The 103329-nt window shown below is 40.6% G+C and overlaps 3 protein-coding genes and 1 long non-coding RNA gene across 4 annotated transcripts; 1 reads left to right on the top strand and 3 right to left on the bottom strand.

The window, feature by feature from the left end:
* Positions 1–6665: 6665 nt before the first annotated feature.
* Positions 6666–8718, bottom strand: LOC113153637 (doublesex- and mab-3-related transcription factor B1-like). Its single transcript, XM_026347322.2, has 3 exons — positions 8068–8718; positions 6918–7162; positions 6666–6797 (listed from the first exon to the last, which is right to left on the bottom strand). The coding sequence occupies exons 1-3, from the start codon at positions 8501–8503 to the stop codon at positions 6666–6668; spliced, it is 813 nt and encodes a 270-aa protein (XP_026203107.1). The 5' UTR covers positions 8504–8718.
* A 2293-nt stretch (positions 8719–11011) lies between these two features.
* pleca (plectin a) lies at positions 11012–88623 on the bottom strand. Its single transcript, XM_026347045.2, is given in 35 exon segments — positions 11012–11858; positions 11957–18900; positions 19074–22421; positions 24250–24348; positions 24441–24545; positions 24625–24708; positions 24803–25159; positions 25276–25414; positions 25502–25680; positions 25894–26051; positions 26525–26545; positions 26713–26896; positions 27312–27438; positions 27527–27681; positions 27813–27965; positions 28175–28300; positions 28445–28540; positions 28695–28799; positions 28900–29061; positions 29165–29242; positions 29336–29672; positions 29836–29990; positions 30086–30179; positions 30718–30845; positions 30997–31092; positions 31223–31342; positions 31761–31867; positions 31971–32086; positions 33906–34072; positions 36355–36447; positions 36528–36605; positions 38260–38349; positions 40718–40779; positions 84016–84229; positions 88515–88623. Coding segments are annotated over 33 exon segments (13725 nt in total). The 5' UTR covers positions 84227–84229; positions 88515–88623; the 3' UTR covers positions 11012–11858; positions 11957–12705.
* LOC113153422 lies at positions 62180–63136 on the top strand. Its single transcript, XR_003297973.1, has 3 exons — positions 62180–62218; positions 62589–62655; positions 62966–63136. It is a non-coding gene; the product is annotated as an uncharacterized LOC113153422 (long non-coding RNA).
* A 4364-nt stretch (positions 88624–92987) lies between the features above and the next one.
* Positions 92988–99288, bottom strand: eif3eb (eukaryotic translation initiation factor 3, subunit E, b). The gene is made up of 13 exons (XM_026350281.1): positions 99185–99288; positions 98630–98747; positions 97778–97895; positions 97599–97641; positions 96967–97071; positions 96757–96882; positions 96452–96576; positions 96116–96242; positions 95918–96019; positions 94438–94547; positions 94070–94172; positions 93713–93847; positions 92988–93355 (listed from the first exon to the last, which is right to left on the bottom strand). Exons 1-13 carry the CDS (start codon positions 99272–99274, stop codon positions 93317–93319), a joined length of 1341 nt encoding a protein of 446 aa, XP_026206066.1. The 5' UTR covers positions 99275–99288; the 3' UTR covers positions 92988–93316.
* Between the last annotated feature and the right edge of the window lie 4041 nt (positions 99289–103329).

The following is a 103329-nucleotide window of genomic DNA, read 5'->3' as shown; positions in this document are numbered from 1 at the left end:
CAACACACACACATATGCCAATAATATTGATCAAGAGAAAAATTATATTGAAACCAAACTATTCAGTAGGTTCTGTCTCTGAGTTAATTATAAAGTGCTAGAGTTCATCTTTACCATAGAAAATCAGATTGTTGGGGGTATTCTGTTGACTTTTGAAGCCAATCAGCACTTTCACCTGGACAATTCAAATAACCGGCGGCATGTTCTGCATTCCTGAGCCACATTGGACAGGTTTTATCATCATGTGTTATCTCAGACACACCCAGGCTTTCTCTTCACATGCATCAATAGTTAACAAACGTCCTGACAGCTTTCACGCTGACTGGGTGACCTGACAGTGAGGTGTTTGCTCATTGCTTAACTACACATGTCAAAGGTGCTCCACTGTAGAGGAACAAGCATTACACCACAGTCATTATTTTTTAAATACATCTTGTTGCCAACCCTGAGGGTTTAACAGCTAAAAACTGGTGACCAAAGCAAGTCCTATTAGTGAACTGCTTAGTGGTTATTTTACATGTTTAAGGTTATTTAACATCATAATTACATTACTATGTTTTATTCTTATACAAATCTCACATTGTGTAAGAATATTTTTGCAAGTAAAATTCAGTATGTTTGATATACAAATATATATAAAATGACCAACAACAATTTATTTCAAATGCATAGTTATGATTATTGCATTTATTTTTATTATATTGATTAGAGCTTCCATGAATTCGGTGTTGACCATAACCATGAGAGTTAAATCTTTACTCAGAAAGACTGGCTACATTAAATTAGCTTTTTAAACTGTGCATTTAAATCCAAACCCCAGGCAAAAGATATAATCAGGCAGACACATACCTAGATACTTGAAAGTGAATAGGGAAGGGCTCCTTACTGTACATGAGGTGTTGTCTGTTTGGGAAACAATACAACTTTTGTTTAGTCTTTCTGTGGAAAGGGCTCAGCGGTATGAAGTGTGACAGTTTCTTGAAACTGTGTGTGAAATGATTGACATACTGCCAATAATTACTGTTTCAACAGAATAAGTATTTAGATAATTAGTCTTTACTTACCATAATACAACTGAGCTCATCAGAACATGCAAAAGATTAATAAACTAATAATATTAATAGAGAGTTTGTTTCCTCACATGATCCTGGATAACATCACTAAAAACCTCCCGACATTTTTACTTTTGAGCGAATCAAGTGAGAAGTACAGTTTATTTTTGACAAAGTAGTTTGCGCTACTGTTTTGAGTAGTTTGAGTTAACTGTAGCTGTAGTTCAACCTCTTCCAGTATGAAGTAATTGGTAGCTTGTTTCTGCCAACAAATACCAAACAACACCTAAACTAGGTGTTGTTTTTAAAGACGTTGCTTCCATATAATCACTCCTAAACTATAATGGTTGGCATCTGTCTTCATTTTCAGGATAAGGATAAGTACTTGAATCCTGGAATCCTTGTTCTAACACTTAAAGGAGGCTTTATGGGTACACAGTAGCTCTTTAGGACTAAAGTTTGTCGCGTTGGTTGAGCCAGACAATCACAATGTGTGTCTCATTTACAGTGTTTAAATTGGCATTGAAACCAGACAATACAAACATAGCTGTCATGTCTTAAATTAAATTCTGGAAACACAAGATTGTGCAGAGTCTGCACACGTTGGTAAATAGAATCTGAGCAGAATACAATAGACAGTGGTCCCTCAGAGAGGTTTAATTAAAAATAATTAATTAGAACTTAGGATAAAAATCTGCACAAGCAACAGCCACACACCTTGGGGAAACTTTAAAACTAATTTAAGAATAAAATGTAATGAAAAAGAGACAAGATTTATTTATTTATTTGTTTTGCAATCACCCCAGGTGAAATTTCTCCCCTGCTGAAATTAGCGGTATGTTCACGGCACGCTGAGAGAGCTCAAATGTCCCACAAAGTTGTAGGTTTTTGAATGCAACCAAACCACCTGTTGTTAATCAGGAAGAACTGATGCAGAAAAATCAAACATTCAAAACAAAATCACGTTTAAACCTTTTTCAGACAAAGCCAAGAAATTAACCTTCAAAGACAAAGTTATCAGGTAACACGTTTTATTTTTAAACACCTTAAAGCCCTGCTCACCTGTGGGATTTCACAAGTAAAGTCAGCTACTGTTAGTGTGTAAACATCAACAATATATTGATATATATATGCAGATTATACACATATTATATACATGGTTTAATCATTTTGCCTCTGGTTAGGATGATATGTTTATTAACATGCTTTGTCTGCAGATGTGTCGTGTTTATGATTTGAACATAATGTTTGTGTGTTAGCATACAGAGCTAACGCTAGCTAACCTAACGCTAACCGTCCTGTCCTCCTGTTAGTCGCTAATTAATCGGTGATGTTTGAAAAACACTGAGGTTTAACAACACTTTTCGTACTTTCGGAGCTTGTCTGTAGAACACCTGTTTTGTTTAATAAGATATTCAGCACACCCAAAGATAAAAAATATTTTAACTTTTCCCAAAGAAGTTAGAATCAAAACAAAGATGGCGGCTCCTCCCCGACTACCTGGACCTGCAACAGGTAAAAATCAGGAAATAACCTCGTTAAAATATAGAAAGAGGAAAACAAAAACCTGTATGTGAGGTATTTTTTGAATGATCAGGTGTTCTGCCGTCAGAGAGAAAAGACAGACTGGGATAAACTGCCTTTAATAGACTAGAACCTCCTCAACACTTTATCTGTCATAGAAACAATATGATTTATTGAAGGTACATTTAGTCTATAAATGTTAATCAGTGCAGTGGTTAATCCATAAGGAGATGTCATGTATTAGTTAATAAATATGCTGAACAATAGAGGAACCTGGTGGTTTTTGTGGTCAGCATGGAAAAAATGTCATGCTGGCCACTATCAACAGGTATCAGAATACCGACCACAACAAAAATAATACTGGAAGGTGTAACTGATTAAACATAAGCCTGTAATTTTAGCTAATAGTCTGAGCTGCCGTACTATTAACTCCTCATCAACACAGCCTCAGGCCATCACATCAGAAACCACCTCCTCCCACCATGTTATGTTAATTAAATAAACATTCAGAGTGCACCCTGCTACTTGAAGGCATGTTGCTGCTGTAGCTTGTGTCTTCCCACTCGCTGAGTGTTTGTTTGAAACCTATTGCAGATTAAAATCTGTAATATACTAATATCATCAAGTTAAAACTTGTTGGTATGATTATAAAACAGATTTAATGAGATTTCACAATTCTGGAACTGTATCCCAGCTTTGACAACAACGATCTTCTCCCCTTGATACTCGAAGGTCGGGATTGGCGTTTTTATGTTTTCATCACTTGCTTCAACAAAAATGTATCTGATGTTGAACTTGTTCTGCACATTCAAACACAAACGAGTGTTAACATACATCTGTATGTTGTATTTAGCCTGTGCTGACTGATGTGACTTCTGTTCTTCAACCCCCCCCCCCAAAGTTTTCTTCAAACTTTTTTATGTTGTATTGAACATCAGCACCTTATAAGCACGGTGTGACCAAATGTGTTTTTCACATGTGATTATGCTCAGTTTTGTTGCTTTGACTCTTTTTCAGAGTGAAGACCCGGGCCTGTATTTATGCAGCTTCTGAAAGTGACAGTATGGACATGAGATGAAGACAAAAGTTAAGCCCTATTCCTGAAACATAACTTGAATATGAAACTGGTTTTAATGCTAAATTTAACAGATGCGTTTTAAATTGCTGCAAAGTCACAAAATATGTGTCACAAAATGAACAAAAGCATGATCAATAACATCTTGTAGAACTTCACTCACTGAAGAATTTGTTTTACTGCATAGTGGGAGTTGGAGCATTCTTGGTTTGTAGGTGTTGAATAAATGCTGGTCTTGTTTTTTTACCACATCAGAGCCACATTTTTGCCGTTTGATTGAACAAATGTAAAAGGACTTCTAAGATGTTTTGTAATAGATTTGGCTTTCCCTAATGCTTGTGTTGTCTTTGAATTTGTATGGAAATTTCTCATCGGCTACAAGTTTGACATAAATGTTATACAAACATGTTGTGTTGCAGAGTGAGGGAATCTTGACTTGGGTGAATTTCTCTGACTTTTCCTCTATCACCACTGTGATGTTGGCGTTTATGGCTCAGAGTGAAATTTATCAGCAACTATGGGTTGTTGCTCTGTGATTCCTTGAATTTTAATTTAACTTCATCATCAGTAATTTGACTTTCAGTCGTGGAAAGTAGATTTAGCACTAGTTGAGCTACAGTACTTATTCCGTAGGTCTCTCTCTCTCTACCTATCTATCTATCTATATCTCTATCTCTCTATATCTATATGCATAAAACAGTTGTTAGTGCCCGAGTTGTCATGTTGCTGTTAGCTGTGCCACCAAAGATTTCCCCTATATAAAAAATTGCACAGGAAAATTATACAGTTATTGCTTAGATACCTAGTGACCCATGGGATGTGCCAAAACTCTAGGTTGGGACTAACAGGACTAAACTATCTAACTGTGTATGATTTAGATATGGGTAGATCCACCTCAAGCATTTATGAATTAATAGTATGATAATGCCACACATGATAATTTAGGTCTTATGTGCCATGCAGTAGGTTTGTCAGTTTCATTTGTTAACGTAAAGATTGTTGTACTTTATTGTTGCAGTCGACGAAATGTGCCAAACAGTTGACATGTTTTATTATGTTTTTGTTATAGTGATGTAATGTCTACTGAAAGTAGAACACATAGCCAACCCAACAGAGATGTAGAGGGAATTGTGGGGACAAGAGAAGAGACAGGAGGAGGAGAAGAGCCAGAGTGATTAATTTGGTTCATACTGTGTAATCTCAGGAATTCATAAATGAGCAGTGCCTCTTGCTAGCTGTACTTGGTGAACTCCTTGAAGTTGCTGATGTAGGCAGTAATCAGAAAGTCACAGCTGAGTGGTGAAAGCCGGGAGCACGGTGTCACAGCGTACGACTCCTCCTGGAATTCTTCATAAAGCCCAAACACTTGAGTGAAATACATCAGCAGCCAGAACACTGTACAGTGATCCTCTTGTCAGTCAGGTGTTTTATGGGGCTTTATGAAGATGCAGAGTGCTGTGAGGTACACAAAACCCCACTATGTTGTATTTTATTAAGTCTGTAAAGCTGCAAAATAGTTTGAGAAAATGAAGCTACAAAAAGCTAACTTATTATATACGTTTATACACTGCCCATCCAAAAATAAAGTCACACACTCTTATATTTCTTTGGACCATCACAACGATAATGTGTCATGCTCCCTAAGCCACTCTTTCACAATTTGAGCCAGATGAATCCTGACATTGTCATCTTGAAATATGCCCGTGTGATCAGGGAAGAAAAAAATTCATTGATGGAATAACCTGGTCACTCAGTGTATTCAGGTAGTCAGCTGATTCTTTGGACACAAACAGATTAACACCTTTTCCACGACCACAGGATGTTTCTGTTTATATGGTTGTTTAAAAAATTAGAAGCTACTTATTGCATCAGTTAGAATTAAATAACTTGTTGGCAGCTGAAAAATATACATCAATGCAGTGATTATCGAGTTGGAGGCTCTTACCTATTTGTTAAATCCAAGGGGTGACTTTTTTTTGGACGGGCAGTGTATCTTCATGCATGTTGTTTCATATGTGGATCAGTGCAGAGACCATGCTGAGAAGTTGGTGATGGTCAAGGTGGGGAGAGTGTCTGCTCCCCTCTGGTGGACAAATATTACAACACACATCTCTGCATTAATCTCAGAAGCTGAACGTCTAACGTTCACCTGCTTTTTTGTAAAACAGATTGTTGTACAACCTGGGAGGTGGGAAATGTATAAAGTAATGAACTGAAATGAGTGATGGGGAGAAAGTAGGATGTAAGGAAGGATACAAGAAAGAGAAGCAGCTATAAAACAAGCACATTTCTACCAGGTGTCAAACAAAATCTATACTGAAATAATAAAATTAAGTCCAGTGCTGAGTTAGCATCATGCATTGCTATTTGAAGAGTGGCCTTATTTTGAAAAGGTAATTTGGAAAATGTAAATTTGAATTGGATGTGTTAGCTAAAAGTTCATAAAATAGTCTGTAATGTGATTAGATATAAAATCAAATGTAAAAATGACTGAAATAACACATTTCTCATTAACAGTTAAAACCAGTAATTTGCTAATTAATTGTATTTGAAATGTAATTGGTAAAATTGCAAAAACAAGATAAATTCTTTAGATAGAAGAAAGTTACACATGATTACTCATTATTTAAATTTGTCTGTGATCATGTATTGAATTAAAGAGTCTGTCATTAGTATGTTGGAGAATCAGAGTGCTGCTATTGGGGAAATTACCAGTGGCAAGTCTGTAAGTTTATAATTAACAAAACTAGCATTGCTCATTTTTATTATAATGTTCTTAAAAATCTTTAATGGCATTAAAAAAAGCTAAGAGGGCAAATGTGAGTGTAAAACATCAACCGTGTTTAATACAAATTCTGAATAGAAAATAACATGTAATATAAACCAGTCCTTCCTCCTCTCCACCCTTTGTCAGCACATTAACCAGGAACAGTGTGCAGAAACATTGACATCAGCAAAATAGTTCAAATGAAACATGAAATAAAATTCAAACAACAATTAATCCAGCTGCATCTTTAATCCAGCTCCACTACGTCTGGGTCAGCTTGTTTGGCCAGAGGAGGCTGTGGGTGCCTGGACATCAGCTCCTCCTGGAAAGCCTCTGGGAGTGGGGATGGTTGGAGGGTGATGAAGACCTGTTTGCAGTCCTGACCCATTAAAAGGCGAAAAATACAAGGATATTTATTTCATGACACAGAAGGCCATAGCATTTTATTTTTCATACAACTGGTCTACAGTATATTTTAGAAAGAGACAGAGACACTTACAGCAGGCGGTGCAGGCTCTGGTGGAGGTGGGAAATGGACTGCACGCTGCTGGAAGTGAGGGAACAGCAGGGGTGCATGAAGGCCGTGGTTGAACAGCTCAGCAGGCAGAGGGGCCAACCACGGCATGTTGATGGTGAAGTCTGGACACGGAGCATAGCTGCTTGGATATGGACCTGACATCCTAAACGGAAAATGAACGAAAGGCAGCGGTGCAGATGGTCGTAATTCACCAAAGTAAGCGGCACCTGGGAGGAAATCGTAACATTATTCATCACAAAATGGAAAGTATACTGCATATTGTACTGTAAACAGATTTCTCAATGAATTAATTAATTGGATTTAAGACACTCAGGAAGCTCAAATTAGCTTCACCTATTCCCCAATCAAGTACAAAATAGTTAATTTAAATGTAATAATGTTCTGATCTATTCTGAAATGTATATTCTGACATTAATTATTATTATGTTGCTATTGTACCAACATTTGAGTCCAACTTTTTTCTTAAGTGGCAGTAGTCCAGAGCAGCAAAATAATTATCACAAGACCAAGAAAACCAGTTTACATATTGACGAGTCTGGATGAACCTGTTCCAAACAGCACTGACGGTCTTTGAATGCAGCATTGTCCAGTTGATAATCGTCTTTCTTTTAATCAGATTAACGTTGGATCGGTTTTATTTGTGAGTGTTTATACTGTGTAGTAGCTATTTATATTACTTAGTTTTACTGATATGGTGTCTAAATGCGACTTAAAAGATAATAGTTATTGTTATTAAAATAAATAAATAAAATAAATATTAAACTTTAAATCAGACGCAGGTGTCCCGAATTGACCGTTGGTGACGTCATTCGATCGTTACCGCTGATTTTTAAACGTTACGTCAGACTTACTGTTTCTAATTAAATAAAATAAATAAGAATTAAAAACTAAAGTCAAATGTTTATTCACATTTAAAAACAACATACAAACTCACACATTTATATTTATACATTTATAAATCTAACTCCCTCTCGTCAGTGGTCCTGGCGGCCATTTTGTAACGTCTGCTGTTTATTTAAGAGAGTGAATGATGTCAAGTCAAAATTCTGCTAAATGTAAATATACATAAACAATATTATCAAAAAATCTGAATCAGGAACATTTAACTTACTTAAAGGTGTAAAGTTGCCCGGAGTCTCAGTGGGAGGACAGGTCAGCACAGTAGTGCGGTCCGAGCCGGCCGGTCCGCACCGTAGATCCAGGGGGCTCCGCTCGGAGGTCACGACACTGCCCGGGTCTCCGTTAGCCAGCGGGCGGCTAGAGGCCCCTGGAGCCGCCGGTCTGGCCTCGCTGTCGCGGGGTCGCTTCGCTTTAGTTTGGGGTTTGTTCTCCTCGGCTCTCCTCAGATTTCGCTGCAGGGCCGTGATCCGAGTCCGCTCCGTGATGAGAAGGCACCTCCAGCAGGCGCACTTGAGAAAAGGGCAGAGCTTCATGTGGCCCTTCTGGGGGACGACGATCCCATGGTGTCGGCACCGGGTGCACTTCGGCTGCCGCGGCAACTCGGCGGCAGCTCCCGGTATCGTTAGTTTTTCTTTGGACAGAGACATATTAACCTGGAATCACCTGTTTAATAACGAAATATATATTATATTATCCAGCTAAAGTGACACCACTGCAGCCTGAAGACGAACCAAGAGGCGTCGCACGTTTTTCACTCAGCTTCAAATTAATATAAAATGTATCGTTTCCAGTCTGGAACAACCAACAGTACTGGACCCTAGTGCTCCCATCACCAGAACAAGTGCTCCCATCACCAGAACAAGTCCTCCCATCACCAGAACAAGTCCTCCCATCACCAGAACAAGTCCTCCCATCACCAGAACAAGTCCTCCCATCACCAGAACAAGTGCTCCCATCACCAGAACAAGTCCTCCCATCACCAGAACATTACATTACATTACATTACATTACATTACATACAGAACAAGTCCTCCCATCACCAGAACAAGTCCTCCCATCACCAGAACAAGTGCTCCCATCACCAGAACAAGTCCTCCCATCACCAGAACAAGTCCTCCCATCACCAGAACAAGTCCTCCATCACCAGAACAAGTGCTCCCATCACCAGAACAAGTCTCCCATCACCAGAACAAGTTCTCCCATCACCAGAACAGTGCTCCATTACATTACATTACATTACATTAATTACATTACATACAGACAAGTCCTCCATCACCAGAACAAGTCCTCCCATCACCAGAACAAGTCTCCATCACCAGAACAAGTCCTCCCATCACCAGAACAAGTCCTCCATCACCAGAACAAGTCCTCCCATCACCAGAACAAGTGCTCCCATCACCAGAACAAGTGCTCCCATCACCAGAACAAGTCCTCCATTCACCAGAACAAGTCCTCCCATCACCAGAACAAGTCCTCCCATCACCAGAACAAGTCCTCCCATCACCAGAACAAGTCCTCCCATTCACCAGAACAAGTCCTCCCATCACCAGAACAAGTGCTCCCATCACCAGAACAAGTGCTCCCATCACCAGAACAAGTCCTCCCATCACCAGAACAAGTCCTCCCATCACCAGAACAAGTCCTCCCATCACCAGAACAAGTGCTCCCATCACCAGAACAAGTGCTCCCATCACCAGAACAAGTGCTCCCATCACCAGAACAAGTCCTCCCATCACCAGAACAAGTCCTCCCATCACCAGAACAAGTCCTCCCATCACCAGAACAAGTGCTCCCATCACCAGAACAAGTCCTCCCATCACCAGAACAAGTGCTCCCATCACCAGTCCCACTCAGCTGCCGTGGGAATAACCTGCAAACAGGTGCAGAAGACACCTGTTTTACCAGCTTTTGCAGCTTGCTTTGCCATGTAGTTTTTAATTTTATTGTGACTACAAATCTGAAGCCATAGTGCATGAAAATGAGCAGGATCTTTGTCTGGGTGTCCTGTTGTCTTTGTCTCACACAACCTGAATTAGAGATAAACGTCAAACTGACGACCCTGAAGTTGGCCTCAGTTGTTTTTAACAGTCTTTAAACCTTCACTGTGAATTTATAAACCAGATTTGGCGAGTGTGAGGTAAATCGAGAAGAAATAAGTTAATCATCTTTTTTCTGTGCGTGTGTGTTTTTAAGTGAAAATGTGGTGGTTTTCACCTGGTTCTTATTGTCTGGATGGAAGTGTTTTTTGTTTTTGAACATAAAGGTTTCACTAGTCTTAACATGGTTTTACACATAATTAAGGATTGTTTTAACCAGGAGTGGATCAAAAATGGAGAATCAGTCACTATAATTGCACTTTTTTGCATTTGTGTGTGTGAGATCAGCCTCGAAATCAGGCTGTCTCTGTGTCCTCTGGTTTCTAATATATTCCCAGACTGCCTCCATGGTGTTTACATCATGCCTCTGTTTCCCTGGTTGTCCAGTCTCTGAAGTTCTCTGTTACTCTGGCTGAACATATTGGGGTTTTTTGTCATTGTTGCAGAATGAATTTGGGAGTCGGATGTCATGCTGATTGACAGATTAGCTTCTAAAACGTATGTGTTTTGTAAAGATGATTTTTAATTTGCTCCATCTTGACTGGCTTCAAGATAATATTAAACTGGTGCAAACATAACGCATTAGTAGTAAAAATACGATTAGATTCTCCCTATAAATCACTGTCAGGTGCTCTTCTACCTTCTAGTCTACTTGTCCTATGTGCATTTTATTGACACTAACTTTAGATTTGAATACTTCTCCCACCGCTGTTTAGAGGGTGGAGGGTTGTAGTTACACGGTTTAGTTTCTAGACGTCTTCTGCCATGCAAAACCTGTGCCTCAGTCACCTGCTGATCATTAAACTGTGACAGATAATAATTCAAACTCCAGCAGTCGTATATTTGTAGGCGCTGAAACAAAGATATGGCTGTGATAATACAGAAGCAATGGCAGCAGTGTGTTAAAACCATTTTTAGAAAATGCTCTGTGCTACAGTTAACCCAGGTGAATAAACACCTGAAGTTTGATCTTAGAAATAAATGACAATTAATTGCCTTTGTTAGATTAACAACCAGCTTTCAGGATATTAAAATCACAATAAAAAAAACTTGGGAGAATGTATTTCATTTCCACGTTTATTTACATAGTGTAGGTTGTTACAATAAAAGTCCTTGTCACCATTTTATTATAAATACACCGTTTTAAACAAGTCTTGATGACCCTCATTAAAATACATCCTTCAAACCTTTTGAAACATAATAAAACATTTTAATGGATATAACTATTTCATTTTGCACCTTTTTTTTTATGTCAGTAAATCATGCAAAGCAGAAATATAAAGTATGAAAATAAAATGCTATAGATCAAATGTGTTGCTTTACAAAGGACAATTGCAATCAAAACAAGTATATGTAGGGAAAATACAAATACTGGATCTGGTGGCAAAGCTTGAAGATCTTTCTCAAAAAAATTCATTAAATGGCTTTTAGCAATAGTGCTCTAGATAATCATCAATATACAGTACATTACATTACCTGTCTGTGGAGGGGAAGCTATTCAAATAATCTAAGTTAGCTACATTCAAACCATACATTTAGCCCTGTGTGAATACACACTGAAATGAACTATTATTATTTGAATGACAGTGACATAGTTAAACTGTATAAAGGGTTACCTGATAACACAGTAATCACACCATTAAGGGTAGCATTGCTCTATCAGTCATGCATCAGTCTGTTTACAGTGTAACCACTGCACCATCTTATAATACTCAACACTCCAGTAAAGTGTTCAACAGTATTTTGCAGGCACTTACAAAGCACGGTTTAGGCCTTTTTTAAATGAGTTTAAGATTAGATACAGGTCTCAAAATGGTCCATTATAGAGAATCAGAGCAAGTGTGTGTGTTGTAATGTAAAGACACAGGTCACTGGAAGACGAGCAAAGAGCTGGAGAGATGATGAACTGTGAAGATATAACAGAAGAAGAACATTAGACTTTAGGAAACACAAATGAACCCTTAACTTGTAAATGAAATTAAATGTCATTACGTCTTTACCAACCTTTTTATGTGTCCGGAAAGGCAGGGACTGGTATGTATTAGGTTGTGTAAAGTCCACATAACGTCACATGGTGGTAATATTTCTTCTGTTAGTGGGCACTTGCTTGTTGTAGTTCGTTTAGCGAGTGTAACATGTTTTCAGTTTTTGGCAGAGTACTTTAGGCAGTATAGCCCAGGAGAGAAAAGATCTTGAAGCTTGGAATTCTTAAAGCAATCACTCTTAGTGTTATTCATCTTCAGGAGACTCCTTATTCTGCTCTGCAGAGTAGCTTTTATATTCCGTATGCAGCCTTTAATATTCAGAAATATACAGACGTACACAAAATATGTTTGTACACCCTGTTTGGCTTTCATTAGCAATCAGTCTCATGGTCTTGGTCAACAGTTTCGGTTATAGTGTAACACAATATTTAAAGTTAATAAATCCATGTTTGTAGAACATTAAATGCTTTTGATATTAAATTTTAACAATGAAAAAATATCACTTGTACATTTGTAGATATTTGAAATAATAAACAGCTCTTTTGCATGCTGCTTACAGCTTGGTAATCAGAAAGCAAACCATAACTAAAAGTGAAATATACAAAAAAAGAAGAGTTTCAACTTGTATAGTTGAATTATCTTTAATAAAAAAATAAAATATTAAAAGTCCTGTAACAACCACATGCAGAGCAGAATAAAGGTAGTCTATATTCGACTGAGAATGAGGCATCTGGTGGTTTTATGGTGTAACCTTCATTCTTTAACGCGTCAGTATCTGCGGCTATAGCTTGGTGAACTGTAGGAAGACGAGGAGAAGGTTGTTGTGAAACTTGATCCTGTGGCATCAAAGCTGCCTCTTCTAGAGCCTGACCTGGATCCAGTTCTTGAGCCAGACCGTGACCCGGTAGCGGAGCCTGACCCACTGATGCTATATGGACTGTAGAGACCTTTGCTAGACTGAGATGATGCTTCAAGTAGTCGTAGACCAGTCCCCTCCTCTATCATGCTTCTTTCCATAGCATCCTTGTAGGAGATTTTAAGCTTGGTTTTTGGGCATGTGAGGTATTTTGAATATGCACTAACATCTCGTAACTTCTGTGCAGTGCGTGCATCTAAGGTGCCCTTCTTCACCGCATCATCTATAGCGACTCTGCTGGTAGCATCTGGTTCAATTAATCCACCAGTGAGATACTGGACTTCAAGGAATCTCTGTCCGGCCTCGTAGTACAGCCAGCCTTTCTTTAAGGCTTGGGCTGCTGACATTTTGGATTTTGTTCTGGGATCTTCAAATCCATTGTAGGCCTTCTGTGCTAGAATGATACGGTCCACCATGATTTTATCCACAAGCCCTTTATTCATTGCATCTGCAATAGAGAATTTCTCTCCGGTGTTTGGGTCAATAATGCCTCCTGTGCAGGCCTGAGCTTCCAGTAGCCTCTGACCTGTAATGTTGTCCACAAGGTTTCTGTGAATGGCCTCTGTGACAGACACCTTCTCCAGTGTGTCTGTGTCTAAGATTCCTGCCACAGGACCGGTTTCCTCGGTTGGGTCGGTCCATGTGGTTGCTGGTGTCTTTATGGAAGGTATTGGGCTCATGGGGTAGGAGGAGGAGGAGCCAAAGGATGATGAACGTGATCTGACACCGCTCATGTTTCCAGATAGCATGTCTGCAAATTCTGTAATGGACAGAGTTCCTGCTCTGTACTGATCCAGAGCAGATTTGTCAATCAGACCCCGTGAGATTGCATCGTCAATGTCGTATTGCCGACCAGACCTTCTGTCAATGATCATGGATTTCACAACTCCATCAGATGAGGTGATGGTAATTTCCTCCCATTCACACTCCTGTTCTGCGAGCTCAAGATATGTCTGGTGGTCAATAAGCCCTTTCTGATATGCTTCATACACAGACATCTCTTTCCCTGTCTCTGGATCAACGATGACAACCCTACGTTTGCGAACAGAAGACTTGGATGAGGTCTTCCTCTCACGCTTCTTTTCTTTCAGCAGCAGAAGAGCGAGACCTGTTTCTGGGTCTGTCATACATCTCTCCAAAAGCTGTAGGTAAGTGAGATTTTCCTCAGTGTTGGGGTCGAAGAAGCCCTTTGTATCGTCAGATGGATCAGTGAGGATTTGATTCATTTCCTTGTCGAAGAGGCCACGCTCATATGCTGACTCCACTGGCAAGCGGTGGCTCTCTTGTGGATCAATGATTCCTCCAGTAGCAATCTGAGCCTCTAGCAGACGAATGCCGTGGTCTTTCAGAATGAAGCCCTTCTTCATAGCCTGGAACAGTGAGATGATCTTGCCACTATATGGGTCCTTGTAGCCTGTGACAGCTCGTTCAGCTGAGAGGAGTTTGTCTTTAAATTCTGGGCCAACTACACCCATTTTAACAGCTTCAGTGACGTTTAGTTTCAGGTTCTTAATAGGATCAATTACATATCCTGTGGCAGCTTGAGCCTCAAGAAGCTCAAAGGCAGTCCCTGGTCTGATCATGTTCTTCTTCATGGCTTGGTAAATAGACAGACGCTCTTTGCTAGATTCTACATACACACCAGCAATACAGCTAATCCCTTCAAGGTATTTTTTCAGCCCTCTGCTGACCTCCTCCACTGAAACGGTACCCTCAGTGAGTTCGTTGTATGTCTTTTGGTCGATAATCTGCGAAAGAAGCAGCTCCTCCACAGTGATTTGCTTTCTGAGACCCTTGAAAAGAAGTCGTCTGTCTGCCAATGAAAGTAGACGCAAACCACTGTCTTTATCAACTCTGCATCTTTTCAGTAGCTGGGCATATGACTGTTTGTCATCTGTTGTTGGATCAGTGTAACCTTGCACATCCCCAGTGGGTTCAGATATTCTGTCCAGTGTCTCCTTATTGATGTACCCACGCTGCATAGCTACATCTATTGGGAGGCGGAAGCAGTATTCAGGATCCATCAATCCACCAGTTGCAATCTGGGCCTCCAAAAGCCTCAGGGCATAATCCTCAGGAATCAGGTCTTTTTTCATTGCTTGGAAGAGAGAAATTACTTTTCCACTATATGGATCCTTGTAGCCCGTCACTGCTCTCTCAGCAGAGAGAAGTTTGTCATGAAGTTCAGGGCCCACAAGTCCTTTGCGCACAGCCTCGTCTACAGTTAGAAGCTCATCTTTGATTGGATCAATCATAAATCCTGTTGCTGCTTGGGCTTCAAGGAAGTTCAAAGCGACCTCTGGTTTAATCTGCCCACTCTTCATAGCCTGGTATATGCTGATCTTTGGAGGACTATCTGACATAATTCCAGCAATACACCCAGTACCAAAGAGGTACTGTTTTACTGATGGCATCTCCATGACTTCCCTAATACTCAACTTCTCTTGTTTCAAAAGGTTGTATGTTTGCAAGTCAATAATTCGAGCACTATAAAGCTCCTCAATAGTAACTCTTCTTCTGATGATGTCACATGACATGCTCTGCTCTGACTTCAGGGTTTCTCTGTGTTCAATGATTTCAATAATGATGATTAGCATTCTTTCCTTTGTGATTTGCCCCAAGCGATATTGCTCCAGTAGGCGGCGTCTCTCCTCTTCTGGAAGCATATTTGAGTTCATGACTTCCCAAATTGTCATACTCTTCCCTGCAAAACTCTTGTGAGGGATCTCAATTTGAGTGTTGGCTAGATCTGTTTCAGCTTGCTCCTCTGTGTACTGATAAGGTTTCTTAACTGGAGCAGCAGCTTCAACCTTTGACAAGGGCAGGTAGCACAGACCACAGTTGGGATCTCTTACACATTTTTCCAGCAACTGCTTATAGGTAACAGTGTCATTGGTGTTGGGATTGGTGAAGCCTTTAACGTCACCTGATGGTTCATTGAAGGACTTTGCCATTGTCTTACTTAAATAGCCACGCTGAATGGCCACATCATTAGGAACACGATGGCTGCTGACTGGATCAATGATTCCTCCTGTACTAAACTGAGCCTCCAGGAGAGGAATAGCATGTTCCCTCAGTACAAGCTCCTTCTTCATGGCCTGGAATAGAGAAATTTTGTTGCCTGTATATGGATCCTTATATCCAGTCACTGCTTTTTCAGCTGCAAGAAGTTTCTCGTGAAGCTCTGGACCAACAACTCCAAGCTTCACAGCATCATCCACAGAATATTTCAGATTTTTGACTGGATCAGTTATGAAGCCAGTTCCAGCTTGGGCCTCAAGTAGTGCCAGTCCAGTGTTGTGTTGCAGAAGATTCTTTTTCATTGCTTGATATATGCTTAACTTCTCATCTTCCATAGTGACACCATCAATGCGATCTGTGCCTTGCAAGTATTTCTTGACCTTTTCAGTTTCACTAATTTCTTTAGGTTTCTTTTTACCCTGTTGGAGTTCGTCAAATGTAGCCTTATTAATTATGTTGGAATCAAGTAAAGAGCTAGCAGTGACTGGTGCCCTAAGGCCTTCAAAACAGGCATCTTCCTTTGTTTTATCCTCTTTTTCATCAACCATTGTTATCACAATCTTTATTAACTTTTCAATTGTCACCTGTCCCATTCTGTACTGGCGAATCAGCTCTATTCTTTGCTCCACAGTGATGTATTCAGAGTGTATGATCTCCCAGATTGTCACTTTTCTCCCTTTGAAAGGTCCGTACTCAAGCTCCATAGTTGTCTCGTTTAAGGCTTCTTTTGTCTTAGCTTCTGTAATCTGTTTATCTTCTTTTGGTTTTGGGGCCTTCTTTGAGAGAGGCAGAAATGGGAGTCCAGTTTCTTTGTCAGATACAGATTTATTCATGAGCTGAGCGTAGGTAGCATCCTCTTGTGAGTCTGGATCATAAAAGACCTTTGTTTCATCTGTGTTCTTGTTAAGGGTCTTGGCAGTTTCCTCATCAAAATATCCACGTTTGCAAGCAACCTCATGTGGGATGCGATAGCTTTTAACAGGGTCAATAATTCCACCAGTTGAGAGTTGTGCTTCAAGCAGACGAATGCCGTGGTCTTTTTTAATCAGGCCTTTGTTCATGGCTTCAAAAAGAGACACCCTCTTTCCAGTATATGGATCACTGTAGCCACTGACCGCTCTTTCTGCAGACAGAAGTCGTTCATGGAGCTCTGGGCCCACAAGGCCCGACTTAACAGCTTCATCAACAGAGACCTTCTCATTTTTGACAGGGTCAATTACAAACCCAGTTGCTGCTTGGGCTTCAAGAAAGTTCACTGCAGTTTCTGGTGACAATAATTCTTTCTTCATAGCTTGATAGAAGGACATTTTCTCCTTGGTTGGTTCATTCAACAGTCCAGCAATGCTCGGTGCTCCTTGCAGTGCCTTCTTCACAGGCTCCATCTCAGAGATCTCTTTAACTGTTATCTTGCCATTACTCAACTTGTTGAACAAATCTTTGTTTAAAATCTTTGACTCCAACAGTTCACTGGCAGAGACTGGAGCCCTCAGACCATTGAATACGTTTTCATTATTCTTCTCCTTGTCTTCCACAACAGTGATGACAATTTTAATAATCTTTTCCACTGTGATCTTGCCTGTCTTGTACTGGCGGATCAGTTCCCTCCTTTGTTCTTCAGTGAAGTATTCTGAATTGATAACTTCCCAAATAGTGACAGTTTTTCCTCTGAACTTTCCAAAAGGCACATCAACATTTGATTTACTGAACACTTCTTTTGTTTCCAGATCCGTGTATGTTCTTTCACTTACTGCAGCTTTCTCAGTTACTGGTAATATCAGCAGGCCTGTCTCTGGATCTTTGGTGCATTTCTCCAGTAACTGTTGGTAAGTGAGTTGTTCCTGAGTGCTTGGGTCAATGAATAATGTGCAGTCATTACTGGGATCAGTGAGTCTCTTGTTGATGTCTGAGTCGAACTGACCCTGCTTGTAGGCGGTCTGCAGGGGTACTCTGTGACTGTTGATAGGGTCAATGATGCCACCTGTTGCAAGCTGTACATCAAAGAACTTGGTGGCCTGTTCCTTCTCAATAAGTCCTTTCTTCATGGCCTCAAAAAGAGAGATTTTGGCTCCAGTATAGGGATCTTTGAAACCAGTGGCTGCTCTCTCTACAGAGAGCATCCTGTCATGGAGCTCAGGGCCAATTAACTCATCCTTAACAGCCTCATCAACAGTGAGGAGTTTATTTTTCACTGGATCTACGATGTAACCAGAAGCTGCTTGAGCCTCCAGGAGCATTGTGGCACTGTTGGGAGTAATCTTGTTCTCTGCCATGGCCTGATAGACACTCATTTTCTCTTTGGATGGAGTCAAGACACCTCCAACACAGCTCTGGCCCTTAAGACATGTTTTAACCTTATCAGTCTTTGCGAGGTCTTGTGCAGAGACTTTGCCTTTTTTCAATTTGTCAAACTCCTTTTTGGTCAGGACACCAATCTCAAGGAGCCTTTCAGCAGGAACTCTCTCTCTTATTCCTTCAAACATTTATGGTGACTCTCCATCTTTCTTCACTCCATCTGCTTCAACAGAGCCATTGAAAACTTTCTTTGTCGTTCCCACTACTGTCATGGTAACTAACTGCTCTTCAGGAACCTTATCAGTCTGGACTTCAATCTCTTTTGTTTTGGATGCTCCCTGTTTGGAAGCAACCTCAAGGTTCTGAAGCTTCTCTTTGAGCTTTTTGTTTTCATCTCCCAAGAGTTTCTCCTGTTCAAGCCTGGTCTTTTCAAGCACTTCCATTTCTTTCTGCTTGTTCTTCATCTCAGTTTCAGCCTCCTTTTGTTTCTTTATAGCTTCATCCATTATAGCCTGGAGTTTCTTCTTCTCCTCCTCCATTAGCTTCCGCTGACGTTCTTGTTCATCTTTGAGAGCTTTGGCCTTTTTCACTTCATCCTCGAGAAGTTTCTCAAGCTTCTTTTTCTCATCTTCAACATCCTTTTCTCTTTTCAACAACAGCTCCTTCTCTGTGAGGAAAGATTGCTGTAGCATGACCTTCTGTTGTTCAATTTGTTCCTGTTGGGCATTTGCAATCTGTTTGGAAAAAGAAGAGGGGAAAAAAAATCAGCTAAATGTCAAAACTATTATTTTATGTAACTTAAATATTTCAACAGTTATGAAAATGTGCAGAAGTTGGATAAAAACTTGTAGTATTGTCTTCTGTGCTACAGATGTTGTATAAATTGACAATATTCATACCACCATACCTCTTTAGATGTTTTCTGATGCTCCTCTGCCTCTTTTTTCAGTTTCTCTCTCTCTTTTTCAAGGTCAGCGATCGCTTTCTTTAAGTCGTCTGCCTCTCTGGTGCTCTGTAGCCTCTGTGTCTCCAGCTTTTGCACAACGGTTTCTGTACTTTGCTTTTCTGTCTCTTGAAGACGAACTTTTGCTTCATCAGCCTGATTCTTGAATTTCTCAGCCTCCTTTTCAGCTTTAGCCTGAGCAACACTGAGCTCTTTTACCCTCAACTTCAGTTTCTCTGCTTCGGCTGAAATTTCAAGCTGCCTCTTTCTCTCCGCCTCCAAGGATTTCTGGAAGCCCTCTGTCTCCTTATCAAGGCGCTGTTGGATTTGTTGTTTGTCCTCTAGCAGTTTTTTAGCCTTTTCTTGTGCCTGGTTCTTTTGTTTCTGGAGCTCCTCTGCCTCTGCTTTCAGTTTTGTGGCCTCTTGGATGGCCTGCATTTTCTCCTTGAGCATTTTCTCAGCAAGTGCCCTCTGTTCAGCCAACTGAGACTCTGCGATCTGCCTCTGTCTGGCTGTTTCTTCTGCCTCCACACTAAGTCTAGCAGCTTCTTCTGCCAGGCTCTTCATTTTCTCTGCTTCCTCTGCCAGTAATTTCTGTGTATTGTCCTTGTCTTTCTGCATGAGTTGCCGATTTTCTTTCTCAATTTTGATCTTAAGTTTCAGGAGCTCGTCCATCTGCACCTTGACTTTGGAGAGTTCATCCTCCACCTGTGCCTTTTGTTTGACTGCATCATTTACTTCACCTTTAACTCGCTGAAGCTCCTCATCCAAAACTGCTTTCTGCTTATCTGTCTCATCCAGTTGTAGTTTAACCATTGCAAGTTCCTTTTCAACTTGAGACTTCTGTTTAAGTGCTTGCTCTGCTTCTTTTTTGTGCTTGGCCATCTCTGCATCAGCCTGCTGCTTCTGTTTTAGAGCAGCCGCCTCTGCAGCTGCTCGCTTGGCAGCTTCCTCCTCTGCTTCTTTCCTCAGCCTCTCTGCATCCTTTTGAGCGTTGGCCTGTTTTGCTGCTTCATCCTCTGCTGCTTTTTTCAGTTTTTCAGCTTCTTCAGCTTTTTGACGGAGCAATGCAGCCTCTTTCTCTGCTTTTTCTTTGGCTTTCTCAGCAGCTTGTGCAAGTTTCTTAGCATTTTCAAACTCATCTTTCAGATTTTCCTGAGCAAGAATGTCTTCTTTATTCTTACTAAGAACATCTTGAGCTTTCTGTTCCGCAGCAGTGCATTTCTGTGCTGCCTCCTTAGCCAGGATGACCTGCTTCTCTGCATCTTTCTCAGCCTTGTCTTTCAGTTTATTTGCTTCAGCAGCTTTCTGTTTAAGGCGTTCAACTTCCTCCTGAGCAGCTTTACATTGTCTGGCTGCCTCTTCCTCAGCTGCGGCAATCTTCTTCACCTTCTCCTCAGCTTCTTTCCTTTTCTTTTCTTCCTCTGCAGCAAGCTTTTTCAGTTTCTCTGCCTCCTCTTCTGCTTTGAGTTTGCTCTTCTGTGTCTCATCTGCAATACCTTTGAGTTTCTTCAACTCCACCTCCAAATCCGACTTCTCTTTTGAAGCTTTCTCAAAGTGGATCTTAATGATGTGAATTTCTTCTTCAACCACCTTCTTTTGCCTCAGAGTTTCTTCCACTATGGTTTTTTGCCTGTCTAACTCACAAACAGATGAGCTCTTAAGTTGTGTGATTTTCTCTTCGATGTCTTGTTTATGCTGAGCAGCTTGGTCCTCCAGCAGCTTTCTCTGGTAAGCTTCATCCTCAGCTTGTCTTTTGAGTCTTTCATTCTCTGCCTCTTTGGCTTTCAGAGCGACCTCTGCTTCAGTCTTCAGACGTGTTGCCTCATTGATGGCAGCAAGTTTTTCCTTAAGTATTCTTTCAGCCTCAGCTCTTTGCCGGGCTGCCTCTTCCTCTGCCATCTGCCTCTGCTTCTTCGCCTCCTCAGCCACTGATCTCAGTCTAGCTGCTTCCTCAGCAAGTTGTTTCATTTTCAGTGCTTCCGACTCAAGCAGCTGCTTACTCTTCTCTGTGTTCGACAGCGTCTCCTTCTCAGCCTGAATCTTCATCTGCAGAAGAGCATCCATTTCACTTCTGACTTTAGCCAACTCATCTTCCAACTGTTTTCTCTGGTTTTCAGCAGCATTCACCTCATTCTTTAGACGTTGGAGCTCATTATCCAACAGACCCCTTTGTTGTTCAGCATGTTCAAAGTCGGCCTTTAAACGAATGCATTCTTGTTCTGCACACAGCTTTTGCTGAGCTATTTGCTCTGCAAATTTCCTCTGTTTTTCCAGTTCTTTCTCTGCGTTCTCCTTCTGCTTTAGTGCAGCTTCTTCAGCCTTGGCCCTTTTCTTGGTGTCTCGCTCCGCCTCAATCTTCTGCTTTTCTGCCTCCTCTTGAGCCTGGCTCTTCTTTTGGGCTTCCTCCTCAGCTTGTAGCCTCAAGCGGAGAGCCTCATTGGCTTTCTGTCGCCATGTTTCAAGCTCTTTCTCTGCTTGCTCCCTGGCTTTGTTAGCTTCCTCTTGCTGTTTCCTGAGGTTTCCAGCTTCCTCCTGCAGCTGTAGTACAGTTACCTGCTCTTTCTTAAGGGATTCCTCCAGTTTAGTTGTTTTTTCGCTGAATGACATTGCTTTGGCTTGTAATTCTGTTGCAGCAGTTTTTTGTGCCACCTCCTCCACTACCTTAATGTGCCGCACTTTCTCCTCCTCAGCTTGTTTCAGGCGCCTCTCTGCCTCCTCTGCTTGCATTTTAAATTTCTGCAGGTCATCTAGTGCTTTCTGCTTCTGCCGGGCAGCCTCTTTTTCTGCTTCAGATTTACGCTTCAGCTCATCTTCTGCATTTTTCTTCTTTTGATTCTCCTCATTCACTTGCTTGCGAAGCCTTTCCGCCTCCTCCTGAGCAGCTTTCCTGAACTTCTCTGCCTCAGCAGCCTGGTCTGTGAGTTTCTGTAACCCAGCCTCAGCTGTGGTCTTTTGTTTTATTGTTGTCTCTAACTGGATTCTAATTATGTGGATTTCCTCCTCGAGCTTCCTACGACTGACCTGTGCTTCTTCCAGCTGCTGATCCTTGGACTTTATCTCCTGTTCTGACAGCGTCTTCAGTTGACTCAGCTCCAGCTGTATGTTTTGCTTTTGCTTCTCAGCATCCACTGCCACATCTTGCCTCCTGCTGGCTTCTTCTTTCATCTTCAGCTTCAGCTCCTGAGCTTCCAGCTCTGCTTTGGCCACAGACTTAGCATGAGCCTCAGCCAACTGTTTCTGTTTGTCTAACTCGGCCTGTATCTCTGCCATCCTTTTCTTCTCGTCTTCTTTTAGTTTTTCTGAAGCTTTCTGCATTAGTAGAAGCAAAGAGGAAGTACAGGGGATTGAGAGATTGTACTTTACTATAAAAGCAGATATAAAACATGTAAATACATGAGTATGTTACAGCTATAGCAGCTATTATCTACCACCGCTAGTTGTACAAGGGTAAATACTGTATTGGGAAATGCTTGTCATGTTTATTCAATGTATGGCACACAGAATACCACATTACTTCACAACACAGCACAACACTACACTCTTCTTTCATGCAGCTGAGGTATTTTAATTGACCAATACACTATAATTACCCTTTACTTGTACAATAAGGCTTTGTCATGTTTTACATAATAATTATACAATGAGAGTTTCTTTCAAGTAACTGTGTATGTAACAATAGCAAACCTTTTCAATAAGAACATAACTGCGTATCTGACAATGTTATGGTTAATTTGTTTGTTTGCATAATTCAGTCACCATTTAATATTTAGGGCCTGAGTTGTCTCTTCTCAGTCTTTACTTTCTCAAAAGCAGCTTTTTTTAAATATATAATTGATAGGAAGCAGGAAATAAATGGTGGCATGCACAACATTTATTTCCCACTGTTGAATGTGCAGTGAGAAATAAATTAAATGTATAATAATCTGAAATGCCTCACTATGAAGAATAGCTTGGTGATGGAGGAAGCACAGGGTGATTTCATGAAATATGCAGGACAAAGTAAGCTTGGATTAAAAAATGACAAGATGTAAATTCAAGTAGCAATTCAAATAGCAGCAGATGAGTTCAAACGTAGAAAGAATGGTAACTGCACAGTGTTGACAGGTGACTGATGCTAAAAAAGGAAGGTCCAGCATTTTTAAAACCTGTAATATCGCTTTCTAACTGAACTCTGGTTTATAACAGCAGAACCACTGCACCAATCAGCCACAAGATTATTGTCACCAGGTGGTTTTAAGGTTTTAGTGGACAGGGCTCTGCAGCTACACAGCGAAGTATGCAGCAAGTTGCATGGTTCTGTGTTTTGACACCTGTCGATCCTGTCCTGTGTCCACCACTACATTAACTCCACCAGGTGGCGTTAATCTCATGAATTGTTTCAGTTATTTTTCTAACAAGCCATTCAAAAGTGGAACGATACGATAAGACAGGACGATACCAATTGTTTAATGAGAATTTAACTTTAAAGTAGAAAAAGGAATCACTTACAAAAAGGTTTCCAAAAATCCTGAACCTTCCCTTTACTACAGACGAGAGAATTGACATGAACTTCTTCTTTTTCTTTTTTAAATACCTGGTGCTTTGGGGTTAATTCATCTCTTAAGCGTGTGATTAATATTCACCATGACAAAGCACTGGCGAGCAAGTCAAAAGGATCAAACACAAGAGTAAGTTAGAAAAGAAGAAGAGGGGAAAACTAAAGTAGCTTGAAAAATAAAACATCTGAGAAGACAGAAGCCAAACTGAAGCCGTCAAAGCTCAAGTGTGGGCGATTTCAAGAGGAAATAAAGACGTAAATATCCAATGAAAATTCTTCAGTTGAAAAATGTGACTGAATTTGGAAATTAGACCAAACTGGAGTCGTGTACAGACTAAGTGAGACTGACTAATACAGTGTTGGGGAATGAGAGACATACATACAGTATAGTGTAGTGTGGATGTGATGTGCTGAAGGACTAGGACTGTACGCTCTCCTATCGCTCTGAACAAATTGTGCCAACATTTTTGGAACTATTTAATGACAAATTATTTCCCATACACTAATGAGTTCACAGGCAGGGTGGGACTGTTTTTGTTAGCGAGGATTTAGGTTTTCTACAGAAACTTGATGCTCTGTCACCAGAGAAAGTGTAATTACCTCATCGTCCTCCAGGCGGCGCTGTGTTTCTATGATGAATTTAATGTACTGGCTGGTGAGAGTCATCAGCTCACTGTAGCGGGTTCTCAGATTGACGTACTAAAAGAAATACAGCAGCACAGAGAAGTTAACCAGCTGTTTGACATTGTTCATACTCAGCTGGTCTTTAAGTTACACAGTTGAAAACCTACCTCTTGAATGATGTTATCAGACGCACACTCCATTTTGGGTTTCTTTAGAGGAGATGCTATGGGATCCTGGAGGGCTTTATAGGTCAAAATCTGAAACTCATAATCCTAAAAGAGAAGAAGAAACTTAAGTCGAGCTGAAAAGTAAACCTGCTTTTATTTTAAAGCTAAAAACATCAGTACTGACCTTCACTGAATCGATGTAAGCTTTTGCATCTTTCTGGCAGTTTTCAATCTGGTCCTTGTTTTTCTCGATCTCTTCCAGAAGTTTCTGTATCATGAATGAAAAGATAACATTTACACAGAGTATTGACGGAGGGTGTTAACCTGAAGATTAAATGTGTTGGTATAGAGGGTTTAAGCACCTTCTCATCTGCCAGTTGCCCCTTGAGAGCCTTGCTGTCACCGATTGGCACAGCTTGAATCTTTTCCTGTCTCTCCCTGGCTTCTTCGAGCCAGCGGATGAGCCACTCGTAGCTTTGATGGTAGGAGTTCATGTGGCGCCCGAGGAGGTTAAGCTCCCGCTGCCTCACATCGATCTGAGCAAACACGGCCTGCCAGCGCTCCAGGAGGCTGCTGACCAGCTGACGGTAATGCTCCAGTTCAGCATCACGCTCGCTGTGGATCCTCGTCATCTTGTCGTTGATAGAGGTCGCCGCCTTGAGCTCATCCTGCAGGCGGTCGAAAACCACCTGGTCAGCCTCTGCTTCAGCACGCATAGACTGGGAAGCAAAAGAACAAAGTCACCACCTGAACATGAACACATGGCACAAACTGAGGTTTGTGTGTAGTAGATATGCTGTAGATGAACTGTTATCTTTTAGAAAAGAGGAAGTACCTTCAGCTGACTACGATGGGCGTCCACCTCCTTCTCCTCAGCTGGCACTTTACTGACATCACGAAGACGAGTCTCATAGTTCTTCAGCGTGTCCTCTGCATCTTTAGTGTTTCTGATCACAACATCAATGGTCTTCAGCCTGAAACCAAGAAGTTCACACTGTATAAAAAGAACAATAACTGCTGGAAACTCATCAGAACGCTTTCAGAGAGTTATGGAGCCTCACTTGTCCAGGTAGACGGAGGAGAGGCCGTAGACGTGCTCCATCTTCTTCAGTGTGACGTCCAGCTCAGAGCGCAGTAACGGGGCAGAACTGGACTGTTGAGGAGAAGCCAGAACCTCCTCTGTCTTCTCAGCGATGGAGTTTAAGTCTTTTTTCAATCCCTCCAACTCTGACTGGACTTTCTATCACCAGTAAGGTAGTTATGGTAATATTAATGAATTACCATTGGGTCAGCAGTAAAATCAAATATTATTGATTAAATATAAAACAGAATTAAATTTGAGTGTGGTTCAGCTTTTCCATATGAATCATTAATTAATTTGCACACCAAACGTTTATGTTTTTATAATTTTGCTGTTATGTGTGTATGAAGCAGTTATTTTTCATGACATTACCATTTGCTCTGCAGTTTTCTGGGCACAAGCTTTGAGTGGCTCTTTGTCCACCGGCAGACGAAGGCGCGTCACGGTTCGATTCTCGCAACCCTCCAGCCTCAGACGAAGATCTTTTATCTTTGTCAGGTAAGTCTTGCACACAGACTCCTCTTGCTCTCCTGGTTAGATTGGGGGAAAATAGATGTGAAATTTGCATAGAACACAAACTCTGGGTAAATGATCTGGTTAGTAGTTCAAGTCAGGTTTTGCATAGCATGTAAGATAAAGCTCGTCATATCAAACAAGTGCATAACACATTGCAGAATCATAAAAGGTACAGTATTAGTTCATTTAAGTGACTTGAAGAATGTGTAACATTTTATAGAAATACATCACCCCACACTCCTCAGATACTAACAAATAATCTTAAACTACAGGGACTAAACGTTTAGTGTATTTAGAAATCATAGATAGTGTCGGATTTTCTCTTACAGTGATTAATTGGATTAATTAAGACTGAAGATCAGCTGCCATGAAACATGCAAAGAGACGAGGACACAACAGAGGGTGAAGTAAAGAGAAATGTTAAAATCTGTGAGTGATGAAGCTTATTGAGTGAAACGTGACGGCACAACAGCCCTCGGTGCCTTACCTGCTCGGGGGGGGGCATAGCCTGTAATGTGAACCCAACAGTCAACTTACACACAGATGACCACGAATGAATGTCAACACAGATGAATAAATGATTCAATGAGAAAATGTTTGGTCCAACTAAAACACACGTGTCACAGTGATGTCATGTGTTGGTGCTGAAGGAACAGTGACACTAACGGTACACACCTTGCTCTGCAGAGCTGACCATTGTGTTGTAGTGCTGGTTGGCTTTGTTGTAGTTGGATTCCACCTGCATTCGATCTTCAGCCCCAAACATTTGAGAGTCTTGACTGTCTCTCAGGAAGTCCTGGTAGTGCTGCTCCAGGTTCCTCAGTGCCAGCCGGTACTCCTCCACCCTCAGGGTCTTAAACTGTGAAAAGCCCAGGATGTTAAATATAAGAAATCATACTGGTTAAACACAAAGTAATATGAAAGATCTGACCTCTAACTTACTGTATATACAGCTACTAACAGGTAAACTACAGTCAAATACTCTCCTGTGATTCCAGTTACATCACTCTGACAGAAGAAAGTGAAGTACCTTCTGAAAGTCTCTTAGAAGAGTGATTGTAGCACTGAATCCCAACGTGACAGAATGAGAAGTGGAATGTGAAGGCACAAGTGGTGCCTGTGGTGGTAGGAACAGCTAAGATACTGTGCCTACTGCTCGTTATTTGTTTTTGTTGTCTTGTTTTTTTTATATATATATATATATAGATAACAATAATACTATAGATAGATCTATCTATATAACATATATAATCCTATAAACATATACGTGTTACCATGGTGATGTTCCAGGTTTTGATGATGTGGATGTCTCTCATCAGGTACTGCCAGGAGAGCATACTCTTCATGTCCACAAACATCGTCTGCCACATCGTCTGCAGCCTCTGGAGGTTTCCGTCCAGTCTGAGGACGATAAAACAAAGATCAGCTCTTGTGCACTGTGTGAACATCACTCTGACAGATTCTACGACAGCCTGGAGCCAGAGCTCACCCAGCAACGCTGTTCACGGCATCCTTATTGGTGGGAGGAACCAGGAAGCAGATGGATGGGACAGACGCCTCGTTGCCTTTATCATTCAGCACCCTCCACTTGTACGGCTGTGAGTTGTTCAGCAGAGCACATTCATCCCCTCTGTGAACTGTGATCTGTATTTTAAATAAATGAGAACGATTACACAAAAAGAAAACATGGGGAAATGTTGTTTTAAGAAGTTAGTGATAACCATGATTTATTTTTTGTCTGGGCACAATAAACTATTTACAGGTTAGATGTTTACCTCCATTTGTTTGAAGTCACAAACGGCCTGAACTGGCAGTTTGGCTTTTATTGGCGTAGCAGGGTTACGTGGTTTCAGCTGGACGATCGTCTTAGCCCTTCGCTTCAGGCCTTCCAGGTGGGTTTTGAACTCAGTCAGTTGTTCTTTCTCATCCTGTAACGAACAAGTAATGTACAGACATATTAATATAATAATAAAAACGGAAAATCGACATTTCCAGCTCTAACACTTGCTTGAATCATCTCTCACCACAGTGAAAGCTAACAAGATAAGGTGTCTTGTGCAGGTTCTGGATGATTCAGTGGAGCTGTCTAATAACATATCTTAATGTGTTGAAAGTAAACAGTGGTGAATAAACCTACAGCTGCATCCTGCAGTAAGTCTTCCAGCCGCGTTACTGTGATGGAGCGGTCGCATGTGTACTTCTTCTTCATTGTGTCCTGCATCTTTTTGATCTTCTCTTCTGCCTCCTTCACATCAGAGAAAAACTAGGCGAGGAACAAGTAGAGAAATTAAGTTAAATATGGAAGCAATAAAGCTAAGAAACACAAAGCAACTGATAAGAACAGAGCAAAAATTGTTCCTGTTAAGATTAATTTCTACAGACACAAGATGAAACTCCGAAAACATACCTGGAAGTAGGCAGTGTTTTCTTTCAGGTGTGTTTCAATGCAACAGCACAGCTGGAGGATCCAACTCCACTGAGTCTGCAGAGCTGCAGTGAAGGCCTGCACAGATTAAATCAAACATTTGTTTGATTCAACATTTTTAAAATGTAATTGACATTTTCTGTGACTTGTGTCAGTTGTATTTCCGAGTGGTCATAATGTTTCGGCTCACAGATGTAGACTGCACCAGCACAGTAATCTTGAGCAACCTTACCTCAATCGTTTTCCTGGCAGGGTGTCCATCTCTGAGCAGTTTGTCTCCTGTGGTCTGTACGCCGTTCACCTTCTTCTCCCTGAGCTCCAACTCTCTCATCAGTCCCTGCACCACAAACACAACAACAACGAGAATCACATCACTGTCAACGTCACGGGAGCTCTGCAGGTAAAACTGAAATCAGGACATCACACTGTGAATCTACCGAGTAATTTTCTTTCTTGGACACCATGTTGGTGTTGCGTTCACTCCAGTCGTAGTTAACCTCCTCTTCCTCTTTCTCATTCAGCCACATCAGCTCTTTGGTTGCTGCAGTGACGAAGGCGTGAAGCTGGACCAGGTAGCGCAGACGAGCCTTAGAGTCATTCTGCAGACATACACGATATTAAACATTTTGAGGGACTAAAAGTGTTTATTTCTTTTCTTCTATGAGTGTGTTTGAGTTTATTTTATTATCCTTTGAGACTTACCAGGAGTTTGTCGTATTGCAGCTCCAGTTTTGTCAGATAATCGTGGTAGGCAGCTTTACTGGCAGGAGAGATCTGACTCTGAGTAGACGAGAGGCAAGAAATACTTAGTGTTGATAGAAAAAAAAAAAAACACATCTACCTGTACTTTCCTTAGTGCTACATGTTTTGTACCTCATCAGCCTTCGCCCTCTCGATCTTGGTGCGGAACTCCTCCACAGACTGGTGCAGGCCCCGGTGGCTGCCCAGCTGGGACTCAACAGCAGGCAGGTCAGAGCCCCACTCCCCTTCATCAACCCGCCGCTGGTTCTCCTCCACCCAGCCTAGTAGATCTTGGATGTAGCGCATGGTAACTTCATCCAGCTCAGGCCGCACCCTCATGGGGGCCTGCTGCAAGACCTGGACTGTGTGGATCTGAGTCATGGGGATCTGCGTGGTGGTAACGCCTGATTTGAGGCGCAGGTTGTACTCGCTGCGGAGGTTCACCAGCCTCTCGTGGAGACGATACACCCTAGAGTCAGAATGAGATAAATTATTTATTAACGGTTATTTATCCAAATGTTCACAGGATTAAACTAATTAATAGATCCAGTGACTATTATAAATAATCACAACTCGCAGCTCTAATGGCAAAACATAGATTAAAGAGCTTCATTAGTTTATTTCTTCTGCACCTGCGATACATCTGTTCAGCTTGAAGGTGGCGCCCGTCTTTAAGCAGCTGAACATCATTAAAGAGGAAGCGGATCATTCCTTCTGCTTTTTCCAGATCTGCCTCCATCTCTGCCGCGTGCTGAGCTGGTTTCCCCGAGCTCAGACTCCTCACATCCTGCAGACAAAGACAAAGACATTACAGCATCACGTGTAGCTGTGACTTTTAGTAAAATAACAACACACGCTGTGTAAAAAAGGTTTGTGTCTCACCTGCTGCAGCAGGGTTTCCACCTGGTTGAGCTGCTCCTCACAGACCCCTGACTCCATCTGGACCTTGCTGACGACCCTCTGAAGTCGCTCCAGCCTGCAAAAGAAGAGATCAAAAATCAGTTTAGACTAGGTGACAAACCTGTAAATGAACGTTCAGCGTACAGTGAACAAAGTAAAATTAACCTCTCAAATGTAAAAAATTAAACACTCACTCCATCTTCTGGTGGAATAAATACTTTAACTCGTATCCCTGATGCATGAAAGCCATGATCAAACTTTCGTCTGCCACTAAAGTAGAGATGATACTTTCCTCACTGAACTTTCTCAAGAGTTGCAAGAAGTAAAACTAAACGTTACACCCTGTGATTAGGAAAACAACATTATGAGAGACTAACAAATGACCATGTTATTGTGAGATTGTTGCTGTGGCGATGGCGCAGTTGTCATGTGTTTGCCCCAATATGATTTTTACTTCCCAAACCACAAAGCCAGCTCAGTTTTAATTTCTTGCCAAAGTGGACTTTATCATTAGGAAATGAGTCATCCTCACACAGGAACAGCTTGTCCATGTCTTTGTGGTCTGCTTTGGCAACAGACAGCATGTGATGAGGTTTAAGTCATGGCCCACTTGCCTCTCAAATTCCGTCCTGAGGAGACGCTCTCTCTCCAGTATGGCGACGTGCAGACGACCCCATTCCTTCTCCACATCGATGGGATGGTAGCCTGGAGGCACTTTAACATGGCCTGCCTGGACTGCACCCTGCAAAGTCCGAACATGCTGTGAGCTGTGGTTCTGTAACTGCTTCGATTCTCTCAAACAGAGAAAACAACAACACAACACACCCTTTGACACGTTCTCGCTTTCACCAGTGACAGAACGCAGCTTTATTATCACTAATGAGAGGACTCACCTCAAAGGACTTGAAGATGTGTTTGGAGCGGTTCTTATCAGCCTCCTTTGCAGGAAGCTCTGTTTCTTTGAACTTCAGAAACTGACGCCAGAGAACCTGCAGATCAGAAAAAGGGATTTAGACCATCATCAGCTTCTTCACTATAATCCTGACTGATGTGTTAATTAAAAAGTTAATTAATTCGTTTATTAAAATGAAAAAAGAATTATGGCCTTTATCCATTCACCTCAATCTCCTCATAGCTGGTCGGGAACTTCCTCTCCTCAAAGACGAGGATGTGGTGTCTGATCCACTGCAGCAACAAGGTGACCAGCTCATAATACTGCTGCCAGCGCAGCTCCAGCTCCTGAAGCACAGATACAGAAGCACATTTACTACCTGGAGGAATATTCAAATAGAGCTGATGCTATTTTAACAATGATTCTATATAATTTCTAGTAAACTATATGTTTACTAGGGTTTACTTTCATTATAAAACACCTATTTTACGATGAGTATGATGTGTAGTAATATTTCTCCTCGTTGCTCTAATGATCTTGGAGTCTTGTTTTACAGATGTAATTATTGTTAACTGCTCTGCAGAAGAACATTTGCCAGCCTTACAGTGGCCACACTATAAAACATTCTGTTGATCAATTACGTTCTGGTTTAATTACGTAAGAATATTTAACCAGCATTGAAGTTAATCTTTACAGCATGCTGCAGCAGGTATTAACTGCAACCCTGTGTTTTGTGAAAATGAATTGACGAAGACGAGGATTTACATTGGCTTTGACACCGTCCTGAACGTCTGGGACTCTGGGCATGACGTCGTACAGAGAGGAGACGTATGTGATGATGGATTTCTCATCTGGATGAGGAACATCCACATCTATAAAGAGAAAGAAGATGTAAATTACAAATGTATAGGTTTTTATTATACAGGACACTAAAACAGAAGGAAAGAACGAATGTTATTATGTGTGAACTTTAACCTTCAGGGTCCAGCAGTCTGGTCACTCCCAGTTCTCTTTCGGCCACACTAAAGGCCTGCTCCAGATTCTCCTGGCTGCTCTGTCGGTACACTTCACCCATGTCGATTAGAGTTGGCCTGTAAATGGCAACAAGAAGACGGTCACTGCACTGTTATTACTGTCAATCATCTTTTCACATCACAAGAAAAAAAATAATAAAAATACCCTCAGGACATAATTCCAAATTGACAGCTGGCAAAAGAAGCGTGTTACATATTTCATATTTTACGTTGCTGGAAGCAGACTGGCCAAGGTGAATTTACTGATACCAGGAGGGGCAAGCAAAAACAAGACTCCTTATTATGGAGGAAGCTTAAAATCCACCCATCACTTTATTCACACAGACGACGTTGCCTTTGAGTGGGACTATAACTGCAGTGTAATGACGTGTAGGCACAACCACAGATCATCTCATAACACTTAAAGGATGAAAAGTAAAGAAAAAACAAATGTACAGTAAATTCTGCACAGTTGAAATGCTTTTATAAATAATTAAGTATAATTAAGTATCCATACACGTGCACTTCTCTGTGTCTGTAGTATTCCTTGTGCACTTGTGTTGGTTCCTCTATTACATAACTGGCCTGTCTGCAGGACAGTCTCTCCCTGCTCAGGTGCATGATGTGCGGCCCCGATCCCGCCTCATGCTCCTCGCTGTGGGACCCTCGGCTGGAGCGAGCCCCGGGGCTTTGGGAACCACGACCCGAGTCAAAGGAGTTTTCAGCGGGAATCTCCTCGCACAGCATGACCACCCTGTCCTCCAGGTCACTGACGGAGCCCGCTGTGCTGCTGGACGCACTGTTCAGACGCCTCTTTGAGCGGAACTTCCTCCTTAAGTTCAGCATGGTGGTAATATTCAAAGATGTCCAAAGGAGCGAAGAGTCGACTTTAAACTAAAAACCACTGTTTAAAAAAACAAAACAAGCAGCAACATCCTGGCTCCTGATTATATCCAGTTCTCTTCTTATGAGATTTTGTTCCGTCTCTGCTCAGACTCCACGCTGCAGCCTTTAATCCTCTACACGTCCTCTTCCTCTGCTGAGAAAGAATCTGTGCCAGAGCGCTTAGCGTACCCGTGTTTTGCTACAACCTGCTGAATCTCCAGTGAGCATAACTCCAGGGCAATCTTTTCCTAAAAGACTGAGATACACCCACAACGTCAAAGACGACTCACTCTCTCTCTCTCTCCTCACACTGAATTTTGCCAGCTCAAGTTCTACGTGTTGTCTTTGTGTTGTGTGGTGAGAAATCTGGCAGGGCCTGTCCGTCTGTGCAAACACAAAGACTTAATGTGGTACTCCACCCAAAATAGATGGTTTTAGCATGAAGTGGGCACCTCCGGCAGACTTGAGAGGTGGCTGTTAATGTTTAAGTGTTGTCCCTACGGAGTACAACAGTGGCTGAATTCATTTAACTCTTCATAGTGGACTGGACCAGATTCACCAGTGAAACCCACCACAACCAACATGACCTGCACCTCCTTCAAACACCAACATTGACAGTGTTAAAGTTTTTTAAATCATTTATTCATTTTTAATTTGGTCAGTGTCAGTGAATGTGAACGGAGGATTTTTGATTTACAGAAACGCATCCACACTGTGTCCTGACAAGTCAAGTGTGCTCCCGTAAAACCCAAAACAGGGATCTGGAATTCCTTTCTCTGAACCTACTGTAATAAATAAAGACACGGCAACATGAAATATGCAAAAGGTCACAGAGAAGAAGATTGTTTGTAAAACTGTGTCCTACGGTCAAACAAGATCCCAGGTCCAGACAAGTTTTCCAGAAAATGTGTGAAAATTCTTTTTACTTCCAGTTTTTACACCCCCTCCCCTCCCTTTTACAGTTTGTATACTGTAGTTCATATGTGAGCTTATCTGGACTTCAGTGTCTCACCTGTGCTTGTGTATGATGGCGTTGAAGAGCTTGCCGTCCCTCCAGCTGGTGGTGAAGTTGTCGCAGCGCAGGCCCTGATATCCCTCCACCATCCTCTGAGACCACAGCAGCAGCTTCTCCTTGGCCGTCATGTCGTCAGACTGACCGTTCACCTGAATGTCGGAGATCTAGAGGAAACGGTGCAGGTGGTCAGAGACACGGTGAAATGTGAGCAGAGAGTAAAATAAGAGACGATTTTAGGACAGGCGGCAAAATTAAACCAACAACAAAAATCTTCCATACATACTATATATACAGTTAGCTAAAAGCAATAATAACATTATTTATTAAAAGTCTTTTCATCATTTTATTTGACATTTTAAGTGTTGGTTGAAGGACAGAAAAATATTTTTCCAGTGTGCCCGTTGATTTCTTCCAGATGTGAGATGAGTCACAATCTGAACCTCAAATAATAACCAGCACTTTAACTTAAAAGGCTCATGAAATCCATAAAACTCGCTTTTCCTTTGCTTTTTTTTTGTGCAGAGACACAAAAGCACTTATATTCAAACTAAACTCAAATGATCAGAGTGAAAACGTCTTTGAGTCACTGTCGTACTAAGTTATACTTTCTGCTTCCAAACAAAAATCCTCATTTACAATTCTAAATACTCGGGCTGCTGTAAATGAAGGTTGGACAGTGAAGCAGAACCTCCACAGGAAGATTCCTCTTATTTTAAGAGCTGCAGTGCTAAGCTATGAGTCACATCAGCAAACACTGCTGAAAACTCCTCAATGCCGTTTGTATTGGTTTCAGTTCTGCTCTAATCCATCAGCCAGTAGCTGCTGTCTGTTCTTTATCTATAATCAGTGTTGTATGATCAAAAATGGTACTTGACAAGTGTTTGTTGTTTATTTCGGTCTCTTGTTGGGGCAGACAGGCGAGGCTCTCTCAAAAAAACCAGGCACTTGTTGTAAAAAGCTGCAACAATCTGAAAATAATTCTTTCTATTCAGTAGGTGTCTGTATCAGGTGTCTGTTTCTGTATCAGGTGTCTGTTTCTCAGCACTGTGCGATTTTCACCTGCTGATAAAATCAGAAAACCTATTTTAGCTGCTGCTGATGCTGATGGTTGCATTTCAAAGGACTGGTACCTTTCTCTGCTGTGTTATTACAGCTACACAGTATTTTCTGTGTTTTTGGATATGCTGATGAGTCACAGCAAAAGTAACAATTTCACTTACACACCAGAAAGGGTGGAGGAGGGAAAAAGGACGGCATCCTTCTGCTATTTTCCCTCAAAAGGGGAAACCCTGGTACTATACTGTGGACGTGGGCATTAAATGACTCAGACACCGAATGGAAACAGGACCTCCGCCCTCGCAAACTATTTTTTTATATGTGCTGAGAGAACCGTGCCCCCCCCCCTCTATCACGAAGCAGCCGGTTATTTAATCCAGTCACCAAAACCGTGAGCAGCACCTGGGGAGCTGAGGGGAAATTCACCATTGTTTGTGATGACGAGCATGTGCCAAAACAAAGAGGATTCTGAGTTTGTTTTGAACATATAATAACTGTGTGACGACTAACCAGGAAGTTTTTCATTTTATTTTTAAGTTTTTGTTTAACGGAGAACACTTTCTTCTGGACTCTGACTAGTTTGAGGTTCTTGAGTGCTGAGCTGTCACGCCCACGTCTCTGCCAGTTTTCTCATGGGAGTCACTGAGTCACACTGAGGGACGAGGAAAAGATCCCACATCCACATCCCAACATAATCATTGCAGCCGTTATAGCATCAAAGAATCTGCACAGTTTCCCCCCGACATCTACCAAACCATTTGCTAAAAGAAAATCCAAACATGCTTCTCAGCATCAGGAACACATCTGCATGACGAATGGTTTCCACCAATGCGGCTTGTGCGGCCGCAGCAATTTTATACTGTTTATATCTAAGAACGAGAACTCCTGCTTAGATGAAACTCCTAGAATTAGACTTAACGTCCATGTCTGGTGCTGCGCAGGAACAAAGAAGAATAAAAAACGCGAACGTTGTTTTTAAAAATGAATGAAAAGCTTCTTTCAGTGTTTAGTCTCGGTGAACTCAAGGACTCGAGAGCAGCGGTAGTTGTATATAAGATCTAAAATGCTGCCAAATGTCCAATAAAGACCATTTGGAAATGACTGTGCTGTTCTGTAACTGCTGTGTCAACATCAGGCTAAAGTGAAGTTGATGACTGAACCTCAAACAGGGAACGGCACTCTGATTATCCTCACGGTGTCACAGAAGCAAACTAACTGCAATGTTGTTGAAGAATGGAAGTAAGAGCAGATAAGACGGCATCAGTTCGATGTGTCGATCAGGAAATGTGACCTTAATTAATTATTTACTTAGATTTGTGTATGAAAACCTTGTCACCACCACGATACAGTATGTTAGAGTCAGATTAGATCTAAAAGTGTTCAGCGTTACCTGGAAATGGAGGATGATGGTCCATATCAGCCCGAGGGTCAACTTGGGGTTCCCATCTGCAATGTCATCGTTCCTGATGTTGACCAGTTTGACCTGGAGAACATCAATGTAATTCAGGTTTGTTACATGTTAAATTTCCTCAAATTTTCCTCACCTTGTCATTCGTTACCAACCTGTCTGTGTTTGAGGAAGTCCAGAGCGATCTGTACGTTCTGCAGCTTGTGGAAGCGCATGCGGCCTTTCTCCCGCGGCTGTAAGAGGCGGAAAGACACCGAACGTCAGGGGGAGAGAAGACACGAAGATCATGAATCAAACAACAAGTCCCCGTGACGGAGGAGGGTGTTTCAGTGTCCAGTGACACCTTTTGTGTTTAAAACAAAAATACTATTCCACCGTGTATAAATCATTGCATTAATAGTCTTTTAAACTAAAATTTAGCAAATTTGAACAGTCATTCAAATTCTGCATGGCTGTGGATCAAAGCATTCAGCCCGACCTTCACCAGATCTGAGCCCAGATGACTTCATAATGCATTAGAGATCCAGGCAAAATGTGTGCAGGTGAAAGCATGATGATGAATGATCAACTAACTCAGTGATTCTCCCAATATTCATCTGTAGTCTTCATTTCTCAGAGACCTTCTCTCAATAACTCACATCCTCTCCATCGTATACAGCATTAGATTTATCTGGAGTACATGTACGGTTCTCTTGAGCAGATTCTTTCAGCATCTACAATTTCTAAACCTGTTCAGGTCAAAGGGATGATGGTCATGACATGCACTGATGCTCCAAGTTGTAAGCTTTCAGCCAGCATCAAGCTTTGGTGCAGAATTAATCAATGTGTCAGCCTGGAGTGATGAAACTTGGGTCTTTGGTCAATATTGTGAGAGAACCAAGTGCTTGCAACTCTTGTTTGACCCTAGACGACTCCATTAGAAAATATTAAAGGACCATAGTGGCAGGTTTTCAGAGTAAAAAATATCAATTTCATACATGAATTCATTATTATCATCGTTTGATAAATGTAATTGTTTGTGGATTCAGGGCTAATCTGCTAACAGAATGCACTGGATCATGAAACATCTAACCCAGAAGACACATCAAAGAAAATGATGATGTGAATATTGTAGTTTCTTTGATGAGAGAGACTTTTAAGCCAATTCTGAAACATGGTCCTAGACAGAAAACCTAAGAAGGACAATATGTTTCTTCTAGTTTGTGCTCTTTTTACATGACGCCTGACACCGTGAGCTGACTGATTTAATGGAGGAGGACGGATGTTTGACAGAAAAAGGGACAATATACAGGGAGTGTGACTGTCATCATGCACAACCCGGCAGCCACCTGGGGTGGTGACACATGCCACGCCCGAGCAGGCGGCCAGCCACAGTCCAGGCGCCACTCACCAACCGCACGTTCCTCACAACGTCACGTTCCCTCGGCTACCTCAGCACGAGCATCGCAAGAGAGGAAGGCAGAGGCAAAGGGGGAAAGGTCAGCAAACAGGATTGACACAAAGGAAAAACCAGGGGTCAAACAAGTCAGTGCAGAAAGGTTACAAGATGGAAGCAGAGAATGAAAATTTGTGTTTTCAAGCTACATCACCAGAAGGCGTGTCCCCTAAAGAGCAGTATTAAAGTAAAAGAGTGCGCATAACGTCAGCATGTACTGAAATGTACCAAAAACTCTAGAGAATCAAAGTCGAGACATGCAAGAGTGAAAAGAAGAAGCCCATCGAACATCTTGTTAAACATTCAGAACAGCTCAGGATACAGTGAGTAGACTGGAAGCAAACAAAGTCAGTAGGACAGGAGGGCAGGAGAGAGTAAAAATGGTTCGGACACGACAGGGGGTTACAGCAGAAGCAGCTGATATCTGAAGGTCGGAGGTCACTAAAGCTCACCAGTGTCTCTCCAGAGAGCACCTCCAGCAGGGAGATGAGGTTGTGTCCATCTCTGAGGTCCTCGTACAGGTCGGTGATGTGTCTCTGGGCCTGAAAGAGAAACGTAAACAATGTTTAAAAAGGTTTCACGGCCGCGTTTTATTGATTCAAACAGACGGAAAAAGTCTTCAGATTCAGATGTCGGCCCCACATGGTACAAAGAGTCTCAACAACGACATCAAGGAACATCAGATTTAGCTTTAATCACATTTAGCTTCATCTCATCATAAAGAGGAAATAACTTAAAGGGAAGAATGTAAACACACCGCGGAGGGACTGGAGTTACTTCTGCAGTGAAAGTCTGCTCCACATTTGTGGTTCTTTTTTTCTTTTTACAGCCTGGTTCTTTATTATTCATTGTTTCTATGAAGCACGGCAACGTTTGACACATGCAGGTTAACAACGAAGAACAGTTTGATAAGATGATGTAAACAAAGAGAAAATTGAAGCTGCTTACTCAAAGGTGAAACCACAACGGAGTATGTTGGCAACAAACCCTCATTACATAAAAACTGAGCATACATCGTACAGTAGGATCATTTTAACATTTGTTTTGATCTAATCACTTCTATTATTTGTCCTCTTTGTGTTGTTGCTCTCCCCAAAAGTTGTTAGATGTTGTTGTTGATCCAAAGCAACAAATTAAAACCCAAATTGCTAGAAAAGCAATCGTCCTTTGAGACGTGTGGCTGTGTAACATAAAAAAAGATGTTAATCACCTCCTGACACCAGCCTCGTGTCTCTTACTCCCTCACTGCATGTGTTTTTTATTTGTAAATATAGTCACAGAACACGTAAAGAATAGCTGCACTGCAGACAAGGTTCCCACAGCAGTTAGAAAAGAGCCCAAGTGTTAATATGAGAGAGGAAGCTCAGGTAATATCTAATAAAATATTCAATAATAAAAACACACAGACATGCAGGCAGAAATGAATGTGTCCACTCAGCACTCTGACACATACAGCACCTACCTCTGCCTTCCAGTGCTGATGGGTAAGGATGGGAGGACAGGATGGAGGATGGAAAGAAGAAAGAGTTTGATGTGAGAAGATATGAAACAGTAGGAATTTACGAAGGAAAAGAAAAACAAAGACGAACACACAGAGACGCTGGTTTGATGCGACAGACGTTAGACACAGATTTTTATGAATTAACACGGACGTCAGGTTCTCCGGTCTGGTCTCGATTGTAGTGGGATAAAAATAAACATTGTGAGGTTTAAATGAAACACAGAATAATGTCTGGTTTCTATTCTCTTCAGTCTAAAGGGAGGTGTAAGACATGATACAGCAGATGGCACTTTGGAGGCAGAGGACTGAGAATGAATCATTCCTGGTCTCATCTTTAATCCCATGACTCCAGTGTGACCAGTCTTAGGGAGGCAGCCAGATCGCCGGCGCGCTCAAGTCTTTTGGACCCAAATCAGAGGGATTTTCTGACAAAGGCTGAACTCCTACACAGACATCAGGCTCACAAAGGCTGATAACAAAGGCGGTGGTCGTCTCAGACAGTGGACATTCCTCACAGTTTGAGGAATAACTATAGGTTTCAGACTATTGGTCAAAACAAGAAAACTGAGGGAAGTAAGAAACTGTGTTTGGTATTTTATGACTGGTTCAGTGGTTCTATAAATAATTAAGATTAATAAATTAAAAAAATAGTTTCAGCTTAATTTAATTCTCCTCATGATTTGTGGAATAATTAATTAAAGTATAACAAATGTGGTTGATAAATGTAGTTGGGCCGCTTAGATCAGAGAATTGTGCATTTCATTAAAGGAAGTGTTTCCTATTTGAGAGTCATGGTTCAAAACGCTTGTCTTACAGTATCGTGGCTGCAGCAGCAGCTGAGCCTACAGTCAGTGTAGGAGACCAGTCCTGCAGCCTCCTGTTCCCCTGCAGAGCCCTGAGAAGACGCTCGGAAAGTATGGAGCCCAGATGTGAAACCTGACCAAAGTGGCCCACGATGCCGCTGTTCCTAAGCAGCGCCTAAAGTGAGGCCAGGTGTTTGTGACTCACGCCCTCACGCACAGCGTACAGTTAACACAAATAGCATGTGTGGAGTTTACTGTGCGGAGAAGAGAATTCCTCTAAGAGAGGTGTGGTGAATTAAAATTGGATTCAGCTCTGTCTTCTTCTTCCAGTTTCTCTGTCGTTACTCTCCAGTCAGATCAGACGGTTCAGTATCTCTAAAGAAAATATTTTTAATAACTGAAGCTATTGTAACCAGGTGGAAAATAAAAGGAACTGAAGTCATTAGACTAACACAGAAGTGTTTTTAAGTCATGAAGTGATAGATACAGTTTAGTCTGTTCTGTTTACCAGAACGAGTTCTCATTGCACCGTGTACTTTAAACGACACAAAGTTAATGTTTTATTAACATTTTACAGTTTATAATTATTAGGGAGTGGAACTTTACCTTCATCAGGTGCTTGTTGACCCATTTTGTGAAGGTCTTTTTCTGAACTCGGTCCCGTTCATCTGTGGAAAAAACAGGTAAAACAGAAGTTCGGTTTAAATCGACTGTAAATATATAAATATGTTTTACGTAAAAAACTAAAAGTGTAAAAGTGTTAAAATTACTACTGAACATTTCTCTGACTACAGTGTGGTGTAAATTTATGTCAGTATGCATTTTTGAATCATTTTGTCAAATGGTCTTTTTGATAATATTATTATTAAATGTTGGGTTCAGTGATGCTTGAACTGAATACTTAAAAAAAAACAACACTCAATTTAAAGAGATACTGATTATTACACCATGGATGTCTTATTACAAACCAATGATAACTAAATTTAAATATTCATTAAGACCCATTGTCTCTTTCCAAACAGTAAAATGAGAAATCAATGACTTTGTGGAAGAAGCTGGTGTACTTCAGAATAATAATTATTATAATTGGTCTATAATCACTGAAGACCTTTCCTTTTCAATGTGGTCATTTTTAAAGGACCAGCGCAGCAAAACAATCATTCACATGAAAAAAAAAGTTAAAGTATTAAAAATGAACCGAATTTTGTGTTGGAGCAATTGATTTTTTCTGCTTTTCTAAGGTTACTCTTCCCACGACCCTTAAAATTTATTTCCAGAAGGGTCCTGACCTCTAACCACAGCCTTAGAAGACGGCTGCAATAAACAGTATTTGTATTTAATTAGTTTAAGGCTCCAAAGCCACAGAGTTCCAACAAGGACACATATATTTAATAAAAGTTCAAATGTATAAGTTTTTTCCCAGAGTCACAGACAGTCAGTAAATATTCAAACTCCCCCAAAGACAGAAACCTGAGCACTGAACAAGTGACGTCACAGAGGCTGCAAAAGATGTGATGATGACATTAAGCTGTACTCCCTCTTAAGGTGATTTAAAATAGATCCATCACAACACAAAAAGGTGTCGTACATGTTGGGAAAACACTAGTTAATTAACCTTCAGATTAGCACCTCTGCAGGAACATGTTCTATCTCGTGAGACTGTTTTCATTTTGTTTTTTCTTATCACGATCTCTTTACCTCCCTCTTTACTGTTCTATACTGTTGTGCAATTTTCCTGCACATTTTATGAACCATGCAGCAACTCTGGAGAGAGTGTCTGTGTTCTGTGTCTTCACCAAAGTGCTTCAATAAGTGATGAGGGTGTTTGTCAAACACAGACGCCAGCATGATGTAACAAAGCAAATCAGGATCTAACATAATGGGACTTTCTGTTGCAGACTTTTAAAACCTAACGAGACAGTGGAACCCGTTATGTTTAATTTCATCACAAGTCAGACAGTGTGAGGAGCTTAATTGTATTATCTCTGATAACAGAAGTGATTCAATACAAAGGGAACAGAGAAACCAAAGAAGAAGGCGACATGCCGTGGTGCCAACACCCATTCCAGTGTGGCATCATGTCGATGACTCACAGACATATTCGTGACTGTTTCAGAGTCGAAACAGGGAAGTGGAAATATACCTCAAAAATCATCGTCATGAACATCTCAATAACATGATGCTGAACACAAAAATAAACTATATGTTAACTGTTATGGCTGCTGCTTGTTTCTTCATTTCAATGAAAACTATTTAAGGAATTAAGGCCAGAGAGAGGCTGAGAGCTGCACTTTACATTTCTAAACTCAAACCAGTTAAATACATGATCCCTCTGACAAATAATGTGTTTCCTTGGCTGAGTTTTGTAGCCTGGAGCTGTGGACTGAGCCGTTTGTTTCCTGTTGTCCGTGATCTTTCTTTTCATCCTCGAAGTCAAAACAACTTAAGATGAGGTGCAAGATATCAGGTCTTCTAAAGGAACATTGTTGTGTTGAACTGTGCAGCATGCAGTTTGTTCCTACATTATAAATTAACAGTTGTGTGATTAGAGGAACAAACACAGTCACGTTATTTTTCACTTCTTCTGTTATTTTAAATAAAGTCTCTCATGTGTGCAGCAATGATTCAAATCAGGATTTAATACGTGAAGTGAAACAGATATTTTCTGTTCTGCCTGTCTTTCATCTTAAAATGGGTGTCCGTTAGTTTGACCAATAAAAAGAGGAAAAGCCGTGACACATGAAGGGGTGTGGCCCTTTTGATAAAAAGGAGGTAGAAGACCACCACAGACACAACTGGACTGATTTTAATCAAATAAATAACACTGAGACCAAAGAAAGACTTGAAAACTACAACTTCACTTCTTTCCAGAACAAGACGTTAAACAGCAAAACACACACACAACTCTTCAGCAGGACGAGTGAAACGACGTAAGCATCAGAAACTCTACCTTTTCTGTGATCCATGGCCTTGAGCATCCCCTGGTAGTAGGATTCCTCAAAGAAGACCCCGTCACTACTCACACTGTCAGACGAGTAGTTTCTAAATCTCTGTCCCATCGCCATGCTGATGTTAACTCAGAGATCAAACACAAAACAGAAAACTCTGCAGGTTCAGAGGCGATGTCAGCCACTTTCCACTTCTTCCTATTGCCTGAAACACTTCTTCAGTCAGGGATCCTGCAGTTAAGTGGGAGTGTTCAAGCCACTGATTCAGTTCCTGAACACAACTCTTACTCCCTTTTTTCCTCCCTTTCTCCGCTTGTTGTCTCTGACTTTCTACGCTGCCTTTTTTCCCCTCACCAGCTCTTACAAAATGCCTGCCTGCAGGCTACGATGTTAGAAGCTGTCATTCCACACTCAGTGGTCTGTGGACAGACGGGGGGAGGATTCCCCTAACGGCCTTGCCCTGTTAGGTAGACCTCAACCCCACCCACCAAACCACACCTCACCAAAAGACCCTCACAAAGTACAGATCCAAAACAGACTTCTGTATAGTTGGCAACAAAATGCATAAATACCTGAGCAACATCAGTGGATCTCTATAAGGAGGAGCTAGTCTAGGTTTCAAACCATAGACTTTGGACCGGTTTCCTATGTTTTCACATATACTGTGTTTTAATTTTCCCAGGCATCTTATTGCTGCGTGATAACTGTGTTACAAGCTGGATATGTTAAAGTATGCTCCGATAGCCATGATTTCAGCTGTCAAACACATATTTTTTGCTTCAACATGCTGTTCCATCCAACAATTACAAAAATTGTTCTAAAATATATTTAATTTAATTTAACTAACTAAAGGAAAGACGAAAACCACACTGTTAAAAATTCCAAACAATTTCTGCAAGAGAAATAAAACAAGAAAGAAAGAAAAAACAAAAAGCACAGACATTCGACCAGGAAAGGAGGTGTTTTCTTATTTAGACCAACCAACTGTGCAACATCGGCCCACTGGAGCTTGTCAACCCCAAGAAGAAGCTAGTAGTTTAAGTGTGTGGTCGGGGGCAGAACGTCTGGACATGCTACACAACCCCAGAGAGATTCAATGAAAGGGCTGTTCCCCAACACACCAGCCAGACCAAGAGGCAGCACAGGCGGTTCAGTAGAAACAACCTCAGCTATTTCTCCAAATTGTACAATCACAAGAAAACCTTGAGCATGAATGCTCTTCCTCCATGAGGACACAATTACTGGGAAACTGGCACAGAGGGCTTAGTTTCCGTGCATGAGAGACAGCCGACATTGTCTCCAGCAACAGCAAGAACACAAGCATTTTAAAAGTCCTAATGAGAACAGCCTGGGAGGTTTTCACTAGAGGAATTTGGTTTGTACTATTTTTTAGATAAATATCCAATCTCGTATAAACTGTCTCTTTACTATCACACACAAAAGAGGCAGCGAGCCAAAACCTCTTAATAGAGTAGCCACACTGCAGAAGAAAATGATCCCTCACATAAAGCAGCTATTGTGTCTTTGTGTGGATTGTCAGAACAGTGTGGGTCTATGCACATATGAGAAGCAGAACTGTTACATTTGCATATTTTTCATCAGCTTCTGTCCCAGACTATCGGCACCGACTAACGCATCAATGCACAGCGCTGCGTTTTTGCAGCACCAACACTTCAACACTACCAGATGCACCACAGCACCTAAAATCCTTGAACACCTTCCACCCTTGGAAGCATCAATCTTCTGTGCAGACTTTGACATAAGGGGAGATGTTTTGGATGCCTACACAGAGAAGTGGCCTGTTGGGACTTGAGAGGTGGAAGCTGCTGATAGTCCTCCTTCACCAGTCCTCAACCCAACCCTATGTGCTGTATAAGAATGACAAATGAAATCCTTAAATTTATAAAGTGCAAAGTGCAAATTATAAATTCATTTGCAAATACTTTTCCTTCCTTAATTTTATTTGCAGCACTTCTGCAGTGATGTACAGTACAAAGCTCTGTAAGCACAATTTTGTGCTCATGATGCAATCAGACATAAGTTTCGATTTATTGATTTAAATCCAAAATTTTGTATAAATTATATTAAAAATATATTCTTTCCAGCCAATTATCCCAGCTTAAGGTACAACACCCTGGTGGATCTTTCTCCTTTCCCTCTTACTGATAATACGTGATGATAAACCTGAGTAGTCAGAGCTGATAAGAGTTTTACAATGACAGTTGTAAAAAGTCTACCGTGGCAAACATGCAACTTTCACATTCCTGCTGAGGGCGCGCCCACCCTACTCACAAACAGGGGGAGCTGCTTCTCTCTGCAATAACAACACGTTGACCTGGAAAACTGTCTGTCTGTTCATCTGTGCAAGTGACTGCATGCGATGTCAGTCCCACTGAGGACAAGAATGTAACCCAGCACTGGGTATCATCTGGTTCGCAGGTCCTGATGGGGCTTACGATGTAGGAATGTTTGATTGTTGGGGCAGAGCCAACATGAAGCTGCCAATGGAGAGGTTATGAAAGCATGCAGTACCACAAAGGAAGACAGAGTTATGTCTGTTATTATAACTGCAATTTATTCCCTTTCAAAATTAACTCAGGTAGTGAGAGTGTGTGTGTGTGTGTGAGTGGGTGCCGATGGACAATAAACTTAATGAAAAACAACACCACAGAGACATTTCTTGGGCAATGTTGTCATTTAAAGTTATCCCTAAAGTTGCCCACATTATATACTCCTAATTATAAAGACTCTGATGGCTCCAGTTCGCTTTTGCAATACGAGACTCATTTTCAGACCATGTGTGTTCAAAACACACTTAATTAGCCACACATGGTGTTGACAATCGTGTGGTTATGAAAAACAGGATAACTGCTGGATTTATAATCACAGATGTGAGAGCCAAGGCCAATTAAAGAGAAGATGAGCTTAGTTTGTCTCCCTCCTCTGTTGGAAAGCTGCACTACAAATCATGGGAAAAGGCTGAAGATCTCATGCTGCACTATAATCCAATTTAATGTCTAACTTGTTGCTGGCAACCGTCTTTGCTCTGAGTCCATAATCAGAGCTCAGACTACTGTAAAGAACGGCCAAAGTCTTTAGGGGCCTTTCAGTGTTTACTTATGTTTATGGACAGACACTTCTTATTGTGGGAAGAGCGGTTGCCAAGACAACACGGCAAAAACACACAGAAGCTGCCAGTCCATCAGGGTAACGTTTACAAAAGACAGTTTTTGGATTCAAACCGCTGGAGAACTCTAAATCTAAGGGGAAAAGATGTTTCTCAGAGCAATTTAAATATCTGTGACCAAAGAAACAGACATTTACAAGACATGGGAAACTACAGATAGACTGTCACAAGCTTAGGGGACATTATAAGTATGTAAACACACATCAAACAATGTTCTCCCTGAGCTGACTGTTCGCTCAGTCACTGACAGTTGGTGTATTCAAATGTCAGCAGACATCAAATGAATAGGTGTGGTCGCAGGCAACAGAGAAATACAAGGACATAATGTTAAAGCTACATGAAATTACACAGTGAATATGATTTAAATGTCACTAAAAATGTATGAAACGCAAGTATTAGTACAAAAATGAGAGTAAATAAGTTTACTTTGAAATATACCATTAAAATATTTCTGTGTGAACGTTGTTGACGAGCTTTGTCCCCTTAACGTCACTTTATTCTCATTACTGACAATCCAAATATTTTCATGACTAATCCATAAATTATTCAGACTATTAAAAGTCAGAAAACTACATATTTGCCTGTGTACCCTTGTTTCATAAGTACAAAACCACATTTTCTTATTTCTGTCATTAAAATGATCATTGCTCCAGCTTAAAATTCAGTTGATCAGTAATCGATTACTCGTCCCTGTTATATGTACATCTTTAATAGATCATTATTGTTAAAGATGGATGACCACTGTTTTGACCCTAAGGGGTTACTGTGTTGTGGGTGGAGGGATGGAAAAGCTTAACATCATCATCAGCAGCCCCTCCCAACCAGAACCTCCTCCCATTACAGTGATGAGGACAGCGGCTGAGCGCTTGGACCTACCTGCGCAGCACATTCGGCGATACAAATGAGAACTTACTTCCCCGCAGCTCATTTCGTGTATGTAATTAGTTCGCCGATATATAATTTCCCTCTCCAAGCCTCCATACCAGGACGGCACAGCAGCGTGCACCGTATCCTCCACTTCAGCCATCCTGGTGTGTTTGTGTCGTGAACGCAGAGCGCGCTGGACTTTCTTGAAAACGCCCCTTACGCGCGTATTTCTCGCGAGTGGAACCAGCCCTCAAAAACTTTTTTCTCTCGCCTTCAGCAGAACCACATGGAGGAAAAAAAAACACAGGGTCGTTTCAGATTGCAGACACTTTGTCTCAAGCCCAGCCCCCATTTTGTTTAGTTTAGTTCAGTGAGCTGAACTGGAGCCGCTCCATCCTGTAGCGCGTAACGCTGTGTGCCATTCAACCCGTCTGGGAGGGACATCCCCGAAATACACCCAGCGGAGGTCTGATCACACTGCTGAGAACTACACGCTCTGTCCCTATTTTTGCATGTGAGAGGTTTGTGCCTCTCCTAAGCTTGCACAACACTCCAGGCTCCTTAATGCAAAGCAGAATAAGTGGTGGGAAGACGGGTTCCTACATCATTACAGCCGCTGAGAGACGCTTCTTGCTTTTGTTTCATAGTTAGTGACTGGCGGAGAAGGGAAGGGTGCAGGTTTGACAGGACGCATATACAACCTTTACCCGCAGGTCATAAATCCATCATTTTGCCCCCCACCTCCACAACAGCTGCTGGTAGTAAATTACTCCAACAGAGGAGCTCTGTTTTCTCTCTTTTTTGACGAACACTGAGAAATACTTCACATTCACCAGGACCTATTCGCTTATTTCCATGTCAAGACAGCAGACAAACCATGTAACAGAATACATTTTATGACATGGTAATCAACATCTTTAATACTGTAAAGTACTATATTTGCTTCATAACTGTTGTTAATTAATTTAATAATATAATAACTATGTTTTTTTTAAATTCCTCCAATGATTACTTTAACTACTTAATACATAAAGACTTAAAATATTGGTTTAGTGGCAAATCATTTGTTTAAGCTACAGTCTGTATGTTAGATCTAGTTTAAATTATTTGTAGGCGTTAGGTTTGCACCTTTGAACATCCATATTCAAACTAGGAGTGATAATGCATTCAAATGCAGAAGCAAACCTACAGGTGTTCTCTGTTCTCTTTAGCACCAAGAGAACAAACTTTATCATTTGAAAACGTAATAAACATTAAATAAATTAACTAAAGTGATTAAACAAATATTAAACTTTTCCTAAATATGTCTTAAATCTTTCTATAGTTAAAGTTTGAAGTGACGGAGGCTGTATCTGTCGGCGGCGTTGGCAAATGTCCATGAAGGCGTGATCCAGATTAAACAGCTGGTTCCTCACACTCAGAAACATAAACACAGAACAGAGCTGAACTCCTGCCTCAACACTAGCGGACAGTCATTGTCCGATATGACAAAGGACAAACCGGGCCAGTAGAGCAGTTTAGCACTAATTCATATCATGTTACATGGGTTATTGTTGAGGGCATGTGGGGACTTGGTGGGTTGTATTGTTTTAAACACCTGACATCCTTTAATAACCATGTTTTTTCACTTCTTCACTGTTTTTCATAGTTACAGCAGCTAAGTCTGTTATTACCACCGCAGTTAAAGAGAAAGGAAAGTGAGTCACAGCTACGCACCACGAGCCAAAACATAAACTCTATCCTACACTAGGCTGCATATGGCAGACACCGCTGCCCGTCTACTGTGTCATCCACAAACACTGGTGCAGAATTGGGTGTGGCTTCCTAAATGGATTAGACATTTCTAATGTCAAGACTGAATGGAGCTTTGTGATCCTATGAAGAGCTTCATACAAAATCATTAACAAATATCTGAGGATTAAAAAAAAGTGGAGCACAACAAGGAATGGGGCGACAGACGCCTCTAACCGAACACATGACAGTCACTTAGTGCAAAGAACTCCCTAATTATCTGTGCAACCACAAAGCACTCAGATTCCTTTAAGGTCCAGAAGATCACCATGAGGCCGCATGAAGGAAAACCAAACACCTCCTCCAGTTTGTTATGACTGTATCTAGGATACACAGTCCACTGTCCCCAGTGTCGAGTTTACCACCAGCCGGCCGACATGTGTGGCACCCTGTGAGCTTTTTATAAACCTGGCTCTGGGTGAAATCCCTTTTACCTACTTTCACCTTCACCTTGTCTCAAAGGCACCTTGTTGCTCTAGTAAACTATATTTCATCATACACAAGCGGAGAGGTTTTGTCCTCGCATTCAGCAAATGTTTATTTTGTAGGGCAGCAGTAATGTAAACAATGACAATGTTTCCAGACAGAAATCAATCACCACCCCCCTCCCACTATTAAAAATACACCATTAAAATACAGACACAAGCTGGGAAGAGGTAATAAGAGAGCAGCTGACGCACAGGGTGCAGACTTATTGTCTGCACTGCAGCAAGTCCTGAGTTGAAAGCAGATCAAATGCAAAATGGCTGTCTATTGACAGAAGGTAGAGATACCATGTGGCCTAGTTTTCAATACTTCAGCTGTGCACAGTTTACAGAATACGAGCGGTCAAAACTATCCAGGAGGATACATCTGTTTTAATTTATTCTGTTGTTTCCTTTTGTTCTATGATTTCTAATTTAAACCTTTACATTGTTTTTGCATTTTCATTTTTCTGTATGTTTGTTCTTCTGACCTGTCATTGCCATGACACATTGACTCATCATAATAAACTCAGGCGAGTAAATGTTTTGAAAACTACCCTTATCTACTCAAGGTGTGTCCTCTAAGGCTTCCTTTGAAAGGAACTGTTCAGTTGAATTTAGACCACAGGGAAAAATAAGGGAAAAGTACAACACCGGCCTCCCCTTTAGCAAAACATCCAAACCATTTAAAGAAGGTGCACGAACAGTTCACACCTTCTTCAAGATGATTGTTTCAGACAGCTTCATTGTCCAAGTTAAATGTTGGTGTACCTATTAGAAAAACAGGTTTGTATTTTCAGAACTAGAAAAAAAGTTGTCCTATGTAACCTGCAGACTGTCAGTCAGACATCCTTTATCCTGCCCCAGGGTGTGTTGCCTACAGGGGTGTGTTGACAGTCTCCATTCTGAAAGGGTGTGTCACCAGTAGAACAGGCCTAAGGTGGGTCGGGTGACATTAAAGGCAACAGCTGCTTACAGGTAAACTTCAGGCTCCCCAATGGACTGAATGGCAAGTAAACCACCTTGCTTTTGCAACACATGATTGGTATGTTTAGAGGAAATGCTTAAGTCCTAACAATGAAAACATTCCAAGGATAAACCAGCAGAACAAGCCTATTAGCAATACAGGAGTAACCTCAGCTGAAGTTAAGCTGTAATGAATGGTTTACTTAAACTCACTTAAGGAGCCATAGAACTCAAAGGTATTGGATGACATGATGGAGCATTTTTAAAGACACTATTTAAGGAAAATCTCCAGCAGAGGAGCACAGCTAATGCTGAAGTGTGCACATTAAAGCTCTGAGCAGGGCAAACCTCCTCTGCAGACCAGAATACTATAGCTTTGACGTCACCACAATGAGCCCAGCATTTACAGGGTTAACTGCAACATCTCCATACCACAGGAAACTGAGACGTGTGAGGAAAAAAATAGGGGGGAGTGAGTAGGAGAGAGTATGCGCCACAAAAACACACGGCACGAGAGAGCAGAGACGATGGATAAGCACAGCCGGCAAGAAACTATTTGCAGAGAAGAATCTTTGATCTACCGTAAGCCACTTCTCCAGCAGTAAGCCTTGAAGCGATGGGTTTTTCAAGCTGTTCTTACCTTCCTTCTTGCGTATTCTCCACTGCCAAACAACGATCAAGGTAACAATGTGGCCCACAACCACCAGGGCTGGGAACACATTTCCAGGGGGGCTTGCCGGCATTGGGCCTGGTAAAAAGTGAAGAGTCCCAGGCTCTGAAGACAGGTGGGAGAGTTGGGGAGGGGGGTGAAAGGTGAGGGGGAGTGGAAGGGAGGAGGGGGAGCGCCTAGGGGTGTGGTGTCATCCCGGACTTTAAAACAAGCGCTGCAGCCAAGTTGTCCGTGACTTTTACAAGAGGAACAAGAACGAAAGCACCCCTCCCTCTCCGCTCTTAACTGTGACTCAGTCCTCTGGCAGAACTGGCCTCCCTCTTTCCCTCCCTCCCTCTTTTTCCTCGTACTTTAATCTAACAATTGCTCTACTTTTCTAGCTACTCTTTTGTTTAAAGTTGTTTAAAGGATTTCTATTTCTTACAGCACAGTAATCTTTACAGACATTATTACAAAGAAGTTTTGTCTCCTTCTTCCTTTCTGACTCAAGTGACTCTACTGTTTTTGCCCAGCAGCAACTGGCTCGCTGCTTTCCTCGCTCACTGCAGCTTATCTGCAGGAGTTAATAATATATGAGGCTGTTCTGTGTGACACAGAACAAGCTCAGATCAGCCATGATAACAAGCAAAACTGAGTGCAAGTGAGATCCACCTCGAGCCAGAGTCACAGTTTCCAACTCATTCACTCCACAGGATTTTTTTCACCCACTGAAGCCCCTTTGCAGTTATTTTCCATCCTGGTTTACGAGTCACTGATGATCCAAGACCAACCCTTCCTCTTTTTCTAAATGCTTATACTAAAGCCATGCCTCCCCATTTTATTATTTTTCCCCTCACAGAAAAATCCACTTGCTATCAATTCATTTTCATTATGTAACTTCACTAGAGTATGTTTCCATAAATGCTAATTGCTTCCTTATGTTTGGACAGCACAACTAGTGCCTATAAACTTCCCAGAATCCTATTTAACTAGATACTGTTTTACCACCAACTGTTTCAGAATCTCCAAAATACCAAAGGCTTTTTTTAACGCTTAAAAGTGCTTTTCATTCCTTCCCTGGACAGTCCCTGTTATTATAGTTATTACAGTTTAAAGCCTTGAGGGAAAAATTCTACTCAAACTAGACTGAGCCCCTTCTGTCAAAAGCAACTTTACAAACCTGTCAATCAACCATAATTACAACAGATTATTATCATCATAAGATCTACAGTCTGAATCTGTCAGTAGGTTCTCAGCATCAAAGCAACACACCCTTTGTTTTCCGTATTATCTCACAGTTTAGAGCTGTTAAAGGACTATAAGCCCTTGACATACAAGGGAGGGATCTCATCTCTAACCGTAAGAGCAAAAATGCACACATTGCTTGCATCACTGAGACACTAAAAACATCCTGCTTGAGGCAAAATGGCATCACTGTTAGTGTCTGTTGTCAGAACATTGTGCAGGGAACATTAGATGGCGTGCAGTCGAAACCGAACACCAAGACCTGTGTCAGGAATACTGGCAGTAATGAAATGCCCGTGCTCCATAAAACAAACAAAAATAGACATTAGACAACCAAGACCTTAGACTGCCTTTAGCATAAGCAAGTGTCAGTTTACAATTAGACAACGCTCTTCTAATGTACAGGCTTTGAACTAACTGAAACATTGTGGTGTGGTATGTCATGAGTTGGATGAGTAATGCAATAGGTTTTCTTAAAAGACCAGTAGTTAAAATTTAGAAGCAAAAGTACACGTGCAGCAAAGACCAAAAGGTCATGGTAACTGGGTGGCGTTGGTCTAAAGTGTTGGCAGGTCATTCTGGGCAAAACCTAATATGATCCCAGTCTGAAAATGTCAACCAAATCCCCAAAGCCTCAGAAACTGGCAGCTAAAATTTCCAATTAGTTAAAGTGAAGGTTGAACAAAAAGGGTAAAACTAGGGGAGCAGTGCAGACGTCTGGAATAAATTATCTACACCACTCCTTCATGGGAGGAGTCAGCCCACTCCCACTGTTCTCACATGGTTTACGTTTGCTCAATGATTCCCATATTGTGGCACATAGTTTGAATGGTCCCGTATAGGCACTGGAGCCAAACTTCATGGCTACACATCTATTGTCAGACTCACTTAATGTCAATTAAAATGTCTCAGTTGTTAATGACAATTTTTTCCCTGATAACACACGTTTCGGGGAACAATGAAAGGAACGTTCGAGGTATTTTTAAACTGCTATCTTCTAAAGCAATACAGATGCTGGGAGTGGCACTCCCTCCTGAAGGCATGCAAAATCTAAGAATTTAAAACTCATGTTTACTTTTGCCGTGGCATCTCCTGATAAAATAGTCTAAAATTAGATTTTCCTGTATAAATCAAACTTACCGTCTGGTGGTCCTGAACAGAAACAACAGCATAAGTCCATCTTCACTCAGCGTCTTCACAACTTTTAGAGAAAATAGTGAACTGCCAAGGAGTCAAATCTGACCCCTCGACATTGTGTTCTGATGAAAACCAGGGGGGCGTGCTGAAAAAGCACGAAAAAAAAAAAAAAAAAAAAGAGAACCAGAGGCACGGCTGGGAAGTAAAAACTAGACAGCGCTGTGAGTTTGATTTAATTTGTGAGGCTTTCCTCAGTGGAAACAGCGCCTCATGCTTGGTGGTTTTTGACGAGCACTACTGGACAGAATCCATGTGCAGGGTTGCAGAAACTCCCAGGGACACATTTTCTTACTGGATTTACACAAAGAGCGGAAAACATGATTTGGCCAAGTGACTACTATAACAAAGGCTTCTCTGTCAGAGCCATAAAAAAGTTGGAGACGAATCAGTAATGTCCCCATATCCACAGGATATGGATCCTACTCTATGACCATATGACTACTGCAGCAATTACCTTGAGTAAGAGATGGAGCCTTTTGTTAGTTTGTGTGAAATGTGATTGAAAACATGTACATGCAATTGTGTTATATCCAAAAATTCAAATGATTAAATAATTATTAAATAAAGAACAAAATAATTAACTAAAATACTGCATCTATTCATGGCAATATCAAGTATTTGCAACTTTTGGGACTGTAGCATGAGACTGAAATATCAATGCACCCAATATAACAAATATTAATGCTGTGTCAAAACTATACATCCATGGTCACAATCTGCATCTCATATGGAGAATAAGATGCAAACTACAGCTTTAAGGCATGTTAGGCAGCTGTGCATTATTTCTAAGCCCACCCAGGCCTTGTAGTTTCCTTGTGATGACTTTGAGACATGGAGCAGCCAGTCAGGGGCCTTCCCGCTACCCACACCCCCTGGATTTAACACCAGGCAACATGATCCCGGACACTGCCCAGTAGTATGGGTGGTGTTTAACTTGAGTGTAAGTTTGGGAACTATAATTTGCTTCAGTCTTATTCTCTAAATAAACTATTGCTGTACAGAATAAACAAGACAACGAACAAACCAGACACACAGCATGCAATCCTGTTTAAGAAAATAATCTTTACAAGACCTAAAACAAGCTTAATCACACACACACACACACACACACACACACACACACACACACACACACACACACACACACACACACACACACACACACACAGCTTAATCACACACACAGCTACAGTACGTCCTGAACTATTATTTGACAGATGCCAATGAGAGACACACCTATACCTGCTACATCCTCTTTGGTCCTCACACAAGTTGAGACTCACTATAAAGTATTTATGTGCTGACACCTTTTGGTAAGAAGACAGAACTGTTCTAACAACAGAGACTTCCTACCTTGGCCATGCTGAATCAAAGCCTCCATGAAGTCTCTAGTATAATTCATTTCCATCGAAGCTCAACTGGTTTCTTGTTGATTTCTCTTTGTGACTATATCATGTAAGAAATGCAACAGTAATGAGCTACTGTAGAACTCAGGACGTTGGTAGCTCTGCGTCCTGCTGAGGCCTGTTGTACTATTCAAGTACAGTAAGGTCTTTTAAATGGTGGAGTTTTACGTACAATGCAGGCTGGGCTAAAGCTCTAAAGGGCAGATGGAAGGTGGCAACTGCCACATGTTCTCATCTGGACTGCTGTGCTGCTTCGCCCTTCTTGCAGAGGCACCGGCAGGAAAAGCTGAGTGTGGTTTAATTGGACTTATATTTCCCAAGCTGTGCTTAGTCATATATCAGCCCTGACAATGGAAAGTTCAGTGTGGCAGCGTATTAAGGTAAGGCTTATGTAGTAGTGCTGAGCATTATCATCTATATATTTATGGCTATTCTGGGAAATGCTGCATGTTCTCCAAGACAAAAACTAAATTACCTGACTGAGCATTCCTAACATGGAGGATTTCATGTAAATAATAATAATACTCAATAACAATGATACAGCAGCAGGAGAGTTTTTAAAATACATCACTTTTGCCCCAGCAGATGGCAGAATTAGGCTCATTCACTTGCAGGCACGAAACCTGTCTACATCTGTATATATAAAGAAAACTGAAATCTCAAATTTGTATATATCATAGTTTCTGCAACTTTGTCCATGTGCAATTCTACATAACCCATTAGAATTGCATAAAATCAATACATGAAGTCTGTGTATATAAAAAAGACAAAAACAGAAACTTTTATATAAAATAATAAAAGTTATTTAAGTTGCTATAGTGGGCCCTGATTCCTTGAATTAAACCCTGTGTGCACATATATTTAATAACATGCTTCAATGTAGTCAATGGCTGATTTGCAGCATGACAACACTCGAGACAATTTTCCTCAGGGGGATGATGAACACACCAGATGTGTGCATTCATATAGTACATAAGTATAGACTATAAATACATTCCAGGTTAAAAGTTCTGTCTGCACATGTGTAGAATGACATGACATGTGATGACAAACATGAAGTAAGAAATTCATGCTGAGCTGTCTAATTTCTTACTCGTTTTCGAGTTTCACTTATACTAGCTCCACAGTATAAACTGATATTTAAATAAAATCTAAACAAAATCTTTCCTACATATGACACTTTTTTAAACGCACAATTGAAACTAAACACAAAAATCTATAAAATTATATGATTATTATGTGATATTAAAACCACTTATTAACTGGTGCTGTCATAATTCTTCATGCACCCTGTAAAATGACACCTAATTGGAAGTCTGGTTGTTGTTCCGCCATAAGGAAAATGACAAGACCTTTGTTTGTATCATTAGATTCAATTATCTCTCTGATCCTCCTTAATGCAGACAGCGCTCATAGCAATGCCAAGAGCAGCACCCAGAGAGGTGGAAATGGAGGAGGAGGGGAGGGAGACAAAGAAAAGCGCAAACCTTCCTGGAAGTCTGGCCAGATCCTGTGAACATCCTGCTCCTTGTCAGGGACATCTGTAAGCGAGTCTATGTTTCCCTGAAGGAGAGAGCTCTTCGGGGCAGCAGTCAGACATTGTGAAGGGCCTGTAGGGATGGGGCAGTCCGCCTCGAAGGCTGCACCGAATGTGGTCTCTGAGGCGACATGAAGCTGAGAGATTACCTGTGTAAAAACAGTCTCCTCTAGAATTTTCTGTCTATCTTCAACATCAGCAATACCATAGTCCACCGTTCTATCCTTTGTTAGATCTTTGAAACTGTGTTTAGCTGTTAATGGGTGGGTTGCTGAGTCATGGTCAAGATCAGACTCACAGGTTTTAGAGTTGGTATTGTTCAGCTGTTCCATCATTGCAGCAGCATCTGACGGCTTCTCAACAGTATCTTCAATCACCACATCATCTTCCTCAAGGACGCCCTGTTGTTCTTGCTTGATAGTAAGGTCTGTCAGCAATGGGACTGATTGACAGTTCGGCAGCACATGTTCAACCTCTCTAGGTACTCTTATGGTTGGATTAACTGCTTTTCCTTCAGTCACAGCTGGGACAAAATTGTCTTTCGCATTCTTAATCACTGCCTCATGCATCTGGACACATTCAGACTTTTCAAAATCTGGAGGTTGTTCAACAGCAGTCACCTTAAGGCGTTTCTGCAAGACTTCTTTCACAGGGGTAAAAGGAACTGTCTGAACTGCTGTCATTTCTTTGGGCATCTCTAGTACAACTGAGGGAGAATTATGGACAAAAGAAGCTGGTAATTTGGAGTCCATGAGCGAAATAGAAGATCCAGCAGATCTCTTCTCAGCAGGGAGACAAGAAGCAGCAGAACTTTTTTTATGACCCTTCTTGCCCCCACGCTCGTCTCCTCTGCAGAAATCTTTGTCTTTCCTGTTGAAGGTCAACTTCTGAACCTCATCTTTACCAACTGAGTTTGTTAGAGCTCTTGCAGATTTCTCTCCCTGTTTTTCAACTCTGTTATCATCATAAATGCTTCTATCCATCCAGGGCCTGTGGGTGTATTCTTCCAGGCTTGGATTTCGTGATATATGATGAAGGACCTTTCACTGTTTGGACCTGAGAAGAGGCTGCAAGGCAATGAAGACGTTGAAGTGGAGCAGGCTTGATACCTGGTGGCAGGTGCAGGTAGTCACGCAGGTACACAGTTCCTTCATTGGTGAGATAGTAATAGGCATGCTTCCAAGCAAAGGTCTCTCTGACATAACCTTTAGATTTGAGAGAGCCCATGGCACAAATCACTTTCAGGTTGCTCACCACCTTGATGTCAGGGTGCATGGATTGTGGACGCTTGTCCTTCTTGGCAACAATGACACCGTCTCTGAAGAGTAGCTCATAGATTGACCTCAGATCAGCTAAGGACATTACCATTCCAGCCACCATTTTGACTCCTTTTGTTTTGTTTCAGGCCTTCAGAAAAACTTTCTTCATATATTACTGACCAATACCACTTCAGTATATATTAACTGCATACAGTAAAATCACACAAACCTGTTAAAAATCTTTTCGTCTGCATCAGTTTGCTTCATTACAATATGCCTAATTGTCATCATGAGTCAGCACAGAGAAAAAGCGAGGCTCACAACCCCTCCTACCTTCGCAGTTCTCCTTCAAAATAGAAACAGAGTGACTGAGAGACGAGATGGAAGAAAGGAGTAGAATCCAAGAGGGTGTGTGCGTACAGGATGCAAACATAAACCGAAAGGATCTGAGGAAGCCGAGGAGAGGAGGTTTGTACCCTGTGTGGCTAATGGGCATTACTGCTTCAAACACACAATCACCTCATTAGCCGCCTCTGAGGAGAATGTGCAGCAATTGAAAAAAAGGAACAAGCCGAGCTGACGGCTTGAACCTTCATGTTGCATGATTCCTTTTAAATTATGTTAAGTCACTGATGAACAGTGTTTATGATGGAAATGCAAGAAAAAAAAACACAAACAAAAAAACAAAACAAAACTGATATTTTTATTGATTTGTATATATAGATAAATGTTCAATGTCAACACAAAAAGTCAATGCAAAAAACAAATTAGGAGCTAGGCTAGAAAAATAACAATAATAATAACTTCCTAAAAATAACAACTTCCTATGTGCATGTTTAAGTGACATTTTAATTTGAAACCAACAGTGAATGATCCATTGTGGCCACTGACAGTTATAGTAAACTGTATATCAATATTAAAATGGTAGCAAGCAAATTTCTAGTGAGTTGTTAATGCCATTTTGTATTCTTTAAGTTTTAGAAATAAACAGGCTGTGTAAGATAAATCAGAAAAATAAATAAAAAATATATATGTTAACACCTGCAAATGTAAACTGAATTGCTGTGTTGATGTTGATTTCTAGCTTTTCCATGTATATTTATTAGAGAGCAGTTATGCATAAAGATTTAAAACAGATAACACTGAATTGCAGTGTATAGCCAAAGTTGATGCTCTGTTGGTAATCAGTCAAGTGTATCCTGGGGAGGAAGAGACCTGATAGATAAAAGGAACTTCATCTGATAGACGGGAGAGATGACACACAAGTCACTATCAGTAAGTCTGAGGGGAAAACCAAAACAGGAAAGGCTGAAGAGTCTTCAACACTTACTTTAAAAACAAGCAACTGAACGTTTTTAACATACTGCTCTGACAAAAAGCTCTTTGTATATTAAACTGCTCAAGTCACTATTGAATTCTAAATGTTGGGAGGTGGGTCACAGTAACTTCTTTAGGAAAAACCAAACCTAAAAATGAACCACTGAGTGAGTCAGAGCCCAGATCCCCAACCAGCTACTCTGTATACATAAATGGAAAAGACATCAAGTAATTTCTTTCCCCTAAGAGAAGACAATTGAGTCTGTGTTAGTCTCTGTTACTTAACCACCTTTGAGACTGATCGACAGTGGAAAGTGAAAATATGGTGTCCAGGATACCACTGCCAATAGGGCTACAACATAAAGAGGGGGTTTGGAAAATATTTGCAGGAGATCTTTCCTCCATTTGCTTTTTAAAATCACATGGCTTTCCTAAATCACATACTATAGTGCCCTCTGCAGATCATAGCCCCAGACTGTGACCAGCCTACAGGGAAATGTGATGAAATATCTGAGAAACTTTAAGTTTTGCAAAGACCGGGTGAACATGTGGTGTCACAGTTACGGTTTCCAGCAGTTGGGGTTATAATAAATCTCTTGAAAACATTTTATAATTCCTGTAATGAAAATCACCTTTGGCCTGTTTATTTGTCAACGTCTGTCAACAAAATGAATGTGAAACAGATCCCATCTCTACTGGGAGTAATGTTTCATGACAAATCACTGGGAGTAACAGCACGCAGAAGAGTCGATTCGGACTCCAGCAGCTCTGGGTGAAACAACTTTAAGCAATAATTCTTTTTAACCGGGGCTTTCAACAGCGGGTACGACACAAACATAGAAGAATGTCCTGATACTGTCCCCTATCTGAGGCTGACATATTTTTATAACACTGAACTTTGCAGGTGTAAATAACCCCACCCTTCTGGGGCATGGCATCACTGAAACAATCACTGCCAATAAAAGTTGCACCAGATGAGCCTACTCTTCGGTTCATATCAGGCAGTTGGTGTGCTGCCAGTTCTCTGGTATTTTGATAACCTGTCATCGTAATATTAGAAATGATAAACTGAAGCAGTAAGTGAAGATATCTGAAAGAATGACTCTGAAAACATGATTGAATTGCCGCTTGTCTATCATCAGGTAAAGTCTTGACATTTGGAATAACGTATGTTAGAAGAAACATCCATCACTGTGCAAGAATCCAGTGGCATCGAAAAAAACCTAAGGCCTGTGTTGAGTTGGTTCATGGGATGTGTAGACTTTATCTCCACGTGCTTTCCATTACCTGTCCTGTGGCTCTAAATCAAACAAAACTGCGGCAGCAACAGAGTTTCGTTTGGTTACTACTATCAAACCACAGATGGAGAAAAATAAAAGCACCTGTACCTGCGTCAAACCTGTCAGTTCCAGCTCTTGTCTTTAAATAAACAGTACACAGAGTACTGAATTTAACACAATACCATATGTAGAAAAGCAATACTGAGGGTAAATGGGAATTCAAATGCCAAATGACTAAATGTAAAATACTACGGGGCACCCTCTTAAAATACAGAATGGATTAGACTAGTTTTTCCGAGAGGTTATCCCATGTGAATGTGTGTAACCTTGAAACACAGACTGCGTCCTCAACCGTTGCCAGGATATAAATAAAAAGCTTATTTATTGTGTCCCTCCTTAAACCATGATAAAAACTCATTGCCATGGTGGTGGTGGCAGGCGACAAGAAAATGGAGACAACTCAAGGTGACAGCTACTTTAAAACAAACCCTTTCAACTCTGCTGGCAGACAGAGTAGCCTCTGCATTCCAGTTCATACTTTATAGAGAGTAATTTAAGCTATATGGTTGTCTTCCAAGTCGTTAAATGCAACTCTGCATTCTGACATTTGGAAATGGAGCAGTGGGAAAAATGCTGGAAGGAGTAGGGCTTAAAGAGAACACACACACTGATCTGATTATAAATTATCTGACTATTCTGCAACAAGCACACTTTCTCATGCACTCAAAATGCTTCACAACAAACACCTGAGACCATTCTGTCTGATAAACTATCTGCAGTGTTGTATGTTGAATGTAGCATCTCTTTTTCTCGGTTTCAGTTATTCTCTAGCTCTGTCCTCAAGCTAGTGGTGCCAAACATTTACATAATTGTGATGAGCATTTGCCTCATTTTTCCCCTATGTCACTTAATTTGCAACACCAGTGAGATGCTTTTTTAGGAGCGTAGGAAAAGTCTGTAATAAACGTAATGCTCAATAGAGTATCACATGACAAAGCAAAGCAACACAAAGGCATTGGACAAAAGTTTCAGCAGCTATTTCACAAACCACTGGTTATAAATGCTTGGAAATAGGCTGTTCAGTGGGCAAGTGAGCTAAAATGGTGGACAGCAGCTAATGGACGCTCCCATGACTGGGCACATCACAAAACTAATGAGTCTTATGAGAAAACCATGGTATGAAGCAGCTGCAGTGTCAACAGAAAGATGCTAAACATCTGAAGTGTGTAACAGAAGTAACAGAACTTAGTCTGAAGCATCACTGGTCTAAAATGGGCCATTTGGAAAGTTGCTAATGGATGACTGAAATCTGCCCGAGTTGCCAAATTCGATCATAAATGCATAATGTGTGTAAGAGGAACCACACCGTAGCAACAGAACAGGAGGAAATGTTAGAGTTGGTGTGAGTGAGTGGCCCCTGCAGTGAGTCATCAAAAGCCCATGGTAGGGTAGGGCTGGCCAGGAATGCCTGTAACCATAGAAACATGACATACCCTAGAAATATGAGTAAATACAGCACAAGGCCAGAACAGTGGTCAGAGGCGATAACACTGCTACTGGCAACAAGAGAAAACAGACTCAATCTTCCTGGAAGTGAAAGTCATTCGGTGGTTCATTACCACACAACCACAGCGAAGTGTCCAAAAGTTTCAGATGATAAAAACATCAAACACTTGGCAAACTGCAGGGTTGATGCAGGATTTAGTGAGCACTGACTGGTTTCTACATTATGTTGCAGACAGCACTATTTCGTGTTACTATGCATCAAAATTCCCAACACAAAACATGAAGGAAGGAATAGGCCACCAAAAATCTACCTCTACAACTAATCGGTGTTCTCAATGTTCCACACCCTCTTCTTAGCCTCACTTCCTCATAGCGCCAAACCTCCACTGAAATAGCAATTTAGTGATTTACTGGTGAAGCAGGAATTGTTTACAACATACCGAACATACCGATCAACAGGCAGGGAAGTGGATTATGCTGCAAGAGAGGTGTGAGAAATTTCTATAATTGTTTGATATGCTTTTTATGCCGTGACTCTGGGTAGCCATTTGAATCCGCTGTAAATGCTGCAATTAGACCAATATTAATAAAACTTTGACTCGAGTCTTCACTTGAAGCTGAGCTATTGGCTTCCACAGGACTTATGGATGTGAAACTGAACTGGCATTGTACTGTACAATATACTAGATCATGATCAATGTTCGCATTGAGAAAACTATTTTTTAACCTAAGGATGCTCATGGAAATTGGGCTGTGAGTAAAAGCCTCAATCAGACAGCTCAGGGGTTTCAGCTTGTTGGGAATTCAGTAACGGCTCATTTAAACAACCTCGTTCTCTTCCTAACATTGTCTTCTCAGATGCAAACTAACTCCCAGATGAAGAAGGAACTTTGTCGACAACTGCAGTCACCCGAGGGGATTTAGGGTAATTTATGCACTATGATGCAACAATGATGTTTTTCACTGCAAGATAAGCAACAACAAAAGTTGAAGGCACTTTGGCAAAGTCCTGGATGACACTCCCATAGTTAAGTTCCTCTTTGGTCCAGAAGCCATTTTGTCAGCATGATATGTGTGAGGTGCCATTAGTGGAGTCCTATAAATCAGCTTGCCCTCCTCACAAACCCAACCCATGACAGTGTAAAAGGGGCAACTTTAAAATAAACCCTTTCTCCATTTCCCCTTTGTTCAGCTCCTGATTGCGCCCCGGTTTATATTCCCCTCTCCTTTTCCAGATCACTCCCAGACTTTGCACCACCGTGACAAAAATGCATGATAGCAACAATGATCTGCCTGGAGGGGACTGGTAAAGAAGAAGTCTCATGAGGAAAGAGCAGATTTTTTTCATATAGTGGGGCGCCTTGCTGACTGTGTTCGACTGTTTTGCCTGTGGTGAGGGTTGGCAAACAAACAGCCCGGCAGCTTTTATAACTTCATCTCATGCCAGGCAAGTGCTGGAAATGGCACAAGGATGAGGGCTTTATAACTTACAATTACCGAGTCTAACTTAAATGTCAGTGGATGGGATAAAATACAAACTCAACAGTATGATTTGGACCTGATGTTTAGATATATCCAAGGAAATCTGAGGTAACAAAAGATGTAATACATACATATTTTCTATTAACATTTTCAAAATGATCAAAAACCATGTTAGTTTCAGCCCTAATCTCAGTCATAGACCATGAGATTGTTAAAACTAAACTGGTGTGCAGCACCCAGGGTTATAGATATCAGTAGAAATGCAGAAGTGCAGAGAGAAAGACAGGGACAGAGACAATGCCTCAAGCTGCAGATCAGATCCAGCTGATTCACTTCACTTGGCATCAGATCAAAGAATATGTCAGACATGATGACAAAAATACGACAAACATCCTGCAGCCTATAATGGCACGAACAACAAAAGCCCAGTCTCCGCAGTCACTATCATAATTATGTCAAAGCTGCTTTCATACAGAGACCAAGTCATACAGTACACAAAGGTCGCGTGTAACAAGTAGACTAAGAATTATGATCAAACTTCATCAAACTAACTGAAACCCGACAAGACAACAGTAAACGAAAACAACCAAACAGGATACTTTCTGTCTGATTTGCAGCAAATGCATTAAGGGCTCACCCTTTCTGTGCCACCTGACAGCCTCTGGCCCTCAGTGTCAACTGGGATCCACAACTCGAACACACAAACAGCTCTGAAGACAGAACAGCCACTTACCTAAAAGACAAAAAAAGAGAAAGAGCAATTAGTGAAAACACAATTTGATCCAAAGTGAAACATCCACTGTTTCAAAAAACATACTATTTAAATATTAACAGGCAGTGAAAGAGAAAGCATTTTAAAAGCTGCAGTGAAGTTGACACACAACAAGTGTTACTTCGAATTTTAATGGACTCAACAGAACCAATGTCTCTAATGACATAAAACACAGATTAATGTGCCACCAACTGCTATTTGAGGTAGGATCAAAAAAGAAACTAATGGCCGAAATATCGTAAATGGCTGTGGAAAAAGCAGCTGTGAATTCAACATCATTAAGACCTCCATCAATTGTATCAGTCCATGGTAGCTTCACTAACAGTGCCACCTTCTGGCCACTTCAGGCACAGCTCACACTGAAACGCTGCATCGTCATCACCTGGTTTCAGTCCCCTCTGTTTAGTCTCCGTTGCCTCGAGAGTGTAATTATGTCCCACTAAGAGGAGGATTAGAGAAAAGGAGTGGATGATTGCAGAGGATGTGTCAAATGGCCGAGACAGTTGCCCTTCCGAATTACAGGAAACCTAAGGTTAATAAGATTATGTAACCACATCAGCTAAGTTACGAGGGCCACTCAGCTAGGCCAGACTTATCAACCAGCATGACTGACAGACACAGTGACAGCTCTAACATGATTACACTGACTACTACTGAGAAATACAGACCCCAAGCCAACCATTCACTACTCGGACTGAATTATATTCCTGGAATACAAGTTCATCAACTCCATTGAAACTCCACTGTGTATAGATTCAAATATAGATACACATGTTGCTTTTAAAGTAAAAAGATCAGGTGCACATGTATCTGACTCAGACAATAATCATTGCTGGCCTTGGTTCATTCCCATGTCCACAGCCATTGCTTTTAGAGTGTAAAGAGTTATGTATAATATTTACAAAGTGCTTGACAGTTAACCAATCAACCCTGCAGCTGATCTGGGATCATTAACTATCTTTACCCTGCTGCAGTCCTGCAACAGGAGCAGTCTAACAAAAACGCAAACAGACAGCAAGTGCTTTGTAAATGTGATACACATGATGAAGGGTTTTGACAATGTAAGTGATGTCTATGTATTTATATTTGTTTACATGCAGCTCCAATTAGTTTAAAGACAGAACACAGATTTTTTGCAGCCATTTTCTCAGTTGTAATTCTGGAGATAAAACTTGTTCTACTCATGATGCCATGATTCACAAACCACAGAACAAATAAACAGTTGAGGGCTCTCCTTAACCAGATTTGTAAAATAAAGAACAACATAGTTACCATCACTATTATGTGGTTCTCTTATGACCGATAAGTATAGAGTTTAGACAGGAGCCTGCAATGTGGAGATAAATCACTATCCCTCTAATTCGCCTCCTTATTTGCCCACATCCTGAGGATGTGTATCTGCAGTCCTGCTCTGTCTGATATCTGCAGCATCACATCAGTATTTATCCTGCATTATCCTACTATTACTGCACCTATCTGCTTTGAGGACAATGTAACAAATAAATAATAGTCTGCTGTTGTTAAAACTAAGCAGAGGAGTCGTAGGTAAAATATTTGATAGTCATGAATGTATTAAATGTGTGTGTGCGTGTATGTGTAATCTATGTTTATGACCACATGGCTTCATTTATTCGACATGTGTGTAGAGTTTTGCTGATGTATACATCCTGTCAGCATTACACGCTCATAGACGAAGGGCTCAAATGTCATTTTCCCAGTCTCAGCAGCAGTAGTATTCAGTAGCTGTCAGATGCTTCAGCTGGTATTTGAGCTGCAGGAACTGGTGGACGGTTGTGTTTCAGATTCCTCGCCTGTTTCTGTCCAGTCATATGATTCACTCCAGATGGGGTAAGTTGTCTAGTACAGAGTGTAGTTTGTCCCACCTGGATACAACTGGTTTTAATTCCCTTTTCATATAAAAAATGGATCATGACTACTTGTGGGTGAAAGGATTTGCTCATTTGCTCAATTCCCCTTTACAGAACACTTTTAGTGTCTTTTAGCCACATTAGGCAGAATCAGACTGTGTCTAAACAGACATCGTGCTAATAGAAGTGTTTAAAAGTGATCAGAGGCCAACACAAAATCACTGTAGTTACACATATAAACAAGGGAAAATAGACGTATATAATGTAAAATGTGCTTTGAACTGCATTTAGAGGTGTGCTGCACAAAGTAAAGCCTGAATGTTATCTTATGTGCTCTGTCTGAACAGCTGGACTGAAAATCAAAGTGTATCTGATCCATCACACACGTTAAACGCTTTCTTAATCTTGCTGAGTAAAATCTTACATCTTCTTGAACGTGCATTTCATTGCAGTTGTTGTTGGTTTTTTCTAAATGTTTCAAATTATAAGCCACGAGCCTGACGTCAGGAAACTACTTTGCTTCTTTAGAACATAACTCTGTAACATAAAACCACCTAAGGTCATGTGCACTGACCCCTGCCCTGACCTCCTTTTAACTGGATATCCCTGATTTGGATGTTCCGTGTTTAAAGTCCTTGACATTTTTCTTTCACTAACTAAGAAGGAAGTGCTGGAATCCACAGCTACAGGCACAATTGGTGTTAGAGCTCCACAATGGTTTAAACAGGTTAAGAGTGCCAAAGACTGGTAGATTAGCACATTGTTAAAAAGAATGAAAAGATTGTGTATGTTGCTACCTCACTGTGTCCATGTTGAAGCCTCACAACAGGATAAATAGTTACAGATTAAATAATCCAAACTTGGACAGAAGAAACAGAACGAGGAGACCAGGGAGGCTTCATTATCTTTCATGCAAGTTAAATACTTCTCACCCAGATATCCAGCAAATGTTTTGTGGATTTATTATTATCAAAAGCTTGTTCAGAAACCTGTATAAGCCTGAAATTGGCTCAAAATATCTGGGTCAAGACCTAGCGCTGGCCGGTAAAAGGATAAGAGAGAGGGAGAGAGAGAAGAATATTAAGCTCTTTTACTGAGTGAATACAGCAACAGTGACCTAAGGCCAACTAGCACCATTAGCCGTACATGTCTCAACACACACAGGAGATCATCAACAGGCTCCTGTGATTCTGTACCAAGTGCCTGAAAATATCTCACAAGAATGGACAAAGAAAGCAATGGTCTTGAGGTGACGACATGCTTACAAATGAACCGAGTCTGACGACTAGTGTCCAACATATTAAGTAACTGCATTGGGAGCGCTCAGTGAAGCGAAGGAGCTTTTGTCTCCAGAGGCCTGGGGAAAACATTCTCACCCTAGCCGAGTTGGTAGGACTCCTTCAGATCCTTCTCCAGGATCATTTAAAAGCCTGGAAAACTCTGCCAAATTGTTACCACAATTTGCCAGGCCACACGAGAACTTCCAAAAAGTCTCTCTTTTTGGGCTGAGCCAGTTTCACCAGCCTAGTTGGGCTGGGTCTCCTCAAGTTAGAGACAGTTTGTCCCTTAAAGTGTCAGTCTGCTCTAAATCTTCTTAGTGTGAAGTATATTGAAAGCATAACCAATGGTCTCAAAAAGACATATATACTATAAGTAGCACACAACTAAATAACAGAGACTAGGTCTGGGAATACCAAGCATTCAGACTGCTGAGAAGCATTTCAATACATTAAGATGTTGGTACTTATTACCACTATGATGTTCAAATTTATGTACTAACATATGAAACCTTTACATTTATAAAAACTCATTTTGATGTATTTAATAATTGCAATTATACATTTAATATCTAAACTTGCAAGTAGAACTTCTCACTGTAAGAATGGAGTATTTCAATTGAAACCATCCATTGCTCCAGTAATGGGGTGGGAGGAGCAAACTTTGCTGATGTAAACAGTAACTGCAAGCAAACATGAAACCACGCTGCACAGCCGGAACAGAGGAAAATCACACAGAGGTTTGTCGCTTTCACACATACACATTCATGGCTTTGACAGATTTCCACTAACTAGGCTTTCTGCACCAGTAGTCCCAGACTGAGGGGCAGAGCCACATTTGACTTCATCACTGATGTTATCGTGATGCAGCAGCAGCCGCTCTGTAGCAGCCCCTCTGCTCTGCATCTCCCGGCGCAGACGCATTTAATGTGCCGCATGCAGCAGCCTCCCACTGCATCTCACACACTAGCTCATAAAACACACCGTCTCAGCACAACTGTTACCCCTGACCTGTGGTCCAACCCCTTTGGTCTCGCCTGGACAGAAACGAGAACAAAAGCCTTTCATTCCTTTTATCCACAAACACCATGCAGAGGGGGGGAGAACAGAGGATAACAATCCTGCATTAAGCTCAACAGCTCTGAAACCTTGCTAACTGAACTTTTTATTCATCCTGCGTTCATAGAAAAAGGAAGTTCTTGGAGGCGGTCCTAAGAGAATATGATGCTGATTTCTCAGACAAGAGTCTGAGAATGCAAAATCAGAAAACGTCAAGAGGACTACCTTTGAGAGTACTGATCTCATGCTGGATAGCCCTTCCAGGATCCATGCTCACAGTCTCCCCTCTCGCTACTGCCTGAGGCTCCAAACAGTCGAGTCTGATCTCTGCAAGGTCAGCCCAGAACTGAAACACCACGCTGGAGGATGTAAAGGTCTCTCTGCTAACAGCAGGCTGTTTCTCTCCCTCTCCACTCTGCTGCTGCCACAGGAGTTGGCAGCTCAGTGTTTTTGTTCTCTCTCTTTCTCTCTTTCTCTCGCCCACTTTTACAAAATCCCTGTCAGCAAAGAAACTGGAAGAAAGGAGCACACCTCCCTCCTTGCCTTCTCCCACCACTCCCTGATGTTGTCCTGTTTCATCCTCATGGTGTTTCACAGGGAGGTGCCTCAGCCAATAATAGTCACGCTACACTATTACATCACAACAGTGCATGTAGCTGGATTTAAGCAGCCAATGCAGTGTAAGACGCAATGACTGTTTTGACTGAGAGACAGAGGGTGAACATGAAAGAGTCACACACGATTTATTTACGTAAAGGTTTAAATGCTCTGATACTATATTTTTTTAATATGAGTCTATAGGATAAACCATGTACACCGACATATAGAACATTGAATTTAATGATAAATAAGATAAAGATAAGGTGTTCATGGGTGGATTACTTCTTAATTGGGATAGCAACATCAGTGACTCAGCATTTTCCCTCCCCAAAATACTCCATTACTAAAACTGGACTGGAACAACCTTTACATTTTTAATGAAAAAGTACTGCAAAGGGGGATTTGGATCTCACAGGGTTCAGATGACAGAGCAGTTTTTGGGAAACCAAATTCTGCAACAGCATCTTTTTGAACACAATATTACTGTCACTTAAAATTCTAGCTGCACTCTGCCAGAGATTGCACATACATTTTGCTGAAGCAGTTAAAATCACTAATTGAACTGTAAAACAAATTCTTACAAATGACAAATTTAACTTTCAGGAATGTGAGCTATGACTGCTCCACCCAGAAGATTAAAAAAAATCACTGGCATCTGTATAATGCACCCATCCACCCAAGATTTATTGTCAATAAACCAAGAGTCATAACTCAAAACTGACAGTGTTGTTTTAGATTCTGACTTCTAAGGTTATGCTGACTTTGACTCAGCAGTGTCCTCAAGTCTCCAGTGACTAGCCGACACTCTGTTGTGTCGTGTCTAACGTCAGCAATACTGAAAAGCCTGTTTTCCTTGAGTATGAGAGTTGAGTGCATGTGCATCTGCAGTTCAGACTTTGTCCAGAGGTGGTAGACACAGCACATGGCTTATATGTAGAGAAATAGTGAATTATTAGGTTCTGAACAGGAGTTTTCCCCATTTAAGATCCAAAAGATGTAAATGCACTGTGAATTTGGGATATGTATCCACTCAGGTCTATTTGGTATCAACAACAGAACTGATAATGTTGTTTCTATCCAGCTGAGTTAAAACAAATATATTATAAGTATTTAAAAAACAACTATCCAGATACTTTACCAGCAAGAGAAATGGTAACAGCCTGAGAACTAAAAACAGATTTTTTGCATCAAATATCAGTAGATACTTTGAAACTGAGATGTCAAAACTTGGTGACAACAGACTGGTAAAAGATTATGAGTAAAGCTGGCTTAACTACAGCTGAAATCATACAATAGAACAACCTTGTGAAAATCTCACAGCATCCTGGAAAGCACAGATCATCCACTTCACAATGAGCTGAGTCAGTCATTGTTTTGGTAATAGCCTTATATTGCATAAAGGAGAAGTTAAATCAGTATTTTGCACCCAGGCTGATGAAGCTGTGGATTACTCATAATGAATTTCAGGGTGTCAACATGTATGGTCCTACAGATGAATGTAAGTTCTTTGACTTATATATGAGCTAAGGCCACCACAGATTGATCACACCGCTCTACACAACAGATGTTCATTTAGTTACATGCATCAAGGCCACTTGTCCACACTGGTTCCAGTTTCAGAGTCGATGATATTTCATGCTATAGGTCTTCCTCCTAATGAAGTGTCCAGTGGTCAGACTACTTAAAGGCAGAGCTTTTAGCATCTATTAAAATCCAATAAACAGCGTTTAAATGTCTGTAGTCCTGCATGTGAGAAATGCCATCTAGAGAACATAGCTTTGACAGCTGATTTTTATTACAATAAGATTATAATTACTTAAAATATTTCACACAGCCTGTAAACAAAGCACAGACATTAAATCACAATAACAGAATCCTGAAATAGAACAAGATATCCTTTGTGGGTTGAATCAAAAACATGATACATGCATTAAACAAAATTACTGGGGACAAAATGAGGGTAACCATCATTAAAGTGGGAAATCTTCTGTTCCATATAAAGACACTCATGAGCTGATTTATAGCTTAACAAAAAATATTTTCTCTGCTAACAGAGTGCTGCCAAATTCAACAGTCTGCCTCAGACCTTGCACTGACTCACACAATGATCATTCATCTTGTACTTGTGCCCAACTGAGCAGGTTAAGAGTAAGAAAACATGAAGTAAGACACTCACGGTAGTGTCGAACATATAATGTGTGATCACCCGAGTCAGCGGTTTATCAATTAATTATTAATTTCCCCACAGTACCTGAGATATGGTGCATAATTCTCGAACAAACTAAGAAGCCATGTAGCGACTGACTGTATAAATTAGGTCAATTCGTAGCCTTGACAATACAGTAAAAGTGAGATGCACCTAAAGTTTCATAAAGAATTTTGTCTACACACCTTACACCTTCATACCAACTCCACATATTTATCAATATACAAGTGGTAAACGTGCCAATATTACAGCATAAAATTAAAAAAGTGGTTCACCACATGACTGTTCAACAAACAATATCTAATGCCTCAAGTTGTTAAACTGTGCAGCTCCTCCACTTTGTGACGATACATTGAGACACACACTAATAAGTAATCTTTGCTACTGACCGCAGCAAGGAGTATCACACTGAGGTAATGACCAGATGATGACAGGAGATAAATATTACACACCAAATGGCAGGCCACACCTTAAACATCATCTTAATAAAAAATATCACACTCTAAAATCAGAATTAAGACAACAGAACATGATCAATTCTGTACATTATACAAATGTATCCTAAACCCTGGTAAATTCATTTTTTAATTGATTTGATTCCAAAAATTCCTTTCTACTCCCAGAACCAATAGATTAGAAGTAACTGAGAAGGTGCATTTCCTTGCTAGATGTCAATGCACTGTGTAGTAAACCATCTGACTCCACATCCAGCCGAGTTGATGTCTCTGTTTCCATGCAGCTGTTCTGTGCAGTGTCAAAACTCACATTGCCCGAGTCTCATATCTCTGTTAATCAGAGGTAGATGACCTGATACACTGGTCTCTGGGATGTGGTTTGTTCCATTTAGGAGTTAAGTCACTTCATGTTGGACCTGGACCAGTACACTTTAGTGAGGGGGGGTGTTCTAGGCCAAACTAATCTCAGGCTTACGCCACCAGAGGGGCCTCAGAAGAGGCGATACCCTGGGTGCCACCCCTTGCTGTCTATTTTCATTAGATTGATATCAAACTCCATGTGCAGTTGTTACAGCCCATCTGTACACACATAAACAAACAGACAACAAATCAGTCAGGGAGTCAACTGCAGTTAAAAATAACCCCTTTACTACAGCCACACCCTGTTCCTCTCTCTCACACATTAAAAAAGGGCAATTTCAACTAAAATGACACCTAACAGCCAACTGACCTCAGGCATGACAAATGACAAAGCCTTACTCAGGTAGAGACAGTCCTCCACTGAGAAAGAAAGTGTTGTTTGGCTGTGAAGGAGAATTAACTTTGTTTACTCTTCCAAAGGATGCAACCATAAAACAACAACAGATAAAGTTACAGACCAGAACAGACTTTGAGCGATGTTATAATTTTTTCACAACCTGCCCTGGTAGCCTAATACTCCTTTAACCAAATTGGATAAAAGGCTGTTTATAGAATGTGTTTTAGCTGGGCATAGCCTGCTCCCTCCACAATCAGAGCAGAGATGGGTCAGGGACCCAAACAAGGCTTTCACTTTGAAGACCAGAGAGTTGTACTTGAACTTTAACTTGAAAATAAAATAATCTTGTGTCACTGAAGCCCCAAAATAAAATATAAATCCTAAACTAAGCATAATTTTGCCCATTAAATAAGTGGATACACACACTTAACGCACAGCTCCCAGCCAATCATTAGCAAGTGTTCACATTCTGTAGATAAACATCTTATAACAACCAATGACGAAGAACAAGGAACCCTCTTTTTGTCAGACCTGGGTATGTTTATGCATCTTCCAACATTGTTAGGCCCCAGCTAGCCATGTAACATTATCTTAAATTAGTGACTTATTATGCATCAAGCAAACAGTGTGTGGCTGCTTTTAAATCAGTCAGATGGATTTTTAGTGTTAATCCTGCATTTTGATGTGACATTTTTTTGTTTGGTCTCTTGGTTTGTTGACTGGTCTTTTTAGAGTTACTATCTGAAACTATCTGATTAAATTTCTGAAACTCCTCAGGATTACAGTTGATGTGACCATTGCATTAAAGATGCAAAAAGTGTGAACACAAAAAGCCACAAAACAACACAGTGTGTGTAGGGATCTTGTCGCCTTTGAGGAACCTCCAGACAGAAGGAATTCACAGAATTCATGTGTCATGATGAAAAATGTTTTCTGAGGCCCACTATCACTTAGGTCTACTACTCTAAAAGAGAGACATTCAGCTGTCTCTTTGCCTTTTATGCAGCACTGAGAGAACCACTGGAGATTTCTCTAGGGGCCACACAGAAGATAGATGTTTTATAACCAAGAACAACAAATACATTCTGTGTGGTTTGTGTCACTGACCTCTAAGATACCAATGAAAGAAGAATACCAAACTACTCTCATATGTGGTACCAGGAAGTGGATGTGTACAGACCTACACACTGAAGTCATGTCAACATGTCTACCTTGTCTTTAGCTTGACCACCATGCACTTTATCCAGTAAAGTCTGGACATATTTTATAAACATTCAAAAGGTTCCTCAGTAGGTAAAAACATGGGATTACTAAATCTTGCACTGTTTCAAGGACACTTTGTAAATATTCTTTGTGATTAAAAACACTTACTGCATGATGTCATAACTTTCTGAACACTGTAAATGTAAATGTCACCACTACAGATCCACTACTCACGGTTCTGTAAGTGATAGTAAAAAGTGAGAAGGACAGCAGATGAGAGAGTGGATACACTGAAAAGGCAGAAATGCTGCTCCACTTTAGATTCCCTGCTGAAAAACAGAGCGTGTGCCAGACAGTTCAATACTGGCATTCCTGACATTAGCCTGGCTTACTGTAGCATGCCAGAATCAGGGTGTTTGCACTATTGTTCCACGGCACTTGACCAATGTAAAGCCGGGATCTGTCTGCACCCTCATACACAATTCAGAGACTAGGCTGAGGGATAAACACTAAACAAATGTGGACACTCAAAAACAAGAACGTGTCACTAGCAAAGCTTGAGGTTGTGGAAGACAGGCTGATGACCCATCCTTACTGGTTGTATTAAGGTAGTTAACACCTTAAAATGGAAATGCTATGTAGTACACAGAACTTATAAACTCACTATTTGGAATGGATTTTTGTCTATTTTAGTTGCCTCAGTAATTTTATAGCTCGACTGCAGAGCTCTCTGGTGCGATAACACGACGGTGTGTATTTGACTGCATCCTGGAGACTGAATTCTCTCTGACCAGATCAGACCAGATGGATTTCTCTGCTGGTGACATCATCCTCGCAGGCAGATTAGAAAGACATGTTTGCAGGTGTCACTGCTATCAGTCACTATCCTACCGGACATACCGTAGACTCTGTATCACACCTGTTTGTCTGGTGGGAAAATACCACTGAAGTACAGTTAAATCGCTTAAGCTTGATAGTTTAAACATCATTGTTTCTTTTTCCTTCTGCCGATGAGATTAACTGAAAAACAAGAGGATCAATATTTTTATGCAGATGTGAATGAAGGAAAATACACACACAAACTGTCTGTTATGAATTAATTTAGTGATTTCAAGTACTCAGTTTTTTGGCAGTTCCAAATTTCAAGTTAAAGTCAAATACATCAAAAGTTGTTGCCTTATAAGTTCATTTTGAACTTATCGGTGAATCTGTGTAGTACTTTTTAATTTTTCCTTTTTGGTTTAAAGCAGTAAAGTTTTTTTAAAAAGGATAAAGACTCAAGTCTTAATGTGTTTTTTCTTTCGCCTTTAAATGTACATCAGACAAGGAAAACATTAATGAGAAGTGGAGAAAGTTCTAGGTTAAAGCCAGTACAGGAAGTGGACCTTGTAAAGGAGCATGTTTTGTTTTTGTTTGCCAAATGTGCATGTTGCACTGCAATAAAACTCATATTTAAACATATTTGAGCAAAGTTTGGGTAATGTCAGGTCACTCCACTGACACAAACAAATCATGTTCTCAGCACACAATGTGTTTCAGCTGTGCATGTGAACAAATAAAGACCAGACAGGTTACCTGACAAACTCATGTGAAGTAGCAGACAGGTGCGAAGATTCTGCTGCTGCTGCCGCATTCAAGATAATCTACAGACACTGACTCAGCTGGATGACACAGCAATGTGGGCCAGAATGTAGGTGTGAACATGTGGCCCACTGTAAATGACAGTGATCACACTGAGGGCTCGCAATCAATGCATGTGCTCTAAACTGCTGTTTGTTTTTTTGTCCACCATGATCATGCTGATTCATGGCTGTTTTACATTTTGTAATTACCTTAAGGTTTTCATCACCTTAAGTGACGATAATCTTCACAGTCTGATGACACAGATACCCCCAGGAAACAAGCTAAACTCTCTGAAATAACTGTGTTCATGCATGCAGACCAAATCATCTTCCATGACTGAAACCTACGTCTGCACATGCAACTGCAGAGAACTGGGACTTGTCCACTCTTTCCACATTAGATTATGTCAGTACATTACTGCCAGCTCAAAGCTACTTTCAAGGCTGCAGACAAAAACACATTTGGAAGTGTTTGGTTACAGAGAAGTGGCACTTTATGTAGAGATCAGTGGCTCATATTCATGTGTGTTTTGATTATAGTTATTAGTAATCATTATCATGAGAAGAAATGTATTATTTAACTTAAAAACAGCCTGATATATGTGCCCCTCCACAAAACAGCAGGTGCAGTGGATGTTCATGATGGCTTTTCATGATAAGAAGAATTACAGGAATTAGAATAGCGAGTCACTATATACTATCTATGTGCGTGCACAACGAGCATGCAAGGACTTATTACTATTTTTAATTTTGAGATCAAGTTGCATGAAACTGATCTGAGGAACATACTGGAAGTGAGGTGTGGAGGGGGTTTGACGCTGCAGCTCAACAGTGATTCACAAGACAAACTTATTGCAGCCTTTTTAGAAATTAACCCTGTTGGTATTTTTACAGCCAAAAAATATAGGGTGTACCCCTGCTGCAGGGTTCCCAGTGTGCTGGTCTATTTAAGAGCGAGTGGGACACTGAACACATTTAGAATCCACCTTACAGGATGGACTTAATCACACAGCTCCACTTTACAGAGCAAACACAAAGATGAGCTCATCACAGAAACTACTGTTATTGTCTTGTGAAACCTGAAAAAGGTTCAACTGAGGGTTCAAATAAACAAAATTAAAAAACTGATATTATTTTAGGATTATTTACTACTTAAATCAGATTTTCCCATTTACTAATCTATTTGATTTTAACTGTTTAATTAATCACACCTAACAAGACCTGAATAAACTGCTCTCTGACACGAGGTCGGCTGTTAGTGAGTGTAGGTAGTTGTTTTAGGTCATCAGTACCGACATCCCTTTACCCCGCCGAGTTCCTCTTCAGTATAAAAACACATATAACCTCACAATCTTTTTTCACAGACTTTTAATCCAACACTGGTAAAATGTGACTTCTGCCTGAAAGTAACTGACTAAAGATAGCACATACTGTACAATCAATATGATATGGAAAAAATAAATACTATTTGTACTGGGATTATGATTATGTCTGTTATTGCACCATTTCAGAGCAACATTGCTTCAAACTAATGTCAGAGGTGTATTTAGTTTGTCTTTCATCCAGGAAAAGACTGGCAGAGTAAACTCCTGGGATATATTTGCAATGTGTATTTAAAGCAGAGCTGCATGTTTTACACTAATAGATCTCTTCAGTTACTATAATAATGCAGTGCTCTTCTCAACCACACTCATTCCCACAGGAAACTGAATCTCACCTGTTACAATATGTTATGTAAATGACCCTCAAAGGATGTGTATCTGATATGGGTATACAGAAAAATTCAGTGGTTAAAAACAAATTTCATATGAAGGGTGTTTTTTTTTTTTTTTTTATCTTACTAGTTTTAAATTTTGAGCCAGTGTGTACCACACTTTGTGTAAAAACAGAAGATAACCAATTAATACCTGCAGGCAATAGTGATAAGTCTCTACAGAAACAACAAAAATCTCCTGAATTTCACTTATAGCTCAAAGACAGATCAGCTTCACACCACAATAAAGAGTTGCTGAAACTCTGAGTGACTTTCACCCCCTTGTAATCCACCTAGATTATGTAGCCAGACTATTCCATTTATTTTGGAAGTCCAATTATCTAAAACAAATACCATGAAGCCAAAAAGCAACAATAAGAATGAGTAACAGGAAGTGAGATTTTGGCAGAAGGACTAGAGGTTATGACTGGGGTGTGGAGCACCAGACTGGTGCCAGAGCAACACAGCAGGAAGGCTGCTCACAGTGACAGAAACAGTACGGAGCCGCATGGGAAGAAAATTACTAGACTGGGTGCGATCAGATGGAATGATACTGTTCCCAAGACCAGGCCATTTGACCTTATTGATGGTCTGTTGTAGCTGCGGTAGAAATTGCACCCACAGTTATGAGTTCTGTCTTTATTTGTTATCTATTTTTATCCAGAGATTGCTGAACACCCATGCTGCGTTTAAGCAACATCTACCTACCATATACTGATAGAGTTATACACACAGACACTATAAGAACTGCACAGCATAAAGCACTCAGAACACTACAAAACAGGAGCTGCCTCTTCATTTATGTTATATTGTATGCAGATGTCAAGTCCAAGAAGTGAGCACAGCTGTACCAGCCTACTGGGGTCCTAACCCAAACCACCTCCAGATGTGGCTGTAATTTGCCTGCTTTTACTTTTACATTGACCATGACAATGATTCATACATGAAACAGGGTAAAAGCAACTTGGTCTGTATTATAAAGTGATACTGCCCAGATAAGCCAACAAAGTTCTGCAGACCCACATTACACACCATGACGGTGCTTTATATAAAGGCTCATATTTTTTATTTCTGGTTACGTAGTAGACTGCTTAACCAATGCTTAGTAGAAATGATAATTACAATCTTCTAGAGCCCAAAGTGACAAAGATTTTTTTTTCGTCAAACCAAATTTCCCAAAAGATTTTTTAAATTACACATCTGTATAAACAAAGTAAGCTAATTCTAACATGTAGAAGAAGAAGAGGAACAGCAAATGCGACCTAAATCCAAATAAAACATAGTACTCCATACATGTCAAAATAAGGGACTTTTCACCAAGTGCTGCATAACTTCAGATAGCTTGTACTGTAAAAATCAGTTGTCTGTGTCTCTCTCAGCACTGTCACTTACCACCCCCAAACGTGGTCTTTCTGAGTAACCTGATTGCTTGAGTGCATGTAAACACAGGCAGTAAGAAGTTTCAACCTGGTCTGCTTGCTGCAGAGAGGTCATGATCGCCTGCCAGATTCAGCATTGTTCAAGTTCACTCAAATCAATCAACTAAGTGAGTTAACTCCAGGAATATACTGAGGTTGTCTGGGCGTCCTGTGTCTGAGCTTTAACTCTGCAAACATTTTTCATATGAAAATAAACACTATCAAGTGATGCTAGTGTTTTCTCAGATTTAATCAGGTGAATGTCCTTCTGTTGTGCCACCTTCTTCTGGCTTGCAGCTCATGTTGCACGGTTGGACCTTTGCCATTCAACCAAGGGCCAAATGCTTCACCTCTGTGTGCCCACACTGCCCAGAGTTTCACTTTATCCAAAGAAGTCTGTCAGGTCAGAACTGGTCTTCAACCAGGCACAACATGATTCCGCTTTGTTTTATTGATACAGATGTTTTCCATCCCTTTATAAAAGGCCACAGCTTGACCTCATGTCTCTCAGAGGGAGCACTTTGAATAAAACTATCTAGAATTTCCACAGAGGAAAGTTGAGTATGAGCATCAAGTAGTACTACTGAGGATCCCTGTCTATAACAATAACAAAGACCTGATGTTGAAGTTTATGTCTCTCCAGCAGGACTCAAGGTTCATGTCCATGTCATATTTACAGTGGAAATATTATACTTCCTGTTTCTACACCTTACAGAGACCCCCCTCAAACCAAAATACATCTGTGACAATCAATATTGCATCAATAAATGCTGGTAGGTCTGTGAGGTTTACAACATACTATACTCACTGGAGCATGCACTCAGTCACACACCCACCTCCCATTCAAGGACGCTCTCACTATGGTTAGCATCTGAGTATGTACAGTAAAAACCACAAAAGAAGAGAAGAGCATTCATTTGTGTTACCTTTATACTTCTCCCTGACGTTTTCATAGGCTTGCACATAGTCCTGCTCCTCTGGCAGCCGCTGACCTGGGTCAAACATGTACATTGACATGGCCGGGCTGATAGTGAGTCAGGGTTAGGGCACCTTCCTCTCACTTCAAACTTTCCTTTTAACTTTCCACTGGTACTGTGCTCCCTTCTTTGACTGTCTGCCCCCTCAGTGCTGATAAAAAGAACCCTCCTGGCTGTCTGTCCACCTATCTGTCTGTCCCCACCTTCTTCTTCACCCAGACAGTCACAGTATTCCCTCTAAAGCTGTAGGTTTCATTCCAGACCACCACCACCACTCCCCTCCTCTGCTTGAGAAATACCCACACACATATCAGACCCTCCTCTTAAAGGCACAGAATCTACCACACACCACCAGGACAGATACCAGTTGTGGCTCAGCAGCAGATCCAACAAACACACACACCACACCAACTCCACCCCTGAGAGGCACACATGGCCACACTGATGAAAAAACAAATGACGGAGCTGTGTGGGGTTATTTGAGTTCCTGCTGCTGCTGGAGAAAGTGGGGCAAGGCACACCAAGTAGATCCTGTACTATTCAGAGTAAACTCCCAGAACACTTCTTCTCTAAGTCACGTCATACTCCAAAAACTGTATGACGATAGACTTTTAAGTGTTAATGCCAGAGAACCACACCTCTTCAGAACAAGGCAAAACAGTGGACGAGTACTGGAACACCAATGAAAGGGCGCTACAGCTGAGAGTTTTAGACAGAGCTTCTAAATCCTGCAGGTTTATCACCCATGTGACCTTTTCTAAAAAGCAGCACCTGTCAAAGTAAACTGGATTCTCACATCACATAGTACTGATACAGATTTCACTCAACACGTTTTATATTTCAGAAGAGGAAAATGATTTTTAGAGAAACTCTTAAAGTGCGTATTAAACTAGATATAGTCTATATAAACACTATAGTTGCAGTTCTCCAACACTAACACCGCTGACTGACTCATAAACATCCAAATTCATTATTTTAAATGTATCATTCTTTTGTTTATCAGGCATAAATGAAGGGAAAAATAGGAATGAACCGTCTTATCTAAAAGCAAAGTAGGATACAATGTTAAAGAATATTAATCTACTCTGTCAAATTATATCACTAATATTTTACTTAAAAACAATAAATTTACAAATAACTTCACTTTAAGTTAATGCTGATTTCACATCAATGATGCCTGTTGCAATATGTACTGTAATACTAAGACCATAAAAACCTACAAACCAAGTACAGTAATAACGTTAAATACAAAATTTAAATGGAATAAGCAATAAATTCTGCATTAGCAATGCAGGGATGAGGATAGAGTAGTGTAGTCACTTTTATGATAAATATGGTATCTATTCCTGCAGCTTGAGCAAACATGTGGTTCAATACTTTGTCATACAGCTGAGAGTTTGTTTTCTCAGCTATCTGGAGAATTTGAGGAATTTCACTTGCATGAAATTGCAAAATATACATGACTAAAATCTTCACATCAGGAATGTGAAAAAAATGTCACACTTGAATAATCAAAAACAGTGCTTTAACTAAGTACAGTGTTTCTCAGTGAGTTATGACCTGAATGTGAGTTACAGAAATGTTCTGTTGAGGTTAATGTGTTTATCTGTAACACCATTTATTTTCAATATGCATGAAAGTAGTTTTAAAAAATGATTATCTCATCTTTAAAACAAGCAAACTTTTAGCCGAGTTGTTTCTGACTGATACAAAACTAACCCTCAACATTAAATGTTTTCATTTACATATGTAAAGATCTGTACTGTGATAAATAGCACCTCAGTAATCATGTAACTCAAATATAACTTTTAATACTAACCTAATTTCATAATTAAACAAAAATAGTCAAAGAGAAACATTGACAGAAATATTTTATAATGATACTTTTTTTAGCAGGACTTTGTTTTTACAGTTTGTTTTTTCCATCTCTGGCCACTGGATGGTGTCCCTCAGAGACCAAGTCCCACTTTTTGTCTCTGCTTGCTTGTCTGGTGCTGGCTGGTGTGACAGACTGTTGTGCCAACCAGCCGCCTCACACATTAAACTACAGACTCTCTGCCAAGGCTGTGCTAGTAATTTATGTTCTCTGCTAAAATAAAAGAAAATAACAACACATCTAAGGAAGAACACAACACCCCCCCACTATTCATTAACTGTGTTTTGTGTAGTCACTGATTTGTGTGTGAAAGACTGTGTCTGGTTACTTGCTTACAGGTTCGCAGTCTGATTACAAAGTAGAGATTGAAACAGAGTCAATGTTGGGACATTGTCTCAAAGTTATATATAACTGTAATTACATTTTGTTTCCTTTAAGACATTACACAATTACTGTTCCAATGTCAGTAATTGCTGTTGCTGTGGTAACAAACTGAGTTGTTATCTTTAGCCCCTTTAACTTCTTCATTAATAAAGATTTATGAGACTTTTTGGTATTTACTTAGAGATCTTCTTAATGACAATGCACCTTTATATTTGACAATAAATTTACATTTAGATTAGTTTATAATTATTATTATGATGATGATGTAGTAAAAAACTACATTAGTAAAACATGTAGTGTAAAACATTTTTTTGTAGCTCAACTGTGCTAAATAAATCTAATGACTTAAACATTTGTGTAGTATTAATTTAATCTGAGCAAAGTAGTTTCCAACCTTATCTGGCCAATAATCCCACATGGTATTTAATCTTCAGTTTCAGTTCAGTTTTCAGTTTTTGTGCTGTAGGACTAGGATACAGAAAGATACATGAAAGAAATGAAAATACATTGTTAACAGGAACAGTAATAGATCAGTGGCTCACAAAGATGCAGATATGCTCCACTGCTCTTCATCTTTGGATAGTGTCCTCTAGTGTCTGTATAGTGCATAAACTCTGGTCTAGTTCATGACCATCAGAGTATCATTACTATTAACAGCATGTATCTGTAGTTGGACAACCACTATCTGCAAACACTGATCACTCACAAACACTCGACTGGAAAAATTTGAAAGTGTCAGGAAAAGCTTCAAGGAAGAAATTTGTTAATTGAAGGTTTCTTGAAAGGCAATGGCAACTAAGTGCACTTTACTGAGCGCAGCAGCAACACAGGATCCCAAACATATCCTTACCAGTAATAATATTATTGTCACAAGCAGCAGTGCTGACTGTAAAATATAAAATCAATAATGTATGCATAGTTCAATATTCTGACAAAAACTGCACAAAGCCCCACAGGAGAGCGCTGCTGAATAATTTACTGTATCTGAAGCTATTAGAAGCAAAACCTGTGATGCTTCTAAACTGAATGTTCCTTGAAAACAAAATAGCAACTATAGTCTGAACTTTAATCCCTTCAGCAAGGCATATTTCTGTACAATTTATAATAAAAATGTTAGAATTTTGCAGCCTTTTTAAATTAGAGAACTGAAAACCAAGACACTTAATATCTGGAATCAAAATATAGCACACAAAAAAAAAATTGGGAGAGAGACCGACTGCAAAAACCATCTATACAGTAATACTAACATCTTATTTATTGTCAGCTGACACTCCCTGCCTCTTAAACTGTCCACAGGTTGATAGCAAATGGCCCTGTCTCCATTTGTTGTGAGATAAAGATGCAGCTTTATCCTGGATGAGTCTCACAAGGCAAATGAATTGGGCCAGGGCCATTATGGCAGAAATCCAATGAGACAACACTGATACAGTTACTCTTATCTAATATATTTCTTCTGAACCAGGCACCCTCTTCACATCTAGAAGATGATAGAAACTACAGTGAGTAGATGTGAATTTAAAAAAATACCATACACCACTATCTTCTAAATTTTAAACTCTAGAAGTACTTGAGTTTATTTAGTTCTGCAGCTACTGTTGTGTGTCCGCAGACAATACACCAAGACACACTACACTACTGCAGTACCCCACCCCACCAAATCAATAGCAAAGACAGCCAGGGAGGGGGAGATGGAGGTCGGTGTTACACTTCTTCGTAGAGACAATCTGGACTCAGCACCCACCTTAGAAAGTGCTGAGGCAGCTGGTTGTGTCATCTGAGCCCTGCTTAAGTGTTCAGCTAGTTCAGGGATGGAGAACCTGAAGAAGCTCTCTGGTGGATAAAGAAACACTCCTAGCTTTATGAAGTGGAGTAGACATGGATGAGCATAATGAGAGGTGGTAATATGGACATGCCAACAGTAGATCTTGACATTTTATAATGAATAAATCTCAATCTACCTAATGCACAACTGAAGGCTAGAACACATAGGCTGCACAGCAGACAGATGTCAAAAATATGCATATCAATCATACTTTTTTAATTAAGAAAATTGGGAATACCAGTGTTGTGTGTGATAAAAGCCATGAAGCCAACACTACAGAGAAATACTTATGCCTTTTATGTCTTCTGTTGCTGTAAGCTATCTTGTTGTTGTGCAGTTGTGGCCACTAATATGCCACTAATCTTTACTAAAGGCTCAGTTACCAATGGCACAGAAAGAAAACTTTAGCTTCCAACTTCACAGTGCACATTTCAAGTAAAACTTGTTATACCAGGTGCATGATGAAGAGATTTACATCACTCCAGCAGCTGAAGCACACACAACAGATGAAACACAATTAACACCGTTATGACTTATCAAAAAGCCACACCACTGCTATATGAACATCTGGGAGGACAGATTCCTTATGTAACACAACATAATTAGCAGCATTACCAACCAGTGTTAGCACCAGTCTTACTACAGAGTACTACATAGTGCATGGAACATGCAGGAAGATGATGGAAAGTGCAGGAAGAACCTAAAAAGACGACCTCCTTCAGTTCAGCATTTTCTGTCTACATGAACATCATACCTGCGATGCGGATGACAGCCCTCTCTGCTGGGTCCAGCACGTCTCCAGAAGCCGACTTGGATCTCTTGATGCGATGATGTCTGGGCAGATTCCAGGGCAGCGTGTCCCCAGGGGAGGGAGAGCAGCTTATGGAGCTCAGATCGCTGGAACTCTCCTCTGATGCAGCCCTGACCAGAGGTCTCCTCTTGGGGTTTTCTTTTACCTCCTCCATGGACTAAAAAAAGAAAGAAGATATGTCGAAAAGGATAAACATAGACTTATAAAATCACAGAACTGAGCAAACCTCTATACTTTAAGTAATCTGTTGTGTATTGGTCATAATACAACAGCAACATAACTACCTAATGTGAGGAGTAAACCACAAACCACTAAAACACTAATTTCCTGTGGAAATCACAACTAGAGATGAGATAAAAGATGAGATACAGAGAGAGTGGCTGTTTAGTGTTTCAACAGGGTCATTTTCAAACACTTGCTGTAGTTTTAATGTATGTGTCTTTATATTAGACTTATAATTAGCCTCTAATCATCTGGATGATAAACAAGCTGCAAATCAAAACAAAGATGGCGGCCGCCGACTAGCTACCTTAAAAGAAAGAGTCGTTAGCTTGAAGAAACAGTTTAAAATCGTTTTTTTTTACAGTCTAGCGAATAGATTAATTTTCACCCACATGGTGAAATAATATTTTGACTTTTATAATATTGACAGAATATGGCTAAGTACTTTGAAACAACCTTTTTGGAAGCTAATGCTAGTTAATAGCTAACGCTAAGCTGCTGAAACCGGTTGTTCTGACACGAATGTAAGCTAACAGTCGCTAACACCTTAGCACCAATTCGTTGAATTTTATTGAACTATATAGTCAAAATAAATGTAAATATAAGTCACATCAGTATATTTTAAAGTGTGAGGTTTCAGATCTTACAGAATATAACAATATATAGTTGTATATATATACATATTGCAGCTCTTGGCCACAGTGGAGAGGAGACTTTGTCTTTCCTTACTTGAGAACTGTGTAAACTTCATTTTGTGGTTAAGATGCTGCTAATCGGCTCTTTAGTAGATTAATTAGTGTCGGAGAACAATATTTAACCTGATTAATTTTCCAGGTACAGGTGTGAAACCGTCACCTTAAACAACCCATAATGCAGCGCTCTCTTAAAGCGGCAGTACATCACAGGTGAGCTGTCAGATGTCATGTGACTAGAATCTATAATAAATATAATAAATGGGTTGATTTACACCACTGAGGTTTAATATTGAATAATTACAAAGCCCTACTGATAGAGCATCTATATGTAAAATCAACGTGGACTAGTTACTACAAAAGCTCAGTGCTGCTGTCTGGAATAAAAAGGTATTTTTCCCCAAACTCCTGGACTCATTCAGAGAGCTGCTGTGAGGAGGAGGAGGAGGAGGAGGAGGAAGAGGACAGGTGCTGCTGATGCACTGTACAATGTCACCACGCTCCCTGCCTTCTTTTGTGCTGAGTCACCAGCCATCCTGCACACAGGATGCTGTCCACAGGGGCGCTGGCTGCACCACCACAGCTTTTCTGATTGGACAGGAACAGACAATGCTAAAATCCCTGAAGTAAAACAGTCTACAGTTCTCATACAGGTTCTGATGTGGTTTGATGCTATTTCTGTGTTGTGTCATGACTGCAGTGCAGCAATATTACTTTAATAATTAAACCATATCTAATTCAGTGAGCAAAGACTGCATTTTCTGCATGGTTAGTCTCACAATTAGCTATTTCTGGAATTAAAGGGAGTGTGAAAATGACCATCTGCACATGACTGTTACTGTACTAAATAAATATTATTACTCAACTTCTGCAAAAGTTCTGCGTTTTGCTTGTTTGAAATCAGCATATCATGTCATAGCTCCACTATCATTGACAACGAATACAAGTGTTCGCCTCTGAAAGTAGAGCAGTCCACCTACTTTCCCGGGGCACTTCATCGACTAGTCTAAATGGAAGCATGGGCATTTAGCCACTGTTTGACCTGTCAGCTACTGGTGCTTGGATTCAACTCGTTTTCTGCTAAACAAATGATAGAAATACTTCAGTTAAAGGCAGACCAGGCTGTTTGAAAGGTTACAGTAAGGGAGTCGTGTTAAAAATTCATAGCTTCTAAAATAGCCCCTACACACTGTGGAGGGAGAGTTAGTGGTATAGGGATTGCAGAGGCACCACTGAAAGCTATATAATAAGCATTAATACTTCAATGTGCAGAAGGCTCTTCATTACAGCTCTGCAGAGATCTGATCTATTCAGTAATACATGCACCTAAGGTACTGAAAGAATATGCTAATATCACCCTAATAATATTACACAATAATCACAGCAGCATCACTTCTGTGCTCCTGGCTACAACCCATTACTATTCAGACTGGCTTTGCCTTCTTGTACAACCCTGAAAGCATCATGGTGAGCCATAGTTACCAGGCAACCCTGAGGAGCAGCAAAGAGCATGCTCCTGCAAGTCTCAGGACTTGGAAATGGAAGAAAGTTAAGTGGTTCGTGCTGGAGTGAACAGACTGTGACAGTGTCTGAATCACACTGACAGCTGACTGAGACTCTCCCCTCGCTGCCATCCAGCTCTCTACACTGTAAACAGCTGATGGACTTCATTAGGACTGGATCTGTGGATCATCAGCTGACAGAGAAAAGCTGTCAACTCTGGATCCGTTTCCAAAAAAAAACACGTCACCTCCACCTCGAGCCCATTGAGGTGGGAGCTTCGCTGCAGCGCCACACCTGCAACCAGGTGCACCTGCTGTGTGACACATAACACCGGCGCATTCCCACGGTTGTGGTCGGTAGGTCGGTCGAGTCGGAGGATAATTTCTAACCTGCAGGTCTGACACTAAATCGTCGTGAACAGCGTCAGCGGTGCGGCACAACAGCACTGATAAATAATCTATATTCCTCGTTTACTTACGCCCAAAACATCCAGGGTTGCTGCTGTTTTTGTACCCGGTAAACAATGGCAGAAAGCCGTTTATTGCTGCGGCACAGTCGGTCGGTTTGTCCCAGTTCGGTCCGTTCAAAGTTAGAGAGCCGTCATCCTCATCCGCAGCGGGAGTCGCGCCTGCGTCCTGCAGTATCCTGGCTTTTGGATGCTGAGCCGCTCAGACCTGGACTAATGTGGACCGAAGAGGAATCTGCGCCCTCCCTCTGCAGCCTGCATGCTGCCCTGCTCGTACAACTGCGCTGGCGAAGATGTTGCTAAAATTAGGAGGCAGGCATTGGGATGGAGATGAGAGGTGTGACTGGGGGCCCGGTGCGCATGTGAAAACGGAGTTCAGGTCAGGCTGAGGAGGCAGGGGCTCCTTCACCCTGCAGACTGCAGGGTGGTGATTTAACAGTCGGTGTGCAGCCTATACCGCTGTCAGGACGGGAAATCCACCCCTTCCTTGAACTTCACACGTTTAGGATGCTGTTAGAAACGAGGCTGTGCGGAGCTGCTGAGCTCAGCATCTGTCAGGCATGTGGAAACAGATGGACTCCTGTGATACCTACATATGACTGTGTTCACAAGGATGAGATATACATCTTAACACCTCTGTCTACTGGTGTTACTTTTCAACACACATATGTAAAAACACAAGTGTAAAAGAAGTTCTCCTAAACAGACCTAATGTTTCCTGAATGATCTCTGTGTGTTGAATGAAAACCAGAAATGACAGCAAGTGAACTATTAATAAATCTGCTCCACTTAGTCTCCTTTTGCTTTGTAACATGTTTGTTCTCTGTCATGTTTTTCAAAATACATATTTGCTCCAAATGGGGCCAAGTTGTGCGGAGTCTAATTAAAACCAGTCGTGCTGGGCCATTACATAATGAAAACAACATGAATGATAGATTTCTTGTTTGTGTGGCCCTACTACATTATTAGGCTCCCACTTGGATAATGAATGAATGTGCATGGAGAAGTTGGGGGAGGTGAAGTGTTGGTTCAAACCCACACTGTGCCTGGTTCTGTGCTCATGAACTATGCGTGCCATCAGTCCTGAATGCCAGTGTCGGTGCCAGGTTTGTACCCATTGTGCTGAAGGGTTTCGACTGATCAACCAACTATGGAGCTCTTCAGAGAGCAGTGGAGCTCTTTAGACTTGTTATATGATAAACATAATAATTTTTTGTTTGTATTCAAGTCGTTTCTAAAAGGGTAATCTTGGAAAATTGGTTGTACACTTCAAGAAAGACAGTCGGCTGTTAGAAACACAGAATGAACCTTTTATAAATGAGCAGAGAGAAGGAAAATACTAATACTTTAGAAGCACATTAACTAATCAAATGAAAATGTCCCAAATATATGTAAATTCAATTTAAAACACCAAATATGATTTACAATAAAGCTACTTAAAGTTGTTCCAAATTGACTCATTGCACAACAATATACTGTAATTAACTGTAAATGATTCATTTTTAATCTAAAGCAAAGTGGAGAAATCAGTTTTGAAATGTCGGGAGCCCAGGCCTCACCTTCTGTGTCCTCTCTGCAGTCACAGTTTCCGTCCCGGCTTTAAGAGGTCGTCTTTTCCTTTTCCTCACTGCTGGACACGGTGGCTCCTGTCCAAGGGCCACAGACTCCTTTGCCACCACTTCCTCTGACTGGACAGAGGCAGATGGCTTCTCTTTGGGCTTTTTCTTCTTCTAAAATTAAATGCATCTTTTCAGTATTTCATATTTGTATTTTTCTAGATATAACTAAAGCAGAGCTGTCGACCGTCTGATATATCTCATTGTGCCGTAATCAGCAGTTTTACAGTATTTTGAAAGCAGTGACCAGCGAGCTCCATCGTGTTTAAAGTATTAAAACTGACAGAATGAGTGACTGACATTTTCATTGTTAAAAAACAAACAAACCACTCTTTCATGCAGCTGAATCTCACATGCATTCATAATGAAATCATTCACATTTTGCACAGAGAACAGTAAAACTGAGACGTAAGACTGTTCAGCTCTGCTGTGACCTCTGAACCACCATTAGATGAAGGTCATGATAGGAATCTTCACGGATCCCTTCTAAAAGCCTCTTATTTTCTTCTGAAGGTGTTATTGGATTTACCTGGATCCCCTATCATGTCTCATATCTATTGAGAAGACCAAAGTGCATGGTTTTAGTTTTCTCACCGGGAGATCTACCACACAGTCCACATTTAGTTACTCTGATTTCCAAACAGAGACTGGCAGCCTGATAACTTATGTTGGTCAATGTGTGAAGTTGTGTTCCTCAGACTGAGAACGGCCAAGCTTCTTTGTCTATTCTCTGGAAATTGACCTTTATTGGCATCTTAGGGCCGACAGGACAAAGGGCTTCACTCATGGAGCCGTTTCAGAGAGCCTCTCCAACTTATCACACACAATGACTGCACAGTGCTGCTCCACTCTGCAACAACACTCATACTGACTGTGCCAAAACACACAGAGTGAGGCCAGTGCAGTCACAAATCTCTCAGTAACACACAAGCTCACTTGCAGTACACTTAGCGGAACTGCCATATGATGAAGCTGCAGCTGCTGAGAGGTAAAATTACACAGATTATATAAAAAACACATAAGCAGCGTTGGCTCATGTGATTACACTTATATGCAAACAGTAATAAGCACCAGTGTAGTGTGTTGTGTGTATGTGCAGAGTTTTTCAAACCACTGGGTTTGAACAATGTACTTTGTTTTGTGCTTCAGTTCCTCTTGAACTAATAAAGAAACACGGTTGCTCATGCTGGAAACATTAAATGCGTTACTTCCTCTTGTTTCTGAGACTGAACATCAAATGTAAAAACAGGATATAATGTAAGTTGAATCACAAGTCTACAAGTCTTCAACAAAAATGTCCACAATTATTTTAGTCAAGTGAAATGTCTAAACAAGGGTTGGATGGAAAACCACGAAATCTTTCACTGACATTCACGATTTCCACTGAATGGATTTTAAGTCATTTGTAAGGACGGGTTGACAAGATCTGATGTTGTCAATCTGTGCAAAAAAGTATTAAGAAAATAGAACTGACGATGATATAAAGGCTTCAAACTAATTATGAACACTTATATTCAGAGAAACATTTGAATACAATTTTGTACAGAATAAAAACAGTAGATTGTGAATCCCATAACTGTGACTGACACAGCTTCACCATGGCCTGTACAAACAGGAGGAACGAGTACAACACCTCACATAACTAATGAGACTCATCGGTCTCAGCTGTGCATTATAGTTTGTAGTTAATTATTTCCATTTAGCTGAATTTGAGAGACATAAAATCGCACAGTTCTCAGTGTTTGGACACAGTTTACCTTTTTAAAATGCTGCTGACCTGCTTTAACATGTTCCTGGAACTGTGTTAATTTGAAACCTAGTTTATTAGTTAAAGATTTTTCCTAATATGAAAACTGAGGAGTGCAGGATTTATAAAGCGGTATCAATCACAATCCAGTCCATGGATGTTGTGTTGATATAATCTAAAAATGATATCTTAACAGTACATGTAAATGTTCAAATTAAATTTAGTGACCGTCCTTTCAAAGCATTATGACAGTGTGATAATAACAAATCCTTTATACACTACAACACAGATCATTAACTGACAATGAACAAGGTTTAAGACTGTGCCAGACACTGTCAGAGACATATAATCATACTGATAATTACATATGAATTACCATGATTTATTTAACTCGATCAAGACCTTGCCAGTCTGGTTGGATGTTTTGAGTCATCAGCACGTTTGAGTGGAAGCAAACAAGTCTGAGTGAATGAGGACCTCTAAAGTCTGAAGCAGGGACTACAAACTGACATGAGAACTGTTAATGCGACCCAGAAAGCAGCCTGCACGTTGAGGACTTTTATGTGGCTGTGCAGGAATTTAAAGTATGGAGTTTTCACATTTTTTTGGTCGTACATAAAAAAAAAAAAAAAAAAACTTTTCACTTCACGCCTAAAAGATTTTCTCACCTGAGCCGGAGCCTTAGATTTGGAGTGCTTCACCATCACTGTATGGAAAAATGTTAAAGACACAAAATAAAGAAAAAGCTGGTCAGTAGGTAAAGTATGAGAAGCACAGTGTGCCACATTATAATTTTAATGCAGTTTCTTCAACTGATTCAATATAGATGTGAAGCTAATGCATTCAGTGCAACGGAAATGACAAAAATGACTTCGCTGCATGTATCCACATGCTGCATGCAGTGACAGGCAGGATGACACTGCAAATCACTTTAGCCTGCAGGCTTGAACTGCATCCATGACACCACATTATGTGAAATTTATACCATCTGATTAAGCTCAGATTGTGGACTGTGGTGCAGCATTAAAGTGCAGTTTTAGCTGGATGGAAAACTCTGCCTGTGATGACTTTCAGCCGTGTCCTAAAAATAAACACACTTTATTGTACTTATGAATATGAAAGAACCATTGTATCCACTCACATGGGTAATAACATTTAAACTGTTGCTGCTCCAACCACAAACCGAAGCCAGAGTCAACATGAGCTGGCGATTTCTGGAAAAAGTGGATACTGCAGTCTTGGAAAGGAAACACTAACAATTTTCAATTACTGCAGCTGGGGGAAAAAGCATTCCAGCTAAGAGTGTCTCCCAGTAAAACAGAGCCCAACTTGAAGTTACAACCTCACAGTAAGCAGCATCAGTACAGTTGTGAGCCAATCACAGGCCTCCACACACCCACTCAGGGGGCGCTGGGGGCCCACCTACCTGCCAGGTATCTCTCCAGGGAGGGTGAGGAGCTCTGGTTCCAACTGTAGCAGCAGAAGAAGAAGAGCCAGACAAGAAGGGTGGCGAGTACCAGAAGTAGCACCCAAAGGAGCCGGGCCACAGCTGGGTTAGTGACAGCCCAGGCTGTCAGGATATCCATGCTGAAGGCTGTTGAGCACACTGTTTGTTACCAGCAGAGCTTCACTATGTAGCCAGTCTGATTCCCTCAATGTGACTGCAGCAGAGCGCATGAATGAGGTGCACTGGGCTGGTTCGTGTCCAGCCACGGTGCTTAGAGCAGCAGCAGGAAGAAGCAGCAGCAGCCAGAGCAACGGCAACCACAGATGGATACCAGCTGTTCCAGAAGGAGCCCCGCTCAGACCTCAGCCCACGTCAGCCCTAAGTGTGTCACGCATGTGTGTGTGAGCTTGTGTATGTGTGTTGTGTTTCACCGAGTCCTGAAGAAGTGTGTGGTAGAATAAGAAGCAGTTCAGAGGAGTGGCTAGGAGTTAGAGTGGCTGGCATTAACTGTCAGCCACTCCCAGGCTGAACATGAGAAGGATAAGTGCGAGTGTCCTCACCCCGACAAAGCGGTTGGACAAAGAGGGGAGACTCAAAAATGCACCTGAGGCGAACTTCCCTCTTTACCTGAACACTTGCCAGCTGGAACTTGTACAGTGAGTGATAAGTGGTTGTCTTCTTGCACTGGAGCTGCTTGTCATTCCTTTATAATCATCTATTGTAACTCATTTGCATTAAGTAAAGACCAATGTGAGAAGGATGACACACATGAAGCTATTCACCCAACTGGTTTTTGAATAGACCCTGTGCCTTGAGGCTGCATTCTGTAGTGAAGACTAGTTGTGCAGCAAATTAAACAAGTCAAATATTTACTGAAGATATGCAGAAACAGAGCAGACTGTGAAGAGTCACTCAATATTCAGAATAAGGTGTGGTTAAAACATCAACTTAAAAGCACAACATTAACTGACACTAGTATGTGACTGATGCTTAATCTGTCTTGAGTTTTCCATTCAAGCTCCATAATTTAATTCTCCACGTTGTTCTGTTTGTCCAAACATACTCTGAAGTACCGCTCAAGTCAGGGCTAGGTGTTCATTTAGAATTTCTGAGGAAAAACCAGACTGTGGCAGAGAGAGGCTGCAGCCAGCTGAAAACACAAATGAACCAACAGCACCATCTAATGGACATAATTCAAGAGGAAGGAAAACAAAACAGATCACTGAGGCAAATATGTTTAATGCTTACTTGTGTTCTGAATGGATGAACCATTCATTTAAAAGTATTGATGAACAAAATCAACATTGATTCAATTCAAACAATTTCAGATTCAATTAGATTTTGATGTGGAAATAACTCAACTTTTTAAAATCTTAAATAAATATCTACAAATCTAAAAGAAGTATGATGAGTAACAATAAGTTAATATTAGCTGCCTCCTCTGGGGTGCACTTATATGATAATGGTTTATAAACTGATAAATTAATGAGCACAATAAATAGTCTTGCATCCTATAAGAGACATCTGCATCCTCTTAAGGCTGATTCCATTTTAGTAGAAGCCAGTGTCTTGAGCAGCCCAGTTTGGCGTCTGGCAAAAAAAACAAAACAAACATTAGACCAAATGTTTAAACTATTCATACAAATGTTATCAAATTATATTCTATTTTCCAATTGCCATCTTTGAATTACTGACAGGACAAAAAGCAGCTGTTGTTTGCACAGTCGACCTTCATAATTTTTGGCAAAGGACTCAAATTAAAATCATGATAATCTGAACTTGAAGTAATGTGGTTGCGTGTTGCAGGCGTACAGCTCACTAAATATTTATAAGCAGAAAATCTGTGACAACAATTTCAGCCAACTGAGAAGGAAGATTAAGAGTCTGAGAACGCAGGATTTTAACACAGGCGCGACGTCTCTATATGATGTTTAGTGCTCACTGTACCTCATTCCTGTTGCTGTGGGCCAGTCGCTTTTCAATGTTCATTGCCAACATCTGGCTCCGAAAGGACAAGCTCTTGGTTTTCTCAATCACCTGCTGGTACGGGGACACTGCGTTGTTGCCCATCACAACATGACCCTGACAAAGTCACGACATATTTTTGTAAGAAGAACATTCTGCACTGCCAGCTGAATCCTAACAAGGCCTGGATGTCATGTCTGACAAGAGCAAAATAAATAATCTGACACAGCAACTGTATATCACTACACAAAGCAGCAGTACAGTCGGAGCTATTTATGTTAGGCTCAGTGATTTGAAGCTCATCTGAATGAAGTTGGATGAGTGAGTGCAGAGCCGCACCAGTTTGGAGTCGATCTTAGCATCAAGTCTGGCGTTACGAATGAGGTTGACGATCCACCTCTCCGCCTCCTCCGGCGTCATGTTGAGCTTGTCTGCCAGCATGCTGCGTGGAGAGAGAGATAAACGAGAGGGCATTTCAATTTAGTAATATCCTCAAAGTTCCTCATACAGTTCATATGCTTGGGGAAAAAGAAAATACTGCTTTTTAGAACAAAATCTAAAAAGTAAAATTACTTCAGAAGTTACAGAAGATGAAAAGATCTTTTCATGTTTTTTCATCCTCATCTTCTAAAGCAACTTTGCTTTCATAAATAACAGCACTGCACACATTGTTTCTGACAGGTAAGCCTATTTCAAACACGGCCTACTTGATGCTGATGCACTGATGAATTCGGCAAAACGTCTCAAAGATGAAAAGACGGGCGTTTTCAATGAAGTCCTCAAGGCAAGCGACCAAGAAGAAATCATTCACAAGAACCTGAAAGAAAGAAAAGACCTTATTCTGTAAGGACTGATCCCTTAAACACATTCATAGCATTTGCATAGAGACACAAGCAAAGAAAATGTTCCTACAATTAGCAGCTCTGGTTTCTCTGTCAGCAAGCAGCACATTTTCTAGGAAATGCAGCGTCTTTTTCTAAACATGTGATAGAATAACAGTCAACATTTTAACCATCAGACTAACGAGAATGTAGCTATAATTTCCAACCGTACCCAGGTTTTACTGGAAAACTGTCTACTACAGGCACGACTGAGCAGATAATAGCACAACACAACCACCACACATGATGTGCAGGCAACTATTTCCTGTGGTTTGGTTGTTTTACTTTGCCAGATTTTCAGCTATTAGTTATTCCACCCATACATTAAAATGCCTTGGTCAAACCTACACCACCTCACAATGAGGAGTATTTTTTCCCAGACTGTTGTTTTTGGTTCCTGGTGTGGATAATGAGGATATTTTGTTCTCAAACACAGATCTAGTCACACAAGCCCCACAATATCACACCACCAAAAAAAACACAAAAAACATTTTCTTCATTAAAACATATTTATGTATTAATGTGCTTTCAAATCTATTCAGGATGTCTGCTGCATCTGCTCATCCTGTGGTGTGATAGTTATATCATGTAAGGCTATTGAGTTTTGCTGTTTCTAGACAAAATAAAAAGACAATGTTGTGGCTCTACAGACTAAAACATTGTAATAAGTGTATGAAATTATAACAAACTTCATCAGCTGTGTACTATGCTAAGAGTTTTATAGGAGACTGAGATGTCTGTTTCTGTCTCTGTAATCAGAATGTACATTTATGAATTAATACAATTAAGACAAGTTCTCACTGCAGCATCCATGACAACATAACGCCTTAATAAACCATCTTCATTCTTCCTTCATTAAGCTCACACTCCACATCTGACAGGATAGTTGAGATCTTTGCAAGAACTGCATAATTTACACAACAGGACTAAAGGCCAATGCCTGAGAGGGCTCAGAGAATGTGCAAAGTGGTCCCCAGGCACAACTACAAAACTGTAGTCAAGGGCTTCCAAAAGAGAAGGCAACCAAGCCCCAAATCTGACAGCTGTTCCGCTTTGAAAATCAAACTGAATAAAAGTAAGAGCCAGCAAATCAGGCCAGACATGGATTTGCTGAGGCTAAATAGCTGCAAAGTTAAATGCCTGGGACTCAGGAGATCAGAGCACCAGAGCGAAGGGAAGCTCCATATTACCCCTTAGTCCCAGGAGACAGCTAGCTTCTATGGGGTGATTTAGGCCTGTGCACCATGACAAACACACACTGTCAAGCATGGAAACTCAAGTAGAAACTTTTGGGAGCTATCCTTACCGACTCACACTCCCTCAGCTTCTTCTGGGCACTATCAAAGTCGAAGTTCACATAGAGACACTCCACAAACTCTGTGATTGGGTCCTTGTATGTGTATGACTCCTGCAGGAGCAAAGAGAGAATCCATTATTCACAGACTGACTAAATCCTTGAGGCATGTTTGATGTAAATTTTTCTTCTAACATTTATTGGTCTTACCTGTTGAATGACTTTCACCAAGTCCTTGAGCACTTGCCGGCGTTTTCGTACATCTTTGTTGGTGATGACTGCAGTTGTAAGGTAACGCAGGATGTGTGGGCACATTGTCTGGATGGCATTCAGGTACCTAAAAACACAAAGGCAGCACACAGTGGTACCATCATGAGTTGTTATCGCAACAGATTTGGCTACCATCAGTCATTTTATTCCAAAGAACAATTTTTAACAGAAACACACACACAAACACACACACACAATGTGCCAAGAAATATTTAGACTGGGCTGTTTAATAAAATTTTGCATTGTATCTTGTATCTAAAATATCTTGTAATTTACTGAGGCTGGTAGAGGAAGAGCTCAATGATGTTGTCCCTGCCCTTTGGATGGTTGAAAAACACAAAAAGGGACCAGTGGATGAGCCAGGTCCTCTGCTGTAGTGACTGGAGAGGAGAGCTCACAGACTGGAAAGAAAGAGGACACAAAACTGTCATTTAGATGTACCACTTTACTAAAAGAAACAATGGCATGTACCTGTATGCTGCTCGACTCATGATTTTGCAAATCCCTGTTCTATTTATCTATAAACAAAAAAGGCTCGTATACAGTATATAAACTTGGTTTGCTCTTAGTCATTTACTTACATTGTTATCAATAGTCTCTCTTAGTCGTGTGAGATCTTCCATGGCAGCTTCCCAATTCTGCATCAGTATCTCAGAGGCCAGTTTTCCCCACAGAGAGCTCAACGCATTCCTGTCTGTTGAAGGAACCTGAGCAGAGGACAAACTCAGTCTATCAGTAATCAAAACAAACTATTTATTATGCAAAGAACTTTCCAATGTGGTTATTCTTACCAGCACACGAAAGAAGTACAGGTACTCTGCAGCCCCAGAGTAGTTACCACACTCATACTGGAATTTCGCATATCTATACAGGGTGTCGAGGTATTCTTGACGAAACTAAGAAATAACAGACAAAAGAAAGTTAAAGCACATTCAACAAGGTTCAACAACTAATTATATTGAAGTAACGTTTAACTTTGAGAATGCTAATTAGAAAAGGATTTAAGGCTAATAGAGAATGTAGGTGACAGCATCTTTGATTTTTTTTGGACAAATCTTGTTCATTTTTCATGCAGACAAGTGTTCTTTTAGTACACGTGATGTGGAGAATGTGTTCCAATTTATGTACCATCTAGTGACATAACTGTTATTCATCTGTAACTTATGCAAAAATATGAAATAAATAACAAACAGTAAAGTTGCAAGTAGTTACTGATCACTGAGTGAGTAATGTGCAGACTGGTGGGTGTTGTTTGATGTTTTAGGATTCTTAGATTTTCATAGCAGTCCTGCTGGCTCACTGTGACAGCTGGTTGTTATGGAAACAGAAAACACACACTGTGCAACCCACCTTATGAGACTAAAATGCAATGCAATATGCAAGATGGACAGCGTGAATACACCATTAACATCTCAAAACTTACATTGTGTTTTTCAGACAAATAGTCGAAGAGCATCCTCCCGTCTCTGATTAAGAAAAACAAAACGGAGAAATAGATATCAAATTAATCTACAGAGGAACTTTCTCATGTACTATACTACTATCTAGATAGTACCAGCATATAAAAAGAGTATCTGTATTTGTTTGACAAGCTGATCTGACCTTGTGGACTGCATCTGCCGAGTGGTCTCTGGGTCTTCAAACATCTTGACAATTGGCTCCGTCTCTGATTGAAGTTGCTTCAGTTGGGCCACTACAGTACTCCTCTTCTCCCTCAATGCTAAAAAAAACAACAATTACTAATTATATAATTTGGATTTTTTTTGCCTCGATGTTTTTCTGTATTTGCCTGTGGTCTTTGAGTGTGATGTTCTTTATCATTATTTTTACCATATTAAATAACACCAAATAATCATCTTTTTTGGGCTTTTAACAACCACAGAGGTTGTGGTGGCAATGACAGTAAATGTTTTTATTCCTCAACAATTCTCCAACCAAACTGTTTTTGGCTAACATTACTATTGCGTTCTGATTAATTCAAAGTGTGAAGCAGCTAAAGTGACTGAACAATATTGGGATAAGGGGCTATAACTGATATTATTAATCAACAAATGGACCGGATTATTTTTCCTCAGTATCTGGATTCTTTGTTTAGTTCATAAAATGTCAGAAATTGCGAGAAGTGTAAATCACAATTATTATCTGTCTATGCTAATGTCTTTAAATGTCTTGTTTAGTCTCCAGTTACTTACAGAAGCAAATAAAGCTGCAAATAATCATATCTGATATAATTGACTAATAGATCTATGGTCTAGCATTAATAATATGAACTTTAGTTTGAAATTCACAAACTATTATAATCCCTTTCATTTTTACAGCACTAGATGGGACACACTAAAACAACAAGCTTTAATACTTGCTTTAAGTAAGTATTATTTAGTAGTCAACACCATGGCTATATAGATAAGTACATCACTTATAATAAACATGCTGTTAGTCTGCTGTCTTTCTTACAGTGTGGAATTTCCTTGTCCGGGTACAGGTTTTTGTAGACGTCCATGGCGAAATCCACCATGTTTGTGTCGCTGAGGAGGTCCAGCTTTCCCTGAAGAAGTTCTTTCTCATTGTAAATCTGTAAAGTAAAACCGAAGTAGCGTTAAATAACGAGTTGCCTTGAGACTCGGACACCAAAGACTAAACAGATGTACAAAAACCAATAAGCGTTTAACCGACGTTAAACGTATAATAGATAAGACTGCTGGCTACAACCCATTCAGCCGGTTGTAGCTAGGATTAATACAGTATGCTATGCGTAGTAGCCAAGTTAAAAACCTAGCAAGCTGAGAAGAAACAATACAATGCTAGTTACCAAATCCAGGTCCTGGATACTGGACTCACTTACTGTTACAACTACCAACATCATAGCTGGCGAGCTATCTAACGTGTTAGCTAGGCGGCTAACCGGCTGGGAGGAATCGGTGATAGCAACAACAGTATTTTGGTTCTAAATGTCCACTAATCAACAGTTACACCATAGCTTGACGCTGTAAAATGCAAAACTTGCTCTACCTCTTTCACAGATAGGAACTCCAAGAGAGGAAAGACCAAATGTCGATCCAGAAAATGTGCTATCTTAGTTGTTAAATCGTACTCCGCCATCTTGGCTGGCTTCAAATTGAAACTTTATTGACAAACAGAGCATGGACGTAACCCAGTGCGCATACGTCATCTGAATTTCCCGGGTTTTTTGTGGAGCGCTCTAGAATAAATAATAAATGATAAAGACATAAGAAAACTGCAAAAAAAAATTCCATGTTAAAGTAATAATTAAGTAATTAAAAACAAACAAGGAAGCAAAAATAGGCCCGCTATAGAATTACACATTTTAAAACACAAATGCATTTGTCTGGTTTCATAAATAAATGTGAAAATGAACATCATTACCAAATTATGAGCATCAGATAAATAGCTATCCTGCTTGGTATGTCACATTTTATAATTTAATTCAATGTGATTTAATTTGATGTCTGATAATGTTTAATCCACAGCCTTCCCTTAACATGTGGTAGCTATATAGATACCTTGCCTTGCTGACCCAGTGTACTCAGTGGATTGTTTTTTTTTTTATTTTTAAATTAGATGTTCATTTTAAATAATAAATGTGTAAGAGTTTTGAGCTCAAGCTGTGAATTGGTCCACATTAGTACCTTATTATCCCTGTAAATATTACAAAAGCCCCAGATAGCCAAGAATGAACAAAATATGTCTGTCCCTGCACAAGCTCATACAAAACATACACTTCAAATAAGTAGAAATGAAACAGGATAAGAAGATAGATTACATTAAATTTGTCTTTTGTTAAAGACATCCAAAAGAGCTTCTGAAATTGCTACGTGGATTCCACAATTTAGAACAAACACATGGAGCCTTTTGACTTGGTGCCAACCTGAACAAGTCTCTGCTGTTTTATTGATCTCCCAGAGTTCAGAAGCGGGATTGGTCAGACAGTTAGCAGCTGTCACCACAGCAGGGGCTGAGAGATGTGGGACTGTGAGCTTCATCAGCATTAGTCAATGAGAGGAGAGGAAAAAGCACTTCTCAGCCTGCCCGGGGATGTTACCAGCTCGAGCCAGATCAGAGAGTCAATAGTCAGGAGGACTTGTTTAGGGAGGTTGTGATGGCTGCACCTGGAGTCATTATTAAACCAAAGAAATACGCTCAAACACCTCAAACCTGACACAGTCGCTGTCAGAAAGCCAAAAGCAATGGTCCACTATGAAGTCAATTGAGGTTTATTAATAATTTAATTACAAAAGACAAAAAATATTAAAACATCGTACCAAACTGAACAAATCATGTACTATTACAGACTAAATTATTTCCCCACTGTATAAAATCAAGTATAACCCTTAACATTTCCATAGAGCTTAGCATAACCAAAAGCAAAAAAATGAAATTTTAGGAGCTGAATTGCAACAATAAATAAATAAAATAAAATAAAAATTTCAAGGCCAAATGAAGCCCTCTGAACGTTTCTGACGAGATAAAAACCTGTTATGGTAGTTTCTAACTCAAACCCGAATAAGCAAAGCAGCCCCATAGCATTATGCTGCCACCACCACTTTTAATTGTGGGAACGGAAAACCTGCTGATTGACTGGTCAGGTGTGGTTTGTACGCTGAACTAGGCTGATTTAGTCTTGTCATTTTTTTTTTTTACTTGATTCAATTCCAGCATCAATAAAATATCTCAATGAAACTCAGTGGAGATTTTGTCTTTGTTCTTTTGGAAGCAACTAAGCTACACAAACTTTTAATTATGGTTCTCTTCCATGAAAAATGCTGCATAGTGTAACTAGTTCAAAAACTGCTTTCTTATCACTTTGCAGTTCTCTGTGTTTTCTCAGAGGTCGCAGCTGAGTGTAGACGTTTTCACCAGTTTTTGAATAGCTGGGCAATAAATTGCCTCATGAAGTCTCCATTGAAGAGCTTATCCACATCCCACTATTACAGTAGACTGGAGTGAATGTCATTTTTTCTGGCACATGCTTCCACCCCTCACGTTTCCCTCTCTCTCCTTCAGTCTGTCCATCCTTAATGCCAGGACACATCCCGAACGCAATCTCAGCAGCTGGCTGCTTTCCACTTCTTTTTATGAGAACAAGAGCCAGCTGGATCTGAATTGCTACAGAGAAGAAGCCAAGGATTTAATAAAGACATAAGAGCAAGAGACACGAATGAAAGTGATTAATTACAGACAAAGAGTAACATTCTATAAAAAAAACTGTAATAGCGCTTGTAATAGTCTCTCTAAATTCGTGGCTTCTTGTGAAATTGCTCTGCACTCTACCAGGTGGTACCACTGCTCTCCAGAGTCACTGAAGACCACCAGTGTCAAAGCAAATTAATTCTCATGCTCTGACAGTAAGACAGTGAAAATAAAACCAGCAGGAACAACAGCCTGTCCTGGGGACCCCTAACACTCCTGAACATCAACTTCCAATTGAGTTTCCACACAGCTACACAGTCTACTGGGTGATGTTTGCTTGTGCAGCGGCAGAAAACAAGACCAGCAGCTCGTGGCTTGTTATTTCTGCTGGCAGCGCTGCAGTCACCAGGCAACAGTGGCAGGAGACTTCCTCACACTGCCCAGCCCTGAAATACAAGCCTTAAGTGACACTAAAGATAAAATGGTGAGTTTTGTTCCATCACTATCATTGTAAACTGTGTATTACATCATTAATCTCCGTCCTGTTTCTTTTCACGCTTGCTACTTGCTTGAGACGCCTCCTAGAATAAATAAAACAAGCAGCTACCGTTAACAAACCAACCTTAAACACTGTGTAATAATCCGATTTACCACAAACTGTGAATTACGCTTGATTTTAAGTCCAATAAATAAGTAGATAAATAAATAATTCCCAACACTTTTGGCTGCTCTCACTTCTCTAGATGCGATGCTGTCTGTCATCTAATTCCAAGCTGCACTTAAGATCAAGCTTTGAACCTTGTAGAGCATCCATCTGCTGTACTGCCACGCACAGCACTTACAGAGGAAGGCTGCAGTCACAAGCCTGAATAACACATTGCCATGTCTTTTTTAAAGTGTAACAATTATATATCTTTAGTGTCACGAAGTCTTTATGCTTAGTTCAGTCAAGATCTAAAGCGACTTCTATAAACTCATGCAGCAGCTCTTTTCTTCGACCTACTGTAGCAGCACTTTCCAAATCATGACTGACAACGGGACATAGACAACTTAAGTATATTAAAATAACAACTTTCCAGTCTTATAATCTCATCACTTATTTGATTTGTTTGAATGTTTCTTAGATCGCATTTTATATGATATCCCAGTTTGGATGTACAAAACTAATTTGCTAAGATTATGAACATGTGTGTAAAGAAAATGTCTTCTATAAGCCGAGGCCAGCATCACCAGCATTTATCGAGCATCTCCTAAAACACTGCTCTAGCTGTGTTTAGGCTCATGTTCAGTTACCTACTGATGCTCTTGTGTCCTCTTTCATCTTTATGCAGTCTCACCACCTGTTCAGACAATTCCTCACAACGTGGAGCCGTGTTGCATTTCACATGCTTGGAGCCTTTTATAACCTTGAAGCATTATCCTTAATTGGTATTCACAGGTGCTCTAACTTTTGTTTTGTTGTTTCTGTTTGTTTTCAAATATGATTATTCCACTATTTATGTGTTTGCACTATAATACAGTGCAACTGTGTAGATATAAACAGTACATCAGTTCATACAGCTGCATTCTGCCTACATTAGTTTATTTTTGTTTAGCTGTATGTCTGCATCTTGTAATTTTGCCCTTTACTGTGCTAAAATGTACTGGAAGCTACTGAAACCCAGTGTGTATGTGGTGATGTTCACATACAGTACACTCTATATATAATCATGGTCAAGTTAAATGTAATACAGCTGGTAGCAGGCAGCAGCAGCAGCAAAGTGCAAGCAGACCTTTTTCCAGTAAACTATATTTTCTCCTGTCATAAAGATGATGTTGCAAAAACAGCTTTTCCTCCAGTGTTGTTTTCTCTGTTTCGCTATTTCTTTTACAAATGGGAGGTTTCACTTATACCTGCAATGAAACCTCTGATGGCATTTGTGTTGGAAGAAATAAGTCGAGTGCAGTGTAGAGGCAATAAAAGGCAGCCAAGCTGCTGCATGATGGACTGATTGTTAATTACCATA

Source organism: Anabas testudineus, chromosome 11 (assembly GCF_900324465.2).
Source record: "Anabas testudineus chromosome 11, fAnaTes1.2, whole genome shotgun sequence".
NCBI lineage: Eukaryota > Metazoa > Chordata > Actinopteri > Anabantiformes > Anabantidae > Anabas > Anabas testudineus.
Note: the sequence above shows the minus strand (reverse complement) of the source record. Positions and strands in the feature narration are given on the sequence as shown.

What these genes read in the sequence shown, in the direction of transcription:
- LOC113153637 (XM_026347322.2), bottom strand. Translation starts at nt 8,503, where the DNA reads ATGTCTCTGTCCAAAGAAAAACTAACGATACCGGGAGCTGCCGCCGAG. An exon ending in GGGCAACTTTACACCTTTAA is followed by an intron (nt 7,163 to 8,067) that starts GTAAGTTAAATG and finishes ATTTCCTCCCAG; the next exon opens with GTGCCGCTTACTTTGGTGAA. An exon ending in CAGAGCCTGCACCGCCTGCT is followed by an intron (nt 6,798 to 6,917) that starts GTAAGTGTCTCT and finishes TTAATGGGTCAG; the next exon opens with GACTGCAAACAGGTCTTCAT.
- eif3eb (XM_026350281.1), bottom strand. Translation starts at nt 99,274, where the DNA reads ATGGCGGAGTACGATTTAACAACTAAGATAGCACATTTTCTGGATCGA. An exon ending in ATTTGTCTGAAAAACACAAT is followed by an intron (nt 97,072 to 97,598) that starts GTAAGTTTTGAG and finishes GTTATTTCTTAG; the next exon opens with TTTCGTCAAGAATACCTCGA. An exon ending in TGTACTTCTTTCGTGTGCTG is followed by an intron (nt 96,883 to 96,966) that starts GTAAGAATAACC and finishes TCCTCTGCTCAG; the next exon opens with GTTCCTTCAACAGACAGGAA.